Genomic DNA, 141,666 nt, shown 5'->3' with positions numbered 1-141,666 from the left:
GGTGGACCCAACATAGGCCACGTGACGACTCCTGGCCCAGTAGACTGTTGTGTTTGGCCAAAACGAAGCGAAATCGAAATGTGAGTCATCCTATATTGGCACATCCTTTCAACCTTACAGATTCAGAAACTGAGGCTCAGAGGCATTGCATGACCTTGCCATGCCTGTGAATTCCTGAGACGCCCGCAGCTGGAGTCTGTCCCCTGTTTTCCCCCTCACCCTGCTCGGGGACGATATTGGGGTCACAGTGATCCTCCCAGCCATCTTCTGCCTCACTCCAGGCTTCTCAGGGGGCGCTGGGAAAAACCTGCAGGCCAGAAGCGACTGCGGCAGGGGAATGTGGGGATTCAAGGGTGAGGAAAACGTACAGGTCACCCTAATTGCGGAGCTTGTATTTCAGTGAGGGAGCTAGTCCTCGGACAAAAACATTACACAGGTGAAAAGAAGTTAGAAATGTTGATACTTTGGGGGCGCTGAAGATGAAGTATGTGGTATAGAGAGAACGTATATAGCTATAGAGCATACAGAGAGAGTATACAAGTATACAGAGAGTATGCAGAGAGTATATGCAGGTATACAGAGAGTATACGACTATACAGAGAGTATGCAGAATGTATATAGAGAGTATGAACAGTGTGTATACAGATTTAATCAGGGGCCAGGGAGAGCTTTCTTGGGGAGGTGATGTGCAAAGTGAAATAGAAAGTTTGGAGAGGAATTGACTAGGTAAGGAGGGGGCGTACAGGAAAAGCAGTCCCAGCAAGGGACGTGGCATGTGCAAAGGTCCTGAGGCAAAGGAGGCTGGAAGAATACCCCTGTGCCTCAGAGAGACTGATGGGAAGATGAGGCAGGTGGGGCCACTGAAAGAGGCCATGGAGACCACTAAAAGAAATTTGGTCTTTGTCTCAAGAGCAGAAGAAAGTCATTGAGAGGATTTAAGCGGGAAAGCCTGGAGCCCGTGGGTAGCTGGATTAAAGGCTAGAGTAGAGATTGTTTGGGGTGCTCTTGAGAGAACAGGGATGCCCATGGGAGGGTGGGGGTCTGTAAATGAGAAGCCAACAGAAGTCTCACAGGGTCTCCTAGGCTACTCATGCCCAGAACTGCAAGAATTCTGTGTGCTTCAAAATTGGGTACAGAGGCTGGGACCCATGGAAGGTGGGGAGGGTGTCTTTGTTCCAATCGTGGGTTAAAGATGAGCTGTTTTATTTACCAGCCCCTCAGGGCTCTTCATCGGTGGGCACCCACTGGGAATCTCTTAGAGGTCTGTGTAATTATCAGTGTTTTCCCAACATATTTGACCACGAGAAAGGCTGTGGGGAAGGGCACTCCTCAGAGGTGCTTGAGAAGGGACTGGATCTGATCCCAATATAAAGCCTCTATCCTGATGCCTGTGGCCAGGCCGGCCCGGGATGAGACTACACACAAGTTAACAGGCCGTTATAAGAAACCCATCAATGATCAGATCCACCGCAGACTTTTTGGAGAGGTCCTGGGTACAGGACAGGGAGAAAGCTCCTGCCCTCTCTGTCCCCATTCCGAAGCCTTCTTCTCCTTTCCTCTCTGGTTCCTGCCCTGAGAATTCTATGTCCTCAGAATATCCCAGCCTCAAAATCAGCGTCCCGAGAGTCCTAGAGAGGCTGTAAGCATGCGTCCCATTGGACAGGATAATGTCACCAGGATAAATAACAGTGTGAAGGCCTTTGTTCATGTCCAGGAAACAATGGCACGCGTAAGCAATGGGTACGCCTCCTTCCTCCACCCATTGATTTGTTTAATGATCATTTAACAAACGTCAGGCCCTGGCCTGGACGCAGGGGACAGACTCGGTGCCAGTCCTCCTGACATTGGGCTGAGCTTATATCTGGGTGGCATTTAATTCTGCTGACAAGCCTGCTTCTGGTTATGCCAGGGCCACCTTTGGGGAGGTAGGGGGGGTGGGGCGGCTGGTGTCAGAGGGGCCTGGTTCCAAATGCAGCTGTGTGCTCCCGGGAATGTGCCATGCGCTGTGTGCATGTGGATTTCCTTCTCTGCATACGACAAGTGACATTACCTTCTGCAAGGCTAGGTGAGGGGTCAGGGAGGTCCCACGTCCCTGGAACCCAGCACGTTCTCACCTTCTGTCTTCCCTACTAGGATTGGACCAGGCAACTTCTGATAGTTTAACTTTTCCCAAACTAAACATTTATATACCCCCTCCCCCAACGCAGTGCCACATGCAATTTAGAGTCACAATCAAACCTGATTTATTTGTATGTAGGGAGTCCTCAGAAACACCCTGCCAGATAAACCTTCAACTTTGAGGAGCTAACGGAGACTTTTTATTTTTTTATTTTATGGGGTTTTTTTTGTTTTGTTTTTTGTTTTGTTTTTTTTTTTATGCTCAGTTAAACTGGATACGGGCTCGTATTTTAGGTTCGCTTCAAGCAGTGAAGTATAGTGAGAACAGCCCTGGGTGAGTGAGTGACAAGGAAATCCAGGCTGTGGTCTGGTTCCTTGCCTGCTAGCCACCCAGAGCACCCAGCCCTTCCGAGCCTCAGTTTCCCCACCTGTGAAGTGGGGGTGACAACCTTTCCCTCCCAAGGTTGCCGGAAGAACTGAGGGAGGGACAGAAGCCATTAGGAACAGAAAGCACTGTGCCTGAAATGCCTGTCTCCCCGAAGCTTCTCAGCACTTCCCCCTGTCACCTTCCACCTGCGACCACCCCTCTGGCTTCTGGGAGACCCCAGCCATTCCTGACCCAGCTGTTTGGCTCCAGTTGCCCTGTGGTTAGAGCACCAGGCCTGCTGTTCTGGGAAGTCTCTGTCTCAGGCTGTGTCCCTAGGGAGGGTGCTGAGCCCTGTTTGGTGTGGGGAGAAGACGGGCTGGGGAGGAGAGGGCGGAGGAGGGCCAGCCGGGGGGAAGTTGGGTGAATGCTGTGTCGTGTTTTTCAGATATCTCCGTGTCCGCAAAGCGAGAAACGCGGTCTAGCCTTACATATTTTATATGTGTATGTGTTCCCAGTACATTTCCTTCTAATTTTTAAAACCATACGTAACGTCAGGGACATTTAATCCATATGGTTCTGATTCCTTAACACTTAAATCATCCAAATGTTGTTTTGTGGGATCTATTTGCAAATCTCTTTACATAAGCTTTTAACTCCTTCTTTCTCTAGGGCGTCAAGGTATTGAGCGAGGGCTCTCTCCCCCTCCAGGTTTCCCCTACCCACCAAAACTGGCCAGAGGCCTTGACCACCCCTGCTCTGGACACCAGCTGTTCGGGGCTGGGCGGAGCCTGGAGAGAGAGGAAGAAAGACAGGCTGGGGTCCATCCCCCAGCTCCACCACTTCCGGGCTGTGTGATCAAACTCTTGATTTCTCACCTGTAGAAAGGGACAAGGGATAAACATCTTAGTGGGGTGTTAGAGGAATTAAGCAAGGAGATGTAGAAAGCCCATAGCCCAGAGGACTCGTCTTCCACAAAGGGAAACTTCCTGTGCACCACAGGGCAGTGACAAGGCAGGAAGAGGCTGTGGTGGACTGTAGGGTCATTCTCGAGGAATCTTAAGAGGGCATCACCAGGTGGAGAAGTTGAGTCAGAGAAGTGAAAAGGAATCCTGCCTGTGGGACCGGTGACCGAGGCAAGAATGGAACAGTGACCATAGTGGCCAGGAGGGCGTGAATGGCTGATGTCAGGGGGTGCGGGGCCCAGGGCTCGGGTGGGAGTCTGGAGGGGGTGGCTCCCCACCCAGCGCGTCCCATGTTCAGTACCTGCCCTGCATGTGCCAGGGAAGCGAAAGAGGACCCCACAGGACCAGGCAGGCCATGGAGGGAGGGGACAAGGAAGGTGGCCCTCCCAGACCTGGCCTTTTCCACTGATAAGAACACCTACCCAGGCTTCAACCTCCAACTCAAAAGGCACCTGCTCTGAGTAGCCTTTCTGGGAAGACTTGTAAACAGCAGGCCCTCCTGTGTGCTTTCCTAGGCTTGGTCTTCCTGGGCTCTACTTATCTGGGATGAATCTTCAGGACCTGTGCTGAGGGCTGGGCACGTGGGGCTGGCTGAGGGGCATTCCTAATCCAAGAGGCCCTCCCGTGCCGGTTGAGGCCGACCCACATTGGATCCAGCAGCTTTGTGGGAAGGCAGGGTGAAAACAAAGATGGCAGCCGCAGGAACCCATGGCTGTCGGATGTGAGACGGGAGGCCAGCAAGGGGGATGCGGATGTCCTCCTGGTGTGGCACAGCTCCGGGGTCCGTCCCCGCGGCAGGGGCCCACGGCCCAGCTCTGTTCTGGACACCACCAGTGTCTGTACCCACAGAACAGGATTTGTTTCTCTGGCAATTGCAGACGGAGTGAATCCCAGACAGAGCCGAGTCTCTGGGACGGGAGAGCAGATGCCCAGTCTAAAATTAGGCTGCTGAATGCAACTTCATCTGGGCTGTGGGAACTGATCTGCTTCTCACACCTGCCGTCGCGTAGCAGTGGCAGAGTGGGGCCCCTGCCTGCCTGCAGGGGCTGTGCTGTGATGTGACAGCCAGCCGGGGGTCCAGCACTCTACAGTCTAGTGCTTTCCTGCTCTTTCTCCAGTTCACTCCTACAAAACCCCTGAGAGCCCCACCCCACCCAGGCCTCAAGAGCTGGGTCTTTCTGACTTTGGCACTGAAGGCTTCCCCTAGAAGGTTAAATAACCTGTCCAGTAGCATCCCCACCAGTGAGGGTCCAAGCAGGTCTAGAGCCCAACTCCGAATTCAGGAAGCAAGAAGGCCCCCAGGAATGAGACCGAGAGAAGTTAGTGGGCACCTGGGGGAAGCCGAGGAGGGTGGAAATCAAGGAAGATCTCTTCCTGCCTTTTCTCTGTCTACCGTTCCCTCCTGCACTCAGGTGTCCTTGGACTCTTTCATTGCTTGCCCAAACTAGGCCCTGCTCCCCGAGAAAGCTGTGTATCCTGGAGGCCTGCCTGAGGGGCCAAGCCCACAGCCACCGCCTTCGTTCCTTTCTCCTAAGCTACAGTTCTCACGGTGGCCCCCCAAGGCCCCCAAGTAACACAAGACATGTTCTCACCTCAGGGCCTTTGCTCTGGCTCTTCTCTTTGCCCGTAAGGGTCCTCCCCCAATATCTGCACGACTCCATCCTTCACCTGCTTCTGGCCCTTGCTCACATGCCACCTCCTAGGCCAAGCTCTCTCTAGCCACCCTATTTAAGTCTGTGCCCCGCCTCCCACCCCTGTGTTCCCGAGCCCCTCACTCCGTTCTTCCCGTGTTTTCGGCAGCACATACTTCCGGCTTATTTATTCACTTAGCTATTCACTTATTTATTCTGTTTCTTGTCTCTTGTGTGTCTCTTCCCTCTACATTGTAAGGTCTGTGGGGCTTTTGTCCATTTTGTTCACTAACATACTGCTACTCTAGGACTCCAGGACAGGACCTGACCTATAGCACATACTCACTGAACGTCTGTTACAGAATGCGCGTATTGGGGCCAGGTAGAGACAGCTGGGCCCAGGGCAACATCCTTCCTCAGGCCTTCCAGAGGAGAGTCCCCGCTGTCAGGACTGGGGCTGCCTTGGAGATGACAGGGTAAGGGTGTGATTATGCCCCGTACTATATAGGGCTACCCAGATAAGTGTTAAGTATTTATTTGTTCAGTCAGCATTATTGAGCCCCTGTTGGGTGCTAGGGGCCCACGGAGGGGTGACAGCTAGTGTCCATCTTCAGGTGAGTGCGGCCAAATCTAGAAGGCAGCAGATGGGAAATTCAGTCTGGAGAGTTGTGGCACAAATGGGACTCTGGATAAGGAATGTGGGCCCCTCCCGAGGTCCAGGCAATTCGGATGTTAGCCCTCTGTGTGAGGCAGGGTTCTCTACTGAAACAGAACCACCAGGAAGAAGGGCTGAGAACCAGTAAAGCCAATGGTACGAGTCCCAGGCTGGAAGCCAGCAGGCTTGAAACTCGAAAACAGCTGGCATTTCAGTCGGAGACCAAAGGCTGGAAAAACAATTCAATGTCCCAGCTTGGTAAGTCAGACTGAAGGGCTCCCCCTTACTTCGCCTTTTTCTTGTATTCGGCTCTTCAGTGGATTGGATGAGGCCCACCCACATGGGGGAGGGCAATGTGCTTGGCCCAGTCTACAGATCTGAATTAATCTCATCCAGAAATACCCTCATAGACACACCCAGAAAAGGGCTTGGCAAAGTACCTGAGCATCCTGTGCCCCAGTCACTCTGACACATACACACATATGTATACTCTGGTACATACCTTGTGGTAAGTACCACTAACCGTCACACCCTCCTCCCCACCCCCTTCACCTGCCGTTGGTCCTTCCTCTCCAAGCTCAGACCCAGCTGCCAAATCCACGCGCCCACCTCTCCCTCCCCAGGTCCCTGGCTCGCTCAGCCTGCCACCCTTGGGGACACTGCATCATCTCCCAAGCTCCCCTGACCCAACCCTTTCTAACTGGCACCCCACCGGGTGCCCCAGGACACTTGCTGGGATTCTCACCCAGTCAGATTGAAGGTGGGGTTGAGGGGCAGGCTGCGGGAAATCGGCGGGAAGGCCTTCGGGAGACAGGCCTCAGGGGGCTGGTTTCCAGGATGGAGGGAGCGTGGCTGTGTTAAGTGTCTGGAGTTCCTAGGGGAGCAGTGGGGACCCCCCAGCTATGGGAAGTATGAGAGAAGGCCCTCCAGGTGCTCTGTATGTTGAGCAACTGGTAGGTGCTGGGTGCAGACCCTCAGCTCTCCTAACGTAGGGAGACATCAGACACAAATGCTTTATTATTTGTTCGCCAGACACAAATAATACATATTATAATATGCCAAATGCTCTGCTGATGCACGCAAGGCAAGTTATAGGAACACCGAGAAGCAGGCTTTTAATTCTACTGAGGGGGTGGGTTGCTTGGGGAAAAATAAGAAAAACAGCCTACTTGAAGGAGACCCTATAGGATGAGTTTAAGGAAAGTTAATAGGGGAGCTGAAGGGATGGGTGGGGCGGGGGGAGGGGGAGGTGTGGAAAGGAAGGGCATTCCAGGTAGAAGGAACAGCATGAGCAAAGGTGTGGAACAGGAGAGTTTATCTTGTGTTTGGGGAACTTGGGAGTGATCCTGCTCAGGCCAGGCCCACCTTGCAGGAGGACTTAAAGGCTGAAGGATGGAGGTTGGAGTCTTGCCTCCTGCCCTGAGGGGTCGGAAAGGCTGCAGGAGGAGTGAGCCTGAACAGGGCTGGAGCAAGCCCATTTCCAGATTTCTTTATTGTTGTTAGGTGGAGGCTCTAAGACGTCTCCCTTCTTCCCACATCCATGTCTCTTTCTGGTATGGTCTGCCTCACTTGTTGTGCTATTCACGGTCACAGTTACTTTCCACGTGTGCAAGCCCTCTCTAGAACCAGACTGTCAGATGCACAGGCTCCAACATGCCTCACTGATCTTGCTTTGGGACCTCTTCCCGACCACCCACTGCCCACCCGCCCCCCCTTGCCCTGGGCCGGCCACACGGGCAGTAGCAATCACTATAGGATAAAAGTCACACAAGGGGAGAAGGCTTTCAGGCCATCCCAGAATTTCCCTCTCCCCTCTCGCTGCTCCTGAAACTCTTTCTCTTGTCTTACCTGTTACTATTTGCCTTGTCTTTGTGTTTATGGGTTATGATTAAATTCTCTCCCCTCACTTATGAGCTATTGTCAAAGATTGAGTCTTATGCATCAGAGTCTCCCCCAAAGAGCCTGAGTGGAGGTCGTGGGGCCCCCTTTACTGAGCACCTACTACATGCCAGTTTCTGCTCTTGATACCGAAAATGCGTTTTCTCCTATAATTTCATCAGCTCTCATTTAATCTCTGCAATCCTTTCCCGAGATGTGTCATCCTCCCATCGTATAGCTGTGAAAACTGAGGCTCAGTGGAGTTAAGTGGCTACTAAGTGTCAGAGTCAGGACCTGCACCCAGACTGTCTTAATCCAAACCTTAGAAGTTGGTGTGCTACTTGCTGTTCCTCCCATTGGCAAGTGCAAAGCCATGTGCAGAGTAAATATTTATTGTTATTGACGATCTTGCAAGTCAGTCCCTGGGCCTGAGGAAAACCTGTTCTCTAGCTGTCAGGGGAGCGTGTGGCTTGACTAATCTTCTGATTTCCTGGAACCAGAGGCCCCACCCTCCCCACCCCACGGGAGTCCCCTGAAATGCTGGTGAAGAGCCAGAACCAGGCAGACACAGGACTCAGGCAAGGCCAAAGAGTCAGTCTGAAGTGTAGGAAAGGAAGATGCTTTTGTCATTTGGGGAAACCTAGTCAGTGGACTCGAGGCTGCTTGCCCTCTTATAGTCATTTACTGGATAGGGTGGCCAGAGGGGCAGGAGTCTGTCCTCAGCATGCTCTAAACACCTGTGACATTCCTAGCACTAAGTAAGATGTGGTTGTGCACAGAGCTGCAGAATCTAAAGACGCAGACAGAGGAATAAAATGACGACATGTAGTGGGACACATGCCAAGATAGTCTGTACCAAGTGCTAGAAGTTCACTGAGAAGCAAGCAGCCAATGCCACCGGGGGGGGGGGGGGCGGAGCAGGGAGGCTTTCATAAGGGAAGTGGCCTCTGAGATGACCTGGAAGGCTGAATGGGGGCTGGCCAAGCAGGTATGAGTGAGGGGAACAGTACAGGGAACTGCATGTGCAAAATGCACATGGCAGGTTCAGAAACAATGAGCGATTCTGTATGGTGGGAACAAAGGGCAGATAGGGGTGGTACAGGGGGAGGGGGGCTTGGACAGGTAAACTGAGGCGCACTTATAAACGGCATTAATACACAGGGTAGTTTAGCCAGGCAGGACCCACCTGACTTTGTCCTAGAGAGTTCCACCTGTGTGGAGAATGGATTGTTAGGCGAGGTGGGCATGGGGCCAGGGAGCAGCCTGCTGTAACTGGGAGATGGCGGTGACTTGGCCTGGGCAGTAGGCATGGAGAAAAACTTCTGGCTTCAGGCGTGGGGTGCTGGGGGCCCCCATTAATGAAGGCGGACCCTATGGGAGAAGGATTCTAGGTCACCATGTGGGAACAAACTAACCATTGCTATTATTTTTTGAGCACCTAGTAGGTACTAGATACTCTATCAAGGGCTCCAGTGCAGTGTCTTTCAAAGCTTCACAGAAGCCCTTGGAGATGAAGAAGTCAAAATCAGCAACACCATGTAATATGCCTGAGAAAGCATAGAGCTGCGATCCGAACCCAGGTCTATGTAGCTCTGAGGCCCATCTGTTACCCACAGCATCAGGTCAAGGATGACGTACATGCCCCACTGAGTCAGGAAGCTGGAAACTCAGCCCGCAGGCTGGGGAGAGAGGTTGGAGCTGAGTCTTCTGGGACCCCGGGAGGTGGCCTTCATAAGCTGTGAGAGTCCCTAGGTCTGTGTCCCGGAAGAGGGATGGCAGTCTCCGGGAGAAGTGAGGACTGAAGTTTCATGCGTACCACTGATCCGTCGAGACAGCACCCACCACATATACACACGAATGCACACCAACACTGCACACGCACAAGTGGTAAGACAACACAAAGCATCTGAGTCCAGAAAATCATAGCCATAGGGGACGGGCGGTGGAGAGGGGATGGCCAGTAATTAAGTGCCAAGGCCTAAGCATAAATAACCTGGAGAGCCTACAGGACGGGTTGCTCAGCCCTCCCTGGAAAGCTTTCCCAAGAACACTGTGGCAGTCCCCGGCTCCTTAGGAACGACAGCGTGTTCCCAAACTGTATCTGTAATTTGGTTGTTAGGAGCTGAAAACAAAATTTCACAGAGAGACAGCCTCCTAGATGACAGATCAGATGCCACCCCTGTCCTCTGCGATAATCTCTTTTAGCCTGGGAAGTCTTTACAGTGTGATGTTGGCTTTACAGCAGAACCAAGCCCTGTGTGTGTGTGTGTGTGTGTGTGTGTGTGTGTAGCATTTCCATGGAAACAAGCAGTCAGCGATCTAACCTGGGACACCTGGACCACAGCCTCCCTGAACTGTAGCCCAAGAAGTAGTAGAATGAATCTCATCTCCCACCTTGCGTGTCCCCTGCCCCTCCCCAGGCTTGGCAAATAGCAAGGTAGCATTTAGCAAGATGCCTGGGGAGGATCTATTTACCCGCCAGGGTCCATCCTTGGATGGAGCTCCTAGAACACAGGTTTGTGAGTCGTACGTTCCCATAACAGGGAAGGGGCCTGATTCATCTGTCAGGAATGAAGGAATGTGGGAAGGCCCCCGGGGCCAAGCTCTGGGAATTTCTCAAGACCTGGCCCAGTTATATGCTGGGGATGGGCTGATAGGAAGGAACTGGCACCTGGTACCACCTGCCTTCTAACCTGGGATCCATCCAGCTACGGGGTGGGTAGTAGTAAGTGTGGTGGCTCACAGAGCAGAGTTGGGCTCAGTTGCTAGCCTTGAAGCATCCGGTGCCCTGAGCCCTGAGGCTAGAGTCCTGAAGACCTTCCGGCCTCTGGTGAGAAGTGGCACTAAAATTGGGGTGGGAGCTGAGTCTCAAGGTGGGGAGAGGTAGCTTTGATTGTGGGAGAAGCTGGGTGAAGACTTCCAGGCTGACATTTCCTGGCCTGGAGGCTGGCCACGGATGGATGGGGCCTGTGTGGCTCGCAGGGTAGAGAGCGAGATCTTTGAGGGTTCGGGGGAATCCAGTGTGACTGTATCTGGCACAACTTTCCTTCATCCCTTCTCCTCCACTTTGTGAAGGCCAGCTCAGAACGGTGTGTCTGGGGATTGGGATGAGGACATCCCAGGCTGCCTCGATGGGGCTGCACAGGATGAGTCTGGAGCGGGAAGACGAATTCCCAAGCTACAGGAAGTTGGAACAAAGAAGCAGTTCAGGGAAAGAGCTCCGGCAGGGCAGCCGTTCCAGGGGTGAAACCCTGGCCCAGATTCCCAAGCAGCCAATCCAGTCTAGCTGGAAAGCCCACCTTCCACCCCAGCTCCTAGCCTGGACCCCTGGAGCCCCAGCCACAACTCTCTGTTGGATCGTTCTGCCCCTCCCTGTATTTTTGTCTTTCAGTTTGCCCCCAAGTTAACAAGCATTTGTCAACTTGTCAGTCCTGGCAGGAGAGAAGAACCAAGTTGGAAGTTCCTTGTAGCTCCCAATCTGGAGAGAGGGGAGATCGCTCCCAGCTGACGGCAGTGTGGGGATATAGCTGCATCTCTAGAGGCAGGAAGCATTGGGCTGACTATGGCAGCACAGGAAGGTGACTGAATCCACAAGGAGGTTCCCATGGGGCAGGGCCACTCCTCAAAGCTGGAGGAGGGCATCATGGGGCTGGAGCAAGGCTGTCCTCTGAGCCTTTGCACGAATGACAAAAAGTCACTCCTAGGGGCATATGAATGATGACAAGATGTCCACTTTCTCCCACAAGAGCTGTTCCCACCTGAAATGGTAAGCAGGGCAGTGGGGACAGGGCAGGAGTGGCGTGAGGGGCAGGGACCTGACCCAGGGGGCACCCTGTCCCACCCAATTGCCCTAAACAAGGGAAGGACCTGTATCACGGAGGGCAGGCTCGATTCAGGGCGTGAAGGACAGCAGGAGGACTGGAGACCTCATTTCAGACAGAAGAGAAGTCTGTGCAGAGATCCAAGGAGTGAAAGCTGGTGCCAGGTTGGGGAGCAGGGGGCACTGGGCAAAAGGCACGGAGGGCCTGGAGATGTAGCCGGTCAGTGGGGCCTTACACGCCTGCTCAGGGAAGAGGGGACGAGCCAACTACAGCTGAGATCGGGCCCTGGGAGCTGTTGGAAGATGGAGAACACTGGGGTGGTGGTGGTCAACAGAACAGCGGAGGCTTGGCGGTTGGCCAGCAGGTGTGCAACTGTGCATGTGAGTGTGCGGCCCGTGTCCAGCAGCCGCCCCACCCCCACTGGCACCTAGGAGTGTGGTGCCCTCCATTAAAGTGGTGGTCTGGAAGGGGACTGCTTGCTCTGACCTGGCTTTGGAGGGAGGGTGGAGCCTCTGCAGGAAGCTGTTGTATGGAGAAGGCACAGAAATCCCCAGGGCCACTAGCCCTGTCCTATGGGTCCAGGTGGCCTCTGATCAGACAGAACCCATGCCCTTTGATAGGCAGGGCCTTGAATTTGAGGGTGTTGCTTTGGAGCCAGAGGAAGCCTGGGGCCTCCAAGAAGCCTTCTTGGAAGCCCTCCCTGGTCAGCATAGTGGTCAGTCACCTTGTGGGTCCTTAAGCTTTCATGACCTGGAGGAGTGCCTTCCTCAGTTGGCACCCTGGGCACTGAGGTTGCCTGGCTCTAGTCCTGACTTTGCTCCCAGTCCCCATAACCTCCTGAAGCTGTTCCCTGCCAGCAGAAGCTAGGCTAGAGTCAGCCAAACCCAGGGTCGGCCCTGGTTCCGCAGAGTTGAACCGGGAGCAAATCACCTGACTTGTCTGAGCCTCAGGGTGCTCAAATACAGATCCTGGCTAGGTCTCCAGTACCCCCACCCCTCGCCATTCTGCTCCCTTGGGAAACAGGCCGGTGGGGGCCTGGGGCAGGGGTGGGGGCGTGCAAGTGCGCTGGGGACTGGCCAAAGCCCGGCCCAGTGTGCTTCAGGTCCCAAGCCCTGGGATCCGGCAGTTTCTGGCAAAGTCAGGCCACTGGGAAGCCCCGGGGTGCCCCCTACCCCCACCCCAGCCCAGAGCCCAGGGAGGCCCTGGCCAGGCCCGCCCCGCCCAGTGCTCGGTAGGGCGTATTCCCGCCTTGGGAGGCGCGGGCTTCCCGGAGCGGGGCTGGCACCGGGGGTGGGGGTGGGGGGAGCTAGGAGGGGAGCGCGCACCTTGGGGACGACGATGGACGCCCGCCCGGCCGGGTGCGGCCGAGGCGGGGCGCCAAGCGGCAGGGCCCGGGCGGCGGCGACCGGGGCTTCCCTGACTGCCCTCCCCGGAGGGCCCGGGAGGAAATGACAGCGCGGGAGCCGGGGCGGGCGCGGAGGGAGGGGCGGCGCCCGGAGTGACACGGCCTGTCACCGAGGCGGCCGCCACGCAGACCCTCCCGCGGCCGCCGCGAGCCGGGGATTCCCCAGGCGCAGACCCTCCGCGGCCGCCGCGGGGCCGCCGCGTCCCGGCCCAGCGGGACCCCGGCCGCGGGGGGGAGGGGGTGGGGATCCCAGAGCGGCGGACCGCGGGGCCCCGGGCACACGCCGAGGCCGAGCGGGCCGGAGAGGCGCCCCGGGCGGGCGCCGGGGTCTCCCGGGCTGGGCGACAGGAAACTCTGGGGAGTGAATGGAAAGAAGTGGGTGGTCCGGCCCCTGCGACTTCCCCTGACATCACTGCCCAAATAAGGAGCTTCCAAGCGGCCGCGGGGCGGCCCAGAGCCGCGCCCGCCGCCGGCGCCCGCCCGCCAGCCCGCCCCGCGCCCACCCCGCGCCGCGTGGGCCGCCTGCGAGCGCCCGGGGCACCGCCGGGCGGAGCCGAGCCGGGCGGAGCCGAGCGAGCGGGCGCTGCCGAGCCGCGCGGAGGCCGGGCGCGCAGCCCAGCGCAGCCCAGCGCAGCCCCGGCGCAGCCCAGCCCGGAGCAGCGGAGCCGCGGCCGGCCGGCAGGTAAGCAGCGAGCGCCCCGCGCGCCGCGCCCCGCCGCGGCCTGGCCGCCCCGGGGCCCCGCACGGCCGAGCGGGCGAGCAGCCCCGGCCGGGGCCGGCAGCGGGCGGACTGGCGGGCGCCGCGCCGGTGGGAGAGGGCTGGGCGCGGGCGCGTGTGCAGGGGCGCGCCGGTGCCAACTCCCGGGACCTCTGGGACTCCTCCGTAGCCCGGGGTTGCCTGGTGCACGCGCTCTCCGCCTGTGTTTCCCAGACGCTACTTCTGTCACCGCCCTGGGGTGACACGAGCGTTCCCGCGTTCACACTTCTCTCGCACACCCGCGCCTGGCACAGCCCCGCTCGCCGTCGGCGTGCGCAGCCCCCTGTGCCCCGGGCAGACCCTCACCCCGCCACGCCTCTCAGGCCCGGCGCTGCCTTTCACGGTGGGACACAGCACACCCGCGGGGACTGCTGAAGGGCTTTGGCAGCCCTGGCCACGCTTCCCCCTGGAGGCGGTGGCAGTTTCAGACTGTCACCGCCGACCAGCCTGGTGCTCCTCTGGCATATTGGGAGTGAGTTAAACAACGTAGCTGTGGCTCTTCCCGCCCCCCTTGCAGAATGGCACCTGGCACCGGGGGTGCAGTCTAGGGGGTGCTGTACCTGGCATGGTCGGGAGGGTGTGGTGCCTGGCAGGGAGCTACTCCCGGCCTCACAGCATGGGTGTTCCAGAGCAGCTGCCACTCCGTGGGCATTTCTCTGAGCACCCTCCCCTCTCCTCAACCAATGCAGGGTTCCAGGAGTGGTGGCGGTGGGCAGAACAGGTGCAGATGGTGTCAGTCACCGCTTCTTGCAGGGGGCTCTGTGCAGCGGCTGCGATGGCTTATCTATAAACTATGCAGTGTTTTCTTTGACGGTTTGATCAAGGACACGGTGGAAACTGATCCAGTCAAGTTAGGAGTCCGTCACTTAGTGGCCCTGGGCAGATTCTTTAATTTCTTTCAGGCTGCATTTTATCATCTGAAAACTGGGGATGAGGGTCCGCAGAGGAACGTTGTCAGGGAGAATTGAGATCATATAAGCGAGAACGTTTGGTAAATAGAAAGCCCAGTGCACGTGCCACTTACCCTGGTTTGGATGATTCTGGGCTGGTATCTGCCATGGCTCTGCTCTGTGATTGAGGGAGATCGAATGCCATTGCTATTCAGTCATCTGCAAGAAAGGGGGCACTAATAAGTGTCCTGTGTGTCTGCTAACAGATTCCCCAAAGTGTGTCCTGTGGAATATTAGTTCTGAAAGCTGCACCGTGAGTAAAGGTTTCCCTGATCCAGTACGTCTGGCAAATTCTGCAAGCTCTCTGTCACCCTTCTGGCCAATCACAATCCACACTGGCAAATTAAAGGTTCTGAGAAGTACTGCAATAAAAGAACCTGTTTAACGTTGTCAAGCCAAGCATTTCCCTAGCTGATCCCCCAGCCCTTTTCAAGTTACACGTGCTTGCTCTCCGAGGAAACAGTGTTTCTGGGGCTACCAGCATTGATGGCGTGGGATTCTGCATTTGCAATCAACTTTGGGAGCCAAATTCTAATTACCTTCTTGAATTAACAGTAGGCAGAAGCTCAGAGAGGTTCAGTGGCTCATCTGAGGTCACACAACTGAGCAGCGGCCCAAGATAGTGGTAAAACAGGGACAAGAACCCAGACTCCTCACCTGGTGTCCTCACCCCATTCATTCAATTACATCCAGAAGTTGGTAAGTCTCTTCTGGAACCAGTGTTGTGGCTTTATGTGGGCACTCTGCAGTGTATATTTGACAGATACAAAGATTTAAATGAGTAATTGATGAATGAACCAAATGATGATCAGGTGGCTACTGTGTGTCATTTGTTTGGGGAACTTTAGCACGTAAAGATGTGGAACCCAGGGCACCTGGGTGGCTCAGTCAGTTAAGCATCAGGCTCTTGATTTAGGCTCCGGTCACGATCTCACAGTTCGTGGGTTCAATCCCCACGTCGGGCTCTGCACTGAAAGTGCAGAACCTGCTTGGGATTCTCTCTCTCTCCCTCGCTGTCCACCCCTCCCTCTCCCATGCTCTGTCTTTCTCTCTCTCAAAATAAATAAATAAAATATAAAAAAATAAAAAAGATGTGGAACACATGGTGAAGAGTAATGGTATCGGCGTCATCATACTCACACATCAATTTCTGAACACAAATCCTTCTCTCCCTGCACACAGACATGCTCACGGTCTGGATCACACATATGCCCCACACATACACACATGCTCCTACATATGCACATGCTCACCTGCTTCTATACACACACACTCCTATGCACACACTGTCACACACATGCATCCTGTTATGCTCCAGGCTGCAGCCAGGAGGCACTCATAGCCATAGGCATGTCCCCTCGTCCGCACATCTCCAGAGCTTGTGGGGGTGCCTGGCATCTACTTTCCAAGATGGGTACTGAGCATATATAGGAAGTCCTTGCAGGGCTAGTCCAATGTTTGCATTTCCCCAGCGTTGTTTCATTCCTTCCATCTGCCATACTGATCCCCCCACCTCCTCCTTCTTCTTCTTCTTCTTCTTCTTCTTCTTCTTCTTCTTCTTCTTTTTTTTTTTTTTTGGTCAGCTATCATTTGGTCACACATGATGTGACTGACACAGCTCTGGCTTCTGTGTTTGTGTTACATCAACCATCAAAGCTCTGTCAGGGCAAGGACGTCGTGTCATTTGTTTGATTGGAATCCCCAGCTTCTAGCAGAACGCCTGGCACAGAGGAGAGGTTCAATAAGCATTTATTGAATGAGTGAGTGAGCAAATGACTGCTGGCTGCTGGCATGGCTGCGACCCAGGCCAGCATCCAGGGGGATTCGCTCAACACGTTTGCTAAGTGCCTGCTGGGTCCCAGGCACCTTTCTAGGGATTACGGCAATGCAAACCATTTAATCCTCTGTTCCGGGAGCTTACGTTCCAGTGGGAAGAGAGACAATGAATGGTAAGATAACCCTGAATAGTGATACACACCACAAATGTGTGACTGTTAGGGAGAAATGGAGGAAGCTAAAGATAGGGCCCAAGGAGTCTTCTCGTGAGGAGTTGACATTTATCCCGGGATCTGAATGACGAAGAAGTGACAGGCATGCAAAGATTCGGGGAAAGAGTATCTGAAGCAGAAGGACAGCAGGTACAGAGGCCCTGCAGCGTGAAGGAGCTGGGCTGAGGGCCCGTGGAGAGGCCACACTTCCAGTTCGTTGTTGACTCCCCCAAGCACCGCTGGGAGGGGGCAGTTGCCGGTGTCCGATCTTCATGGTTCAGTCACGAGAGCCAAACTTGGTGTGTGCTGGGCTTTGGGGACAGGGCTGCCTCTGCCGCCTCAGAGGGCTGCCCTCCCGTCTTGTCCGCCCCCACCCCTATAAATGAGGGAAGACTTGGGCTCCGAAGGCCCCTTCCAACTCTGCCATAATAAAAATTTGATGCCCTGTTTGCAGGAGGTTCACAACAATTCAGGTGGTCCATCTGGAGGGATTGTGAATTACTTGCGCTGCTTCCATTATTAATAACCATGATGTCATACATGTGTGTAGTTCCTGGTCGGCTGCAGAGCCCTCTCTCCTATTATCCCCTCACTCCGTGGGCTAATCTGCCGGTGGGGGGGCGGGAGGGGGTAGGGTCTAGGAAGGAGGGTCTGGTGGAGCGGGAAGAGAGCTTGGTCACTGCCATTACCACCACTGTGGGTTCATTCAAGCCACTTCTCCAGCCCCTGAATCCCTGCTTCCTCAGCTGCACAGCAGGATACAGGAAAACCTACCTCCTGAAGCCCTGGGGTATGAAGTGAGAACTGCATGTCCAGGGCCTGGCACATAGTACCTGTTGGCTCCCATTTGACAAATGAGGAACTCAGAGTTAAGAGAGATTGTGGCTTTTTTTGGGTCCACTTCTGTTATCTTCACTCTTCCCCGCTCAGGGATGATGGGTGCATAGTAGACTCTGGATAGCTATTTTGTTGAACGCGTTTGCCGAAGGTTGCACATCTAGTAAAGGGCATACCTAGGACTCGAACTCGGGCCTTGGGGCTCTAAAGTCCTTTTCATAAACACCACACTGTTTGGGAGTAGTTGTCCTGGTTAATAAAGACACACTGTTGGACCCCATTTGTGGATGATCAGAATTACTGCTGCTTTCTCGAGCATCCTAGAGTTGTAAGGTCTCTGCTTCTGAGGCATGGTTTTCTTTGTAAACGAGTCTGTGGATTTCATAAGAAACATTTTGGAACCCTCTGGAAGAAGGTGTGGATGTGAGAAAATGCCCTCCTGAGGACCGAGAGCATGGCTCTTAACCAAGGGCGTCCTTTGCTGTCACCTGAGGGGTTTTTAGCAGAAGAGCTCCAAGTTCTACCCCAGATGATTCAGAGCCTCTCAGAATGGCATGTGGGCATGTGGAGAAGTGCCCTGTGCTAGAAGGGCAGCCTGGGGATGAGAAGCCCAGCCAGCTGGGTGCCCAGGAAGCCTGGCGGGCCCTACCTCTGCCTCCAGTGTCCGTGCGTCCTTAGTTGTGGCTCTAACGCCCTCGACCCAGGCCCACACCAGGTGCATGGTGACAACATGAGCTATAGAGCCCCACAGACCCAAGTCTGCATCTCCTCCTTTCTAGCATGTTCCTTGGCCACACTCCTTAACCTGTCCTAAGCCTCGCTTGCTTGTCTGTATTGTGAGAATGCTAACACTTACCTACGAGGTGGCTGTATGGCTTATAGGAGACCACCTGTCAGGCATCTTAGGAGATATCTGTGCCTGGCCTGTAGCAGGTGAACAGCAAACAGTAGTTTCAGTGATGAATGTAAAAAATTCATGATAATAATAAAAACAGTGACAGGATTTGTGAATCAGCTACTGAAGGGTTCAGTAAAAATGGACCAATTTGCTCCAAACACCAGACTTTCGAGTCTGGCACACTGCAGGCCGTACTTGGCAGTCTGCGGGCTAAAGAGTTACCAGCTGTGCCGTCTTCCCACACCTCGTCATTGGGGCCTGAGTGGGGACCAGGGCCGGCATGCCTCTGACAGATCCATTGGCTCAGAGAGGGGGCTGTGAGGTTTGGAGGTCAGTGTTGATGTTCAGGCTTGCATTCAACCCCATCAGTCTGCTCTCCCGCCGCTGAGGCCAATGAACAGGGCAGCTGGGGGGAAACACCTGGCTTGTGGGAAACGCAGGCGGTGCACGAACCTCCTCTGCCATTCATGCATTTACTCACCGACAGTGGACTGTGTCCTCCTGTGGGCACAGCTCGGGGCTAAGCCCTAGGAGACAGTCTGCCTTCTCAAGAAGCTCAGAGTCTCACAGATCCAACCATTCACTAGCCACGTGGCCATAGACAAGTTGCATTTCTTCTCCCGATATCGGTTTCCTCGCCTCTAGAATGGGATTGTTCTGGCTACTTTACCAGAGGAATATTCTGTTGTTTGAAGGACCTGCCTGTCTCTGGGGTGTGAGGTTTTAGGGTCTCTACTCGAATGGTCGGGCAGAGCACGAGGGGTTTGGAGTCAGAAGAAACTCCACTCTGCTGCTGGCTCTGCTACGTCCTTGCTGTGTGATTTGCTGCATTTTTTAAATTCTCTGTTTCCTTTTTCTCACTGTATAATGTGGTTATGACACCTTTGTTGCAGGGCACTATGCGTGTTAGGTGAGATGATGATAGAGAATCTGGCTCTCAACGAATGTGACTCCCATTTCCTTTCCGTCTGGCTCTTGGCTCTACTGTCCTGTGTGTTGCTGTTTTTTGGAGAGTCCCCTCTACCCACTGCTGCCCAAACTCATCAGGTGCCCAAGAATGGGCACGGCAGGGGCGGGGTGGGGGTAGGGGGGCAGACGGCCAGATTGGAAGTCCAGGAAATAAGCACGTGCTTCTTGGTGAAATGTGGGCATGGGAAGGTGTTTCCAGCCCAAGAGGAATCGGGACCAGGATGCAGAGCCGGGAGTCCTGGGTTCTGTCCTGCACCCACCACTGGGTCACTGTGTGTCATTTGCCAGTTCCCTCCCCCTCTCTGGACCTCAGTGTCCTCCCTGGGGCCAGTCTGCAGGATCCCCTGGCTTTCTTCCTGCTCTGAGAGGCCTGTCAGCCTTTGATATGTGAGCGGAGCTCCGAGTGGCCACAGCAACAGAGTAGGTTGGCTGGGTGTGGGGATTTCACCAGCTTTTTCCAGCCTGGGCTCGGCTGGAATCGATTGTGCAGAGAGGCCGGCACACAGCCCCTGGGCCAGAAAGAGACTGTGGTTTCTAACTGACAGAGCTGCTCCCGGAGAGGAGGCAGGTGAAGGGACATTAATGGCATTAAATCAAATTAAAAGAGGGGCATTGCTCCTTTTTTTTTTTTTTTCCTTAAAGAAGGCCCAAAAGGCTCAAACCACCTGCTTCCCCAATAGCTTTCCTTTTCTTTGAGTTAAACAGTGTGTTTGGCTGGAAAGAGTTTGTTTTCAGGTCACCTGGAGGGACGCAAGAGGTTTGCAGAGCAAAACTGAGCATTTAGATATTCATTTACCAAGTATCTGTTGAACACTTACCAAGTGTCAGGCACTGTTCTAGGCACAGAGCTGCAGCAGTGGTCAAAACAGACAGCAGTCAGTGCTCTCCTGGAGCTTAGAAACCAGCAGAGGGAGGCATACATTGCAAAAGGGGCACCAAAATGTGTAATACGCCAAATGGAAAAAAAGCCGTGGAGGGAAATAAAGCAGGGTAGGAAGCTAGAGAATGCCAGGGGGAGGGATCCAGGGGGCCTTCATCTGTAGGATGGTCAGGGAAGTTTTCACTGATAAGGTGACATTTGAGCAAAGCCACGAAGGAAATGTAGAACTGAATAGACTAATTTGAGAAGAATGTCCTTTTTCCATGGCATACATAGAAAGATCCAGACTTCTGGGTCTTTAATATGCAAGATCTACGGAATGATCTTATTTGGAGCTAACCTGGTCAGTTCAGCCAGGCAGCTCAGACTCTGAGCTATTCTGCTGTATATACAGGATACCGAATCTAATTCATGATTGTCGTTATAGCAATGCTAATAATAATAACAGTGAGCTGGATAGGACTCTAAGTGAATTGGGCTCTAGGCCTGTCCTCAAAGGCTGTCTTATTCTAACAAGGTAGAAGGTATCACCTCCATGTTGCATCTGAAAACTCTGTATATGGAGTGACAAGCCCAGGACCATCTTCCAAGTGAGGGGTAGAGTGGACCCAAAGTCGACTTTGCATCGGACACCGTGTGTCTCCTTACAGGGCCACTGGGCACCCAGCTTACCACTTTGCAGGTGGTAGGGGATAATATTTCTGGAAAACAAAATAAATCCATAGACTAAGAAAGTATGACGACTAAAGCAACGTGGGATTCTGGATGGGAACGGAAAATGGACACTAGTGGAAAAACTGGGGAAATACGAACGAAGTCTATAGTTGAGCTAATAGTAATGTACCAAGATCAGTTTCTTAGCACAGACGGACCTTGGTTATGTAAGATGTGAGCATTAAAGAAAACTGGGTGAAGGGTATATGGGAACTCCCCTCTGTCTTTGCAAATCTTGTGTCCGTATGAGATTATTCCAAAGCTATAAGTTTGTATAAAAATAAGTGAATAAATCCACATATACTCCGACCACTGGCCTCCTCAGGGTTACTGAGGGAAGTCATAAAAGGTCATCAAGTAATTGAATCCCCGCTGTTATTAGTCACCCCGAGTGTGCTACCTGGAGTTGCCCGTGTGAGAGAGAAGAAGTAAAAGTATAAACCGGCATGTGGCATGATGCTAGGGGAGAAATGTTCTCTTGGAGGTATCTCCCCTGGAGACTGCCCCCAAATGAATTCCTAGTATACCGTCTGACCTACATTTTAGGCGATTCCAAGTATGCCCTTTACACGTGACGAAAGTTCACCAGCTCATTTTCGCCTGATGCTACAGCAGACAGATGGAAACCTAGTTTTATCTGTGGAGCTGTATCATGTGACTGTATGAATCGTAGTGAGTAATGGCTGAGAAGGAGTGGTGCCAGGTAGTGAGAACAGAATCAGAGAACTGGAAGGGCTTATTACTGCGAATCGGGTTTTCTTTTAGGGTAGAAAACATTTACAACCAGCGAAGGGTGTCTTCTGGGTCGAAGGAAAGAGCCTGCGGTCAAGGGATTCTAAGCTTTGGTCCCTACGTGCTGTGATTCCCCATTCACAAAACACGTGAGCTGGCTTCGGTGGATCTCTGGAGACCCTCCATCTGAGAACCTCTGAGCCCAGAGCAGGTGATTGGCCCCGGCTCGCCTCACAACTGCAGAGCACCATGACTTAGCCTGCCTGGGCAGCTTGGTCTCCTAGGTGCTTCCAGAAGGCTCGTGTCACTCCACACGTTGCCTTGGTGTGTGGGCATTTGGTGTTGCCCTGGAGTACAGGAGGGGCAAAAGATGCTCAGACGGAAGACAGGAAACCATCGTCCTAAGTCTATCAGAAAGCGTTTCATGTTTACAGGTGTAGGATGGCCCTCCAAGATGGGCTCTTTATTTTTCAGCAGGCTCTGATCTTGTAAAATAAAGAACTCCAGCATTGCCCACGGCGTGCTCCGTAGAACATAGGTGCAGAGGGGTGGAAAGATGTGTTACAGGGAGAAAATAGAAGTGCTTCAGCCACGTATCATAAGGGCTGTATACTGCAGGACTTCTGGGTCTTTAATATGCAAGATGTGCTTTGGAAATGTCCAAAAAAGTGTGTGTGGGAGAATGTGTGTGCGTGTGCGTAGAGGCGGGTATTATGTGCAGTTTTCCAAGTTTGACTGATCAGAGAATTCACACATAGCTCATATAGATGTACCTATAAGACGTAGGACATACGTATATGAATATACGCGTGAGGAATGTATGCGTATATACAAAGAGTAGCTGGACTAGAGTTTCATACGGAAACATTTGGGGGAACACTAGAGTTATCTGAGGTCAAAGCTGAAAAAAACACGAATGCTAAATTGTGGCTCTAAAACTTGGTTCTGCATATTAGTTTCAACATGTCAGTTTCACACATTTTTTTCCTATTTTGTTAACTTAATTTCTTTTTTCTCAGAAGAAAAGTGGCAACTCGCATGCAAACGACCCTCCCTCCTCCCCTCCGGGTTGTGTTCATGGGAGACAGAAGTAATGTCATTGAAATGAGGGTAACCAAGCCCATGTGACAACTCAGCGGTGGGCCTCTAACCCAGAAACCCACCTGTGACATTGGTGTTTCTAGAGCTAAAAAAGAACCACATTAAAAAATGCCACTATGGGCCAAAATCTGGTCTTTGTCAAGTCTGGCTTTTGCATGTGAAATCTGCACATACACAGGTGTGTTTTTCACACTGAAAGGAGAGCACTGTTACTGGTCCGTGTGCCCGTCCATGGACGTGCCCGGGTGGGTGAGGACACATTTTGATTTGATGACCGTGTCGAGCTAGGCTGACCGTCACAGCACCCCCAGATCGCAGCCTTTCCCCACTCCATGTTGCCCCCAGGGGAGAGTCCTGTACCCTGCCTGCCTGCCTTGTCGAGACCTTCCAGCAGGGCCCCACCTCAGCCTCCGTGTTCCCCTGACTCCCGTCCCCACACATAAATCATGCCCCCAACCCAAACCCTGCTCTCCTCCTCCAGGCACATCCCAGGCATGTCCACATCCCATCCAAGGTGCAGGGTCCAATCCCATTCTGTGATTGCCTCTGTCAGAAACTGAATTTCAATTTCCTCACCTGGTATTATGAGAACAATGTGCTCTTAAAGACTCCACGAATAAAGTAAGGGAGACACGGCAGAAAGAGGAAACATTTAAGGTGGGGGAGGGGTCCTTTCTCTACAGTTTAGCTTGGGGAGGGGCGGGGAAGCCTCACAAACATCTCATTTGAGGACAACATCGTTGGTTCAACTCATCCCTCAGACCCTGGCCTGTCCCACATCTGAAATGTGTGATCTGAGATGTTATTTGAAGTCTTTAAGCCTCTCTTTCTCTGGCCATAAACATGGGCGGAAGCTACCACCTCCCTCTTAGGGTGTCGATTCAGTGCTATGAAGCTTGTGGGGAGCCTAGAGCAGGTCCTGGTGCATAGAAAGCTACATGTTACTTGTCATCGCTATTTCTGAAAATTCCATCAACTAAAAAAACAAAACAAAACAAAACAAAAAAACAAAACCAGGCAAGTCTTTAAAAGTGTGCAAAAGATATAAATAGGTAGTTCACAAAATAGCCCATGAACGTGGACTAATGCTCTAGCTACCAAAAGCCGAAAGATTGTACGTTAGAATGCTTACAGATGGCAACAATGTAAAAACAAAGAGAGATCTAGTGGTGGCAGGGGTCAAAGGGAACGCGTGCACCTAAATTGGCATCAATGCAAATGAAAAATGTACATGCCCGCTTCTATCCAACAATTCCCCAGCTGTAGGAAAATGCACGTGCACCAAGATGTGCTTGCACAAGGGAGAAATTGTTTGAAGTAGGGAGAAATCGGAAGGGCCCTCAGTGGCCGGCAGTGGCAATGCTTAAAAATATACTGTGGTGCGTTTGTCACCGTGGAATGTTTTGTGGCCATTTAAACAGAAAAGTGAATCTGTAGGTCCCAACATGGGAAGACATTTCCAACATAGTCTTACCTGGAAAAAAGGTTTCTGTGTGCTATGTTTAATACAATCCCATTTTTATACAGAGAAAGTTAAACAATTATGTATGCACCTGCACACTGAAATATGTTTTTGTGCTCATGGAAACAGAGTGGGAACATACCGGGGAACTGTTAGTGGCAGTTTCATCTAGGGAGTAGAATTTGGGAGGGCAAGAGCTCCTGGGTGGCTCAGTCGATCCAGTGTCCGGTTCTTGGTTTCGGCTCAGGTCATGATCTCATGCATGGGATCGAGCCCCACATCAGGCTCTCTGCCGACATCGTGGAGCCGGCTTGGGATTCTCTCGCTCTCCCTCCCGCTCTGCCCCTCCCCTGCTCCTGCCCACACTCCCTCAATTCTCACTCTCTCTCCAAATAAATAAAGACATTTTTAAAAAATTGGGGAGGGTGGGGAGGCGCTTGCCCACATTTTACGTTAAATACTTCTGTGGGTATTTTAAAATATTTTTTAAACGAAACAAAGAAGAGAGCCCAAGGAAATGAAAAGACTAATACTAATCTGTGCAGTATAGGATCATTGAGAAGATTAACTGAGATGATACTTGACAAGCAACACAGTGCCTGGTGCTTTAGCAAGTGCCCTTGGAATACTTATTTCCTTTTCCGTTCCTGCATGGACTGTGTGCCACCTCCTGTCCCCTCTGTGGCCATCCCAGTGTTTTCCCCAGACTGAAGGCTGCTAAACATGCCCGCTGACACACTGTGTGCCTGCCCTTGAGGGGCCCCGGCGCCATCTGGGGAGCCCGCCCTGTCTCAGTGTCCAGCACTTCCCCTGGGGTCTTTTCTCATGGTCCCCTCACCTCCTGTCTGCCAGAAGATGCCTCTCCTCACCTTTCAGCATGGGGCCGTCTTGGTCACCAGCACATTCTGAGGGTGAATCTTATCACTTGGGTCAAGTCGGCTCACGGATTTCTCTTCTGTTTCCATTCAGGGCCAGGCTTTCCCACCCCGCGCGCCCCCGCCCCCCCTACCTCTTTCCTGGGGCATGTGGGCTTTCCTGGGTCCCTTCCCCCCCTGGCTTCCACCTGGTCCTAATGAATTCCATCATGTCTGCTTAAAATCACTTTACTTCCAATTTGCTAATTTAATTCTAGTCTTACAGAATTTTGGCAACCCTGCCAAATTGGGTGCCAGATGCAGATTTAATGAGCATATTTTCAGTTCTTTCTTTCCTGTCTGCATGAAGATGCTGAAGAGAACAGGGTTTGGAACGAGTCCCCAGGGGGCTCCCTGGAATATCCCTCCCTGGGTTTGACCCTGAGCCACCGGGCTCTGACCCTCCAGCCAGGTCTGTCCCCCGTGGGACTGTTCCTCCGGGAAGGGAGTTACTGCATTTTCCTCCCTGTCCTAGAAGCCCCAACCCAATTCCCATCATTTGGACTTCACAGGAAATGTATTTGGAGAAAATTGCTTATTTCCTCCGGCCTATGTCTTCCAGCAGCCATGTGCATGCAGTTCAACAGATGTTCAAGGATTCGTCTATTCTATCTCACAAACACATACTGGGTGCTTTCTAGAGTGATTTCTCAGTGTTTTCTGTTGACTCCCTGCAAGAGAATTATGGGCCAGGGGAAAGCGGGGCTTGGGAAGATGCAAGAATCCCGGGGCCTGCCCCTCGGCTATAGAATCCAAGAGTGTACAGGGTGGAGGCTGGGATTCCACCCCCCAGGGGATCCTTGTGCCTCCAGCATTTCCCTGTGTTACTTCATTTCAAATTCAAACCAACCCCTCACGGAGACATTTTTATCTCCAAGAGTAAGACTCAAAGAAGTCAAGTGGGTGGCTCAAGGCACGTAGTGGTGAGTATCAAAGCTGGGACTGTGCTAGAGGCTTTTTGATTCTAAGTATAGGGCTCTTTCCATCTCCCCGTCACAGCGGCTCAGGACCCGTGATCACGATGCACGGCTCACGACTGACACACAGCCTGCCTGTGCCTGTCGTCGTAACCCACACGGGCCCTACTTTACAGGCGAGGAAACGGAGACTCGGCTGTTTTCACTGCCAAGCTGCCAGGCGTGCAGCCCTGTAAAAGCAGGAGCCAGGACCCACACCACATCTTATTCTAACTTCTGTGCCAAGCGGCGCAAAGGGCTGAATGGAGAATAAGTGGGAGTTCCTTCACGGAGCGGGAGAAACCCAGCAAAGCTCTGTGGCAGTGAAGCCCTTGCCTTTGGGCAAAAGTCACCTCTGTTTCTGAGCCTTGGGCTTGTCCTCGGCACAAGGGTAGGGTTGGTTATTTCCAAACACTTAAAACAGTGGGGCCTCCTGCATTCCCTCCTTGTAGCCCAAATACAACCTTACACGGTATCACGGTTTATACCAACAACACTAGAGACACTTGAGTGGCTCTGGGCTTTCTAGAAGGCAACTTGGGAACATCCTGTTTTGCCTCCAGCATGGGTCATCCATGAGCCTCCTCCCCCACCCCCTGCCCAAAGTGACCCCCTGTGGCCTCAGCTTTGGAGTCTGGCACGCCGGGGTCCAGTCTGGGCTCCACCACTATCTGAATGTGTGACCTTGAGCAAGTTGTTTGCTTTCTCTGACTCTCGGCTCCTCTGTAAGGTGAGGATGAGAATAGTTGAGTCCAGGGGAAGAATAAATGAGCTAAGTGCATACAAAATACTCAGCACAGGACCTAGCATGTGGAAGTTGTGTTAACTCTCGTTTTCCTTAGATACAACATGAGAGATTAAACAGTCATGGCAAGTATTTCCCAGGGCCTGAGGGACACCCTGTCGTATAAGTGTTGTGGACAGTAGGGCGCAGATATTTGTTAGTCTGTACGGGGGATGCGATCTCATTCTTAGAGGAACCTCCCAGGGCAGTGAGGGGAGCTTTGGGAAGAAGCAGGGTTTGAACCTGGCTTCTCAGACCGGACTCCCAGGGCAGAAATGCAGAAGGCTGGCGGGACTCACCTCCAGTAAAGGCAGAGCTGGGGACCAGCTGGTCTCATGACAGTGGCTGCTTCCATCTTTGGGCCCCCATCCCAAGCAGGGCCGAGGCTCGGAGAAGCCCAAGGAGGGGTGGTAGGATCAGAGCAGCATGGGGGTCAGGGCCAAGGGCGTATCCAGCAGATCCCAGCTTTTGGTGGCAAAAGCAGAGAAGGAAAGGCTGAGATGCTATATAGACCTGCAGCTCAGGGGTGGTGAGGCAGTGAAGGAGGGGGGGACAGCTTTCCACAAGGGTGCCGGTGATGAGACGAGAGTGCCAGCCCAGCCCCGCAGTCACATCCCTGGGTGGGGGGGGAATCCCTCCCCCCTCCCCCACCGCGCAGTGGTCCCCAAACCCTGGAAGGGGCTCTCATGCCCGCAGAGCCACAGTGACAAGAGAGAGTGAGTGTGTGAGAGCCAGTGGAGCACCAAGGAAGGGACGTTTTCCCCCCTCAGCGGGGTTATTTCTGGCTCTGCTCCTGCTGTCACTGTGGAAACTGCACGTGCCCGGTTCGGTGTGGAAACATGATGAGTTTTCCAAGGCTGATGTGCACCAAGCAGTCAGCCAGGAAGCCGCTGTGGCTGCTGCTGGTAGGATGTGAGTGTATACCTCCCCCCACCCCAAACCACTGCTCTTGTCTCCTGACTCTCTCTCTCTCTCTCTCTCTCTCTCTGCCTGTGCTGCCTTTCTCCTGAAGCTATATTTGGGGGAGATGTGTTTCATGCAGCATGATAGGCAGAATAATGGCCTCCAAAAGATGTCCATGTCCCGATTCCCAGAACCTGTGAGTATGTTACCTCGCATGGCAAAGAGGCAGCAGATAGCATTCTGGCTGCTAATCAGCCAACTTTAAAATCGGGAGATTATCCTGGATTATCCACTTGAGCCCAGGGCTATCACAAGGCCCTTGAAACGTGGAAGGGGGAGCAGAAGAATCAGATTCGAGGAAGGCTCTGCCAACCGTTACTGGCTTTGAAGGTGGAAGGGGCCATGAACCAGGGAATTCAAGCAGCTTCTAGAAGTTGAAAAGGAAAAGCAAATAAACAGAACGGATCCTCCCTAGAGCCTCGAGGAGAAACGGAGCCCTGCCAGCCCCTTGATTGTAACCCAGTGAAAATGCATGGATTTCTGTCCCCCAGAACTCTGAGATCATAAATTTGTGCTGTTTGAAGCCACTGAATTTGATGGTGATCTGCTACCATGACAGCAAGTAGTATACACCCGGGAGGCTGAGGCTGATATGGCCGGAGTGCCTCAGAGGGGAGAGTCGCAGACGTGTTCTTCTGTTTTCCTGAGGTCTGGTCACAGGTCCCCGCTGGCTAGCTTGCTGTCCAGGTGGGAGAGTGACTTCCCCTCTGGGAGCCTACAGCTCCTTAGACCCCCGGGCGGGGTCTCCTGCAGGTGCACGCTGTGAAGGTGCTGTCTCCTCCGCCTGGAACACCACCCCTCTCCCCTCTGTCAGCCCTCCAATTCTTCAAGGCCCCCTGTCCCGTCCCCTCTAAGTAACTTCTTCCTCTGACACCTGGTGCCACCCCTGTGGGACCTGACACTCTGGTGACTTTGCGTTGTCTGGGTTTTAACCACCAGCCTCTGCTGCTCCTCCCCCGACACCCACCCACCCACCGGCCACACAGCAGGGAGTTGCCAGAACCGAGAAGGCCGAGTGGATTCACTGGTTAGAGCTGGTCATGCCCAGACATGTAGGAGCCACTCTCCGTGACGAGGAGGTCTACACTCGCCCACGGGACACCCAGGGTCAGTCCTGGCTGTGGCGTCTGGGAACCCTTGGGCAGATCAGGCTGGAGGTGAGCAAGATCGATGGATATGAAAGCCCTTGAGCACACTGCGGTCATGGGTAACCTTTCTCCCCGAGGTGCAGCCCAGGAGTGACAACTATTCTCCCACCTGGGGCATATGTCACCCTTCTGCCTGGGAGCCCCTTTTCCCTTGCTTTCCTGGGTCCTTCCCATATGCCTGGAGCTGGGCAAACCTAGAGAAAACATGGAACTCCAGGGTCGGGACGTGGGGAGGCCGGTGAGGTGCCCGAGACGCAGAGTCCAAGGTAGTATGCCCCTCAGTGTCACACAGATGGAGCCTGGAAGGTCTAACCCCACGCTCCCTTTTATAGATGAGGAAACTGGGGGCTGGAGAGTGGAAACGCCTTGCTCAAGGACGCAGGGGGAGCTCCTGGCAGAGCTGGGACCAGAACACCCCTCTGTCACCTTCAGCTCCAGGGCGGGTCCCCTCTGCCTCCAATTAAATGCGTGAGTAAGTGGCTGAGTGAGTTTATTACTCCAACACTGTTTCTTGGGTGCCTACTCTCTGTTAATACTCTGTGAGGGGCTGGGCTGCAGCTTGGGAACAAGACAAACAGTCCTTCCCTGAGAACTTACATTCTTTAAGGAGAGAGTGAGTAATTATGCATTAGCTCCTTGATTACAGTGGTGATGAATGCCGTGTCGGGGATGGTCGGATGGTCGGAAGTCGCGGGCTGTGAATAGTTGTGCAGGATAGTCCGGGGCGGGGGTGGGGGGTGGGGGGTGGTGGGGTGCTCCTCGTCAGTGTGCTTCCATGTAAGAGTTTCTAATCCAATTTGGAAGACAGGACCACTGTGTCCTCAAAGGAATAGCACAAGGCTGTGGTAAGAAGTGAACGAGCTAGGCTGGAAGGAGGTCCCAGAATTACAGCCCTAGCCCCTTACCTTCGGTCTCTCCCTGTTTTGGTTAACAGATCAAGTGCGGTCAGCCCTCACTGGGCGGGGTGGCGGGGGGGTGTCTTAGAGGAGGAGCCCCGCAGCCAGGAAGGCAGGGGAGACCAGCAGGTGGAACAAGGCATTGCCCTGTCCTGGACTGGATGCGTGCGATGGCAGAAGGGGCTGGAACCCAGGCTTCTCTGCTTGGACAAAGTCTGGCTCTCAGCATTGCCTGGAAGGAACCTGGCTTCTAGGAACTTAGGCGTCTCTCCCTCCCACCAGCTCACTGTGGGGCTTTGTACCCTCACCCCTCTGTATGAAGAAAGCCCAGGGAACAGCACAGGAATAGGTTTGTGCTGTTGTTTTGTTAAAGCTCCCTGCCTGTCTGTCAGGTGGGGCCCCAGATGACCCGGGGGCCAGTTCTGTCTCCCACACACTGGCTGGAGGGAGGGCTCTCAGGAGCTGCTCCTTTCCCTGAGCCCTATTTTATCTGTAAAATGAAAGTGAGAAAGACCAATTACTCCCAATTGTTAAAATTGGAAAAGAAAAAAAAAAAAAAAAGGAACAGATGTGCAAGGGTGTTTTAAATCCTTGGCTCATAAAGACATAGAAGATGCCACCAATTGAGAGCATTCCTTCAAGGATCAACAGGGCACCTTGCATCATTTGCAGAGTCGGAGACCCAGCTTGGCTTCAGGAGGAGCAGAGAAGGATGCCTGGCTCCTTCTGTTTGCTTTTCTTTAATCGGGAAGAGTTATTCTGGCTGATAAATAATATCCACTCCTCAGCAGGGAGTTAGAACAGAAGGGGTTCTTTAGAGATGGGCTTGTTTGGTCTTTGGTCTGACGGAAGAGGAAACGGAGTCCCGGAGAGGCACAAGGGCAAGCGCCAAGCTGTGCGGGGTCCTGGGGCTGCAGCACAGAGAGAGATGGCAGGTTCCCCGGGAAAACCTTTTGGTTCAGGTGGACCTTGGACCCGCCAGTTTGGCAAAATCACCTGTTGCTTGTCCTGGATGTGGTGACGTCAGAGGCAACACCCTGGAAGGCAGGCCAGTGGTCGTGTGCCGATTCCGCACCCCAACTGCTGTGCTGAGCACGGGAGTACACAGCCAGTACATGTCGTTCCTGCCCCCAAGACACTGGCTATCTGCAGGGAAGGCAGCCCAGCGGAAGAAACACTGGTACAGTGTGATGTGGTTGGTGTCATAGCAAAGCTCTGGGTGGAGGGCCAGGAGCGAGAGGGAAGGGAGCTCTGGCTGGGCCCCGGGACAGTGGTGGGGCTGGGGCAGAAGGAGGTTTGGCCAGAGCTGAGCTTTCACAGGATGGGAGGGGAGTCTGGCTGGTAAAGAAGGGGAGGGAGGACCCTCCTGAGAGAGGAGACAGGGCGAACAAGGGTTTGAAGCCTGGGAAGAAGGCAGTGTGCTCAGGAATTATCAGGTAGTTGAAAGGCAAGGGGTGAGGCAGAGTGTCAGGAGAAGGGTGAGGCTGGACGGTCACGGTGGCCCTATGGGGAAGAGGCTCTGAGCCTTTCCAAAGGCATCTGGATTTCTGATGGCAGTCAGCAGGCATCAGAAGTGGTCGTGGAGCACCGTGATCTGTGCTGTTCTGTGATGCAGAAATACCCCTCTGCACTGCACGGACCGGTGGCAGGGGGTGGGCAGGGTGGAGAGGAGCTAATGGGTTTGAGACCATTCAGGGGCCAGTTCACTGAGAATCTGGTGACATATGGGATATGGGGGATGAGGGAGAGGTCACTGATGGCTCCTGGACTTCTCGGGATGCGTTGGGTGACTTTCAAGACCCCCTCGCTGAGATTCCGAATCTGACCCTGGGCCTTGGGCTGCTCACCTGGGACTCAGCAATAGAGGCCAGTTGGTCCCAGTCCCTGGATGATAACCCCATCTGCTGGTTCCCCCAAGAGGAACCAAGAAAAGCATGTGGATGCTGTCGGGATGTTGATTCATCTTCACCAACACACCTACAGATATTTTCCCGTTACCCGGGGGTAGTAAATTGAGAGAACTCAGTGTTTATTCACTCATTTATTGTCACCAGTTATGTTCAAGGCTTTGTGAGTGATACAGAGATGAATCAGACACATCCCAGTCCTGTCCTCAAAGTTCGTGTGGTTTGTCTGTGATGCCGACAAGAATTTGTATATATTGTACTACACACACACGGGAGAGGAGGTAAATGCCACAATAAAGAGACCAAATGCTGTCTCTAAGAGATCATTTCTGGCCAGGGAGGGTTGGTCATGGAGGGCTTCGTGGAGGAGGGGGCATATGAGCTGGGCTCACAATGGTGGATGTGGTTGGATTCGGCCACGGTGGCATGGAGACAAGCATTCCAGACAGAGCCCTGCACGGGAGGGGACGTGAACGCTCTGAGCAGGCAGTTTTGGCAAGGGCAGGGGTTTGTACGGGAACGGTGACGTCAGGGGCATCCTGGCATATTTGTGAGGGTGATCCCAGGTGGGGACTGTACTCTCCAGGAGGAACCACTGAAGCAGTTGGGACAGGAACGGGCCAGGTGAGAGCTGGGTATCAGGGCAGTTTATCTGGCCTTGTGGAGAGAGTGAGCTCAGGAGGACAGCTTGGACTCTGTCACGTGTTGGTCTAGATGAGGGGACAGGCACTGGGTCTTAGGAAGGGTGACAGAAAAGAACTTCATCCACAGTTATTGACGCTTACTGAGGCTTTAGGCCGGGCGCTGTTCTAAGCATTTTAATTTAATTTAATTCCAAATGGTTAATTTGGATTAACCAATGGAGTCTTCCCTATATCCGACCAGGTAGACGCTACATTTGTTACCATTTTACAAACCAGTTCACTGAGTCGCAGAGATGTGAAATGAACAACCTGACCCTGGTCACACAGCTAGGAAGCCGAGGAGGAAAGGATTCAAGCCCAGGAGCTTGTGCTCCTAAATCCCACCCTAGAAAGGTCTTTCCTAAGGGGACTGAGCAGATGAAAGGTGGTCCTGCCAGGGTCGGGCCCATTCCTCCCACCCGCCCGGGCAACCCCGAACAGCGGCTCTGAGGGCTGACCCAGGCCCTCCTGACCCCCCTATAGACTGGGAAGGGCCCAAAGGGCCCAAAGAGTCGGTTCACCGACTCGAACGGCCTACATATAGGAGGTGGCAATGCAAATAATTGATGCAATGGAAACTTTCTATGGAAAAAGGTACCCACTCAAACAGCCACAGAGTCCAAAAAAAGGAAGAAGGGCAGAGCAGACCCAGAGGGCTCTGTAGCAAACAATTTCCTTTGGCATAGCCTCCGCTGCCTGACTGAGCCCTTGAACTGGCGGGGGTGGGGGAGGGGCGGCCCTGGGCAGGACTGGGGGCAGGTTGGGACCAGAAGCTCAGCTGGGTCCCTTGAGGGCCCCGGGTCACCAGGCTTCCCCTCTCAGCTCAAGAGGCAGTCGTTGTGGGGACACAAAGCAATTGTCCCTCCAAACACCCACACCCTGCCCGCTTCTTCCCAGCGGGTCTCGCTTCCTGACTGCTTCCCGAAGGTGGGCCCGTTGGTTGAAGCTCTGCATTCCCTGGGGTCTCCCAGAGTCTAGACCTGCTCTTCTCTCTCTGTGTCCTCCTGTTATGGGATCTGGAATCTCCTTCTTTTAGAGGGCAAAATCCTTGTAAGTGTAAGTAAAGCTGAACGATCAGGAATGACCAAAAGAGGGAGAGCGGGAAGGTCATTGTTTGGAAAGTCGCCTCTATGTTATTTAATTCTTCTCCTGACCATTTTAAAGATGGAGAAACTAAGACCTGAAATGTTAAATGGCACCTGAGGCCACACAGTGGCAGAGGCTGGAGGTACCCAGTTTTATCTGTGACCAAAGCCTGGGGCTGTCCTGCTGTGCGAGGCCACCCCATCTCCTTGTTTTCTGAACGTCTGCTCCCTCGACTGTCATGTGACAGTGAAGGAGCCTGCCTGTAGCATCAGTGTGACAGTGACATAATGTAGGGACAGCTTTGACACATGGTAGGCAGTCAACAAACATTGGTTTTCCCTCCTTACTTGTCCCTTCTGTCTCTCCAAACTGGGGAAGATGTGATGAGCCTTTTGGGGAGAAAGCAGCCCAAGTGTGGGGTGCCTTGGGAGAAAGGGCCATAATCGCTGATTTTCTGGCCCATCTTCCCTACTAGATCTGTGACATCTGAGGCAGGGGCCCAGGTCTCTTCCCCTTTGCACCCTGTGGTCTAGCCCAGTGACGAGGAGGGCCTTGTGGAAGGTCACTCAGCTGGAGGCAGCGGGACCCCAAGTGTGAGCCAGTCCAGTGGGCTTTCTACCACACCAGCGAGGGGAGACTTCCGGTGCGAGAGGGCCCCCACAAGGCGTGGCCCAGTATGGCAGGAAACAGCTCCTCTACACCTTGTCTGAGCCGGTGCAGTCCCTGGGGTTTCGACCGCAGCTCCTCTCCCTGCCACTGTTTATTCTCCTGGACTCCTGGACTGGGTGCCCTCCATGTGCCATTCAGTGCCTCCCTCCCCATCCCTGCAGTGCCTGAAAACCGTGAATATTCCTTCTGCCTAGTCCCAATATGGAGCTTAGGGGCCCGGATGTTCCTGCCTCTCACGACACAGAATCCCTTACCCTGCCCTTGAAGTTCCTCTTTTTCTATCCTCGAAACAACTGGAAATGTATCAGCATCCTTTGTTTTTAAAAACCCTGCTTTTACTGAGAGTCACCAGATACTCTCAAAACAGGTCTTGTCCGTCCACATCAGAGGCCCTGAGCCCCACTGCCTTTCTCTCTGCTCGCTTTCCTTGTCTGGGACACCTCACTCTACTACATGGGTGGGAGCAGCCTCTCATCTGGACAATGCAGCCAGGACCCGGGAGAGATCCAGAAGCAGCCTCTGGGCTGCCCAGTGCATATGGACAGTGTTCTCAGACTCAAGTACAGGCATTTGAAGCAACGGTGAGCACCCCAGAAAAGTGAGAGCCCCCAGCCTGGCTGCACGGAAGAAGGCAGAAAAATTTGCAGAGCCAATCGTGAAACAGGATCTCTAGGAGGGAAGACTGACAGAAGAAGGGCAGCTTGCAGAAGCTGGAGAAGGGCTAGGGCATTTATTGAGTGCCTCTTGTCTGCTGAGTTTGTGCCACATCTCTCACACATGTTGTCTCATGTGATCTATACCACAAACCCAGGGAAGGGTGATGTTTTTCACTTTTTACTCGTGAGGAAAGTGAGGCTCAGAGAAGTTAAGTAATTCATCTGAGGTCACACAGCTCTTCCTGGGTGAAACCAGGGTCCAAACCCAAGCCCTTCTGATGCCTGGACCAACACTCTGCACCACCCATGAGGATTGTGTGGTGCTGGGTAAATGAGGCTTGCCAGTAATTCTCCCTGTTTCCCCTCCCGTTTGCTAAGTAGCCCAGCACGACCCACCAAGGCTATTCCTTGTGATTCTGCCATGTGTGTCGCAGTGTCTTGGGTGTTCCTCTCTCCTCAGTGACCCACAGACCATGATAGCGGAAATAAAAATACAGATGGATAGATTTGTCCCACGAATCCCCACCCCACGCAGATCAGACTCAGCTCAGCCATGTGCCAGCCTTATTTGCAGGTGTCCTGTTCACAGTGGTGGGACAGGCTGTGTGTCAGGAGGGCAGCCAGGGCCTTCTCTGGGATCGGGGAGTGAGGTCCAGTGCTGGAGTCGTGGCGTCCTGGCTGCCTCACGCTGTGGCAGTGAGGCTGGCCCCTGCAGACATCTGGGGCTTTTCTTTCATTCCATCACAGCTGAACTTCCCCTGCGGTGATGCCAACCCCAGTGCCCAGGCCGGATGTGCCGCGATGCTTTGGTTCCATGGGGAGGGTGGGGAGTGGAGAGGATGGCCCTCCCTCCCCCTGAGGTTTTGGGTGGGGCCTGCAGAAAAGCTGCAGAAGAGTCCTTCCTGCCATGGGTGGGCGCCACCTTGCACATGGGCCCCTCTTTCCCTGATAGGCCTTCCTTGTTCAGCTATTTTCTGAAAAGAAGACATTTTGGTATCATTTTTGAATTACTGTCTTTATAAAAGTCATAACATGCTTATTGTAAAAAAAAAAAAAAGAGAGAGAAAGAAAAGAAAAAAGAACAATTTAGAAATGTATAGAGAAGACAGTGCATACTCCAAACCCTGTCCCTTTGCAGTCCCAGCCCTCAGATGAGCTGAGAGCTTGGGGATTATTCTCCAGGCCCACAGCAGGCACAGCCATACCGATATGTGTGTGTCTGGTGCTACTTTGCCCCGTTTCTCACACCATTCCACTGACAGGAAGTGAGTGTAGTGGCTAAGAGTGGGGGCTCCAGAGTCAGATGGACCGAAGTTCACCACTTACCAGGTCTCCTAACCTTGCCAAGCCTCATGTGGAAATTGGGGTCCCAGTCCTGCCTTGCATCCTGCTGTGGCAGGGGAGGGAGATCGCCCAGGAGAAGGGCTGACCTCCATGTTCAACACCTAGAAAAAAACCACTGAGAATCTCTGTTATTGGTAGAGGAGTGTGGAATTATTTTCCATTAAGAAATAGTCCCATGACTATTCCATTGGGTGGATTTATCAGCATTCACTTATTAAACCAGTTCCCTAGTGATGGATAGTAAGGTTGTTTCCATGTTCACTGGTAAAAATGTTGCTGCGGTGATCACGTGTGTGTGACATCTGTGTGTACGTTCCTGGAAGATGATGTATATTTGTGTGTGCACTTGGGAAGCCGCTGGCTCCACGTAAATTTTGGCCACCTCTTGTCTCCAGCTCTGATGGTGGCCATCATTTTCCTCTTTGCCGACCAAATGGGGGAGAGTTGATATTGACTTGAACTTATATCTTTTTTAATTATTAGTGAGGCCAAGCATCGTTTCCTATCTTTATTAGACATTTTCATTTCTTGAAAATTATTTATTTCCTCTCTCCATTTTGTTAGCTTTTCCTAATGTTTTGTGGGTACTTATTATATATCATGGATAATGACCCTATTTTTAAAGTGTTTGGTTAGTTATTTTTGAGAGAGAGGGAGAGAGTTCAAGCAGGGGAGGGGCAGAGAGAGAGGAAATCATAGGATCCCAAGCGGGCTCCATGCCATCAGCACAGAGCCCAACATGGGGCTTGATCTCATGAACCATGAGATCGTGACCTGAGCCTAAATCAAGAGTCAGACATTTGCCTGTGGGGCTTAGTTTGTTGAGCGTCCAACTTCAGCTCAGGTCATGATCTTGGGTTCGTGAGCTCGAGCCCCACGTCGGGCTCTGCTGACAGCTCAGAGCCTGGAGCCTGCTTCGGATTCTGTGTCTCCCTCTCTCTCTGCCCCTCCCCTGCTTGCACTCTGTCTCTCTCTCAAAAATAAATAAACATTTAAAAAATTCAAAAATAAAATAAAATGTTAAAAACATTTTTTTGAAGAGTCAGACACTTAACTAACTGAGTCACCCAGGCACCTTGGCCCTATTTTTATATGTTGCAAATATTTTTACGTAGCCTGTCATTTGCTTTGTAACTGTTGCTGGGGCCTTTTGTTGTATGTAGGGCTTAGTGTTTTTTATGTAAGCACATTTATTCATCTTTTCCTTTAAGAGCATGGAGGTCCAGTTCAGCCTTTGAAAGTTATTTTCCAGCACTAAGGTACACAAATATTCTAATAGTTCTGGTATTTTCGTGGACTTGCTGATATGTATTGTTTATTTCTTTAATCCCAATAAATTTGTGTTAAGTCTGGTGCACATACTCTATTTAAAATAGAATCCTCCGCCTTCCCTCACCATATCCCATTTATTTCATGCTTGTAGGTTTACACGCATCTTCCCTGGCTAGATCCTCAGATCCTGAAAAGCAGGCATCTTTTCTGTTTTGTTCACTGCTGACTCTCCGGTGCCCAGAACAGTGCCTGACACATAGTAGGTGCTTAGTAAGTGCTTGTTGAAGGGATAGACAGCCAGCCAGTTGTCACAGCTTTCTTATTTAAATAATCCATTCTTGGGGCGCCTGGGTGGCTCAGTCGGTTGAGCGTCCGACTTCAGCTCAGGTCACGATCTCGCGGTCCGCGAGTTCGAGCCCCGCGTCGGGCTCTGGGCTGATGGCTCGGAGCCTGGAGCCTGCTTCCGATTCTGTGTCTCCCTCTGTCTCTGCCCCTCCCCCGTTCATGCTGTGTCTCTCTCTGTCTCAAAAATAAATAAACGTTAAAAAAAAAATTTAAAAAAAAAATAAATAAAATAAATAAATAAATAATCCATTCTTCCTCCACTGTAATTACACCTTCGACAGCCTCTTATACGGTTACTGGTCATCAGGTTCTCCCTCTTCTTCGGTTTTACAGTTTATAATTTTCTAGAAAATCATCAGTTTTCAAATTCATTGACATCAAGTTATGTATGAGTTTCTCTCAATTTAAAAAAATGTTCATATACCTGTTTATACTGCCCTTCTTAATGGTTATTTGTGATTGTGCCCTTTCCTGTTACTCAAATCAGCCAGGGCTTTGACCCTGGGGTTGGTCTCAGAGAGCCAGTCTGCAGCTGTGTATTTCTTTCATGGTGGCTGCTATGCTTTTCTCGTTCACTCATTATTCATTTCTTCCGGATAGATCATTTTGTTTATTCTACCCTTTATCAGCTTCTTGGGTTAGATGCTTAATTCATTTGGTTTCAGTCTTTCTTATTTTATCACGAAAGCATTTAAGGTCTGAATTTCCCTCCAAATGCAGTTTTGGTTACACTCCCCAGATTGGTATTTTATTTTATTATGTTTTAAGTTTATTTATTTATTTATTTATTTATTTATTTATTTATTTATTATTTTTTTTAATGTTTATTTATTTTTGAGACAGAGAGAGACAGAGCATGAATGGGGGAGGGCCAGAGAGAGAGGGAGAGACACAGAATCTGAAGCAGGCTCCAGGCTCTGAGCCATCAGCACAGAGCCTGACGTGGGGCTTGAACTCACGGACCATGAGATCATGACCTGAGCCAAAGTCGGACACAACCGACTGAGCCACCCAGGTACCCCTATTTATTTATTTTTGAGAGAGAGAGAGAGAGAGAGAGAGAGAGAGAGAGAGAGATTTAGAGAGCGAGCAGGGGAGGAACAGAGAGAGAGAGAATCCCAAGTAGGTTCTGCATTGACAGCACAGAGCCCGACGTGGGGCTCAAACCCATGAGCCATGAGATCATGACCTGAGCCAAAACCAAGAGTCAGATGCTTAACCTACCGAGCCACCCGGGGGTCCCTTCCCCAGATTTTTAAAAAGTAGGATGCTCAATGTCATGCATTCATAAATATTCTACAAAGGTATTTTTGTGCCTCTTTGACTCGAGTTATTTAGAAAAGCATTTTTTAATTATCATGCGCATGGTTTACTTACTTATTTATTTATTTAATTTATTTAGCTGCTTGTTAATTTCTAACTCTGTTGCATTGGGACCACAGACTGTGGTATACATGTTGGAATTTGAGATTTTCTTGTAGTCAGGTACGAAGACATTGGAGAAAAAGATGTTTTCTCTGCTTCTTGCATATGGATGAAGTTAAGCTTACCAGCTGTACCTTCAGAACCTGCCTACTTTTCTTTGGAGATCACTTGTACCATCAGACTTAGAGTAATGTGTTCAAGACACTATTCTGTGTTGGTCTTCTTGTGGTTCTAAAACTGTATGATTTCATATATTTTATGGTTCCACTGTTCAGGGTGAAGGTAAGGTTCATGATTCATGTGCCTTCTTGGAGAAATAGACCCATTAGCAATCTAAAGTGCCCCATTTTATTCTATTTAACATTTTTTACATTTTGTCTGATATTAACATTAACTTTCCTGGATTTTTTGTTACCATTTTGCTTATTATGTTTTTTTGCCTTTTTTTTTTTTTTTTTTTAGTTCAACCTTTGTCCTTCTGTTTTAAGTGTATCACTTTCAAACAGCAGATGGCTGGATTTTTTTTTTCCATTCAACGTAATCTCTTATCTCAAAATACAGTCATTTAATTTATTCACATTGTTCTATTTATTGATACATTTGGGCCTGTTTTATGTCTTTTGGTTATGATACCTTTTCCTTTACCTGTCTAACGCTTAATTAATTGAATTAATTAATCGAATTTTTTGTTTCTCCCCCCGACTCCACACACAGTAGTTAAGAGGTCTGTATCTTTTTTTTTTTTCTGGAAATGGTTACCCTTAAATTAAAAAATTAAAACCCATGCTCCTCTAGTGTCAAGGAGCTAATTCCCAGCCAAATGAGACCATTATTATCAGCATTTGGTTAGATTTGACTGTGCATTTTTCTTTTATTGTTCATCACTGTTTCCTGTGTATCCTGTCTTGCCCTTTCTCGAGTTACTTATTCTGATACAGTTTTAATTTTGTGGTAGTAATTCCTTGAGTAATTGTTTTAAGAAAAGATAAGTAGCATACTATTTTTAGTACTTCTGTCTTTGGCTTTGAGAGCCAGTGGAGTAACAGATCTTTTAACCCTTTTTCCTCAGACCTCTGTAGTATTTGTTGCCTTCTGGCAGTTAGTAATGTCAAGTCCAATGGCAATTTGATTCTCAAAATTTTTGGAGAGTCAGAGACAAAGCTGAGCCCACTGCTGACCTGGGTAAAGGGTGGCATCACCTCCATGGAGCTTTATCATATCCAGAGGAGGCAGCAAGATCAGGATTTGCTGAGGGTTGAAAGTCTCCTTTAAAATGGATATGTCAAGGGGCGCCTGGGTGGCTCAGTTGGTTTAGCGTCTGACTTCGGCTCAGGTCATGATCTCTTGGTTTGTGAGTTCGAGCCCTACGTTGGGCTCTGTGCTTACAGCTCAGAGCCTGGAGCCTGCTTCAGATTCTGTCTCCCTCTCTCTCTCTGCCCTTCCCCTGCTCTCTCTCTCTCTCTCTCTCTCTCTCAAAAATAAAATAAACATTAAAAAAAATTTAAATGGATACGTCAGTGTGGGAGCTTCATCAGGATGGTGCAAGGAATACCACACAACAGGCTGGGGGTGAGGGTAAGGGGGGGGGAATTTTGAGGCAAGACAAGGGACTCCAAGAATCTTAGGGTACAAACTGTTGATTGAAGAGCTGATGGATCCTTCAGGAAGTTTCTGCAAAGAGCAGTCAAAGCATGTGTCAGGGCTAGAGTCTCCTGGAAGAGAGTCATGCTAAGGAAGACAGTAAGGTGTGGGGTAGGTGGCTTCGGGTCTCCTCTCCTTCCCACTCTTGTCTCTTTGGAAACCTGAAGGATTCACTCATTACCCTTGGATTTCAGTAATTCTGGCCAGCCAGCCCTGCCCTGGCTCCCACGGCCTCCGAGCACAATTCCCTCCCTGGCAGTTGGCACGTGGGCCTTTCCCTGCCCCTGGTGGGTGAAGCCGGCTTAGCTTTGATTCGATTTTCTGTCATTCCTCCTTGTCTGCTTTTGCTCAGACTTGCTGTCCGGCTGGTGCTACTCTGAGAGTGTTCTTACTTGAACCTTTCTTATTTCGTTGGACGTTGTTCTGTGTCCCTGGAGTTTGGGGGAGAAGAGGTAAACCCATGGGCTCCACCTACCATGTAGAACGTCAGGTGTGTGTAACATTTTCCTGGTGACCGGATGCAGGCGGGTCCGCCCGGCCCACTCACCTGCTGCTGGAGGCCAGGAGCGGCACTCAGGCAGTGCTGGCCCCGCTGGCGGATGGCAGAGCAGTGGCTCGCTCCCTCCACCTGAGTCCGTCCTCTGCTCCAACCACACGTCTGGTCCCGACTGCATTACTTCGCTGATTAAGACGATTCCGTGACCTCCCTCGGCTGTGAGATCAAGCCCAGCCTGTTACATATACCAAGTTCTCCCCCTGCCCAGCTCTCGCCTCCTGAGCTATCACCACCTCTCACCTCCAGCCACACGGACAGCATGAAATTCTTCAGACACTCGCGCAGTTTGGGGTCTCCTGTCTATGTACACTTCTTACAATCTCTTTCTCTCTCACCCATTCAGACATCATCAGAATCGACTACTCTTTTCTTCCTGACTTCAAGGGGTAGTCGCTCAGAACCAGTGAGTCTATGCATCCCTTTGTTCCCGGCCCCTCCTCCCACAACAGTGATCCCCTTGAAGGCAGGGACTGAATCTTTGCCCTTCCCACTGGGCCTGACCCAAAATAGGTGCTGAATGTGCTCGGTTCAGTGAATGAGCAACCCAGCTAGGTTCTAAAGAGACTTGTTCTACTCCGACTGTGTGTGAGACCCTGTGCCAGTCTCTAGGGGTGGGGAGTGGGTCAGACTGACCCCGCCGAGGTGTGTGCAGTCCACAAGGCCTGCGAGACTCCGGACTCTCTACGCTCAGAGGTGGGGAATTGTAGACAGTGTTCATAGGATAGCCCGTCCTAAGAAATCAGGGTTTTGACCCTGGGAGGGACAGAGCACAGCTGTTTGTATTAATAACTGAGATCTATCAGAGGATGTGGGGTTGATGAAAACCGAGGAGTGGTGAGAAGTTCGGATGCTTCGGGCAGCAGGATCAGGGAATGATAGACGGAGGCCACTGTGGGGTGGCGCAATGCTGCCCTGGGGTGCGGGGCAGCGCTGGCTGGATTCCAGAGCAGCTGGTGTGGCGGGGAGGGGAGAGCAGAGTGGCTTCAGTTACCTGCACATTTCGTAGGAGTCAGCAGCGGGACATAGTTGCCGGAACATTAACTCTTCCAAGGCTGTGCCAGGAAAACCATGGTGCCCAAGAGAAGGAAGTCATGACAGTGCCCCAGGCCCATGAGCAGATGACTCCAGACCCAGATCGCTGGGCGTACTGTGGGATAACGCCCAGAGCAGCACCAGGCACTGGTCTACTGAATCACTAAAACCCTGGGAGGTAGTTGCTATTTCTTAGCCCCGCATTCAGGCATAGGGAGGGGACACAGAGGTCACGAGTACAGGGCCGGACGGGGACCCAGGTACCCTAGCTCTAGGAGCCACATCCTCAGCCACCCCAGCACACTGCCTCCGGCAGACAAGCCAAAGCCTAGGCCCAGGGGAGCAGCGTGGATGCGACACACGCACACTACACTCAACTAAAACAACTCAGGCTTTCTGGAGCACGAAACGCCCTCCCCTGTATTTTCTCATTTGATCCTTACAAACAGCGTGTAAGTTGATGATTGAAAACTGGTGCTCCCTCCTTCATCCGCTGACCCCTGAGCCCCTTCCCTTTGGCCTCGAGTGCTCCATTTGGTTTAGTGATTTGGGGAAGCAAACCATCTCAAACTTAGTGGCGCTTGTTTGTTAGCTCATGGTTCTAGAGGCCAGAATTCTGGTACAGAGAGGCTGACTCCTCTGCTCAGGGATGAAATCAAGGTACCTGTGGGCTGAGCGCTTGTCCTGAGGCCCTGGGGAAAATTCTGCTTTTCCAGCCTTGTTCACTTGATGTCAGAATCCAGATACAATCCATTGGCTGTAGGACTCGGGTCCTTTTTCTTGCTGGCTGTCGGGAGGGGGGGGGGCTTCTCTGTACCCCTTCAGGTGGCCTTTCCACATGCCCCCTCCATCTTCAAGGAAGCAACCTTGCAAGTCAAATCCCCCTGATTGTAATTCCCATGACTTCCTCTTCTGCGACCAGCCAGAAAAAAACTCTGCTTTTAAAGGACTTTCTTGGGTAGGGTAAGCCCATGGAATAATCTGTTTTGGGGTCAGCTGTGTCCTGTAACGTAACCTAAGCACGAGAGCAAAGTCCATCCTGTTCACAGTCCTGGGAATTATGCAGCATGTGTACATCAGGGGACGGGAAACCTTGAGGGCCACCTTAGAATTAGAATTCTGCCTACTTATTGGTGAAGAAACGGGGGACTCAGAGAAGTTAGGTGCCGTGTGCAAGATACAACATGGTACCAGGACCACCATGCCATACTGTCTTCCCAAGGGACGTGGGGATCGAGCCCAAGATGGGCAGCTTGGGAGGAGCTGGGGGCCTGGGCCTCCTGGGACCGGGCAGAGGTTGTTCTGTGTGTGAAGAAGTTGACCTAGCAACCTCTTTGATCATACTTTTTTTGACTGTCTCTTGCAGGATTCAAGGCACAAACCTGGCAGTCTCTAACTAGTTCGTGGTGGATCCTCAAGAGATACTGGCCAGGCAAGCTCTCCCTTCCAGAGGGAAGAGCAGAGCATGAGAGGAAGGCCACGCAGCAGAAGTGGACATGAACGCTGGTTTCCAAAGAGAACAGTGTTTTAGTTTTGGTCATCGAAAGTGGTGCCTTCAGCACAGGTAAGAAACAGGCCATCAGTGAGTATGCTCGATGGGGGCGCCATTTTGGTCTTTTGCATGAGCTCTCTACTGTTCTTCCTCTTCCAAATGTATCGTTGTTGTTATTATTACTATTGCCTTCCTTGAGCCTCTGTGGAAACTGGAAGTCGTCAGGACTTCCTTGGCCAAGAGCAGAGACCGTGAGGGTCAGCACTCTTTCCCTGCCTCCACGTTGCCTCCCCCCAAATTCAGTTGTCTTCCCAGTTCCTCAGTTTCCATTCTGTCCATGGCAACAACTCCTCTCGAGAGCCTCCTCACATGACGGCCCACACACCAGAGTTCCACCGTCTTTTCTGTCCCCCTCTCCCCCCACCCCCATGATGGCTCTTGCCTGAAGAGCCCCTGGCCACCCCCTAACTACTCAGAGGAGCACAGGGGGTGTTTAAGACTGAGCGGCATCTCTTCAGGACCCTCCCTGCAGTAAAGAAGTGAAAGGATGTAGGGTTCTCAGCCCTGGCTACACGTTAGAATCATCTAGAAAGTTTTTAAAAATTTCTAGTAGCGAGACCTCGTCTCCAGAGATGCTGGTTAAGTTAGCCTGAGGAGGGGCCTCGGCGTCCATCTACGTATTTGTGTATATAAATATTTAGCTCTTCCGGTATGCTCTGTGGCTCCAGGTTAGAAGTTCAGGTTGTGGTTCGGGCTAGGTGTGTGGTGTTAGAGCTCTTTGGGCTGGGAATATGTCTTTGGATGTTTTGCCTGGCTTCGGGGTGTGTCAGAATCACCGAAGTAGGTTGCAGGGGTTGCCTGGTGAAAACAAAGGGGGCGCAGTCGGTTAAGCGGCCGACTCTCGGTTTCAGCTCCGGTCACGATCTCACGGTTCGTGGGTTTGAACCCAGCGTTGGGCTCTGCGCTGGCAGGGCAGAGCCTGCTTGCCATTCTCTGTCTCCCTCTCTCTCTGCCCCTCCCCCACTCGAGCTGTCTCTGCCTCTCTCTCAAAATAAATAAATAAACTTTACCCCCACCAAAGCAGATTTCCTGGCCCACCCATGTTCTCCGAAGCAGACTCTTGGGACGGGGGAAACAGGAATCTGTATCTTGACTCAGACGCAGCTGATGTGTGGGTGCTCCGGGGCCTCTTTCTGGGACTCTGGTGATGCTCTCCCTGTGTTTGGGTCTCTGGGCTTGGCTGTGAGTCCTGAGGGCCTTCCCAGCCTGGCGTGCGGTGAGCAATGCCTCATCCCCATCCTCCTAGTGGTTTCACACTTACAGAGAGGAGGCTAGGGCCTCGGGCAGCCCTCGAAGAGGGCACCACCGTACCTAGTTGTTCTTCCTCTGTGGGGAGCCTTGGGGTAGCTGGGCCCAGGCCTCTGCCCACAGCTCGGCTGCACCACGTGGGCCCCCTTGACCCAGGCTGTGACCGGGGTTTTCCAGTGGAGGTGGGGGAGTCACCCCTGGACTCTGAGGAAGAAGGACTGCCTCACTCTGTGCCTCACCCTGTGCCTCACTCTGAGAGATGTGCCATGAACTAGTTAGATGTGGTGCTTAATACTGGAGGCTCTGGACCTTCCTGGGTTCAAATCCCAGCTCAGGCACTTACCGGTTTTGTGAGGCATTTACGATTTAGGAGGCAAGTTGCTTGGTCCTGCTTGTAAAATGGGAAAGTAATGGCGCCCACCTCACAGGTTGCTGTGCAGATGCAGGGAAGGCCCCTGGAACGTTGCTGGACATGTAGTAAGGGATCCCCGAATGTGAGCAGCCCTTCGGACTCGTGCAGGCAGGTTGGCCACCTCTCTGCCCTCCTGGTTGCTGTGCTGTGACATGTCTGCCATGCTCTGGCCATCTGGTTCCCAGCGTAAGAGTCAGAGTGAAGTAAAGCCACCAACGCTGTGTATGGGGCCTGGGACTTTATCGGCAAATCCGAGTACCACACAGACCCGAGTGAGGCTTGGTTCTATCGCCCCTCTTATAGAGATAAGGAAACTGAGCACAGAGAGGTTCAGTGATTTAAAGATAATCACACAGCAAGTAATGAGCAGAGCCTCTGGCCACAGAAGACCCAGCACTCTCTTCTCCACCAAGACTCATCCTGAAGAAAGGCAATAACAGCTTCAAGGATGACCCTTCCCCAGGAATATCGACATTTTCATAGGAATCAACAGTGCCATAATGAGTCGGTCCCCTTCCATGGCATCATGGGACGTCTCGTGGTGCCACGGTTTAGCAGTTGTTTCCATCTGCATATGTCACAGCCTTTGTGGGTCTTCTCTGCCAGCAGTCTCGGGGAAGGATCTGGGTTTATTAGGGTAGGTGCGCAGGAAATACTTGAACCTGGCTGGAAACAGAAACCTCAGAGGGATATGCAGGAAGAGATATGGGAGGACCGTCAAGGAGAGTACAGGTGGGGATCCTCCCCAGACCTCGCATTGCCTTCCCCTACTTTACTGCTAAATGCCCTTTTTGTCCATGTGGGCTCTGACAGCTGCAGGGAAGAATCCGTAAGGGATGGGACTGGTCTAGAGGGAAATGAGCTGTCAGTTCCAGCAAGAAGTCTGATCCCCAACCCCCTCCTGTGCTCTCCCTGGGGAATAAAAGCCTCTGTGATTAATGGGGTGCCGACTCAGGGCTTCTGGAGTGTCCAGGTGCTCCTGGCCCACTGCTGGCACAGCCTCCCTAGCCACCACGGAGGGTGCTGGAACATATGGCCTCTGAATGAGGGAGAGGGCTCAGGCCCGGGCAGGTGGGGATAGCAGGTAGGAGCCAGCTGGGGGCCAGCCTTCATTGACATTGCACACTCCCCTATGCTGGGGAGGCCCATTCACACTATGTGAGCTTGGGAACGGCTATGTTTGAGGTTACTGGAGGGCAGGGAGCCATGGCCCCCCTCTACTGGGAACCTGGACTGAGGCTCTCTCCAGAGTAAATGTGATTTCTGAGTAAGTCAAGATGAACCTAATTTGAAAAGAGACACTAGAGCATTTTCTCAGCAGCAAAGCCCTCGGCCAGTAGTATGCAAACTTCTACGGTCTTAGAAGCCATTTTTAAAAGTCGAATCCTACATGGAATGCCAATAATATAAAACAGATTATATTGGCAGTTTATTGATATGCATTTATCTTTTATTTTTTTAATGTTTTTATTTATTTTTGAGAGAGCGCAAGAGGGGAAGGGGCAGAGAGAAAGGGGGACAGAGGATCTGAAGCGGGCTCTGTGCCAACAGCAGTGAGCCCAGTGTGGGGTTTGAACTCACAAACCGCGAGATCACGACCTGAGCCTAAGTCGGACGCTCAACCAACTGAGCCACCCAGGTGCCCAATTTTTGACATGTATTTATTATGAACGTCCATCAATAAAAACATTGAGATCTCAGAGTCTAGATTAAGGGTCAACAAACTACTGCCCACGGGTCTAATCCAGGCTCTTTCCTGATTTTTGTAAATAAAATATTGTTGGAACATAGTCGTGCCATTCACTTACACATTATCTATGGCTGCCTTCCTGCTCTGGTGGCAGAGTTGGGTAATTGTGACCGACTGTCTCTCCCACAAAGTCAAAAATATTTACTCTTTGGTCCTTTATAGAATTTTGCCGGCCTCTGCTCTAGATAATCATTTTATCACATACCAACTATAACATCTAATATTGCCTTTTTGTTTTTATTTTGTTTGGCTTGGTTGCACAGTATGAAGAAAATTCCAAATCATTATCTATAAGATGATGTGAATGGTAACAGACTTCTAACCGCTTACCTTCAGCCCCGAATGATCTTCAGTTCAATGTTAGATGGACATTAGGAAAGGAGGAGAATGGTTCTGGTTTGCATCACTGAGAGTATCAGGCAACAGCTTGCATTCCTTCCTATTACAACACTCAGACAGGAAGCAGACAATCTTGATGACGTCTTCGTGATAATCCACATACTATATTCTCATATCATGCAAAGTTTCAGAGTGTATGTGTTTGTGCGGTTTTATGTAAGGATGTATAGTCCTGAACCAAAGAAGCAACATGTCCAGTAAAGAGCTCCGATCTTTCTACTTGAAGACCCATTTTATACTGAAGTTCCAGACCTGCCCAGGCTTTAGTCTGAGTTCTGCCCAAACCAAGTTAAGCTGGCCACACCTGTTGTGTGTACCTGGTGGGTTACTATGATGTGCTAAGGCACATGTTTGAATGCATAGGTCCATTTTCCACCATGGTTTTATTTAAAAGCAGTCGAACTATATTTTTGGAATAAACTTCTCGAGTGACCTTTGAAGAACTTCTAAAATACCTCCGTGGAACTCAGTTTGAAAGCCCCCCCCCCCATCAAATATTGGTGGTTCTCATCTCTGTGCTTCTCGGAGCCGAGGATGCTGAGGGCTGGGGGGGGGGGGGGTCAGTGGAAGAAGTTCTTGGGAAACAGGGAAGCCTCCCGGGCTCCTGCCGAAACTTGGGGTGTCTCCTGATGATTGTTGATGACCTAAACACAGCTCCCCTGGCTGCTCTCGTGACTTCCAGCCATCAGCTTGGGAGAGGAGGTCTGGAAGAATGTGGGGAGATTGGAATATGTGCAGGGAAACCTGTGGTGTTGGGGGGGGGGGGGGGGTTGGATATGGAGGGAGTGCACAAATGGCTTCTAAGTAGCATGCAGAGGCCTTTGCAGCCACTCAGCAGACCCGGGTTCAGGCCAGGGTAGAGGAAGCAGGATGGCAGGGGGCAGCTGGCTCAGCACTCTAAGCAGGTTTGTGCAGGAGGAGGGTCTTGTGAATGCCTGGGATGGGGACTGATGCCCCAGGGAGTTGGTGGCTGGGGTTGGGCAGTGGCTTTGGGCATTTGAGGCAGAGCCCACAGAGTCAGGAATATAACCCAGGAGTCCCGACTCACAGGCTGCCTGCCTTCCCTGGGGGGCGGGGGGGGGGGGTGCAAGGGAGGGAGGGGCCGGCGCTCAGGGATAAAAAAGCACCAGCTCTTTCTGAGGTTTTGCTGCTCACCCCGTAGAAAAAGAACATTTTTAGATTTTTAAAAGGATGACCTCATTTTTTTCTTATTTACATAGCCCTGTTTGTTTATACAGTCCTTTAAAAATAGCGAACGTGTGCTAAGCTTAGCACTCTCTCCCGCCACAGCGGCAAAGCCAGCGTGTGGGGAGAAACACCTTTTTCTCTAAGAGAGGGGCAGCCTTGTTTCCGAGGACAGATGGGAGCAAAACGGGACAGGTAGGAAGTTTCGTGGTTTTTCGTGTCGCTTTTCCAAAATAGCCACACTCCTGCCTCCCACTTCCTGCCTGACTCGACTCAGGGAAGATTTTCTCCTATAGAAGACTTGTATTCTGTGCATTCTCAGGGAGGCATGAAGGGATCTGTCAACAAGCACACACGCTTGACCCCGAAGACCTCAAGCTTGGCACTGGGCTTGCGTTCTGGCTCTGCTGCCTACCGGCTGTGTGACCTTGGGCAAGCTGCTCCACTTCTCTGTGCCTTATTTGTAAGATGAGAACAGCACTTACCTGCACTTGCTGTGCACAGGAAGTGAGGGAGTATGTGTAAAGGGCGTAGCCCGGTGCAGGCACACAGCAACTCTTAATAAATCTCGTGACAGGGGCGCCGGGGTGGCTCAGTCGGTCAAGCGTCTGACTCTTGATCTCAGCTCAGGTCATGATCTCACAGTTTGTGAGACCGAGCCCTGCGTCGGGCTCAGTGCTGACACTGCAGAACCTGCTGAAGATTGTCTCTTTCTCTCTCTCTCGGGGCACCTGGGTGGTTCAGTTGGTTGAGCGTCCGACTTCAGCTCAGGTCATGATCTCCCGGTCTGTGAGTTCGAGCCCCACGTCGGGCTCTGTGCTGACAGCTCAGAGCCTGGAGCCTGCTTCGGATTCTGTGTCTTCCTCTCTCTCTGCCCCTCCCCTGCCCGTGCTCTGTCTCTCAAAAATAAAAACATTAAAAAAAAGAGAGAGATTTTCTCTCTCTCTTTCTCTCTGCCCCTCACCTGCTTGCTTTCTCTCTCTCTCTCAAAATAAATAAACATTAATAAACAAATAGATCTCTATATAAACAACAGCAATGATGTCATATTTGCCCCCCACCTGGACAGTTAACTAGCCCCCAACCACCTTCCCTTCCAGCCAGCTCATCTGCCCCACCCATCCCTACATTGTCCCAGAGGGATAGAAAGATAAAACACAAATCTGACCATGCTGTCCCCTGCTTAAAACCCACCAATATCTTCCTACATGCATGGCCGGGATCAGCAACATTTTTTTTCTAAATGGCCAGATAGTACATATTTTAAGCTTTGTGAGCCACACGGTCTCCCTTGCACCTGGTCACCTCTACTGTGCTGCGTGAAGGCCGCCACGGACAGCGTGTAAAGGAACGAGTGTAGCCGTGTTCCAGTAAAACTCCATGGACAAAAACAGGCAGCGGGCCGGATTTGACCTACAAGGATATGTGGATCTCCTCGGCTCAGCTTCCCTCATCCATCCCGTTCCCGTTCTCCGTCGCTCTTCCTCCTCCTCCCCAACTGCTGTGCAGAAAGGACTCCTCACACTTTACCCAAAGTTCCTTCCTTCTGGAATCTCCTTCTCTGCCCCCACCCTCGTGCTTCTCCGCCACGACATTAGGAACCGTTGCCCTGGGGTTCTGTGGGGTCTCTGGATTTCTGCTCTGGGCATGTGTGCAAGCACCCTCTGTCCTTGCTTTAGAGAGGACACCCCTCACGCAGGAATTCTGCCCCCCTCCTTCAGGTGTGCTGGTGTGTGTTTAAGTGTTTGTAGCTGCTCGGGAAGCATTGTTACTGGACACAAAAGATCTGTAAGACAGACGGCTGCCCTTAGGGAGCTTACAGCCTGGCTAGGAAGCTAAGATGTGAGATGGTGAAAAGCCAGCCAGCAACCCAGGATGGAAATGACAGGGAATGTGTCTGTTGGGGTGCCCAGGACAAGGTGCTTCTGACCTCTGTGGAGGAAGGAGAAGTCATCTGAGTTGGACCTTGCGGGGTGGGAAAGAGGTTCAGAGAGAGGGAGGTCAGGAAGGCTCTCCGTGCTGGGGAAATGGCAAGAAATAACACTCGGCTCTGGGTTCAGGCTGGTGAGCGGACAGCCCACCCTGGTGACCACTGAGGGACTCCTGTGAGAGACTGGGGCCTGGGCCTGGAAATCAGGGTGGGGCCTGCTCCGGGGCTGGGGCGGTGCAGAGGGGGTTGGAACATCTCTTGAGCCAGAATTTCCCCAAGTGTGGCTCATAGACCACCCCCTACAACAGAATTGCCTGGGGTGTTTCTTTATTTTTCTTTATTTTTATTTTTTAGAGAGGGGGCAGGGGAGAGAGAGAGAGAGAGAGAGAGAGAGAGAGAGAGAGAGAGAGAGAGGCAGAAGCAGAGAGGGAGAATCTTAAGCAGGCTCCACACTGGGAGAGGCTCCACACAGACCTCTCTGAAATCAAGAGTTGGATGCTTAACACAATGAATCACCCAGGCGCCCCTGGGTGTTTCTTTAAAACACAGATTCTGGGACGACTGGGTGGCTCAGTCAGTTAAGTGTCTGCTTTGGGCTCCGGTCATGATCTCACGGTTTGTGAGTTCGAGCCCCGCGCTGGGCTCTGTGCTAACAGCTCGGTGCTTCAGATTCTGTGTCTCCCTCTCTCTCTGCCCCTCCCCCACTGACACTCTGTCTCTCTCTCAAAAATAAACATCAAAAACCCCCACAGATTCTACAGCCCTGTCTCAGGAGGCTGGGGGGCTAGAGAGGGTTAAAGCCATGGTCTGTAGGAGGAAGAAGGCTGCAATACGGTTGAAGGTGATGGTCACACGCATTCTGTAGATTGACATCACCCGTGCACGTCTCTGCCAGGCTGGGGAGAGGCGAAGCAGGAATGGATCATCTTTTCCAAGAGCAGATAAAAACACCCAAGCTCAGACATGGGAAGTGACTTGCCCAAGATCACTCTGTGAATTGTGGACGTGGGACTGGCTAGTTTGGCACAGGCTTCCCCTCACAACCCCAGGGCCCGGGGTGGTCCTGGAGGTTCCCCAGAGAGAGGAGAAAAAAGGTATGGTGAATGTCCCCAGACCCCAGCACAGGCTGGCACACAGCTGAACCAACGAGGGGACGGGTGGGGTGGGTGGAAGAGGTGATGTGGGGGCAGAAGGGTGGGATTCTGGGGTGGTTCTGACGCGGTGAGCCTGGAAGTGTAGGAGAATGGCCGTACCCGATGCAGAGGGGGAGAGATGAGGTTGGCGCGAAGCATATTGCATTTGATGGTTGGCCAAGCTGAGCCGTCACCGCTGGAAACGTCTGCCTGGGGAGTTCCAGGGCAGCACCGGTGATGTGTGCAGCCGTGGAAGCTGCGAATCAGGGCAAGAAATGGCAGAGAGACACGCAGGGGATTAAGGACCAGCGCCCGAGGGATGAGCACACACGTCTAGAAGAAAAGGCTCTTCGTGAAAGAGCCCACGAAGTGTGCGGAGAAGCGGAGTCGGGATGGGCTGGGGCCGACCCAGAAAAGAGGGGTCAGCCGCCAGTCACCCGGGAACGCCCTTCGGGCCCCTCTTTAGAACAAAACCGGCCAACCTCAAAGAAATGGTGCCATGGGTAAATAAAACTGTCAGTCAAAATAAAAGCGAAATCACGAGGTTCTGTTTGCTCGAGATTTGGGCTTCCGATCAGCATGGCCGCAGGTGTGGGAGAGCAAGTGGGAACGGGAACCGCCTGTCCCACCTGTCGGGACAAGCCATTCGGTCTGTGCCGGGTGCTGGTTGGCACCCTCCCGTGGGATCGTGTTGTGGCTCCGGGCCTCCTTCTCCTCTCCTGGGTCTGTCTTAGCTCCTTCCCTTTCCCTTCTGGCTCTCCCTTTATTCGCTCAGCCGATATTTATTCCTGGGAATAAAGCTCTTCACAGAGGGATTTGGCTGAGGTCCCCAAACGTGGCCTGGTCTACGAGTCTCCCACTGGAGAGCTTTTAAAGCGATAGATTTTGGATTTGCAGATTCCCTGAAAGCAGGGAGGGGCCAGCCACACCTGGGTCTTCTGAGCCTCTCTCGGAATTAATCAGCTGTTCCGAAGCGGACCTACCTGGGCCCGGCTGAGGTCTGGGTTCTTCCCCTATTAGGTCCTAAATATATAGCATCTGGGCAGCCTCTCGGCTGGCCTCCCCAGAGCCTTCAGAGCCTCTCCTTCCATTGATCCTGCCTGGGCCACCAAACTCGTCCCCTCCCCCACCTCCAGCTCACATGCACTGTGGCACGGTGCCACCATCACCCTCCTCCATCCTTAGAGGCGGCTCATCCTTAAAATCAGCCATGCCTAAAAGAGAAGACACCACATCCCATTCTAGGTGACAAAAGGCGGATTCTACCTCTTGGAGCTACATTGTGATAGGGGAAAGAGACACACATATTCACCTTGTCACATATCATATATTTTGTATTACCTACAAAATAAATACATAGATATTATCTTTTTTCTTTCTTAGTGTTTATTTATTTTTGAGAGAGAGAGAGACAGAGCGCGAGCCGGGGAGGGGCAGGGAGAGAGGGAGACACAGAATCCGAAGCAGGCTCCAGGCTCTGAGCTGTCAGCACAGAGCCTGATGCGGGGCTCGAACTCATGAACCCTGAGATCGTGACCTGATCTGAAGTCGGACGCTTCACCGACTGAGCCACCCGGGCGCCCCAGATATTATCTTGTACTTAAGTAAAATACATAGTATGTGGCAGGGTGAGTCAGGAAAGAAAAGGAACCAAGCAGTCAGGGTGGGCCTCGGAGGGTGGCATTTGAGCAAAGAACTAACGGGGAAGCGAATGAGCTGTGTCCTCCCTGGGGAAGAGTGTTCGGGGCAGAGGCATGATCACATGGGGGGGGGGGGACCTCCCTGGGGCCAGTGTGGCTGGAGGGGTGAGGGGTGGGGCCTTGGAGGAGAGGAGGCTGGAGAGGGGACGATGGCAGGCGGGCAGATAATTGAGAAGTCCTTGGAGATCTGCCGAGGGCCCTAAAAGGTCTACCCTGACTGTGTGTGGAGACCGAGCTGCAGGAGGCCAGCGCAGGATGGGAGACCAGCTGGGAGGCTGATGTCGTCATCAGGAGGTGATGGTGTCACAGACCAGGCTGGCGGCTGTGGAGGCGGTGGGAAGTGGTCGGATTCTGGGAACCGTCTGAAGGCCGAGCCAGCATAATCTGCTGACAGATGGGATGTGAGGTGTGAGAGAGTCTAGGGAGGAGAACCCTGCGGATACTCACATTTATTCAGTCTGTTCTCAGGCTAGTCAACGGCTTTCAGCCTCAGTTTCCTCATCTGGAAAATGGAGCGGTTGGATAGATAACATCCAAGGTCTCTTTTGCTTTGAAAACTCACTCCTTCAGCTCCAGGACTGATGGCTGGGGTGGTCGGGGAAGGCTTTGTGAACGTGGGGTAGAACTTGTGCTTAAGAGAGAGAGGCGCTCAGGGCGCCTGGGTGGCTCGGTTGAGCGTCCCACTCTTGATTTTGGCTCAGGTGGTCATGAGGATGGAGCTCTATGCTGAGCATGAAGCCTGCTTGGGGTTTTCTCTCTCCCTCTGTCCCACTCCCCCACTTGCACTTGTTTGCTCACTCGCTCTCTCTAAAAGAAATAAAATAAAATAGAAAAATAGAGAGAGAGGGAGAAGCACTCAACCAGAACCACTGTAGAGGGGGAGGGGCAAGAGGAACATTCTTAGAAGGGCAGGAGCGCTGATGGGGAAGCAGGGCCACATGGCCCGTGAGCGATGCTTGAAGAGCAGAGAGCAGTCACCGTGGCTGGGACCCAGTGCCTTGGTAGGAAGGTGCCAGATGGGCTTACTACACCCTTCGGAATAAACCGGCAGCTTCGGGGTCTGAGCATTTTTTGCAAACAGGGAGGCCCTCAATTTTGAGCATTTTCTGATGGACATGCTCAGGCAGGAAGGACCAAGGCTTGGCTCCCGTCTGGGGAGAGTTAACCTTCTGGCCCAGCATTGCGTAACCGCAGAGTCTGCTGAGTGCAAGGAGACTCTTCTGTGTGGCAGCCGGAGTGGCAAGCCTGGTGGCTCCGGGCTCTGGCACCGTCCTGAAGCGGAACAAACAGCCCTCCCTTCCCAGATAATGGCCCTCATTGAGCATTGTGTCCATGGCTAGCGCCCAGCACAGGGCCGCTCAGCCTGGGTAAGTTTCCTCTCTTGGCTCCTTAGCAAAATATTTACACAGTGCCTTTCTAGTAAGATGGTTCCTAAGAACCAGCAGGCAGAGAGAGCTGGAGAGAAGAACCCCCCGGTGACCCTGCTCCCAGCTCCCACACCCCACGTGTGAGCCTGAGCTGGTCATTGCCCTCCAGGGCTCGTTCGTAAAAGAAAGCACTGAGCTAGAAGATGCTTGATGGTCTGTCCAGCTCCAAAATCATTGGCATTTTCCCTAATTGAAGAATGAGGTCCGTTTTCTTATCATGTGGCGGTAGAATTTCGTTGGTCTTTTTCTCAGGGAGGCAGGTGTATGGCTTGGCAGGGGCTGAAAAGAACTTGGAACCCCACCTCCTTGGATCCTACCTACTGCACCACTGACATCAGAAAAAATACTGTCTCTGTGTGTGTGTGTGTCTTTCAATGAGGAGGAGGTCACCCCAGAAGGTGCCGTACTTTAAGAGGTATCTAGATCAGCCATAGGGAACATGCAACCATGTTATGAGAGGAACATGTATGGAAACTAGGGAAGAGAAGACTCTCCTCAACCATCTCAGGGATTGTCCTGGAGAAGAGGGGTCAGAGATATGTCCTCAAGACAGAATCAAACCGGTGAGTTCCAATCACATGACTCATCCTTAGGAAGTTGTGGCAAACAGTGGGCCTCATAGCTATTCTCACCCAAAACACACATACCCCTTTGACCCGTGGTCCCATTTCTGGGAACCTGGCCTATGGAACAATAGCATCCATCTGTAAAGATATGTGTGCAAAGGATGTTTAATGCAAAATTCCACTGGCAAAAAAATTAGAAAAAAATATATGAAAACGGAGCAGTAGAGAAAGTTTGAAGGTGCCGTATCCAAACTGTGGCCCATTATTCAACTATTAAACGGAATGAGACAGACCCTGAATCTGTTTAGGAAGGCAGTAAAGAGCAGTGACTGGGAACACAGGGTCTAGAGACAGATTTTGCTAGTGTTCAAATCTGGATCCCACTACTTACAAACTGTTACATGACCTCTCTGACTGTTAGTCTCCTCTTTGGCAAGGTAGGGATTATAACAGTGCCTTCCCTATAGGCTTGAGCACGTGAGGTGCTAATGACTGTGCCTCGTATATACTAACCGCTCAAAAAATGTCAGCCTTGGCCTAGAAAGATTGTTCATGAGAAAAGCTAGATGCAGAGTAATGTGCATAGGGTGATGCCATTTTTATAAAAACAAGAGAATACATCCCCTGATGGTTTGAAAGAAAGAAAGAAAGAAAGAAAGAAAGAAAGAAAGAAAGAAAGAAAGAAAAGAAAGAAAAAGTGCTGTTGTCCCAGTTTGTTTTTTTTAACGTTAAATATAATTTATTGTCAAATTGGTTTCCATACAACACCCAGTGCTCATCCCAACAGGTGCCCTCCTCAATACCCATCACCCACTTTCCCCTCTCCCCCACCCCCACCAACCTTCAGTTTGTTCTCAGTATTGAAGAGTCTCTAATGGTTTGCTTCCCTCCCTCTCTGTAACTTTTTTCCCCCTTCCCCTCCCCTCTGGTCTTCTGTTGAGTTTCTCAGGATCCACATATGAGTGAAAACATATGGTATCTGTCTTTCTCTGCCTGACTTATTTCACTTAGCGTAATACCCTCCAGTTCCACCCACGTTGCTGCAAATGGCCAGATTTCGTTCTTTCTCGTTGCCAAGTAGTATTCCATGGTATATCTAAACCACACCTTCATTATCCATTCATCAGTTGACGGACATTTAGGCTCTTTCCAGAATTTAGCTATTGAAAGTGCTGCTATAAACATTGGAGTACAAGTGCCCGTATGCATCAGCACTCCCATATCTCTTGTGTTGCCCCAGATTGTGAGTCGTCTCCTGGGAGTAGCCCCTAAGGGAGGCCTGCAAGCCGCTTTGGGAGCTAGTGACAGTGCCCTAGAAAGTCCCTTCCAAGCTCAACACTGAGACTTTGTGGGTCCACTTTGGCAACCTCCATGTACAACCTAACCTGGCATTTGATCCAAAAAATAGTCTGTGTGTGTGTGTGTGTGTGTGTATACATATACGTATACACATACGTATACATGTACGTATACGTATACATATATATATACATACATATATACGTATACATATATATGTGTATATATATACATACATATATACATATATATACATGTATATATGTATATATGTATATATGTATATATGTATATATGTATATATATATGCCAAGACTTGTCTTATGCAGGTGGGGAACACAGATGTTGGTTGGTGGCTTGGTTTTACAGAAGCGCTCATTGCCCTGATGGGGCGCTCATCAGCGGAGCCCTTGCGCATCCAGCTGGGGCTCTCCAATTGTCTTCCTGGATCACTTCAGTTTGTGTGAGCCACGCCAGTGATGCCATGGCCAGGTTTGGGATGCACCCTCTGCCTTGGTTGGCCTCAGTCGTGCTCCGATTCACCCCTTAAGTGCCACAGGCTTTGGAAGTGGAGAGAGAGGTGAAAAGCTGAGAAGACCCCCAGCGAGGGTATCGATGGAAATCAGAGCCATTTCTTCCACTGCGGTTAAAGTCATTTGAGCTACAGCACAGAGGATTATATTAGTGGAGGAAAAAAAAAAAAAACCACTTGTTAAGGGACATTGTATTTATTTATGTATTTAACAAATATATTTAAATTTTAAAAAATATTTCAACCAGATAGAAACAACAATATAGACAATAATATAACAAATGGCAGAACACCCACGGCCCCACTTGAAAAACACTTCAGCAAATACAGTTGGAAGTCGCTGCACAATCTGAGGTCCCTCCCTCCCGCCGTCCCAGAAGTGATCATCATCCTGAACTTGGCAGTAACATCCCACCAGTGTTTTCTGAGCACCTGCTATGTGCCAGGCAGAGTGCTGGGTGCTGGATTTACCGTGGTGAACAAAATGGACATGGTTCCTGCCCTCACGGGGCTTGCCGTGGAGTTGGGTGAGACCCCACCCGTGTATTAACCAGCCTCCTTCAGTGGGATCCAGTCTTCAGTTATATAAATGCTTATCCATCCATCTGGAGCCATGATGAAGGTGAGGCTGGGACAGGTCCTCACACTGTCACTGGCCTTGTGATTTGGGACAAGGACCTTCTGCTCTCTGAGCCCTAGCTTCTTCATCTGTCACATGTAGGCTTTAACTTGGACGCTGCTCAAGGGCCCTTCCAGCTCTACGATTACAGGGTTTGAAAGGAGACCCTAAACCAGGTCTGGTGCATAGATCGTCTCCATCACTCCATCAGGTGGAGGGGATGAGGGGAAGCTTTGCTGTCCATAAAGGGAGATGTACCCCAGTGCATCGTGAGTTCTACTAGTGGGACACAAACCGTTAGTAGAACGTGAGGTGATTTTCAGAGGAACATGCGTGAAATTATCTATGTTAATAGTAACGTCTTTAACTCAGTGAAATCCTAGAGTTACGCCTATGATCCCTATTGCTTCGGTGGAGCCCATGTTTTAATAGGGCAAGCTCATGGGGCGCCTGGGTGGTGCAGTCGGTTAAGCGTCCGACTTCAGCCAGGTCACGATCTCGCGGTCCGGGAGTTCGAGCCCCACGTCGGGCTCTGGGCTGATGGCTCAGAACCTGGAGCCTGTTTCCGATTCTGTGTCTCCCTCTCTCTCTGCCCCTCCCCCGTTCATGCTCTGTCTCTCTCTGTCCCAAAAATAAATAAACGTTGAAAAAAAAAATTTAAAAATAGGGCAAGCTCAAGTCAATGTAAATGAAAATATTACATAAATAACAGAACAGATGGTACATGTTTCTGGCAAAACTTGGAATGATGGTCACCGAATGGCACAGTGTTTCCCAAACAAAAGCCGATGATGTAAATAAAGGGCAGTCTTAGATGCCAGCAGACCCAGCCCATAGGAGCTTAAGTCGTACTGGAGGGATGACTTCATGGATGGCTCCCTGTTGGAAACAGCATGAGACACATTCCCTTCATATCTTAGCGCCAAGAAGAGCTGTGCTTTTTTCCGAGCAACTGGCGTGTTTATCATCAGGACACTGAGCTGTGTTGTTGTCCTTTCTTTTCACTGCCAAGAAGTTGCCCCCTGATTCCAGGCCCCGAATACAGCCACCATGTGGGGCCTTCTCCCCTCCTTATCCATGTTCTTTTATCCCTTCTGGTCTAAGCCTTGTGTCTTCTATTCCCTCTGGATTGGGTTGTCTTTTTTTTTTTTTTTAACATTTCTTTAATTTTATTTTTGAGAGAGACAGAGACAGAGTGCCAGCTGGGGAGGGGCAGAGAGACAGGGAGACACAGAATCCAAAGCAGGCTCCAGGCTCGGAGCTGTTAGCGCAGAGCGCGACGCAGGTTCGTGAGAACCTCGAGATCATGACCCGGGCCGTTTAACCGACTGAGCCACCCAGGCGCCCCTCCCTGGTTTGTCATTTTTAATTCATGCTCCTATTTTGTTTTTGTAAACCGTATCAGATCCTCTGTGGAATAAAGCAAGTTAAAATTGCAAACAAACAAAAACACAAAAAGGGAATTCACTATTAATTAATTAATCAATTCATGGACAAACTAAGACCAAAGCGTTCTTGACACTCCACTCAGCCTGTTGGGATTTCCTGCCAGGAGCAACTTCCCCGCTAAAAGGATGCCCGGCATCAGAGAGGGTGGGGAAGCAGTTGGGATGTCCATTCGGCACCCCCCAGATCTGAACCAGCCAAGCCGTGGGGACCCACAACTTCTGTTGAGCTTTGAGACCATCTTAGAAATGGGGCTCTCCATTCAAAGCCAGAATAGCAGGTCCAGGACTGGTGTCCTTAACATACCTCTCTCCCTGCCAGAGAATGGGATTTGCAGGTAGCTGGTCCCTTGGGCTCTCCTGAGTACACCACAGGGGTCCCACCCCACAAGGAACATTCCGAATACGATTCCCATGCTTAACTGGTTCCTAACCACTGGTTCTGTTGCTGGCCCCAGACTGTGACTACCATCCAGCTCCCATGCTGTGTGGTTCCATACATCTGCTGCCGGACCCCATGCTGTCCTAATGGCTCATGGTGGCCGACTCTGACCAGCATGTCACCACAGGCATTATGGCCTCAGAACCCCTGGGGCCCAAGATGCTCTGAGAAACTCCGTGAAATACTGATATTTTTTAAAGCAAATGACTAAGAACGTTATGCTAAGTGAAAGGAGCCCGCCACGAAAGACCACAGATTGTATGATTCCATTTATATAAAATGTCCAGAAGAGGCAAATTCATAGAGACAGAAAGTAGATAAATTAATGGTTGCCAGAGACTGGGAAGGGGGAGGAGAATGTGGAATGACTGCTAATGGGTACCGGGGTTCTTTCTGGAGTGATGGAAATGTTCTGGAATTAGATAGTGATAATGGTTGCACAATCTTATGGAGATACTAAAAACCACTTCATTGTGCACTTAAGAGAGTGAAATGTATGTTATGTGAATTATACTAACACCACCTAATATAGCAGGTTGCAGAAGTTACGTTTATGAGAATGACACTCAACATTTAGAAAATTCTATTCATTGGGGCGCCCGAGTGGCTCAGTCAGTTAAGCATCTTGATTTTTGGCTCAGGTCAGGATCTCACGGTTCATGGGCTCGGGCCCCGCGTTAGGCTCTCCATTGGCAGCATGGCACCTACTTGGCATTCCGTCTCTTCCTCTCTCTCTGCCCTCCCCTGCTCGTGCTCTCTCTGTCTCTCTCTTTCAAAATAAATAAACGTTTAAAAAAAAAAAGGAAAATTCTATTCATTAACAGATGGATATTTCTAGTTTCAGAGGTCTCCTTTTTCCAGGAAAAAAGGATATTTCTAGTTTCCTAGTTTCCTTTTTTCCAGGAAATAATTAAGGTAACTTCTGTAAACTACTCATTAACCAAGGTTTTCCACAATCGTGACTTCATTCATTCATTTATTCACTCATCAAGCCACAAGCACCTGTGGGCGCCCACAGGGAGGGCACAGGGAGCATAAAGGTAATTTAAACAATAGCCTCTGCTTCTAAAATCTGTAGGTAAAGATATAACACATGAGACTCTTAGCTCAGTGAGGCAACACAGCGTAAACTGGCTCATGCCCAGCCCTGTGCGTGTAGTAAGCAATCGAGAATGTGCCACTGTCGCTGCCATGGGAGAGGGGAGCTGTGCATGTCCTGTGCAGGAGGGCAAGGGTGTGATCCTGTTTGGGAAAGAGGAATCACTTACTTGGGCCTAACGTATTGGGAAACCCGTTTGTAGAGGATTGTAGTGTGTGTTAGAGCATTTGGGAGTTCTGGGAAGGGAACGGGAAGTCCCTGCAGGTGAGTGAGCAGGGTTGGCACTTTGGGGACATGACTCAGCACCCAGCAGTCCTGGCTACCCTCCAGCACTCCCTCCCCAGGCCACCCCTGGGTCCCCCTTCCAGATGCCCTAGAGCCTCCAAGGGCGTGTCCTGCGGCATTTAACCCTGCCACACTGGTGCTGGCCTGCAGCGGGCAGAGGCTGCCCCATTTCTGCGGGATAAACAAGAAATGCTATCGGGTCTTCTGAGGTTCTGGGCAAAGGAAAAGGGCAGCAGAGTCTCAAGGTCCCACCTCTGCCCACCTTCTCAGGATCCAAGATGAAGGGTGGAGGCTGGGGCTGGCATTGTCAGGCTCTGGAAGGAGGTACTTGGGAGGGTAGCTCTAGGCCCCGGTGTATTTATTTTTCGTGTCAATAAACCCCTCCTGGTTCTTGAGTTCAGGACTCTGTATTTGTCAGGGTGAATGAAGGTCAGGAGGCAGAAAGGTTGGGAGTACTGTGGGCCCAGGTGGGAAGGAGTGGGAAGGGGGAGGTTGGGAAGCTGGAGAGGTGTGGGGCATGGGCATCACAAGCAGGTGGGAGGGCGAGAGGAGGTCAGGTCCTGGAAAAGAAGCCTAGAACGGCAAGAAGTGGGAGTCCATACCCAACAGGCCTAGCTGGAGGGCTCAGTGTGGGCTAGCGTGAGGCTTTCTGGGGTGGGCAGGCCCCGGGGCAGCTGGCAGACCCAGCTAGGGAGCAGCAGACTCCAGAGCACCAGGGTAGGTAATGTCCCCAGAACCCAGCCGAGTGCAATACCCTCTTTTTTCAAATATGGGAACAGGCAGCACAGATCAGGGATGACTGCCCTGGAAGCACAGTGAGGTGGGGGCGGAGCCAGGCGGCTAGATCCCCGGGCCTGGGTCCATCCCCTTGACCTTGAGCAAAATCCAAGCTTTTCCTTGTTTCCGGGGTTAAGTGCTACCAGTGCCACAAGGGGAGGTGGTTAGGAGCACATGCTCTGGAGCCACCTGCCAACCTTGACTCCCAGCCCAACCCTTTATTGCATGTGCACCCTTGGGCAAGTCGTGTGACTTTCTGGGCCTGACTTGCCTCATCTGTAAAATGGACTTAAAGATACTACCTGCCTCACGGGTTGCTTTGGGGGCTCAACGGGCTTCAAGTTCTTAGCAGAGCGTCTGGCACATAGCGCTCAGTAATGTCAGCCCCCCTTGTAATTATCCCAGTTGATTCTCAGTTTGTCTTCTTGTCATAAGATGTGTTCATCTTTTTTTTAAGTTAATTGATTTTGAGAGAGAGAGAGAGCAGGGAAGGGGCAGAGAGAGAGGGAGAGAGAATCCCAAGCAGGCTCCATGCTGTCAGCACAGAGCCCGATGCGGGGCTGGAACCCACGAGCCGTGAGATCTTGACCTGAGCTGAAATCATGAGTCAGCGGCTCAAGGACTGAGCCACCCAGGCGTCCCACTGTGATTCGTCTTTCTTAAGGCCCCAGTCCCTTCATCAATCTATAGCTTATCTTTTCTTCTGGCTGTTTTCCTCTTTCCTGAATTAAAGACACTTGGTCCTGGGTTGTTCTGTAAGGAGGAACTGATGGTGTGCTATACCCGTTCAGTTTACCGTCTGTTCCTTCACTCATTTATTTGTTCACAACGCACCGGGTGGCCAGAGACCTGTGCTCAGAGCCTTGGGAAATGCAGAGCGGTGCTTCTGAAAGGGTCCCCCTCCTGTCCTGCATCCTCAGCCCCTGCCTTCCGCAAGGGTAGAATTTTCAAACCCACCTGGTTTCAGTTCGGGTGCAGAAAAGGATGTAAGGAGGTGTGGGTTGCAAGGAGCCCCCCCCCCCCTTTTTTGGTAACTCAGCTTCAGAAAATTCTACTTGACAACATCTTCTTGCTTGATGAAGACACAGCTAGAGAGATGGGGGGATCAGGTAACAAGCTAGAGAACACAGAGAACTGCTCCCCTCGAGGTCACAAACAGTGCATTCCCCAAGTGTTTTTGGAGCTTAGTTGTCATCAAAAAAGGAAGACCGAAGTGGGAATTCCTGACAAGACATCGTGGTCTTGTAGATATGGAATGACACCGAGTTCCTGGGTGGGGCCAAAGAGGCTGGACTGGTTGTAGGCCGACCCATGGGGCCTGCCCCGACATTGAACTGTTACAGGCCCTTTGCTGACCTGTATTTCGGAGTGGCTCTAGGAGCCTGGTTTTCGGGAACTGTTTCCCTTGTCCCTCTCTGGCCCATCTTACAGGACCCCTTTCAAGGAATTTGACCTGATTCCCTCTATGCAATGAGACTCCCCTAGGCCACCTGCTTTAGTCCTCTCTTGTTCTAAGTAGCTCACCTTCCCTTGGGCCAATATTAGCCATTAAGTACTATTTATTTTTGTGTCTGCCACTGTGCGAGGTGCTAGGGATATAATGGCGAGTGAGAGAGCTCCTTGGCCTAAAAGAAGCCTGTGTCTTCGGAGGAGAAAAGCCTGTAAACAAACTCCAACACAGTGTGAGACATACAGCGGTATTTGAATGTTAGAGGGGCACGGAAGGCTTGCTGGAGGATTTGATGCCTGGGGTGCTGTGAGGTCAGGGCTCTCCGAAGGAGTAGAACCAGAAAGATGTGAATACATATATTTGGAGAGAGAGAGAGATTTCTTTTAAGAAATTGGCTCACACGATTATGGAGGCGTGGCAAGTCCAAAATCTGCAGGGTGGGCCAGCAGGCTGCAGGCCCAAGAGAGTCATAGTTCGAATCCAGAGGCCACCCGTCTGCTGGCAGAATTCCTTCCTGCTCAGGGGAGGTCAGTCTTTGTTCTGTGCAGGCCTTCCACTTATTGGATGAGATTCACCCGCATTCTGGAGAGGGTCTGCTTTACGCAGAGCAGAGCAGATTAATGTTAATCTCATCTATAAAATACGCAGAAACATCTAGAATAACATTTGACCAAACGTCTGGGTACCATGGCCCAGCCAGGCTGGCACATAATATTAACCATCACGGGTGGGTCTGAAGGACATTGATGAGTTCGCTACAAGTCTAGGAGGGACAGGGCATTTGGGGTGATGGAACGGTGTGTGTTCTGAGAAGTCTGCAGCTCCCTGTGGTGAGAACACACAGGCTGGAAGGAGAAGGGGAGAGATGAGCCTAAAGTTGCAAGCAGGAGCCCCTGAAGATGCCTTCAGAGCCATGCCATGGAGCCTATACTATGTAGGGAGCCTAGGGGACCTTAGGAAGGGGAGCTGCTGTAGACTAAAGACAGCCTCTGGGCAGCTTCCGGGGGGACAAGGTGGAGCCCCTTTCTCCAAGCTCTTAGTGCAAACAGCTACGTGACTCTCAGCTCTTGTGGGTGGCAAGGTACAGAGGGTTCGTGATCAGTTACCTCCAAAGGCTCTCCCCAGAAGCTGAAAGAGGACAAAAGCAGCATGCTAGGTGCCCATACAGTGGCTTGCAGGCCCCTTGGGTAGTCCCGGTCACTGACTACTGGTGGGTGGGCCACAGTCTGCCCAGGCAAGCTAGATAAGCTGTCCCAGCTCTTCGTAGAACTCGGTGGGTTTTGCCGCCTGGGTGTCGGGACCATCGAGGGCACACTGCATGGGGGTGGACATTGTGGGGTTCTAAGATGATGGCCCTCAGCTGGAAAGACCCATCTCTCCTCCTGATGTGTCACTAGCCTGGAAAGGGCATTGGCCTCTCTGCCAGTGAACCACGACACGTGATTTCCTAACCACCAGCACGTAGGTGTCCAGCTCCACGTCTCTTCTAGAATTGCCAGAAGGTAAAGCCGTTTTTGGAAGGCTGACATCATAATATTGGGAAACAAGATAGAATGCGGGCCAAAATATTGATAGGTCTCAGGAAGATAGGAAACCGCGAGATGGCATAGACGGAGAAATCAGAGCAGGAGACCCCAAAGACCTGAGTGATTGCTCAACCCCTCTCGCCTTCTACGTGGGGAAGAAGGTGGCCAGTGGCAGGCCATCCCAATCTTAGACATACTATCTAAAAAAAGCGACGGGGCCAGGGTCTGAGAGAAGCCCAGCTGAGGGAATACAGACTCCCTGCCAACCCAGTGTGGGAGCAGGGAGCACGTGGGTGGCATGGGCAGTCTGCCTCCAGTGAAATCTACCACCACACCCACTTCAGGAGTCCCCTAGCTGCCTTCCTCCCCATAGTCCTTACAGGAAGACTTGCCATCATAATCCTCCACCCTCTTGCTTAGAACCCCTCCTCCCCCAGTAGGATGGGCTCATGATCTCACTATCATATTCAAGGACAAACCTGTCAGAAAAATAGACCAGAAACCTCACAGGAAGCCCTCTCCGGTTCATTGTTGCATCAATATCCTTTTCCTTGTCTTTGTAGTGATAAATATTTGCTCAGGGCACATGGCCACCCAGCTACGGACTGCATTTCCAAGGCCTTCTGGCAGTGAGGGGGGGCCACGTGGCTACTGCCACCTGAAATAATGTGTCCAGTTCCCAGTCTTGCGATCCCTTTTCCCTTTCCTGCTGACCAGAATGTAGACACGATGGTGGAAGTTGGAAGCCAAATGCTGTGGATGACAGAGGAGCAAGCGCAAAGAGACTCACACTGTGAAGCCACCATATCAGCCCATGGCCACTTACACTCAGGCGTACACAAGACAGAAATAAACCCCTGTCTTATCTAAGCCACTCTTGCAAACGGGTCCTCGTTGCAGGAGCCAGAACTTGTATCCTAGCACGTATACCAAATTCACAATGTAGTCCTGCATTCACAGATACGTATGGACAGCCAGGATGACCAAACATGAGGGGGAAAAAAAATAGCAGAAGGAGACGGCCTAAAATGGAAAAAAGAAAAAAAGAAGAGCTCATTCCAGATGAAGCAGATTGTTCAAAAATAAGAGACCCCTAAAATAAATAATCGTTAGTATCCCTGGCCATAATTGAGATTATTTCATGCAACAGTAAGGAACCAGTTGCTCTGAAATGGAATAATCAGAGAAATAGGAAATAATAGGGAAAAATAGGAAATACTCAGAGGAAAGGAAACAATTATTGAAAATTAACACTACAACTCCTGAAAAAAATTCGGTGGGTGGAATGAATGACACAATTGATACGGATGAAGGCCAAGTTGATCATCTAGAAGTTAAAACTAATATCCCAGAATGTAGAGCAAAACATCCAGGAGAAAAAAAAAATTATATCCATAGAGACCAGATTTGGAGGTTCCGTATCCATCAAATAGGAGATCTAGGAGCAGAAACTACATACAATGGCAGAGGGAGAGGGGGGGATAGAAATAGTCAGCAATATAACAAAAGAAATTTCCCAAGTGGAAGAAACACCTAGAGATTGAATTCAAGATAGGAATTAATGAAAAGGAACATTTAGACCTGTCTTGTTGAAATGTTGGAATATCAACAATGAAAAACAAAAAGCTTCCAGAGAGAATAAGATCTTACATCGGCATTTCTCTTCAGTAAAACAAGATGCCCAAGGAGAGTGGAGCAGTGCCTTTAAAACTGTAGAGGACATTGATTTTGAACTACAAATTCTATCCTCTCAAACTTTGACATCAAAATATTTTTTTTATGTGTAAGAGTTCAGAAAGCTCATTACTCAGTCATCTGTATTTTTCTGGGGAGAAACATGAAAATGAAAACCTCCTGGAGTTATTTCTCTCAATCAAAAAAGGAATCCAAAAAGGTGATGACGTGCAATTCAAGAAGTGAAGGAAGCCGTAAATACTTTAGAGGAAGATGGGTTGGTTCTTGACTTACGGTAGACTTTTCTTGTCACGAAGTTTCAGTCATGTGGAATTACATTTCTTTTTCTTGAGTCCATTCATACTAAGTGGTTCCCCAGGGAGTGGTATCTTCACAATCATATTGTTGATTAGCTTCAATTTTTAAAATTCACCCAAGTCTATAGGCTAGGCTTAATTATAGAAGAAGCGTGCTATGAAAGTTGGCAATGGAAGAGTAATAATATATAACTAACAAAAATTTGAAAGTAGGTAGAGGAAAGGAGGTGGAAAGAAGAGAGTGCGGACACGTTTCTTCATTGTTCACGACAGATAGTGGAGAGATATTGTCTAAAGCTGACAGACAAGGAAACTGCCCTTTAAGGAGATTATTGGAAGATGTTAAAGGCAACTGCGAAGGAAACAACCAAGATGTGACTGTCAAACATGGTGGGATGGTTGGAAGGAAGTTGGGGAGAAGTAACAAAAAGTGACAAAAAGTTACTCAGCTTTCATAGCAGGGAGTCAGTACCATAACTGAGTGAGGATGGTTTCAAATTCTGGGGCCTGGAAGATACTGGACTTTGGGGAGAGTAATAATTTTAGAAGAAATGGGACTCCATGGCCGCACAAGTACTGCGTCGCATCAGTACCTGCTGCCACACAACACACCTATTTTGTGACTCCAGGCATCAGATGTGTCACGACTGTGGGAAGGCTCATTCGTTCGTGCAACAAATGTTTATGGAGAGCTCACTGAAACAAACAGATCAGAAGCCTTATTTGATTCGTGTCCTCAGTGGCTTCCCCCACCCCTGTGCTCTGAAGACCTGACCTTCTAGCAGTGCTGGACTGCCTGCCTCCTCACACGCTCGAGGTTCACCCCAGCACCGTCCTGCCTTTGCCACACTAACCCACACTTGGACTTTTCTGCGTGGCGAAATCCCTTCGTCCTTCAGAGCCCAGTGTACCTTCCCTAAAGCCTACCCTCAGGAATTCTCCCTCCACCCCCAACCTGTACTCAATCTATTACCATCATGGCGTCTACCCCACCTTGTTACCTGGTTTTATTTGTGTCTCTCTCCTTATAGGCTTTGTATCTTTAGGTGCAAAGTCCATGTCTTTTTTTTTTTTAATTGAGTCATAACATACATACAATTACGTACACATATCTGAAGTATACAATGCCAAGAGTTCTTACATATATACACTTATGAAATATATACATAACCAGATCGATATATGGAACATTTCTATCACCCCAGAAATCTCCTGCATTTCCCTTCCTAGTCAGTATCCACCTGCCCCACCAGAGCTAAACTAACCACTATTCTGATTTCTAATACCATAAAATTCGTCTTGCCTATTCTTACACTTCAATTAAGTGGAATTATACAGTATATAGTCTATTGTGTCTGAATTCCTTATTATTATATCTGTGAGATCCATCTATATTTTTTCTGTAGCAGAACTTTGTTCTTTTTTATTGCTATGTAATAATTCTTGTATGAATATGCTGCAATCTATTCATCCATTCTATTCGTTGTTGGCATTTAGGTCTCTTCTAGTTTTTGGCTATTATGGATAAAGCTACTATGAACAGTCTCGTTTGTGTTTTATGATGGATAGATATATGCACTTATGCGGGATATCTTCTTGGGAGTGGAATTTTGGGGTCATGGGGCGGGCGTGTGTTTGGCATGGAAGATTTTGCCTATCAGTTGTCCAGGCGGTTGTGTCTACTTACCTTCCCACCAACGGTGGACAAGAAGAGTTCAGTTGCTCCACATCCTTGCCAACATTTGGTACCCTTTTGTCTGTTTCGTGTTAGTCATTCTGGTGAGCGGGGGGGGGGGGTAGATTTAATTTATATCTCCCTAAGAGTAATGGTGCTGACACCTTTTCATATGCTTATTGACCATTTAGATAACCTGTTTTTTTAAATGCCTGTTCAAACCTTTTGCCATTTTTTAAGGTTGTGGTAAAATACATATAACATAAAATTTACCTTCTTAACTGTTTTTGAAGTTCAGTAGTGTTAAGGATTTTCACATTGTTGTGCAACGTGAATGAATCTCCAGAATTCTTTTCATCTTGCAAAACTGAAGCTCTATACTCATTAAGCAACAATTTTCCAACCCCTTCCCAGCCCCTGTCAGCCACCATTCTTTCTGTCTTTAGGAATCTGACTATTCTAGTATCTCATATAAGTGGAATCATACAGTATTTGTTGTTTTTGTTTGTTTGTTTTTGTGACTGACTTCTTTCTCTTTTTGTGTGACTGGCTTATTTCACTTAGTATAATATCCTCAAAGTTCATCTACGTGGTAGAATGTGTGAGAATTTCCTTCCACTTTAAGGTGGACAGGATAATATTCCATTGATGTATATACCACATTTTGTTTATCCATTCATCCCTAGTGAACACTTGGGTTATTTCCAACTTTCGGCTGTTGTGAATAATGCTACTATGAACATGAGTGGACAGATACTTCTTTGAGACTCTGATTTCAGTGTTTTGGAGTTTATACCCAGAAGTGGAATTGCCAGATCATATGGTAATCCTGCTTTTAATTTTTTTGAGGAAGTGCCGTACGGTTTTATAAAAGCTATCCCATTATACGTTCCCATCAACAGTACACAATGGTTCCAATTTCTCCACATCTTCGCCAACACTTGTTATTTTCTGTTTTTTGTTTTTGTAGGGTAGTTATCCCAATGTGTGTGATGTGATATCTCATGGTTTTGATTTGCATTTCCCTAATGATTAGTGATATTGAACATCTTTTCCTGTTTGTTGACCATTTGTATATCTCCTTTGGAGAAATGTCTATTCAAGTCCTTTGTTCATTTTTTAATCTGGTTTTTTGGTTTTTGCTCTTGAGATGTAGGATTTCTTTGTGTATTCTCGATACTAACCCCTTCTCACATATGTGATTTGCCAATATTTTCTCCCATTCTATAGGTTGCCTTTTCACTCTGTTGGCTATGTCCTGTCCTGCGCAAAAGTTTTAAATTTTGATTAAATCCAGCTTATTTTTACTTTGATTGCCTGTTCTCTTAGTGTCATATCCAAGAAATCATTGCTAAATCCAATATCATGAAGTATTCCCCCTATGTTTCCTCCTAAGAGTTTTATAGTTTTAGCTCTTATGTTTAGGTCTTTGATACATTTTGAGTTAATTTGGGCCATTTTTAATTGGGTTGTCTGCCTTTTTAAACTCATTTTTAGGACTTCCTATATTCTAGATGAGTCCTTTGTTGAATAAGTATCACAAATATCTTCTCCCAGTCTGTGGTTTGTATTTTTACTCTATTACGTTCTGATGAACAGAAGTTGGGTGTTTGGCTCTGAGGATTTTGCCAATGTTCAGAAAGTTTTCTGCAGAAGTTTTTCATTTTAATGAGGCCCAATTTACCAATCCTTTCCTTTATGATGATGTGATTATGCATTTTGTAAACTGTGTAAGAAATCTTTGCTGGCCCCAAGTTCATGATAATATATTCTTGTGTAGTCTTTTTTTTTTTAATTTTTTGTTTTTAACGTTTATTTATTTTTGAGACAGAGAGAGACAAAGCATGAACGGGGGAGGGGCAGAGAGAGAGGGAGACACAGAATCGGAAGCAGGCTCCAGGCTCTGAGCTGTCGAACTCACGGACCGCGAGATCGTCACCTGAGCTGAAGTCGGACGCTTAACCGACTGAGCCATCCAGGCGCCCCTCTTGTGTATTCTTCTATTAGCTTTATCACTTAATCTTTTGTATCAAGGCTGATCATCTTTTCATGTTAACTTATGTGTATGGTAGGGGTAGGGCCCAAGGTTCATTTTTTTTTCCTGCATAGATATTCAGTTGTTTCAGCACCATGTATTGAAAAGACTATTATTTTCCCCACCAAATATAATAGCACCTTAGTTACAAATCAGGTAATTATATATGAGGGCGTCTGTTTCATTACCTTGTTGTTTCCATTGATGATTTTTTTTTTTTTGGTCTCTCCTTGTGTTGGTACCATACTGTGTTGATTACTGTAACTTTAGAGTAAAGTCTATAATTTATGTCTGTTTTCATATTGCTGGTCTGGCATTGAGAAGGCCCATGTAATGCTTGCAGACTGAGTGAATAAATGAACAAACGAGTTGTAAGATGATCATTGTAACTCCCATATCACTGCTAGTACAGTTACATTCATCCTGCCATGTGGGCAAGAATGATATGGACCACAGGTAGTCCCTACTTTTGTCATTGTCCAATTTTAGAATGCACCATATATGCTGCCCAGTCTCTCTGGTCATTTTTCTTTATATAGTTTATTCTATAATGTGTGTGTGTGTGTGTGTGTGTGTGTGTGTGTGTGTGTGTTATAGTATAGTCTATCAATTGCCCTTCATAGTAGACCAAAGAACCTTAACAACCCAGGAGGCTTGTAGACAAGAGTTCCTTTTATACCATGGTCATTTTTGTAGAAACAAAAAAACTATCCAAGGGACAGCTAGAGACCTGCTGTAAACTAATGAGAGCAGGCCACGGCCAAATGTGGAGTGCAGGTGTTTCCTAGGCAGTGTTGATGACAGACTGGCAGAACGCAATGGCCAGAAGACAAGTCTGCCCTACCCGGCCCAGCTCTCGATTCAGGCTCGTTCTTCCCTAAGCCCTTTGACCCACAAGTACTGCCTGGACCACTTAGATAAGCAGGTCGAGTTAAGTTCAGAGGCTCACCAGCTCTCACCAGCATCCAGAAACCTCTTTTAATCTTTACCAAACAAGGTGGATATACATAAATGCTGAGTTAGGTAAGTGGATAGATAACAAGATTTATAACAATAGAGAACTTAGAAGATTAATGAACTACAAGCATCTGGGGGTTCACCAGACCCTTACGGAGGCCAGACTACAGCCCCTGACTGTGGTTCATTTTCAATGTCAATGGGTGCAAGACTTAAACATTGTAGATACTTTTCTAGATAAAAGGGGGAAACAAAGCTCTTAACAAGGCCAGCCCACATGATGGCAAGGAAGGCTGCTAAGAATAGCGTTTACTTACCCATGTGTTAGGACTATGACTGGAATCCAAGTTCTGTCTTCCAGGACTCTGCTGCCTTAAAGGGTGTCTACTGCAGAGATCACCCAATGGCCCAGGTTCAGGTTCTGGCTGTGCCATTACCAGCTTCGTGATTCTGTGCCCGTGTCCTCATCTGTAACATGAGAATGGCAATGGTCCCTGCCTGATAGAGCTATTGTGTGGAACAGGCGGAAAGCCCCAACACATGATACGAGTTCAGCTGTCAGCCTAGACACAGGACACTGGTTAGGACTCATGCCTGAGTTGTCACAACCACACATACTCAGGACTAAGTCTGGCCTTCCCCGGGTCTAATGGAGCAGAGTTCTGTCTGCATTATTTCTTGGTCTTGACTGTAAAACATGTTCCTGCTTTCCTCAGGGATGTTGCTGGAGACCTTGTCTGCCCTTTGATGTCAGTTCCACCTTGGTCCCTGGGTGCTCTAACAGGAATACAAGCAGCAGCCTGGTGTAACTCACCCGGGAATGCCTAGGTTTCTCTTTCTTATGAATAGACTTTGCTCTTTGACCAGTGAGCAGAAATTCCAAGCCCTGTCTGGGTTTTGGGGTTAGGAAGGAGGAGAGAGAAAAGTAGGCTTGCAGAAACCACAGTCATCCAAGGGAAATGATTTGGGAGCCTCCCAGACAGTGAATAATGTACTACTCACTGGAGGGAAAGCATTTATCAAGAAACGCAGCCCTGAAGTGAACAGAGTCATGCAGAGTGGTTTACACATGGGGAAGAGAATTTGGTGCAAATGGAGGTGGCTGTAGTTAACCAGGAAGACTTCCTGGATGGGCTCTGGGAAGGAAGATGAAATCCATCTGGTCCCTTGTGATCAAGGTCAGCACTCTTGGGGGGGGGGTTGCTGGGTGGCAGTCTGCTCTCGGGGTTCAAAGCCTGCCTCTGCCCTTTCTTGTGTTATCTGAAGCAATGAGTGTCAGTTCGTGGAGCCTTGCTTGGTCCTCTCATCTGCAAAAACGGGGACCTGAGTGAGGATCAATATGTTAATCTTTAGTATAGCCTGGGGACATGGTAGATGCTCATTTAAGTATTTTGAAAATATTTTCAATATTTTACTCAGTGCTGGGGCCAGTGCCAGGCACTAGAAATAGGAAGATGAATAATGCCTAGTCTCTGTCCAGTCTGGGAGAGACAGGTTTGCTGGGAAGATGCTGATGAACTGGTTAAGCCACAGGCCTGACATCCTGGGCTTCTTAAGGAAGCCCCCCTAGCTGACAAATTCGGTTAGTGGAAAACTTCATCCCAACATAGGCAGTCCGTCAGACCCTGGTAGTACCTATTTTCCAAGAGTGAATCCAGGCCAGAGCGTGCATGTGTGTGTGGTTGCTCTGAAAACCTGATCCAGCCGAGAAGTTGCCTCTGGCCACCCAATGGGATGGACTGTGCCCTCCACCTGCTTTCCAAGGGCCGAGGGCCAGTACTAACCCCAGCTCACTTACAAGATGTGTGGCACAACTGAGCCTTCAGTTTGGGCCTTTTTGTTGTTGTTATTCTAGGACGTAGGAGGGAATGTGTGGAAGCTCCTGCCTGTGCCCTGAACTCACCCCAGCACAGTGTGGGGTCCTTGCCCAGACACTCTGGATTCAGGAGCCCCAAAGCCCTGGCTGGGGCAGAGGCCACAAACTCAACATTCCCTGTGGCAACGTTCCAGCCTCCCATGCTCTGCATATGTTGTACTTCCCTCCTAGACTAGAATCCCTTCCTTCCAAATCTAGCCATCAATATTTTCCCCATCTTTCAAGGCCCAGCTCAAACACAACTTCTTCTGGGAAGCACTCCCTAAATCCTCTGTGGGATTAGCATTCAGATTCCTTTCCCTGTTCCCTGGGCAACAGCAGTGTGTAAACGCAGAGAGGTCAAGAGCATGCCAGTTAGAGGTGATGCACAGTGAAAACTGCAGGGTGGAGAGAGAAGGCTTGGGAAGGTGGGGTGGGGTCTGTTGGAGCTGACATGCCCGTGGCTGAAATCTCCCTACAGTGGGGAGCTATTGAGAGTTCTTGACAGAGGGAAAGGCTGGGTGAGGTTGGCAACTGAAGAGATTTCTCTTCCCACAGTGAATGGTGGGGTGTTGTGGGGAAGGTTGGGAGCCTAGAGGCAAGGTGATTAGTTTTAAGAGGCACTTAGAGGAGTTTTTCTGTAGAAAAGAACAGTGTATGTCAGAGTTACATGGAGAGATTTGTAAAAATGTGGATTCTGGGGCCCTTTTCCCAGAGCTTCTGTTTTGGTGGATCTGGAATGGGGTTAGAACCTGTGCTTTTAGAAAATGTCCCAGGGCATTTCAGAGGGGTGAGGTGGATTCTGAATATTGATGTCTTAACATCAATAATGATGTTAGGACAACTGGATACCTGTATTGGAAAAAAATTAAGCTTGACCCTCCTTCATTCCTTATACAAAAATAAATGCCAAATGGAACCAAGATCCAATGGAAAGGAAGTAAGCAGAAGAGGGAAGGATGGAGGGAGTGAGGAATGGAGAAACAGAAGAGTGGAGGGGCAGAGGGAGGAAAGAAAAAAATTAAACCATAGAGGAACCAGAAGAAATCAGGTGACATTCTAGAAAATAATCTTGGACGTGAAATCTAAAAGTCCAAAAGGGAAAGATTGACTCTGCATTTGACCATGTAGAAACCAAACTTTTCTTTTTTTTTTTTTATTTAAAAAAAAAATTTTTTTTTAACGTTTATTTATTTTTGAGACAGAGAGAGACAGAGCACGAACAGGGGAGGGTCAGAGAGAGGGAGACACAGAATCGGAAACAGGCTCCAGGCTCTGAGCTGTCAGCACAGAGCCTGACGCGGGGCTCAAACTCACGGACTGCGAGATCATGACCTGAGCCGAGGTCGGCCGCTTAACCGACTGAGCCACCCAGACGCCCCAGAAACCAAACTTTTCTGTTGAGAAAAGTTAAAGACTACCGCTAGATAGAAATATTTGCAGTTAGTTATAAAAAGGATGAAAATGCCCAGTATCTAAAGAGTTTACATAAACCAATAAGAAAAATATAATTTTTAGAAACATACACAAAGGATATGAAAGATAATCCCCTGAATGAAATAATGGGTTAATAAGTTTATGCAGAACCCTAAGCTTCACTAGACATCAAGAAACACAGATGTAAGGAAAATAAGATATCATTGTGGTCGGCAGAATAATGACCCCCAAAGATGTCACACATCTTAATCCCTGAACCTGTAAGTATGTTACCTTTTGTGGCCAAATGAGTTTTGCATGTGTGATTAAATTAAGAGTCTGCAGGTAGGACATGAGCCTGGATTATCCAGGTGGGCCCAATGTCATTACAAGAGTCCTTACAAGGGAAAAAGAGAGGCAGGGTAGTCAGCATTCATGATTCAGTGTGAGAAGGATATGGCCGCCATTGCTGGATGGGTTTGAGGACAGAAGGGACCCTGTGCCAAGGGATGCAGGCAGGCTCTAGAAGTGGGAAAAGGTAATAAAAGCGATTCTTCCCTGCAGCCCCTGGTGAGAAGAAGGTTGGGAACGTAGCCCTACCTTGATTTTAGCCTAGTGAAAACCCATGTCAGACTTCTGACCTCTAGAACCATAAGATGGTAAGTTGGGTTGTTTTAAGGCACTGTTTGTGATAGTTTGTGACAGCAGCAGGAGGAAGCTAACACAACTATTTTGCCTCTCATGTTAGGAAATGTTAAAGAGTTTGGTTATATTCTAGGTAGGAAGGAGTTTGGAGAAACAGTCCTGACACGCAACTGGCGGGTGTGTAAATTTGTGCCTTGGGGAGAGCTATTTGTCAGGACCCAGCAAAAGCTTCAGGGTAAATTCCTCTTGGCCAAGTATTTCCCCTTCTAGGAATTTAGCATGTGGTTACACTTACACGAGTCTGCAGAGGATATTCTAATGCTTTGTGGGTCTCCAGCCCCAGCACCCTGCTCTCTTCCCTGTTGAGCTGACAGCTAGACTTATGGAAGCTTCCAGAAGTGGAGGCTGAGTTGTCTGATATGGTAACTTGCTGGCTCTTGAAGCTCAGTTTCTCCTTGTGGTTCGAAGCTGGTTTCTAAGCCAGAGCTCTCTGAGGGCTGTGGCCTAAGTGGCAGACAACACAGACCCCATGGCCATTCTGCCACCATCATCAGGTGATGCCTTTCCTCCCTCTGGCCCCAGTTAGCCAGGCTCCTGGACCCTGTCAGCAAAACCCTCTGCCTCTGACCTTATGTCATGACTTTGATAAGTACCAATTCTCTGGAGAAGCAGCTTTTTCTCTGTTACTTCAAGTTTATATTAAAATTTTACACGTACCCTCAGCGTAGAAGGGATAAAAGAACCATTTTCTTGGTGTCACTTGGTCACAGTGATTAGAACTTGTCCTTCTAGGGGTGCCTGGGTGGCTCAGCCAGCTGAGCATCTGCCTTTGGCTCAGATCATGATCTCATAGTTTATGAGTTTGAGCCCCGCGTCGGGCTCACTGCTGTCAGCCTGTCAGCACAGAGCCTGCTTCAGATTCTCTGTCCTCCTCTCTCTCTGCCCCTCCCCAACTTGTGCTCTCCCTCTCTCTCTCTCTCTCTCGCTCTCAAAAAATAAATGAAACACTAAAAAAATAAAAGACATGGGCCTTCTAAAGGAGTTAAAATGTTAAGAAAGTGTTCATGCCGGTCTGAATTGCAGTCCATTCCAAGACTGAAGCCTTCTTAGTTCTCGAAGGTTTGCCCCATGTCTATACCCGTGGTTCCAGCTGCCCCCTCCCACTGCCCCTTGTATTAAGCAACTCAGACCTGCCATGAGGTACAATCAAAGCAGCAGAGAGCACTGGCCCAGGAGCCTGAGGGCAAGTGTGGCTCTGCACTGGTCATCATCCCCCGTGGCTCGGGTACCCTGCTGAAGAGGGAAAGGATGGGCCTTCCAGCTCACAGGCCTTACTGACTCCATGGTGTGGACATGCCCTGGTCGCTCCTCCCTCAGAGAGTGCGGGCAGAAGGGCCCTCTCTATAAAAGCACCAGGCCCAGCTCACAGGTAGAGGCTGGCTGCTGACCCTGGGCATGTAGTGCCGGCCCAGTGAGTCACCTGATGACACAACAGTCACCTAACTGTCTTCCTCATCCACCCACCCCTCCGACCTGGCCTGCGAGCTGCTCCAAACCTCAGCCGTTGGGACGCTTCCCCACCTACCCCTGGAGAGAAGGGAGGACCATAGGGCTCAACAATGTTAGTGTCCTCCTTGGCCAACTGACCCCCACTCAGACTCAGTCATGCCACAGGGTTCCATCCATCCACCGGAAGAAGCAAAGCTTACCAGTAGCTAGTATTTGGGGGATGCTTTGACATCCTTGCATGAATGGGTCAATAGAAACAGTAAGTATAGTAGACCCTTTATGATCCACACACAGCACCCAAGGGTCCCCACCAGGTGCAACCAGGCCCAGGAGTTCCAGCCAGGAGAATAGTTCTCTGTCCACACTACAAATGACCTCTCTGCCTCGTCCTAACTTAGGTTAGATAAGCGAGGCCCTGGGGAATGCCATCATGGTGGTCTTCTCAGCCTTCGCTGGGCTCCCCATTTCTCCTTTCCAGCAGCCACAGCAAGGTCATAGTGAAAGCTGGAAGACCTCCTTTGCTGTTAAGCCTCTAGACACCTGCAGATACTCTCCAGGGATATGGCCATGCCCCTTGGGGCCAAGCCATTGCTTTCATAGAACATGGAGCCATAGACTGCTGTGTCCATTGAGCCGCAGAAGGCGTAGAGGGCATTTATTCATTGAGGGACGAGCCCTGACCAGGGGTTGGGAGGCACAGGGTGTTCTGGCCCCGCTTGCCATCCCTGTGCAAGATTAAGGGAAAATCACATTATCCTTCTAGCCTCAACCTCTTCATGTGTCAAGTGAGGGGATTTGACTAGACACGCAATCTCTAAGAATCCATTAGGAGGCCATAGTGGGATTTCAGCCCCCAGAGCAAAGCTGAAAAGTTTGCAGCAGACACCCTGAGACAGCGCTTGTGCCTGGTTTGAGTCACAAAGGTGACTATTGATTATAAGGGAACCATTGTTCCAGCTTGCCTGGGACAGCCCTGGTTGGTTCCCATTGCTGCTCCGTAGTTGGTAATAGTGCCTCTTTCACTCTCAAAAATGCCCCAGTTTGGGTGATATCTTACCTGGCCGCCCTACTGATGGTGATATGAGAAACGAGACTCGTCTGCCTTCCCCATACTCAGCCTGCCCTGTGAGGATGCCTCCTCTGCCTGAGTTACAGGAGGCCTTTGACTTGCTCAAAGAACAGCCCTGGCTGCGTTGTGACCTTCTGTTGGCAAAAGTCAGTCACCCTGTTTGCCCGGGGGATGTCGTTTGAAGACGGAGGTGACCTTGTGCACCATTCACTGCCCCTGTCTGAAGTGCACATGAAAAAGCTGTTTTCAAGCAAGACTTTGCTTCCTGCAAAGAACTTAGATATTTCTTCCTCTCTGGCTGTAGGGACTCTGACGGACCACATCTCCCTTTCCTCTTTGACTGCTAGGAAAAACTGGAGGAACCTGCCAGAATGATCCTCCTAGCTATTTCTTGATGGAGTAGTCATGGCCATGTTAGACTGTGAGCCTCCACAGCCTGGGGTGGTGGTTTTACCTTCAGCATGAAACCCAGGCTTGGGTCAGCAAGGGAGACGCAAGCCGTGAATGGTGCCCCTCCTGGCCACCTTCAGAGCGCAGGGCCAGAGAGAGAATAACGCTAACCAGGGAAAAACCTATCCCTTGGAAAGCTCATCCCCGAATAACACACCGGCACCTCCCCCTGCACCACAGGAGGACCAGCTGTAGGACAAACCCACCTTTGTCTCGTGGCATCTATATCCACTAACATGTTGGACTCCATCACGGCCCTGAAGCACAGTTGAGGCAGGACTTGATATTATCCCATTTTACAGCTTGGGCAGCTGAGGCTTCGCAAGCTGACCCTGCCTCAGAGGCCTCCCATCCCCAACTGCCCTGCAGTTCCCGGAACACCACAGGTGACATTCGAGTCACCCAACACCACCGTGAATGCGGGTGAGGGAGGTTCGGACCATTGCTTGGGTGCTTAGAGTCAGGGGCTGTGACTTCTGGTCGAACCTCCCTGGTTAACCTTGTAGGGATATCAGCACATCTCACAGACTCCTGCTGCACGGGCCGTGGATAAGTTGCAGTAACTGTCTCTTCTCTTGTGTGTGTATTTCTGTGTGTGTGCTTTTGTCAAACAGAAGAGCGTGAATTCCCCTCTGCGGCCACTGATCTCCAACACGGGACCAGAGGGGAGCAGGGGCCGGCCGGAGCTGCCCGAGGCGCCCAGCGTGGCTTGTCTAGTGCGGGGACCAGGGATGATCGGGCCGTGCACACAGATGTCTCCAGCCTCCAACCGTTCGCATAGCACACAGGGGACTCGTGGGTGGCCATTTGCCACTGCCAACTGAAACACTAGGATGGCAACGTTGACATCCTTCGTGACGTTTCCAGGACAGACATTCAGGCAGAAAGTGCTGGCGCATTTTCTGTCTTCGAAGTAGAGGGCCATGCCTCACCAGTGTGAATAGTTTGGGCCCCGATGACCTCCTCTGAGTCCGCTCGCAGCCAGTGACACTCGCAAAAAAAATAAAATAAACAAAAAACAAAACTCCCAAAGCCCATCTTGGGTTTGGCTTCCGGCAGCTCTTGACCAATGTGGCCAAAGCCAGACGCCTCCTTGGGACACTTGGATTATTCATAAATGCAGCCTGCCCCGACCCTCCCTGAATAGCATCTGAAGTCTCTGCGGAGGTCATGGATCCTGAACAAAGTGTCAAGGGCACCAAGAAGGCTGAGGGAAGTCCCCGGAAGCGGCTGACCAAAGGAGAGGCCGTGCAGGCCAGTGTTTCGTCCAGTGCCCCGTACCCAGGCAGCGGCACGACTGCCACCCCAGAGGGCCCCCTCCAAGAGCTCCTCGCCCCGCAGCCCTTCCCGGGCCCCTCGTCGGTTCTTAGGGAAGGCTCTCAGGAGAAAACAGGCCCTAAGAGGTCCTCCATTGAAACCTCCGTCCCCATCTCGAAGCTTCCGCAGCACCCTCTGACACCAGCATTCATGTCGCCCGGCAAACCGGAGCATCTCCTGGAGGGGTCCGCGTGGCAGCTGGTCGACCCCATGAGACCTGGACCCTCAAGCTCCTTCGTGACCCCTGGGCTCCATCCTCCAAGCCAGCTCCTGCCTTCCCACGCTTCCATCATCCCCCCCGAGGACCTGCCTGGCATCCCCAAAGTCTTTGTGCCCCGTCCCTCCCAGGTCACCTTGAAGCCCCCAGAAGAGGCGCCCAAGAAGGAGAGGAAGCCGCAGAAGCCCGGCAAGTACATATGCCAGTACTGTAGCCGGCCCTGCGCCAAGCCCAGCGTGCTCCAGAAACACATCCGCTCGCACACGGGCGAGAGGCCCTACCCCTGCGGCCCCTGCGGCTTCTCCTTCAAGACCAAGAGTAACCTGTACAAGCACAGGAAGTCCCACGCCCACCGCATCAAAGCCGGCCTGGCCTCCGGGGTGGGCGGCGAGATGTACCCCCCGGGGCTGGAGATGGAGAGGATCCCGGGGGAGGAGTTCGAGGAGCCCACCGAGGGGGAAAGCACAGACTCAGAAGAGGAAACAGGCACCACGTCTGCCCACCCCACAGAGCTCTCCCCCAGGCCCAAGCACCCCCTCCTGTCCAGCGGCTTGTACAGCTCTGGGAGCCAGGGCTCCAGTCACGACCGCTGTTCCTTGTCCCAGTCCAGCTCAGCCCCGTCGCTTGAGGACCCCACCCCGTTCTCGGAACCCTCCTCCGAACACCCCCTGAGCCAGAAACCCGAAGACACCCACACGATAAAGCAGAAGCTGGCCCTCCGCTTGAGTGAGAGGAAAAAGGTGATGGACGAGCAGGCGTTTCTGAGCCCGGGCAGCAAAGGGAGCACGGAGTCTGGATATTTCTCCCGCTCCGAGAGCGCCGAGCAGCAGGTCAGCCCCCCGAACACCAACGCCAGGTCCTATGCCGAGATCATCTTCGGCAAGTGCGGGCGGATCGGGCAGCGGACCGCCATGCTGACGGCCACGTCCACGCAGCCCCTCCTGCCGCTGTCCACCGAAGACAAGCCCAGCCTGGTGCCTTTGTCTGTGCCCCGGACGCAGGTCATAGAGCACATCACCAAGCTCATCACCATCAACGAGGCCGTGGTGGACACCAGCGAGATAGACAGCGTGAAGCCGAGGAGGAGCTCGCTGTCCAGGCGCAGCAGCATGGAGTCCCCCAAATCCAGCCTCTACCGGGAGCCCCTGTCGTCCCACGGCGAGAAAACGACGAAGCCCGAACAATCACTGCTGAGCCTCCAGCACCCGCCCAGCACCACCCCCCCTGTGCCTCTGCTGAGAAGCCACTCAATGCCTTCCGCCACCTGCACCCTCAGTACCCCCCATCACACCTTCCGAGGTAGCTACTCGTTCGACGACCACGTCACCGAGTCCGAAGCCCTGAGCCGCAGCACTCAAGTGCTTACCTCCCACCCCCGGATGCTCAAGCGCCAGCCGGCCATCGAACTACCTTTGGGAGGGGAGTACAGTTCCGAGGAGGCCGGGCCCAGTAGCAAAGACACAGCCTCCAAACCCGCGGACGAGCCGGAACCCAAGGAAAGTGACCTCACCAAAAAGACCAAGAAGGGCTTGAAAACGAAAGGGGTGATCTATGAATGTAACATATGCGGTGCTCGGTACAAGAAAAGGGACAATTACGAAGCCCACAGGAAGTACTACTGCTCGGAGCTGCAGATCACAAAGCCCGTCTCTGCAGGTGCTCACGTGTCCCCAGAAGCCGAAAAGAGTCAGGCTGAGCACGAGCCCTGGTCCCAGATGATGCATTACAAGCTGGGGACCACCTTGGAGCTCACTCCGCTGAGGAAGAGGAGGAAGGAGAAGAGCCTCGGGGATGAGGAAGAGCCGCCTGCCTTTGAGTCGACTAAAAGTCAGTTTGGCAGCCCCGGGCCCTCCGATGCTGCTCGGAACCTTCCCCCGGAGTCCACCAAGTCACCAGCAGAACCGAGTAAGTCAGTGCCCTCCCTGGAGGGACCCACGGGCTTCCCGCCGAGGACTCCCAAGCCAGGGTCTGGTCTCGAGTCAGGGAAGGAGAGGAGAACAACGTCCAAAGAAATTTCCGTCATCCAGCACACCAGCTCCTTCGAGAAGTCCGACTCCCTGGAGCAGCCCAGCGGCCTGGAAGGGGAAGACAAGCCCCCGGCCCCGTTCTCCTCACCCCCGCCTGCCCCACACGGACGCTCCGCCCACTCCCTGCAGCCCAGGCTGGTCCGCCAGCCCAACATCCAGGTCCCCGAGATCCTGGTGACGGAGGAGCCCGACCGGCCAGACACGGAGCCTGAGCCACCTCCCAAGGAGCCCGAGAAGACAGAGGGATTCCAGTGGCCCCAGCGCAGCCAGACGCTCGCCCAGCTCCCTGCAGAGAAGCTGCCCCCTAAGAAGAAGAGGCTGCGCCTGGCCGAGATGGCCCAGTCATCGGGGGAGTCCAGCTTCGAGTCCTCCGCGCCCCTGTCTCGCAGCCCCAGCCAGGAGAGCGGTGTCTCTCTGAGCGGGTCCAGCCGCTCCGCCTCCTTCGAGAGGGATGACCACGGGAAAGCCGAGGCCCCCGGGCTCTCGTCCGACACGCGCCCCAAACCCTTGGGCACCCACATGCTGACCGTCCCCAGCCACCACCCGCACGCCCGAGAGATGCGGAGGTCAGCCTCAGAGCAGAGCCCCAACATTTCCCACTCCGCCCACATGACCGAGACACGCAGCAAATCATTCGACTACGGCAGCTTGTCCCTGACAGGCTCTTCGGCGCCGGCCCCAGCGGCTCCCGCTGCCCCGGCGGCCCCCACAGCCCCGCCAGAGAGAAGGAAATGCTTTTTGGTGAGACAGGCCTCTCTGAGCAGGCCTCCAGAAACTGAGCCAGAGGCCGCCCCCAAGGGACGACAGGAGAGCGAGGAACCAAAGCCCTCATGCAGTAAGCCTTCCGCCAAAAGCTCACTGCCCCAGATTTCCTCGGCGGCCACCTCGCACAGTGGGCACCCGGGAGGCAAGAGCCAGGGGCAGGACAGACCCCAGCTGGGGTCCACTCCGCCCTACACAGAAGCTCTGCAGGCGTTCCACCACCCCGTTGCCCAGCTCCCCCTGCATGAGAAACCCTACCTGCCCCCACCCGTCTCCCTCTTCTCCTTCCAGCCCCTCTTGCAGCACGAGCCAGGACAGTCTTCAGAATTCTTCTCCACCCAGGCCATGTCCAGCCTCCTCTCCGCCCCGTACTCCATGCCGCCGCTTCCTCCCTCCTTATTTCAAGCCCCGCCACTGCCCCTCCAGCCCACCGTTCTGCACCCGGGCCAGCTCCACCTCCCCCAGCTCATGCCTCACCCAGCCAGCCTCCCCTTCCGGCAGCCCCCTTCGTTTCTTCCCGTGCCGTACCCTGCCTCATCGGCACTCTCTTCTGGATTTTTCCTGCCTCTGCAATCCCAGTTCTCGCTTCCGCTCCCCGGCGACGTGGAGAGCCATCTGCCCCAGATCAAAACCAGCCCGGCCCCGCTGGCAACGGGAACCGCCGGCCTCTCCCCCAGCACAGAGTACAGCAGCGATGTCCAGCTGTCCCCCGTGGCTCCCCCGGCCAGCTGCTCGGCACCCACATCAGCCCCCCCGCTGACCCTGCCCGCCTGCCCAGACACCATGGTATCCCTGGTTGTGCCCGTCCGCATTCAGACCAACATGCCGTCCTACGGGAGTGCCATGTACACCACCCTGTCCCAGATCCTGGTCACCCAGTCCCAGAGCAGCTCAACAACCGTGACTCTTCCCAAGTTTGAGGAGCCCCCGTGCAAAGGGACAACTGTGTGTGGGACGGATGTGTACGAGGTCCGGCCTGGGTCGGCTGGGGTGAGCGAAGAGCAGAGCAGAGGTTTCCCGACTCCATACTTGAGAGTGCCTGTGACATTGCCCGAAAGAAAAGGCGCCTCCCTGTCCTCGGAGAGCGTCCTGAGCCCGGAGGGGAGTTCTTCAACGGTCGGGGGGAGCAAACGTGTCCTTTCACCAGCTGGCAGCCTTGAACTTACCATGGAAACCCAGCAGCAAAAAAGGGTGAAGGAAGAGGAGGCTTCCAAGGCAGATGAAAAACTTGAGCTGGTAAAACCGTGCAGCGTGGTGCTCACCAGCACGGAGGACGGCAAGAGGCCGGAGAAATCCCACTTGGGTAGCCAGGGCCAGGCCAGGAGGGAGCTAGAAACACTGTCCAGCCTATCCTCAGATCCGTCTGACCCAAAGGAAATCAGTCCCCTTCCTCACTCCTCGTTGTCCCACGTGACGGCCGCAGGCTCAGAGGCTTTGAAGGAATATGCTCAGCCATCCGCTAAGCCTCACCGAAGAGGGCTGCCCTCACTGAGTGTGAAGAAAGAAGATTCCAAGGAACAACCTGACCTCCCTCCACTGGCACCTTCCAGCTCGCTGCCTCTGTCAGAAACGTCCCCCAGACCAGCCAAGTCGCAAGAAGGTACGGACTCAAAGAAGGTACTGCAGTTCCCCAGCCTCCACACGACCACTAATGTCAGTTGGTGCTATTTAAACTACATTAAGCCAAATCACATCCAGCATGCAGATAGGAGGTCCTCTGTTTACGCTGGTTGGTGCATAAGTTTGTACAACCCCAACCTTCCGGGGGTTTCCACTAAAGCTGCTTTGTCCCTCCTGAGGTCTAAGCAGAAGGTGAGCAAAGAAACATATACCATGGCCACAGCTCCGCATCCTGAGACAGGAAGGCTTGTGCCATCCAGCTCCCGCAAGCCCCGCATGACAGAGGTAAGTCTGCCTTGTTCTCCTTCTCCTTGCTGTATTGCTGAAGCCTGTGCTGAGCTTTTAAAGGCGCACTCTCCTCCAGTTCTATTTGCATAACTAGAGCAGAACGAGTGGGCAGATTTCCTGTGACTGACCACCGTATGAGAAAACATATTTATTGGGTTTCTTTGTGTGTCCCTCATCGTCAGACTAGATACATTTCGATAAAGTAAGCTTTAAAGTGATCCTTCTTTCCCATTAGTAGCTTCTATTGTAAAAGCAAAGACACCATCTGAGTCAGAAAAAAAAAAAAAAAAAAAAAGAAAAAATCTCCAAAAGACTGAATCGGAAACCTTGGCTGATGGGAAAGTCTGCAGCAATTTGAAAACTTTATGACACTGCCCACGTTCCTTCCTTGTCCTGTCAGCCTTTTCCTGCTTTTCTTATTCTCTACACCTGCTATTTCCATTCTCTGGTTACCACTCAGAATCCTCCCACTCCCAGAGTTTCTAGAATTTGGCACAAACAACTCCTGAAATATTTCTTCTTTCTTTTCCACGAGCTGGCTGGAAAAGAAAGTGTTGGCTGCAATGCTCCCCGTCACCAGTAGGGGGCAAGATCACTCACAGCTGTGCTGTGTGGCAGCACCTTTCCCTAGGGGTTCACATGTACTCCTCCGTTGCCTCTGATCTGAGGCTGCTCCAGGAGCCATAGAGTGACCCCTGCAAGTTCAGGAAATTGGAAATTTGATATTTCCAACTTTGCTTCAGATACCCAAACAGCTCCATACCCTGATAAGGCCAGCCTAAGGACCCCGGCCGTGCCATGTCGGCCGATTGACATTGTTCTGTCGATTGAGTAGCCTCCGTGTGCCAGGCGCTGTGCTGGGCCCTTGAATCCAGTCAGTGGTTATTTCTACTTATGAGGCAGGAGGACCATCCCCTCTCTATAGGTGAGGGACCCGAGGGTCAGGGGTGAGAGAAGTCAAGGCCATATATGGTAGATATTTGGCAAGCCCAGAATTTGCACTTAGATCTGACTCCAGAGACTCAATTTTTTCTTCTTCCAAATATTTGAGGAAAGAAGGCCGTAAAAGTGACTGCAAATTTTAAAATGTTCATCAGTGTGTCTTCAGGCCAGATGCTTTGCTCAAATCAGGCATAAATCCACTAAACTAAATTCATCTTACAGATAAATGAACAAAACTGTGTTCTGGAACTTCTCCTGTGTTTGCGTCCTCCTCTTCTATCATTGAGTGAAATTTGTGCACTGAGTTTGTCCTTAGCTCAGCTGGATATGCTTCACAGGATTGTTTCCCAGATGTATTCTCTGACCGTCCTGTCAGTCTACAGACGTCCCTAAATGAGATTTCCACTTTTGCCATAAAGTGGCAAATCATGACTGATTTGCTCTCCTGTGTATCTTGCTGGCTACGTCTACTCCCAAAATGCTTTTATACTTATATTCATACTTACAGCTTCTTGTGCACCTGCTGTGGGCCAAGTGGTGTGCTAGACTTCACTTTCATCCTCACAACCACCTTGAAAGTTAGGGTACTACATCACCATTTTATGGATGAGAATGCCAACGCACAGAGAAGTTAGGTAACCTGTACGGGGCTGCATGGGACATGGCGGGGCCTGGATTCAAAATTAGACCTCACTCCAGAGCCCTTTCAAATGATCTGGGCTGCCACCCCGCTTTAACGACTGTATACTAAAAGGCCATTTACGAAAAAGTAAGAGTTAATTTAGCTTAATGGAGTTCAGCAGTCTTTTGCTTAAAATGCCGCTTTCATAAAATGAGCTGAAACCTGCAAACTTTTTCTCGGAATAACTCAACAGATTCACTGGCAGATTTCCTGCCAGAAGTGCGCCAATCTGGTGCGTTAATATTAACTGCATGGCCCACTGCTTGATGCCTTGCTACAATTACACCTCTCTCTCTCTCTGGCCACTGCTTGCATATCTCCCGTGATGGGGAGCTCACCCCCTCTTGGTACAACCCAACCTATCTTTGGACAGTGCTCCAAGGAAGTTCTTTACTGTACTGAGCTTGTAGCTTCTGTTCTCTGTTAGTAGCTCTGAAAAGGCCCTTCAGGTTATCTTAGCATTTTAAAGATCTTCCAAACTGTCTTCATGAAGGTCTAGGTCACCCTGTCGGGTTTGACTTTGGTCATAGGTACTTTTTTCTGTACATAAGCCCGGGAGGAACTCAAGCTTATACAAAAGTTCATGTGGGAGCCACATTCCAATCATTCCCCAGGTTTCTCCTGCTTCTTTCTCCTTGGGGATCATTTTGACAACCACATATAGCAAACAGAAGGAATAAGGATTCCAGTGTCAGGATTCCCAGATTTGAATCCCACTGCCTCGCTTACTAGCTGTGTGACCTTGGGCCAGCTACCTACTCTGTCTGTGCCTTGGTTTCCTCATCTGTAAACTAGAGATACCAAAAATACTTAGCTCATAGGACTGTGGAGATAAGTAAGTGAGTTAAAATATACAAAGTGTGTTTAGAACAGTACTTGGCACATTGGCACTCAATAATCGTTTTTATGATTGAAAGACAATCGTATTATTGTCTTTAAAAGCCAACATGGAGCCCTGGCCCACCTGCTCCGTTCCAGCAGTGTCTCCTGATAGAGTGGTTCATTGCCACCCAAACCAGCCTCCTCCAGCTTAGCCCAGACATCACAGCTGGTTGTGAGAGAGAAGTCATCCATCGGCCTGGGGGAGGCCCCTTGCTCATTCTGTGGGTGGCCCAGATGGCAGGCTGAGATAGGAGTGAGAACAGCAACTCTGGAAACCCATGGGTATTACACGAAGTCAGCTGCCTTCTGCCAAAGCCGCGGTCCATAGCCTCACTTGATTTCCCATCTCCAATTCTGAAGGGACTGTTTGGTGGGGGGGGGGGGGGGGGGTCACTGAGTCATAGGCATTGGCCCTGACCTGGATCTTCAGGATGATCTAAATCCCCTCAGAGGTGAGCTAAACCCAGAAAGATGAAGTAATCCACCCAAAGGCAGCACGCACTAGCCCATGTGGAGCCAAAACTCAGATTCCCTGATGCCCAACCAGCTACCTTTCTGCTCAGCCCAACCCACCTTTATAGCGGCAGGTGTCATGGCTGCCACAGGAGCCTGGGGCTTAGATCACCCCCGCCCACAGAGACATGGTTGCTTCTCCCACTGGCTGTAAACCTGACCTTGATTGACAGCAGCATAAATGAGGGCGAGAATCTCACTCCTGGCACCGTGGGCCCCAGCCCCCAGCCCAGCATCACTGCTCCCTATTCAAGGGTATGCCCCCACCTGCTGCTGCCATCAGAGGGTCTAGAGGACCTGTTGCTCTCATGAGCCAGCTCTCCCCACTGGGGCCCACAGCTCTGTGAAAAGATCAGGTTCCCTCAGACTACCAGCCAGAGCCTGCACACCCCCCTCCAGGTGCATGCCCATCAGTGAGCATGGTCAGGGCCCTCGAGACGCCTGCACTCTGCTCCCAGCAATGTCCTTAACTTGGAGGGTGACCTTGACTTCCTCATCTATAAAAGAGAACTGGACCAGTTCATCTCCAGGATGGAGTCTTCATTTATTTGCTCCGCATTCCTTACCCATCCTCTCTGAGGCAGGCCCTGTTTTGGGTGCTGGCATGACCAAGGACACCAGCATAAGGACCTGTCCCCAGAAGGTCCTAGACTAGTGTGAAAGGAAAGGCAAACACAGCTCCCGTGGGAAAGCCTGGTCTTCCCAGGAGAAGGACCTGGTCGGAGTCCCAGTTTTGACACTAACCACGTGGCCTTGAAGAAGGGGCTTCACCTCTCTGGGGATCCATTTCCTTCTTTCTGCAAACTGCAGCTACTAACACATCTGCACAGGGTCGAGGGAAGAGTAAGTGAGCTACACACAGTTAAGAGTAAGCGTGCAGTGCCATCAAAGGCACCGTTCTATGACTACCGTTTAACAGCAGTGATTTTGTCATTCTGCGGTGGGCCAGGTTCACCTCCCTTCGCTGGTTTCCCCGGAAGGCCAGAAAGATCTAGCTAGAGTGCAGAAGTCAGAAGAGAAGCGAGGGAAGCCGGAGGAAGATGCTCCTGCCTCCAAAAGAGGGGAGCCAGCGAGGATCAAAATCTTCGAAGGAGGGTAAGAATCACGTTTGGTTTGCAATATTTGGTTCTGCTTCCTGTAGAGTAAGAGGTGGCACCGTCTGTGTTGAGCGGCGGTGAGCGTCTCTCCCGGTGGGGCTGTGCCCACAGGTGCTTGCCCGCAGGCGCCACGTTCGTGGGACTCGAAGACCACCTCGGTTTCAGAACGCCGGGCTCTCTGGTGGGGGATGGGAACGGGGCGTCTGCTGAGGACTGGAGCAGTCTGGGTCTTTCTCCAGCCGCTTTGTTCTCCTGATGCTGGCTGGGTTTCTAGTCCCTGCATTGGGGCCGCTAGTCGTCTCCCAGGTCCTGTCTGGACTGCCATTTACCTTGGTGCGTGTTCCCCCCAAAATCACCTCTGTCCTGCCCAAGCGGCCACCTTGGCCTGCCTGGTGTCCCACAGGGGACTCGGGCTCTGCCCGCAGGCTGTTTGCAGGGCTGATAACGAAGGCAGTGCTCCCACCAGCTGTCTACACCCGTCTCCATTCTGACTGGTCGGGGTCCAGGACTTATCGGTTGGTCAGTGTTTGGAATATCACCCCTGGTGTTTTACCTTTGGTGCTTGTCTTTGGAAACCTAATGATCCAAACATCTCAGAACTCACACTCTGGGGCCCTCTGGGCTCTGGAAGGGTACCTTGTTTTGGACTTGCTTTGTGGAAGTTTTGTGCAAGCTGTGTTCTATGTGACCATGTGTTTGCTCCCCGGGATATGGGTGTCTGTAAGCAGATCCTGTGGTGTCTGTCTCAGGGTCCTGTGTCTGTGTCTCCAATGTGATCAATGCAGCCCTCCTCGTACCCAGTCCCAAGGGACAACGGCATGAGGGAAAACCTACCTTCCAAGAAGGACAGTCCTCATGGACACCAGCCAACACGGGGTGTCACTGGGGGCCCGCCATTCCCTAGCACCTGGAGGTGCCGAACTCACAAGGTCAAAGCGGGAGGTGCTGGACTCCTCTCTTGGTTGGGGAAAACAGAGGCGGCCAAGTTCCCGGTGGCAGTGGCCAACAGGGGCTGTCAGCAGAGGGTGTTTGGAAACGAAACTTGGGGAGTTGGGTTGTCACGGTGACATCGAGGGGGTTGGGGATGACAAAAAATGGCAGTGGTAAGAATACCACCCTGTAGGGCAGAAACATCCCACCCAGAATTCCAATAGTGGCTCCATTGGGAAATACTTGATCAAAGGTTTTTCAAACTACTGACCCTCTTTCCAACTGGGGACAGACCAGTTTCCTCTCCTGCTATTTGAATAGAGCGCCCTCTTGTGTCTCTGTGTTCTCATATCATTGGGTACTTAAAAGGCCCCCTAAGACTTCATCCAAGGATTGATGCTTCTGGTCACAGGGACTTGCCTTCTTTCCTCTTGCTTCAAGGGACGCCAGGGTGGCTCAATCCGTTAAGCGTCCGACTCTTAATCTCAGTTCAGGTCTCGATCTCAAGGTTGTGAGTTTCAGCCCCGCGTTGGGCTCTGCGTTGGGTTCTGCGCTAGGCATGAAGCCTTCTTAAAAAAAAAAAAAGAAAAGAAAAGAAACAAGAAAATCGCCTTGCAAAAGAACTGTCTGTGAGGCCCTGAGGGGCCGCTGAGTGATAGCTGGTGTGCACAAAGAGGCTTGCTTCTTCCCTGAGAAGCAGCTGCCCCCAGACTGGAGGTCGGGTCCCCGAGGCGGCTCCCTGCTGCCCTTGTTCCCCTGGGAAGCCTGAGCTCCGGAAGGACAGCTGGCAGGAGCCTCCCCTGATCCCGGTTAGTTCACATCTCCAGCTACGTGCTGGAGTCTCTCTGCCACATGGTCGGCCTTCAGCTGAAACGTGGAAGGTTACACCCGAGTCCCCTTCTCTTCCTACCGCCTGGGCATCGGTGCCCCCCCATTGTCCCATCCAGGTTGCCATTTAGTCCCACCTGCTCTCTTCCAGAATCTCCCTCTCTTTCCAGGTCCATCCTCCCTGCCCCTCCCACTTACCTCTCTTCCGCTCAGACAAGCCCTCACGTCTCCAGCTCGGTTTCCTCATGTGTTAGAGGGAAAAAACAACATGCTCTGTTGATCGGCGGAGGATCCTGTGCTATGCCACCCATGGGCCGTGGTTCATGGCACTGAGCATTTTGTCACTACCGTACCCATCTCATGTGTCTCCCTCCAGGATGATCTCGCTCTGTTCCACAGGCTGTGAGACATGTCCTCCTCACTCCCTCAGCTTGTCACATCCAATTTGAGCGCTTCAGGGTCATGTAGTGTCACCCGTCAGATTCTCTTCTCCCGCAGCCCAGCTGTCCCATCTGGGCCCTCGCTGCACCTCCCACGCCCCACTTCTGGTGACCCCTCTATATCCATGGTTCTCTGGGGGCTGGTATCACCCCCCCAGGAATGTTTGGAAATTTGGAGAGAGTGTTTTAGGTTGCCATATACCTGGGGGCACCTCCGGCATTTCATGGATGGAGTCAAGGGTGCGACCATCCATGCAACCAAGCACAAAACCACTCAAACTGCCAGGGATGTCCCCCACCCAGAAAATGACTATGCCCTTCCAGCAGACCCATCTGAGGTCCACAGTTTTGTCTTAGATCCCTGTCTTCCTTTTTTCTTTCATTTTCTTCCCCTCCTCCTCCCTCTCTGCCTCCTCCTCCTCTTTTTTCTTCTCCTCCTCCTCCCCCTCCTTTCCTTCCTCCTCTCCTTCCTTTTCCTCCTCCTCCCCCTCCTCCTTCTTTCCCCTTCTTCTCCTTCTCCTTCTCCTTCTCCTTCTCCTTCTCCTTCTCCTTCTCCTTCTCACAGCAAACATTTATATTTCACTTCAGGACACATTCAACAAGGGGTTCTGTTCCTAAGAACCACTAAGGCATCTAGGGTGACAGAGACTGAGAAAGGAAGATGAAAAATAGCCAGTTATGCACTGCCTCCTACAGCTTCCACCCAGAAGCTTCTATTTTCTTGCAATGGCCAGGGCAAGCCCCGCAGCCTCACCTGCTGCGTGGGGGAACCAGAGGTACTTGGTTGGCAGCACTGACTACTCCGGTGGCTTTAACATACATCTGCAACTTGTTTTTACTCAACAATGTTTTCGAGATGTATCCTTGTTGATTCACATAGATCTGATTCATAGCAGTAAGTCAATAAGCCAGACACAAAGAGTAGATACCATGGGATCAACACTCATGAGTCTTTTTATCATTAATCAAGCTACTCACCAGTCTCCCTACCTTCTTCTTGACCTCCAACCCAGCAGTTGATCAATTAATCAATCCATCAAGGTGGGGCCATTTATTCAGTGTCTTGTGGGTGCTCTGGGCCCGAAGATACCCAGAGCCAAGGGGATAAACCATGGTTCTGCTCTTAAGGTGCTTGGTGAGTGGTTCAGGTGGTAGCACAAGGCTGAGGTGTGGATTGCTCGTGTTGAGATGCTCACAGCAGACAGGGATCCCTGGGTCTAGAGCAGCCAGAAGAGGCTTCCCGGACAGGGTGGGGCTAGGCCTGGAAAGGTGGGTGAGACTGGGACAGGCCAAGAGGGAAGGTAGCTCAGTCAGCAGTCTGAAAGTAATGGCGACCCACGTACTTGGTCAGACTGATTTCTTTTGGCCTGAAGTGTTCTCCCTTGTCATCACTTATCTCCTTGGTTTCAAACATTGTCACTGCACCAGTGGCACTAAATCTGGGTCTCCGGCTAGAACCTCATTCCTGAACTATACGCCCTTGCTTCTGATGCTTCCTGGGCCCCTCAACTTCAGCATGTACTGACCAAGCCACCAACAGAATCTTCTTCTACATCCAGACCTTGGATGATGTACTCAGACGTTCACACTCAAAGCCTAAGTATCATCTTGGACACCTTTTCTCCTGATCCCCCCCACCTTCCAGTTAGTCCCCAAGTTCTGGTGTCCACACAAAGTGGTCCACGACTCAGCCATCATCTCTCTTCATTCCCTGTGCCGTGTCTCTGGCCTCCCTCTCTCCAGCCTCCCAGGTTGGTGCCATTGAGTGCCTTTGATCATGGTTCTGCCTATCAGACTTCAGCTTCAGGGCCTTCTGTGGCTGCCATACCCACAGAATCCAGTTAAAACTCAACCTGATCTTCCTGGACCCACAGTCCAACAAGCCACTACCGTCCATTACCCTCTGGGCCTGCTGAACTCTGCCCTGTGCCAAATCTTGTCCAGCCTTCAGAGGCAGTACTCAACCCTCTCTTTTAACTAACGTCCCAGGTCCCTCCACACTCCCTAGTCCTTTGTGTAACTTCTGGAATAACATTGGCACTGGAATTCATTCCAGGACCCCTCTTGACTTGGGTCCTAGGACCTTGCTTTGTACACCTATGCATCAGTTCCTATTTATTGCTGGCACCCAGAGCCCTCTCTTCATTTCCCATCACTTCCACACCTGAACAAAGCCTGCATTTTCCAGACAGCCTCTGGAAGCGCCCATCAGGAATGTGTTGGCTCTCTCGGCCAGCACCTATGCATTTGGCCTTCGTCGTTTCAGAAGGGCTCCTTTGTTAGGGAGTGTTGTTTTCACACATACAAAGTTATATTGTTCATGGAGGGTAATGCTTATATTGTCCTAACTCAAGTTCACTTGTGGCAAGGAAAGCTGGGAGCTTAGCCCCAAGGGCTGGTGTGGAAGAAGGAGAGGTTGGAATCCATAAGAACTACCCGGCTGCTGAAAGTAGTCATCCAAGCTTTGAGGAATGGGGAGGTCGGTGCTTAGGTCTGAAGAGAATGATGAGCTCAGACAGTAAGAGCCAGGGGAGCCAGGCCCAGCTGAGGTGGGATATTGGGAAAGGTGGCCATGGGCAGGGAGCAAGGGATTGGTATGTGTGGGGGGGTATTTATATGTTGCCCAGGGCTGCTCCTGAGCCCTTTGGGCATTTATCAGAACAAAACCCACCCCAGACCTTGCCAACTGTAGGACCTCAGCTACTGGGCTGAGAGGAGACCACCTGGGCTCCTATTGGAGGGTGCTGGATCCCATCTCTTCTCACCTACCCCAATATACCGCAACACATCACTCCAGCCATTGGTTCTCTCCTGACCCATTTGATTCAGCATATCCAAACTTAAAGTTTCCCACCTTAAAAACACGCCTTTAACTGAAGGGTCTATATCACCAGATTTCTCTGCTTCTCTTTAAAGGAAAACTCCAGAAGGAGTTGACTATACTTGCTTACCTCCGTGTCTTTCCTCCCATTCTCTCTCAGTCCATTCCAGGTAACTGCTCCTGACAAGATCAATAGTGCCCTCCACCCTGTAGAATTCTATGGTCGGTTCTCACTTCTTCCCTGCCCTGTCAGTAGCATTTGACACAACGGGTCCCTCCCCGCTTCCTTGAAACACTCTGTCCATTGGTTTCCAGGGTGCCATCTTTCTTGATCCTCCCCTTCCTTTGCCAGCGGGCACTTTCTCATCATCTTTGATGGTTTCCCGTCGTCTTCTGATTTCTAAACATCAGGGCTCCCAGGGCTCAGCCCCTGGTACTCCCCTTTTCTCTGTCTAAACTCCCAAGGTGACTCTATATACCGTCTGTAGGCTGATGACTCCCAGACTCATGTGTCCAGCTGGACTTCTCCCTGGGGCTTCATGTAAGTCTCCAGCCATCTGTGTAATTTCCACTGGTGTGTTCAGCGAACTCATCCTTAGAACAACACACACAGATACTGAGGAGCCACGGTGACTCATTGGGTTCTTGGTACAATTGTTAAAGAAATTAAAATTTTACTTAATTCAATATTGCCCCACTTGAGGGAGTTCTATTTTTAACAGATGTGCTTTTCTGTCTCATGTATTTTCATTTCTAATAGCTGAACTTATTTTATTCAAGCCTAAGGGTTCATGCAATATACCCAACACACGTTGTTTTATGATGCACTTATATTTTTTTAAAGTGTGTGTGTGTGTGTGTGTGTGTGTTTATAAAATAGTCACTTAAAGAGAATAGTTTTCATTTTTAAAAATTTGAAGGTCATTTTCTTTCTCGATAATTTTTTTACAAACTCATTTCTTCTTGGACTTTGAAACCTACACGTGTGTCGTTATTTTTCATCCCGAATTTCTGAATTTCTCCGCTGTCTATCCCCCATCTTTCCATGATCTCCAGATTATGGATGAGGTTGAGTTATGTCTTTGGTAATAGGTGTGATCCCTGTGTATGTTTTGTGGAACAAATGGATTAAATTAGTAAGTAAATGTGATGAGTTGGAGCTTTTTGGACAGGTGTAAGCAGTACACTCATCAGGTGAGCCACTCTAAAAATGCAAACTGGGGGGGGGAGGGGGGCGCCTCGGTCGGTTAAGTGTCTGACTCTCGGTTTCGGCTCAGGCCATCATCTCGCAGTTGGTACCAATATGGTTCGAGCCTCGCAGTGGTTCTGCACCGACAGCACAGAGCCAGCCTGCTTGGGATTCTGTCTCCCTCCCTCGCTGCCCGCCCCGCTTCTCGCCTTTTCTCTCTCTCTCAAAAGTAAATACATGAACACCAAAAAATAAAATAAATCTCCAACCTGGAACAAAAAAACGCATCCTGCCGAAAAGTTGGTAATGTAAAAGCTGTGATGTATGACACAGGCAGAAACACCATGTACCTTACCACACGCTCGCTGAATGTCCTTTTGAAAGTCCCGCTAATGGCCCAGGGAGAAGGGGGTTTCATGTCCATTAGCAAATCTTGTCAACTCAACCTTTGCAACCGTATCCAGAATCTGCCCATTTTTTTCACGTCTCCTCGGTCAAGCCACTGCCGTCTCTCATCTGGATGATCACAGTGTCCGATAATCTCCTGCTTCCCCCTTTCCCACCACAGTGCATTCTCAACCCAGCAGCTACAGTGATCCTGCTTAATGTCAACAGACCCTGTCACTGCCGTCCTGCGCCCTCCACAGCCCTCGAGTGGCCTGTGTGTGCCGGCCTCAGCTCCTCCCTGGCCACTGCCTGCCACTCTACCCCTGTTCCCTGTGCTCCAGCCAGTGGCCTCTTTGTTCTTTGTCAGACATGCCTCTGCCTCAGGGCCTTAGCACTTGCTGTGCCCTCTGCCCAGAACACGTTTCCCAGGAGTCCCGTGGCTCCCTCACTTCTTTTAGTCACCCTTCAGTGAAGCCTTCCCAGACTACCTACCCACTTGTGCTCTTTTCTGGCATTTCTTTATTTCCCTTCCCTGCTTTATTTTTTTCCGTGTATGGTTTGTTTCTGTTTCCCCCTCCAGAATGTAAGCTCTCTGAGAGGGCAGGAATTGTGTTTTGGTCGTTGTTGTATCCCTGATGCTGAGAAAAGTGCCTGGCACATAGGCAAGGCTAGAGAATGTTTATTAAATGAAGGAATCTCCCTCCAGCATGGTCAGGAGACTGCAGGTGAGGGACAGGTCCCTGGACTCAGAAGCTCTTAGAATCCGTGAGCAGGACTGAGGCTCTGGATCTCCGGAAGGAGCAAGGACAAGAGTCGGGGCTGAACCAGGCTGAGCACGTGGGGTCAGGCTTGGTCTGGGGAAGGTAAAGTCAGATGGTCTCAGTGATGGGGCCAGCATCTGGGGTTGGGATCCAAGGTCCTTTAGTTGCTGACCTGCCCTGCAAGTGTTAAAGGTCAAAATGAAACCTGGGATGCCAAAAAGGGCTGGCTTGTGGGCAGTCAGCTCTCAGGCCAGGGCCTGCCCTGAGCAGATCCCTTGTGTCCTTGGGGCCCAGGAGAAGTGGCCCTGGGTGCCCTGCCATGGCTGTGGTGCCCAAGTGAGTCCAGGCTTCTGGGGCCCTGTCTTCTTCCTGAGAGGGCCCCAGTGCCCTGATCCCTCCTGAATTCTCAAACTTCTCCCTCTAAGTGTGGGCATGCAGCCCCGAGTGTGGCCCCAGGGGGCAGGGGAGTGAATTGTCCAGCCCCATCACATGTGCCCACACTGGGTTTTATTCTCATTCTCCTCTTCCTCAAGTCCTCCTCATCTCTCCTAAGCAATATGACCTGGACTTTGGGAGGGAGGCATGGAGGGCAGGATACAGCAGAGTCCTTGTGAGACATCCAGTGGCTGAGACCAGGAAGATGGCCGTGAAGCTGGGGAAGGTAGCTGTAGGACTTCGGATGAATCGAATATGAAGGTTGAGAAAGAGAAGCTTGGACTCTGGAATGGCTGCCACACTTCCGGCTCGAGTGACAGTGGATGGATGGTGGTGTCATTTACTGGGATGCACAGGGATGGGAGAGGAGAGTGTAAAAGAGGTTTAAGGAAGGGGAGATCAAAACTTGGTGGACATGTTAATTCTGAGATGCCAGCGTAGGTCCAGGTGTTCAGGGAGGTGTTTGGCAATCCGGCCAGTGAGCCTGGCATTCAGAGGACAGGCCTGAGCTGGAAATACACATTGGGGATATGCATTTGTCAATGCACGGATGCTATTTAGAGGCTAGGTCTGGCGAGGGTCACCTGGGGAGACAGAAGGAGAGAAAAGTAAAGGGCATCCAGGACTGAACCCAGGATCCACCAGCTAGAAGCCAGTAGAGACAAAGCTGCAAAAGAGCTTGAAAGTTGGGGCGCGTGGGTGGCTCAGTCAGTTAAGCATCCAACTTCAGCTTAGGTCATGATCTCGCAGTTCGTGAGATCGAGCCCCACGTTGGGCTCTGTGCTGACAGCTCAGAGCCTGGAGCCTGCTTCGGATTCTGTGTCTCCCTCTCCTTCTCTGCCCCTCCCCTGCTCACTCGCACTCTGTCTCTTTCTCAAAAATAAGTAAACATTTCTACAATAATAATAATAACAATAATAAACTGAGGGATCCCGGTGCTGCTAGGAAGGACTTCTAGCCAGGGGTAGAAATGGTTCTGGAAAGGGGGGGCAGAGTGCAGGAGCAGAGCCCTGGAGAAGGTCCAGGGGGTAGGGCCAAAGCAGTGTTGAGAAGGGGGCACTTCTCTATACAGCAGGAGGAAAGAAAGATGGTGGCCACCACGCAAGCAGAATTGAGGATTTGAGGGGGGGAATTAGGGAGGGTTCTTTCAGACCCAATCCAGGCTCTGGGTCTTCACCAACGATAGACTTGTGAAGGGCCATTTTGAAAACAAGGGCAAGAGGAGCACCTTGGTGGCTCAGTTGGTTAAGCATCCAACTCTCAATTTCAGTTCAGGTCATGATCTTGCAGTGCGTGAGTTCAAACCCCACATGGAGCTCTATGCTGACAGTGCGGGGACTGCTTAGGATTCTTTCTGTCTCCCTCCCTCTCTCCCCACCCTTCCTTGCTCTCTCTCTCTCTCTCTCTCTCTCAAAATAAATAAATAAACTCTTAAAAAAAGAAAAAAAAAAAAAAAAAAAGACCGGGACACCTGGGTGGCTCAGTCGGTTAAACTTCTGACTTCAGCTCAGGTCATGATCTCACAGTTTGTGGGTTCGAGCCCCACATTGAGCTCTGTGCTGACAGCTCAGAGCCTGGAGCCTGCTTCAGATTCTGTGTCTCCCTCTTTCTCTGCCCCTCCCTGCTCGCACTCTGTCTCTCTGTCTCAAAAATAAATAAACATTTAAAGAAGTTAAAAAAATAAAATAAATAAAGAAAAAAGAAAACAAGGGCAGGAAATTTCTGTTCCCAGGAAATCACTTAGATTCCTGAGAAAGGTATTCCTTTGTGAAGATTATCCCCTCCGGGCGCCTGGGTGGCTCAGTCAGTTGAGCATCAGACTTCAGCTCAGGTCATGATCTCACAGTTCATGAGTTTGAGCCCCTCATCAGGCTCTGTGCTGTCACAGAGCCTGCTTCGGGTCCTCCGTCCCACCACCCCTGCCCTTTCCCTGCTCGTTCTCTCTAAATACATAAATAAACTTTTAAAAATTAAAAAGAAATTTTTTTTTTTAAGATGATTCCCTCAAATAAAAATACAAGCATCCCTCATTTTACCGGGCCTCGCTTTGTTGCGCTTCGCAGATATTGCTTTTTTGTAAATTGGAGGTTCAGGACCTCAGTGGAGGAAGTCACCGCAGACGCGGTAGAAAGAGCAGGAGAACAGGAATCGGCAGCGGAGCCTGACGCTGTGGCCGAATGGCTGCAGTCCCATGAGGACACCTGAAGGGACGAGGAGCTGCTTCTTAGGGATGAACAAAGACAGGGCTTTCTTGGGGTGGAATCTCCTCCACACACAGCGAAGAGACTGCGAGGATTGTTGAAATGACAACACAGGATTTAGGATATCACCTGAACTGAGTTGATAAGGGAGTGGCAGAGTGCGAGAGGACTGACCCCAGTGTCGAAAGAAGTTCTACCGTAGGTAAAATGCGATGAAACAGTGCCACACGCTACAGAAACATCGTTTGTGAAAGGAAGACTCAGTAGAGGCCGCAAACGTCATCGTTGTCTGATTCTGGGACATTCCCACGGCCACCCCAACCGCGAGCACCCCCACCCTGACCAGTCAGCAGCCACCGACACTGAGGGCTGTGACTCTCCCCCAGCAAAACGATTACAACTTGCTGAAAGCTCAGATGATGGTTATCATTTTTTTTTTAGCAACAAAGTGTCTTTAAATTTAGGTATGTACATCTTCTAGACATAATGCTATTATTAGCCACTTACTAGACAACGTATGGCGTAGCGTAAACATAAATTTGTACACATCGGGGAACCAACATGTTCACCTGCCTTGCTTTGTGGCACATTCTGGAAGTGAACCCGCAGTATCTCTGAGCTGTGCTTGTATTGGATGTTAGTCTAGTTAGCTTGACTCTTGGGACTGGCCTGGCATCTTTCTCCTGAGTGCTCGAAGGACCTCCCAGGGAACACTCACTCCAGGCATTAGAGAAAGCTGCTTATGTCACTACGAAACCCAAGTCACGGACAGTTTAAAAAAAAAAAAAATGCATGAAAGCAAAATGGACCAGAGGAAAGACATATTGATCATGGGGCAGACTGAGTGTCTGAGTGGGCTGGGGCCAGAGTCCCCGGAGCCCTGAGGACTGTCGGAGAAGACCTAAATGCATCCTATTAAAATTTAAAGGAGAATCCATTTCTTAAGCAGCCGCTGCCTCTGGGTTCCTGTAGGGGATCTAAGGCGGCTGGGGACCCAGCCTGGGAGGAGGGAGTGCGGGGAAGTGGGCTCCTCACCCCAACACGCTGAGGCCCCTGAGAGCTGAGGACTCAGCATCCACTGGGCCTGGACAGCGTCTGCCTGAGTCCTGGCCTCTCCTGTCCTGGGGAATCCGGCCCAGAGCCCAGAAGGAAGGTGGCTTCCCCATCTCTCTCCTGTGGGAGAAGTGGCCTCTTAGGGAGCAGTGACATGCACATCCTCTCTCTCATTCTTTCTGTTTTTATCAAAGTTACACATGCACAGAATTTAAAGAACCAGATTATTTCCAGGGCGCCTGGATGGCACAGCTGGTTAAGTGTCCAACTCTTGATTTCAGCTCAGGTCACGATCTCACAGTTGGGGAGTTCGAGCCCGGCATCGGGCTCTGCGCTGATGGCACAGAGGCTGCTCAGGATTCTGTCTCCCCCGCTTCTCTCCGCCCCTCCCCTGCTTGTGCTCTCTCTCTCTCTCTCTCCCTCCCAAAATAAATAAACTTAAATTTTTTTAAAAAAAAAACAGCCAAATATTTCCGTAAATTTTGTTTATGGAGAAGAGCAGTACCCTTCCTCTTTGTTTAGTTGTACATCTCTAAGAAATGGGCCTGGGCGGCTGCCCCAGTAGGGCATTTCAGCTTTAAGTAGTAATTAGTGACCCAAGAGCCTCTCTGCATTCGTCACACGCCCCCTCACTTCCCCACCTCTCGTTAGAGTAGCACATACATAATTCACAGCTAAGTCACATAATGAACTGCGGTTTCTTTTTCTTTCCTGTACAACGTTTCTGTTTTCTCTGCAGGTAAAAACTGTGTGTGTGTGTGCGTGTGTGTGTGTGTGTGTGTTCACTTATTTTTCCATGTATTTATTATGGATTCAATTCATAGCCTCAATTCAACCCTCACCAAGACGGCGGCACGGGCGGTCTGTGAATTCCATCTTGCTGACACAGGCCCCTTCCTGCTCCCTCTGCCTGGGGAACAGCTGCCCCCCTCCCCACTGAGTCTCCCTTCACCACCCCCCAGCCCCCCCCCCCCACCGGAGATTCTCTTCCTCCTATATTGGCTCTCCCCTCTCTGGGAACTCACATCTTCCTTTTCCTCATTTACTTCCTCATTTTTGCAGAGACCATCCTTCTGTTTAGTGTTCTGGAGAAAGTGTCTCTGACAGGTCAGTTTTTTCCGGTTCCATTCTCTGCAACCCTCTCTGGATCTCCCTTCCCGCTCAGAACTGTGAAAGGTCACCCGGGTGGCTCTTGGTGCGGGGTGGTCTGCCTCCGTCAGTGACCCTTCCAATCTGACACCTCGGGGGGCTTCAGCTTTAAGAAATGATCTTGCATTGCTTCCTCGACGATGTCTGTCCCCTCTCCCTGGATCTCCTGTGGTTCAGGGCTGGGACCTCCTGGCTTGTTTCTCTGATTTTCATACCTCTCTGTCAGATTTCCTATCTCTTTGTCTTTTCGCGTGACATTCTGGGTACTGCCCTCCATTTTGTCTTCCAGCCATTTTGTTCATGTCTGACATCACATTTTTAATTTTCAAGAGCCCTTTGTTTTTTTCCTGAATGTTTCTTTTTAATAGCATCCTGTTCTTATTTGATGGATCCCGGTACCTTCGCTTATCTCCCAGAGGCCATGAAGGTCAGGTGTCTTTGGTTTTAGTTTTCTTTTCTACACGATGTCTGCTTCCCTCAGGTTCCCTTTTATCCTGTTTGTCCCTTTTTTCAGGTGCCTCCACTTGTTTAAGACTGGGAGGCTCAAAGCTGACCGGCAGCTCCGGGTGTGAGAGGGGCTCGTTGTTGGTGCGCATCCCAGTAGATGTCCATCTAGGCTGTTCCCCTGGGGTCTCTGCAGTGGCGGGGTCTTTAGGTCTTTCTTCTTGGGCAGAGCCCCCGTGGAGACTCAAGTGGCCTGGCTGAAGGGTGTAGGGTTTCTATTCTGGGAGCCACAAGAAAGAAAAAGGTGGGAGGGGGAGGGGAGAAGAATCCCAGCATTCAGTTGTACATCCCCTTCATCTTGATGGTGTCTCTGCCTGCCCTCAGCTTGCCTGACGCCTTCCTCAAAGGCCTCTTGTTTCATGGTTTGCAGAGAAACTTCCAGACTTTCTTTGGGCTGGAGGAGGGGCGGTCTCCTGGCTGCTAGAGTTGAGGAAGGGATGGGGGTCTAAAAACAGTCATCTTGGGAAGCACCTGGCTGGCTCATTTGGTAGACCATGTGACTCTTGATTCTCAGGGTTGTGAGTTTGAGCCCCATGTTGGGTGTAGAGATTACTTTCAAAGGTTAAAAATAAGTTATAAAATAGGGGCATCTGGGTGGCTCGATTGGCTAAGTGTCCGACTGTTGATTTTGGCTCAGGTCACAATCTCCTGGTTCATGAAATCGAGCCCCATGTGAGGCTCTGTGCTGACCACAGGGAGCTTGGGATTCTCTCTCTTGCTCTCTCTCTGCTCTTCCTCCACTCATGCTCACTCTCTCACTCTCTCTATCTCAAAATAAGTAAATAAACATCAAAAAGTAAAAATAACAATACATATATAAGTAAAAATAAAAACAGTAACCCTGGGGCGCCTGGTTGGCTCAGTCAGTAGAGCATGCAACTCTTGATCTCAGAGTTGTGAGTTCCAGCCCCACGTTGGGGGCAGGGTTTACTTAAAAAAATAAATTAAACAAAGAAATAAGTAAATCGCCAGCTCCTGTCATTCCTCTGTCCCTGCTTTTAAAAATATAAATAAATAGGGGCGCCTGGATGGCTCAGTTGGTTGGGCATCCGTCTTTGGCTCAGGTCATGATCTTGTGGTCCGTGAGTTTGAGCCCCACGTCCGGCTCTGTGCTAACAGCTCAGAGCCTGGGGCCTGTTTCAGATTCTGTGTCTCCCTCTCTCTCTGACCCTTCCCCGCTCACATTCTCTCTCTTTCTCAAAAATACAAAACATTATATATATATATATATATATATATATATATATATATATAATCAGTCATCCTTTTCTTGATTCCCCCCACCCCATCTCTAGAGTCCTTGAGAGATCCTATGGTGGAAGTCGATTTGGTTCTCGTATTCCCTACTGTCAATTTAAGATTCCACTTTCTTGAACCTGCAAAGTCTTTTTCACCCATCCATCTCTTTCCAGCTTCTGAAAGCTTTATTGCCAGTGTCCTCTCCTACCCTTCCCTTTTTTGTGGGGTTATTATGCCAAAGAGAAAGAAAAAAAGAGAGAGGAAGGGGGAAAGAGAGAGCAGGGCAGAGTAGAGAGTAGAGGGGGAGAGAGGTGGGGGAGGTAGAAGAGAGAAAAAAGAAAGAATGCTTTCCCCGCCATCTTTTTTTTTTTTTTAATTTTTTTTCAACGTTTTTATTTATTTTTGGGACAGAAGAGACAGAGCATGAACGGGGGAGGGGCAGAGAGAGAGGGAGACACAGAATCGGAAACAGGCTCCAGGCTCTGAGCCATCAGCCCAGAGCCCGACGCGGGGCTCGAACTCACGGACCGAGAGATCGTGACCTGGCTGAAGTCGGACGCTTAACCGACTGCGCCACCCAGGCGCCCCTTCCCCGCCATCTTTAATGACAGACTACCAGTAGAGCTGTTTTTAAATACGTTTCAGCCATGGAACTCATTCTTCTGAGGAACCCCAGGGAAAGCCACCCTCTCAGGCTCCCTAAACTCCTAGGAGTCAGAGGAGCACAGGGCAAAGTGCCAGTTCTAGAAAGTCTAGGAAGTCTTTAGGCTCTGGACTGAGATAGAATCAGATTCCAGCCCCGCCTCCAGCAATTACTGGCCAGTCCCTAAAAACAGGGTCAGTGGTATCCACTCCACAGGCTGCTTGTAAATGAGTGGCAAGATACTTTCGGGCTGCTTATTGGTACCTGGCATCCAGGAAGTGCTCAACAAAGGTGCCCCTTCCTTCCTTCCATCTTGCTCTCTTCCTTCCCGCCTTCCCTCCCCCAGCATGATTCTGATCTTCTCTGGGCTACAGTGCTCTTTGTGCCCGGTCAGTAGAGCCTCTGAGGCCTATAAGCCAGGGTGTCTTTGACGGCCACATGTGGACCCCACATCAGAAGGGGAAGGGTTGGAAGTCAGCTCCAGTTCCATGACTGGTTGATCTAGTAAAAAAAAAAAAAAAAAAAAAAAAAAAAAGAATACATCACACATGGGCTGTGGGGCTGATGGAGTGTGCAACACGGGGTTGAGCACGGGTCCACCTGGATTTGATTCACTACAAATCACAGGAACCATTTGCCTTTTCCACCATTGCTTGAAGTGAGGCCCCCTATGGGGAAGGAGGTAACATGGTGTGAGCCCAGTCATGGCAGGTGTGGGGAAGTCTATCGCCTGTCTCCGTCTCAGCTTCCTCATGGGTAATTAATCAGAGGATGTGGGAGAGTGCTTGAGCCTTGGAGTCGGGGCTGGGGTCTCAGTCCTGACTCTGCCATCGCTGGCTCTGAGATCATGGACGGTGCCTTTGCTCTTTGAGAATCTCAGTTCCCATCGGTAGAACGAATGTTGGCCACGTGGTCTGGGTGAACCATCTCTGGCCGTCATGATGTCACACGTAGGATCTTCCAGTTCTTGTCAGCAGATGAGCTCATTTACCACTGCAGTCGGTACCGGGAGGAGATGTGGCTCAGACACAGTCTTCAAGGGAAAGGCCTGGGCCAGGGTGCCGTGCAGGCCGTTGTAAGCGCTTGTCTCTCCCCGAGGAGGAGCTGGCCTTTCCTAGCTTTCAGAGGATCCAATCCAGGCTCCTCTGCAGGGTACCCCTACCTGGGCAGGAGTCTTTGGCCATATGCCCCAGCCTGAGATGAGACATCTGTTGGGAAGGATTTCTTTCGGCGCCCGGAGCTGGGTATTGGGTATTGCTTGCCTGAGCACACATAGGTGAGGGGGACAAGGAGGGCAAAAGAGGCTAAATCTCTAGGGTTCTCTGGCCCCACAGCTCAGAAAAATGAGAAGAGAGTTGCTCTCTCCCCATGGTCTGGAGTCTCCTGGAGGAGGGGGTCCCAGCTGCGGTGTCTCGCCGTCAAGCATCAGTGGCTCCTTGCTGTCCACGGGGTGCAGGCCCAGCCCCAGGAGACGCTGATGCCTCCAGCTGGCCATACTCCGCTGCCCTGCGTCTGCCCGCCTTGCTCTTTGGTGCTCCTGGGGTGCCCTTCTCCACTCTGGAGGTGGGGAGGCTTCCCAGGGCTGTTGTGAACGTTAAGTCGGATCGGACACCAGAAACTCTTGCCCGGAGCCTGGCACAGTCCGTCCCAACCCCACTGTCAAGCAGAGGGCATGGGTGGCATCCTTTGCTCCCTGCGCTCAGAGCGGAGCACCCGTCTAGGTGTGGCGGTAACAAGAGCACGGCTTTGGCGCCAGCCAGACCTGGGTTCAGATCCTGGCTCTGCCACTGATTAGAAAGTCACTTAACCACTCAGACTTCGCAGCTGGAGAGTGAGAGTAATAGTACCTATTTGTCAAAGTTGTTGAGAATAAGCGGAAACAATGTTTGTAAGTATCTGGCACATTACCTGGCACGTAGTAAGTTGACCTCTTATTCTGCCATGAATTATCGGTATTTATTATACGATTGCCTCTCCGAGTAAAGGGTAAATTCCTGGTACCTGCCGCCTTCTACGAGCACTTTGTGGTAAAGTATAACCTCGGAAGCCATATGGATGGCCTGCGTGGGAATCCTGGATCTATCAGGGTGACCTTCTGATGTTGGGTAAATTAGGTAGTGCCTCTGTGCCTCAGTTTCCCCATGCATGGAAACGGTAACAGCCATTACATCTCAAAAGGTTTGCAGGAGGATTTACGAAGATGCTCCATGTAGCGAATGCCCCATGCTTGGTGCACAATCAATACTCAGTAAAAGTCCACTGCTCTTGGTATTCTGAAAGGGTCCCTAGAAATTACCTAACCCAGATTCCTCGCTTTGCCAATGAGGAAACTATGCCCTAGGGAGACATTAACACAGCATGTTAGTGACGGAAGCCATCCTGTTGACCCCCCCCTCAGAACGTGCCAGTGGGAGGCAGGAAGGAAGGTGGTGTCATACATGTATAGGTGTGTGTGAGGTATGTCACTGTACTGACAGCAGGGAGATGGTTCTGGAATGGTACTGCCTTGGAAACATGCAGTGCCTTCAGCTCCCATGAAGAGAGAGGACCAACCCCACAGGATTCCTTTGGTTCTAGAGACAACATAGGGTGGCCTGGTTGGGGGGCCACAACCCACGCAGGTTGAGGAGGGCACCCGTCCCCAGGCGGTGGGCCATGACTGGGGCCGGTGGAGCGTGACCAGCTGGGGAGGCCTGGGGTGGCCTTGGAGGGAGGAGCTGGGCACCGAAGCGTTGGGGGAGAATGGGATATGGAATTGGCAACTTGCTCTCAAATGGTTCGGGGAGAAAGTTGTTTCCCCCCACTATACTTTTAACTTTTCTGTGTGTTTGTAACAGTTCCAAAATAGAAACGTAAGATAAAAAAGAGAGAGAATAAATTTGGCTCGGAAGAAAAGAGACTGAGGAAGCCAGAAATCGAGGAAAGAGTTGAAAAGGGATACGAGCTGTCAGGGGCTGCTGGGCAGATTTCTGGACAAGTGGAGTCAGCCAAGGCCAAGAGGGGGAGCTGAGGGCATCAGACCAAAGGACGAGTGGGGCCTGAAGTCCAGGCAGAATTTTGGACCCATGATGTGGACGGGTGTCATCTGTCACTGTGGGTGGCTTATAGACTGAAGAGGGACAGCCCAGCTGGCAGGAGGGTTGAGGGAGGTATGTCCTGGGGCATAGCAGCCAGCAGAAGACAGATTGGGCCGGAGCCGGGCAGCAGGGGGCCTGGTGTGCCAGGCAGGCAGGTTCCCAGGAACATGGTGGCAACAGACCGGGCAGGACACAAGAGCCAAAACGAGCCTAAGGCAGCCAGCAAGAAGCCAGGCTGTGAGTGAGGCCTTGTGACCTTCTGGCAAGTACGGCTGGCAGACTGGGGCCAGGAGGCAGCCAGCCAGGGGCCAGGCGAGGGCTTCCGGGGACTGGAGCCAGGAACAGGGAGGGCATCTCCCCAGGGATGGTGGCAAGGAGTGGAGGCAGCTGGCAGTGTCCAGAGGGCCAGGGAGGCTTGTCCATAGGCTATGCTGTACAGCCTGGGGCAGGATCTCTAAGGGGTCAGGTAGGAAAGCGTGTTCACCCAGTGGCGGCCAGATCAGATGCAGGCTGATTCAAAAGGAAGGAGAGCCATCCCCTGACAAAGAGGAGGAGGCCAGTTCCTGTAGACTTTCAAACGTCAGCAGATCGGGCAGCTGGGCTGCCTCCGATCTGTCTCTCAGAAGTTTCTGGGACTGCTTAGCCTGCAAGCTCAGGAGCAGATTCTGAGAAGCGTGATTTTCCTAAGGGCTGTAACCCACTGGCGGTGGCTCTCTGTGGACTCTGGGTTCTCACCATCACAGTGAGTGGTGCATCCTTTGAGTGAGGGAGGCAGCTGGGGAGTTGCATCCTCTCTGTGACCAACAGGAGCCCCATGGGGCAGAGCAGGGGATGGGGTTTGAATGGGTCTGGGCCCAGGGAACCCCGGGGGGCCAGCCACAGGGTGAGCAGTGACCCAAGAACTCCCACCAGGGATGGAAGGACGCAGCAGAGGTGGGACTTGGGCCTGGCTGCAGCCTCGCCAGACAGACGGGTGCTGTCCGCCCGGACCCCAGCAGGATATCGGGGGGTCTGGCTGCTGCAGGAACCCACGGGTGTCCCCACACTGATCTAGGCTCTCTCCCTTCCCCGTTTTAGAGGCCTTAGTCTGCCCCATCCCTCTGAATGGCCCCCGAAGGTCGACTCTCACCTGAGGTAGAGGAGAAGCTGCTGTGAATGTAGTCAGGCTCTGCCTGGGGTCCAGCAGGATGGGGCCTCACGCCTGCTCACGTCCCCATCAAAAGGGGGGTGCCCATCCCCTCACTTCCTTGGGTCTCCTCTGCCCAGACTGGCAGGAATCCCTCTCAGTCCAAACACTGAAAACAGCAAGCAGGGCTCCCCCAGGTTCGCTGGCGTCGGACCACACTGGCAGGGGGAGCCTTTCTCTGCAGTACAGTGATGAGATGGGGGTCAAGGGCTGGTCTCTGCAGGACGGCCCAGAGGAGCCGGTTGGGGTCCCAGCAGCCTCGGTAGACAGGCCTGGCCATCCGCCATGGGGCCCCGGGGGGCGCTCTCAACACCCCACCTGCTGGGTGGGCCTAGGGGACACTGTCACTCTCCTCCCAGAGAATCACAGCACAAGCTCACGAGGCTCAGAACTCTGCTTCCACCCTTCCAGGAATTCCTCACAGGCCGCGTTCCCTCCCTGGACTCCTGGGCACTTGGCTCCTGCCCATGTCAGCCTGCTTCACGGCAGGTGCTTTGTGTCTGCAGCTACCTGGGTGAGAGCCTCCCGCAGGCTGTGACGCAAACCATCAGCGTGAGTTTGGGCAGTACGTGGACAAATGCTCCTTATTTCCTCTGTCACGTTCTATTTTAATGTGTGTTAGAAATAATGTAAAACAACACATGAAACCTACAGTTCTGTGACGGTGAGGCCTTAGGATGATGCCTTGCGGGGGCGGGGGAGGGGACAGGACACACAGGGGCATGCTCAGGAGGCCTGTCTCTGAGCCCTGATGCTGGAGAGCGCGAGATGGGGGTCCTCGGGCTGGGTTCTGAAACACCAGCCCCTGGAGCATCACCGCAGCCCTTTACAGTGCTCCTAGAAGATCACTTCCGGTGGGTAGGGCATGGCAAGAATTGGAAGGAGGCAGCAAGGAACTGGAGGTTGGACACTCTGGGCTGGGTCCTTTTCTATGGTTTCGGAGAGAATCGCTGCATCTGGAGTCCAGGAGACCTGGGAGTGGCCTTGGCTCTGCCCAGATGGGCCGTGTGATTTGGGGCAAGCTGGGACAGGGGCCCTGGGAAGTATGGAAGCGGCCTGTATGGGGAGGCAGAGCAATGTCAGTGGGAAAGCTGGACACAGGCTGGACTGGGGGGTCCAGGACCGCAGCCTCGAGCCAGCCCACCTGGGCTTGAGTCCCTGCTCCGTCACCTGCTGGGTGTGTAACCTCTCTGTGCCCCCCTTTGTCACCTGCAAAATGGGGAGAGTACTAGGGCTGTGCTAGGACTGAACGTGTTACCATGCGTGTGCCGGCACCCGCAGACGTGCAGTGAGCGTCAGCTTGCAGGGTCCTGTCCCTCCACTCTGACACCTTCTGGACGGCTTTGCGCAGGCGGCCATCGAACAGGAGGACCGGGCACCGCTCTGGGAGCACCTCCGAGGACAGGCAGCAGTTTGACAAAGGCATGGGCAGGGCAGGGGCGGGTTGGAGGGTGGGGGAGAATTGTTCCAGATGAACGAACTGGCAGAGGGGAAGGCCGGAGGCTGCGAGAACAGGGAGCTGATGCGGCCTGAAGCGGCCGTGAGTGGGGGGCAACCAGAGAGGTGGGGAGGTGGGGGGAGGGGCCTGGGGTCCGCCACAGCTGTCAGTTGTGGGTGCGGAAGGACTTCTGTCCCTTTCCATTCATTTCATTTTTGTGAGAAGACAGGGGGGGATGAACAAAATAGGAATTACTGTAAATTGTAAACACATCGTGCATTTGGAGCTATTTTTAAATCCCCAAAGCTTGACATTTCTGTGACTCCACCACGCAGTTGGCCCTAAAGCCTGGCTCAGAAAGTTTTTGCTGGCGCCCCAGTTCCCTCCGGTTCCCTCCAAAGCACCGCCTCCTCAGTCTCTTCTCCCTGCCCTGGCCTCTGTGTGACCCATGCTTCTCTGCTTCAGTGCCTTTGCTGATGCTGTTCCCTCCTCTCTGGAGGGCCCCCTCCCCCTCTTCATCCCCAAATCGTCACACCTGACCTGTCCTTCAGGGATCATTCCCATGGCGCCTCCCTGACCTTCCTCACCCTGCCACCGCCTGCCAGACTTCATCTCTCCTTCTGAACCCCCAGGACCTGTTATCTTCCCTTAACTTGACATTTTTATTTTCTGTTTGGTCAGACAAACGGATGTTTCCCCTGATGGCTGGCCTTAAAGCCCCCAGGCAGGGGAACTCCACTTCGTAAAATCCATGCGTGGTTTAAACATGTACGTTTAAGGGGCGCCTGGGTGGCGCAGTCGGTTAGGCGTCCGACTTCAGCCAGGTCACGATCTCGCGGTCCGTGAGTTCGAGCCCCGCGTCGGGCTCTGGGCTGATGGCTCGGAGCCTGGAGCCTGTTTCCGATTCTGTGTCTCCCTCTCTCTCTGCCCCTCCCCCGTTCATGCTCTGTCTCTCTCTGTCCCAAAAATAAATAAACGTTGAAAAAAAAAATTTTTTTAAACATGTACGTTTAAAAATGTAGGCAGCGGCACAATACAAATGATCTTTGGTGTGATATATATGGTGCCACTTACTAGCTGTGTGGCTGAGAGCAAGTCGCCGTGCCTCTCTGAGCTCAGTGTCTCCATCTCCGGAACAGGGACAACTATCTCTATGTCATAGGCTGTTTTGAAACCCGGGGGCTGGAGGGTGCTTCAGCGTCTGTCCCCATTCTCGGCAAACGCCAGGGGATCTGCAGGGAATGTTAGCAGGATCTGTTCCCTTTCAGCCACTTAGAGCTGACTCTGCATCTTATCTGGACTTAGCTCTATAGCCACAGGGTCACTCTGAAAGGCACCGCGTGCTGTAAATAGCAGTTGTAAGCGACACTCGGTCCCGGCCGGGCCAGTGCTGCTGGAGGGCTGCCCGTGGCTTTCTGGAGACACCGTGTTGACTCAGTTCTCCACTGGGCACCCGGCCGAGTGCAGGGAAGTGTGTGGGGAGCGGTCCCGGTCATCTGTAACGAGGGCACGCCCAGTCACATCAGCCCTGCCTTGGGAGGGGGGAGTCTTTGGTCGTAGTCCCGGCTCTGCCATCAACGTCCATGCGACCTTGGGTAAGGCACACGCCCGCATACACCGGGGTCTCCTTACTTAAAACCTTTCTGGTGTATCTGTTCTAACGGTGTAGCTGGACCCTCTTGAGAGCTCCTTCTGTTCTCTGTCTGGAACTCTCCTCTGTCAGCTCTAGGCCTGCTGAGAAAAGCATTGCTTGCTTTTCTGTGCCCAGGGGTTGACCATTCTCCGGCCCCGCGGGGAGCCTGCTTCAGCCCCACCTGCCTTCCCCCCTGGCAGCACTCACAGTGCATACTCAGGAAGGACCCCAGGTAATTGACTTCAGCTAGTGACCATCGGATGAGGCGCAGCACGTGGCCCCTTGGGCTGAGCTCTGTTCCGATGGCAGTGCCCCCCCCCGTTGTCCCCCCTTCATCTCCATCTGCAGTAACAACAGCCATTGTCTGTTGAGTGCCTGCTGTGCCCCCGGGTACAGAACTGAGCACTAAGCACCTCACAAATAGAATTTCTAATCCTCATCACCACCTGCTAAGCCGTATTTGTACATGTATACACACGCACACACATGCCCATTCTCCAGATGAGGGGGTCAAGGCTCAGAGAAGCAAAGGAACTTACCTACGGCTCAGATAGTGAGGAGCAGAGCTGGGAACCAAAGGCAGCCCTATTGGTTCCGGATCTGTGTTCTTTCCACCACAGCTCCATGCACTGGGGCGCCCTACTTTCTGTGTCCTCTGACGCTCGGCCGCCTGCATGGCCGGCTCCTGATGAGACCCCGTTGCTGCCCCGCCCCGGCCCCGGGTAGACCTCACCAAACGCTGGAGATGGCAGTGCTTCCCCAGCGGCCGTGGCGAGGGATGGACATCTCTGCCCTCTCCCTCTCTCCTTCCACGCTCTGGAGAACAGTCGCCCCATCAGCAGCATCTTCTCCAGCCGTGAGAGCTGGAAGGGCGTGTGAGCCAGAGAATAGCGTTGGGGGTTCGGTGTCCTGCCTCAGCTGCTCACTGGTTGTGTGACCTCTCTGAGCCTCCCTTTTCCTCATCGGAAAAAGAGGAACAGCGCGACACGCAAGGGATACTTGAGCTCCCGTAACGAGGAAGATGCCTCGGTCGTGCTAAATGATCATAGATGCTCAGTTGGTATTGCTGTTGCTCATCTTGTCCGTCCAGTGCAAACGTGTAGCTCAGCAGTCATGCCAAGTCCAGCAGCCAATGGGCCAAACCATCCTCAGCAAGTCTGTCAGACGGGAGACTTTCCAACTTCACCTTGACCATAAAGGTGATATAGAGCTCCCGCCAGAAGGTAAAGAGCCTTCTGAGGCTGTGTCAGAAGCTGTGGCCTCTTGAGGCTTGCGGCCCCAGGGTGAGACGGGGGGTCACAGAAGCAGGGTAGCTGGCTCCCAGAGATGCAGGCTGTCAGGTGCCTGAGGACGGAGCGTGACGACGGCTCTGTCTGAGGTGCGGTTCCCAGTCCATGAGAAACTTCTCCAGGGGCTTAAGAAGCTTCGACATCCCCTTCACTGACCATTGAGGATTTCAAAAGAACCAGCCTCTGCTGCCTCTGCAGCAGCCTCTGCCTCATTTCATACCCCGGCTCTGCTTTCTCACGTCCAGTACCTGCTCACGCTCAGCTTCACCTTCACCGTGCCGGGGACCGGTGACGTGTTCTCTGCTAGCTGGCCCGAGTGCCTCTTCATCTCGGACCAGACTTCACGGAAATGGCATTTCTGAAGGAGAGCCGAGCTGGTGGCGGCAGGTCTCAGTCTGATCTTAACGTAGGAGCTCTGGGTTGTGCCACGTCTTCCCACCCAGCCTGTCTCTATGCAAAGTGCCTCTTCCGTCTGTCGTGCTGAGAACTGTCCAAAGCATTGAAAATTTTAACGGGGGGTGGGGGGCACCTGGGTGGCTCACTCGGTTGGGCGTCCGACTTCGGCTCAGGTCATGATCTCACAGTTTGTGGGTTCGGGTCCCGCGTCGGGCTCTGTGCTGAGCACTCAGAGCCTGGAGCCTGCTTCGGATCCCGTGTCTCCCTCTCTCTCTGCCCCTCCCCCACTCATGCTCTGTATCTCTCTATCTCAAAAATAAACATTAAAAAAAAAAAAAGAAAGTTTTAACGGAAGGGAAGGTGAGATGTGATAGGCAAGCAGGAGCTCAGAATGTCCGTGACGTGACCACTCCAGCTTGTAACTATTGCCATGCCCCCTCCCCTCCACGTTCCCCTCGTGATGACACTAATTTGGCTGCAGTGTTGAATGGTCACACAGTTAAGGTGGCGGGTTGGAGAAAGGCTATGTGTACAGTTAAAACTGGCACAGCGCCCCCTACCAGCGGAGTCTTGTTTTGCAGTTGGCAAGCGCAAATAACCCTTTATTCTTAAGCTTGGAATTCCTTGGAAAGCTCTTACGCATTTTGCATCTGTATCATCCTGATATGGCTTCTAAGGGTTTGGTTAACTTCACTGAGGCTGCACTTACTGCTGCTGCATTTTCTTTATCTGGACCTTGATCCTTCGTCCTACTGATTCCCGTTTCAAAAGTATTCTCACGTGGACAGCTGGAGTCTAAGACTGGTCAAGCCCCCTGTTGTGTGAGTCACGTGTCACAGGGGGGAGCTGAAGCTGCCTCGGCCATGGATTCAACCTGAAAGTTTGGATGCTGGCATGTTTCCCATTCCAAGTGAGCAGCTCCCTCTTCAACACCGGAACTGGTTCCTCACCACCATCGCCTCCGCTGGCTGTGGTCTTAAAAGGCTTCCCAGGGCACCCGCATCCCCATCAGCATGTTTTGGATTCCTTTGCAAACCTGGCGGGGCTGGGGAGGAGGCAAAGGGGATGAGGGGGCGGAGCCTCCATCATTAACTGCTTACTCTATCAGCTGGTGCCTATGTGGCCCCAGATGGACAGTTCTACAGGCATTGTAGCACCAAACCATTGGCTTCCTTTCTGATTTGGGTGAGAGGGACATCTCCAGGCTTCTCCGTCTATAGAAAACTGGGCCGTTTGGTTTTCCTTACATTGGTGAAGAATAAATTTTTAAAAATTTTAATGTTTGTTTTTGAGAGAGACAGAGTGGGGGGGGGGGCGGCAGGGCAGAGAGAGAGAGAGAGGGAGACACAGCATCCGAAGCAGGTTCCAGGCTCTGAGCTGTCAGCACAGAGCCCGATGCAGGACTCGAACTTGTGAACTCTGTGAGATCATGACCTGAGCCAAAGTCGGACACTTAACCAACTGAGCCACCCAGACACCCCAAGAGTAAATTTAACTGTAGTGAGTGCTAACAAACAGAGCGCTAGAGAGAGCAAGCACTGACAGAGTGCTCAGTACATGCTAGGCAGTATTCTAAGATTGTAACCTGTATTAAGGAAATTAGCTTCACAATAATCCTATGAGTATACACTATTATTTTTCGGTAGTTTTTAAGTGGAAACCTATCATACATAGAAAAAGCAATCCAAGTCATAAATATACAGTCCATGAGCCATTACACAGTGAATACACCTCTGTAACTATGCTCACCTAGCCCCAGGTCAAGAAATAGGACATTATCTCCATTTTACAGATTAAGGAACTGAGGCACAGAGAGGTTAAGTAACCTGTCCAAGGTCACAGAGCTAATAAGGGGCAAAGCCTGGTTTCGGCCTCGGGAATTCTGGCTCCTAAGTCCGATTCTCTTCATTGCTGCACTTCACTGCCCGCTAGGAAAGCTATTACTGGGGGACACCTTCCCAGGAGGAGACCTTGTATTCACTGTGAGATTCGAATACGCTGCACGGCCTGTTCTCATTTGCCTGTCAGTGCATATTTGTGTCTCTGTGCTGCAGGAGACACTGAGGCTTTAGAGACCACAGTGGCACAGCAGTCGATAGCCATGGCTCACAAGCATTGATCAGGCACTTAGTGTATACACATTTCAGCAGCTGCTACTCTAAGACAGCCTTGGGCAGTGTCCCTTCTAGCTGCGGCCGCACTGCGGCCTCAGCGTGTGCTTCCAGAACACCCCTCGGACTGAACACCCTCCCCATCCCCCACCGCCTGCCAGACACAGGCCCAGCTTTTGTGCTGGCATCTGAGACTTGCCTAAGCCAGCCTCAACGTGACCTTCCCGCCTCAGTTCCTGCCACTGGTCCTACAGAATTGTGTTGTGGCTTCCACAGCAGAATTCCTGGAAAAAACACCTGTCACAGATTCAGTGCTCAACAAATGACAGCCCTTTCTTTTTCTGTGATAAGAGATTACACCTCTGACCCTGGCTGACTTTCTTTTTGGTGCTTTTTTAGTAAAGAATAAGACAGGTGTTCAATCTCCAGGATCTGGTCATGTTCCCATTCTGAGCCTGCTTCCTGTCTGGGGAAAAAGGAAGGGAAGCTGGAGGAACTAAGTGATCCCAGTCCTGCTTCAGCTGGGCTGGGTCCAGCCCTCCACCCCCACCCCCCGGGGGGCCCCTGGGTGCTTATGGCCCATTCCATCTTACAAAGGACAACCTGGAGGGACCTGGGCCAGTCTGAGAAGGAATCGGCATCCACCCTGAGTGGAGTAGCTGGGACTATAGCAATGACAGGCCTGGAGGAAAGCAGTCTTGGGTGGAGTGGCACGCTTTGGACACTGTCACGTGAAGCGGAGTAGCACTAGCCAGAGCTCAGACTCGGGTGGGAACACAGGTTGACAACTTTCGCTTCATGGAAGAAGAGCTCCCCGGAAACCGTGAGACCCCAGGTGCCAAGGCGTGTGCACTCATAGGACAATGTGCACCCACGGGCCTGACAATGACCACATCAGAGGATTCACAAGGCTCCACCCCCCCCCACCGGAAGTCAGAGGTTTTAAGGTCCTGCCCAGCATGGATGTTCTTTAACAGTAATTTTCAAATTGTTTTTAAATTCTCAGAACTCTGTTTTTTCAATGTTTATATTTTATTTATTTTGAGAGAGGGAGGGAGAGTGCAAGCAGGGGAGGGGCAGAGAGAGAGAGAGAGAGAGAGAGAGAGAGAGAGAGAGAGAATCCCGAGCAGGCTGCGTGCTGTCACTGCACAGCCCGGCTTGGGGCTCCATCCCGTGAACTGTGAGATCATGACCTGAGCCGAAACCAAGAGTCAGACGCTTAACCTACTGAACCACCCAGGCGCCCACAATGAACAAAACTCTTTTCTACAGGGTTCAGTTTACATAGATGCCTGGTCTGAGAAGTAGCTCAATGCGGAGGGGAAAGGGAGGGTGCAGAACCCCCGCGCTCAGCCTCCCCACCTCCCTGAGTGAAAGTCATTGTTCTAGAACCCTGCGCGCCAGGGCCTGCTGAAGGCTGGAGCAGCCCTGTATAACGTGCACATGTAAGGAGTGCGCGCCTCTTTGGTGGTTTCACTTCTCCGAACACGAGAGGCCCAGCTTCTGGCTTCCTGCCCCCCTCCCTGATCTCCCTGTCTGGTCGGAAACAGGGCCTTTGGCTGCATTCTTTTGACCCTAGCCGGTGGTTCTGGATGTCTGCACTTGGTCATTCACTCCACAATATCTCCACCGACTGTACCAGTGTCTTTAGAATAAAAGGTGCCTCCTATTCTTAGATCTGTGCCTGCTGGGTCCCCAGAGCTGCCGCTGTCTCCCGGGCAGCTGGTGCTGTCTACTGATGTGCCCCTAGAATGACAAGTCGTGATGGTAAAACCAGGGAATGGTCCAGTGCCACAAATGCAAGCCTGCAAAAGGGACAAGGACTCACGTCAGTGGGGGTGGTCCTTCTGGAAGGTAGAAAATTAGGCTCCTTGACCTGGTCTCCCCTCCCGCCTCTGTCAGGCCACCCGACTTCTGGAATCTGTCTTCTTTCCTCCTGCCCCTGCCTCTGCCCTGGTTTGGACTCCATACATTACCAGATGAAAAGCGGTTTCTTCTAGGAAAACCGCCTAAGACCCCCTCCCCCTCCCCCTCGCTGGCCCTCCTCCGATCATCCGTAGCACTTTGTACATTGAGGGGCTTCTGTTTTCTCTTTGTTTTATGATCTTTTAAGTACCTGTTAATTCACACTTGAGACCAAGGTCAAAGTCTTATTTAGCTTTGTATTTCTGGCCCTGGCCCAGCCTCAGGCTCAGACCAGGCCTTCGTAAGTATTATTGAGTAAATACACAGAGTACTGCTTAAAATAGACACTCCACAGGTGGGCTCTGTGCCCATGCCTGAGTTACACACGTGCTGTGGCATTCCTGGCCCAGCAGGCCTGTCCCTGGACTGCCCATTAAATGCCCCCGACCCCAGATGTTGTGATGTAATGTCATCTCTGCAGAACCCAGCAAAAGGAGAATCTAGGATGGGCTCAGAACCCAGCAAGAACTTCCCCTGTGGCCCACAGCCCAGCCTCCCGAGTTTATTTTTCACCAAGGGGTGTGTTCCCTACCTCTTGGCAACTAAATATTTGTAACAGGTACACAGCTCAGTGGCCTCTGCCACCTGGCACTTGTTCCTCTCCCCATGTCCTTTCCTTTTGAGCTCCCCCAGGAGCGTGTCACTGCAGACAAGCTGACGGGCTCACTGTGGCCCGACCTCATGGGGGCACAGTGACCCCCTGGGAACGGACTCTAAGCCTCACTTCAGAGGACAGGCTCCCTGCAAAAGTGGGACTTAGAGCGACGGTGTGCGTGTTTCTGATCGCATCTTGCTTTTGCTTGGAGTGATTATCCGCAAATTTGGAGGACTGGTGAGAGTTTAATGATAAAATATTAATAATAAATGGAGAGGTCAAGAACATACCCACAGAAAAGCTTCATAAGATCTCAGATTAGGAAGGTGACTTGGAGGCCATTGAGTTCACCCCCCTCATTTAAGAGAAAAACGCAGCTTGGTGGAGAAAAAAGTCATGGTCATGAAGGTCAGACATGCCCCTACCAGCTTCGTGACCTTGGGGAAATTACTGTGAGCCAGAAGTTTAGCTCTGGGCTGGATCTGCCTCTCATTCTATTTTATTTGCCTTGAATTGTGTCTCTTAAAACAGGTGATTTCATAGCAGTTAAGCACCTGAACTTTGTAACATGTGACCTGTGTTCAAACTCTAGCTGTTAACTTACTGGCTGTGTGACCTTGGGCAGGTTACTTAACCTCTCTGTGACTCCATTCCCTCAGGTGTAAATGGGGATGATTAGAGCCCCTGTCTTAACGGGCCACCATGTGATTTAAATGAAGTGACGCATAGAAAGCATTTTAAATAGTGCTTGGTACCCAGCGAGAGCTATATAAGAGTAGACTAATAGTATTCATTTTTTTAAAAATCCGTATTTGTGGTTTTCTCGAAAACCTGGAAGATCAGCCAACATCATGCAACGCATGGCTGGAAAGGCGTAGCCACTGTCCCTTTAGAGAGGGACTGTATCCTGCTTTCCAGCCCGCTTCAGCCCCCACCCCCATGCCACCGCTGCTTGCTCAGTCCTCTTGCCACCCTCCCCATTCCTGCCTCCATTTGTGCGGGAATAAATAGATCTATTTATTTTTATTGGAATCAACATGAAATATTTAGTGGATAAATATGCCCATTTTACAGCAGGTCGTAGGAGTAAACAAGCTGTTCCCCTTCTGTCACTGAGCTGGCCGTGTCACGGGCATGCAGTAGCTGTGAATTTCCTCCTGCTCCTTGGTCTCCCAGCCTGTTCATCTGGCCTCTGGGTGAACAGTGCTAGTGACAGGGAGCTCACTACCTCGCAGAGCCGCTCCCTTGCTGGATCTTTGTCATATGCAGAGCCAAGAACAACTCCCCCATCACCTTGACTGAAATGCATTTAATTTCCACCACATCCCCTCTTCTGGGACCTGGAGCAGAGGGATGTGCCACGTACACAGAGTTCCAGCGTGCCTGGTGGAAGCTGCAATTTTCAGAAATGTCTGTGAGGTGTCTAGAGCCCCAAGCCAAGGCGTCATGTGCTGAATGCTCACAGTCCGGGAGCTCGGCATCATCAGGTACGGGATTGGAGGAGAAGCCGCAGAAGGCAGGAGGTCATACCGTGTCGTGTGTAAGAGCACTGGGGGCAGATCTGGGTTCCAGGCTCTGCGTCACCTCTTTCTAGGTGCCTTGTAACTTTGGCAAGACACTCAACCTCTCCGTTTCTGTTCGCGTCTCTATTAGAGGAATAGAATAAGATGCTCTTGAAGATCCTGGCACCTCCAGACCTCTCCCACCAGCCTTGTTCATTGCTTGACCGAAGGCGGCAGAACTGAAAGCTGCGTCCAGGCAGGGGGTCTGGTGCCACGGCCATGGTCGGACTGGCCGGGCTCTGCTCAGCCGCTTTGCTGCCTGGCCATCACAAGTCTGGGCCTCAGGTAGTTAAGCTGTGTGGTCTCAAGGTCCCTCTAACTAAGACATTCTGGAACCCAGAGAAACAGCTATTTTTCTTGAAGAACAAAACTAAACATTTCCCGGACTGGCTGATACTGGTTTGTCAGGGAAGCAGAAGACAGGCAGGTAGGTGGGGCTCAGAGAAATGGCTCCCTGTCCCGGGAGCTGTGAGTTAGCTGCTTCCAGGCCTGTCAGCATGGACTGTCTTGTGGCCCCAGAACAGGCAGGGGGTCCCTCACTTCTCCCCCCTGGGTCAAGGGCAGCCTTAGGCAGACGGGGAGGGGCCGGCAAACCTGGGAGGCAGGACTGGGCCCCTAGAGGCCCCACCATGGTTTTCTGGTTTCCTGCCCCGGCTCTCTGCAGGGCATTTTTCTGTTAGCTGTCAACACCTGTGGGTCCCACCCAGCGCTGGCGGCCCTTTCAGGAAGGGCTGGGTGGAGAACGATGCTGTTCTTGTTTGTCTGCAGTGTTACAGGGCCCTGGGAATCCTGGAGAAGGAAAGTGCTAAGGAAACCTTGGGCAACATCATCTGAAAGTATTTGGGCAGCAAGTCTGTGCAGAGATGGGGAGCTGGGCAGAAAGATCGCTGATGGGCTGATCTTGGCCATGTCACTTAAACTTCTTGGGCCTTGGTTCCCTTTTCTGTAAAATGGGGACAATGGTAAAGGGCTGATGGGAGGACTGGTTGAGGTCGGGGCATGTGACGGCGCTTGGTGTATCTCCGGGCAGTGAAGATGGATTGTTTCCAAGGGACTGAAATTGACCTACCCAAGGTCACCCGGCAAGCTCAAGCAGGAGCCAGAACTTGGACCCAGGTCTCATACTGACCTACATCCTGTGAGCAGAACAGTTGCTACTGGGGAGTGGGGAGTGTTCAGCCAGTCCATCGTGGCTAGGAGGACCTGGCTATGTGGCCCGTGGGGTGGCCACAGCATTGGGTTGAGCCTGTGCTCTAGCCTCCGAGAGTGGGGATGTCAAGGCCGAGAGGCTGATTATAGCAGAGCCAGGGAGAGAAGGCCTGGGTTTGGCTTTCTCGTGTGCAGTCAGATGTGCTGGGCACTTGCTGGATGTCAGGCGTTGTGCTAAGCCCTGGGGATAGGCCAAGCGCTGAGGCAGACAGTCCCTCCTTCATGGGGCTCATGGGGACCACGCTTGTGAGAAAAGCACAGCTCGACAGTGTGAAGGAGGAGCAGGTGGGACCCCCAGGCTCAGAGGTGGAAGAGAGGGCTCCAAAGGAAGGGACCTTTTGGCAAAGTCCTGAAGGAGCAGAGGAGCTGGTCAGATGGAAGGGGGTGGTGCTGGGGAGGGCGGAAGGCCAGAGGAAAGGGACTCTGAGGCCCCGTGATGTTTGGCACAGTGGGGAGCGGGGCTCTGGAGAGGTAGCAGGGCCGGGTGGTGCAGGGGCAGGGCTTTATCCTGAGGGAGATGGGGGGGGGGGCGTCGCCCCCAGGCTGGGAGGAGAGGCAGGACTGCATGTGTTAGGGAAAGCCCTTCTGGCTGCTCTGTGGAGAAAAGATGCAGCCTCAAGGGGGAGAGGCTGGTGGCCCTGGCTAGTCCGGGCAGGAGGTGGGTCTCCTTGGACCACACTTGGTCAGGGCTGTGGTGATGGACTGAGTATAAAGAGAGAAGGCAGCGGAGGCACTGAGGGGGAAGCCCAGGCTGCCGGCCTCACCAGCCGCAGAGGTGTGCATGCCATTTACGGAGACAGGCACCCAGAAGGAGGTGGTACTGAAGGAGGGACATGGGAACGGGGTTCTGGGCACGTGGGTGCGAGGTGCCTGACGACCACCAGGCGAGATACTGAGGGGGCAGCTGGACGTGCAGTAGAGAGGTCAGAGCTGGAGAGAACAGCGTATCCATTGGCTGTTGGGTGATAAGTCAGGTGTTCACAGAGGGGGTTCACTGGGAGGGGTGAAGAGAGGAGAGTGCAGGCTGGAGCCTGGAGACGGGTAAGGAAGGAGCTTGCAGAGAAGGGTCACCAAGCCAAGCAGGCGCCTCTGGAAAGCAGGCCAAAGGGCAGACAGGAAAAGGCAGCTGTCCTTTGGATTTAGCAACCCGTGACCTTGGCAAGGACAGCCGGCCAGGGAAGCTGGGTTGTGGGGGCTCAGGAGTCTGGGTGGTGAGGAGGCATGGACAAACAAGCATGGACCGTCCTTTCCAGGCTTGGGCTGAGAAAGGAAGCAGAGGGAGCAGTCGCTGGAGTGGGTGCGGGTCCAGGGAGGCTTTGCAGTTGGTTGGTCAGTTAGTGACAAGATTGAACTGAGTGTGTGGTCCATGATGGCAGAATGTGCCAGAAAGCAGAGGCAGAGGCTTTGGAGCTGCTGGGAAAGGGGTGGGACCTCTACACAAACAAGGGGGGCTGATCCTGACCCGGCGTGGGGGGGGGGGGGGGGGGGGGGGGGGGGGGGAAAGGAGAAGTGGGGGATGGTCCTACACAGGAGGAGGGTCCAGCCCACACAGGACGGCTGCCCCATGCCTGTCCTTGGGCTGGGCCCTTTGGGAACCACAAAGCTGTAAAGCTTTATGGATCCTGGTCCCAGCTTTCAAGGAGCAGAGAAATCATAGGCTCCGAGCCATTCAACCAGGACCGCCCTCGACAAGTCCCGGGGCCCCTCAGTAACCATCCTCTTCCAAATCTCCGTGACGTTGGCTCAGCTGGCCGCTGCCCCCTCCAGCCCCTTTCCCCTGGCTTCCAAACCTCCTGAGCTACCAGGAAGTTGCTGCTCTGGTGCCGTCTTTCTGCCCACCCTCACATTTGGGAGCCTTCTAGGCCCTTACGCTGTCCTCCTGTTATTTTCAATCCTGTCCTGAGTGGTCAGCTTCCCCCTCACAAATCTGCGCGTCCCATATGCCGAGTCCTGAGGATTTCCAGCCGTGTCCTGGGCATTTCTTCAAGTCCTCCTCACAGGCATCTCACACTCAGCAAAAGACTAGAGTCCTGCATTGCTTCCCTCCAAGCCCACAGATGGTATCACTCGAACCAGCCAAGTTGAAAACTCTGATCTTTGTTTCTGCCTCACTGTGACCCCTACCCCCTCCAGATGGCCGCCTGTCCTACGACATGTGCCTCTTACAGGGACTCGAAGTCTCTCCTCCTCCACACCATTCCCCGTGCTGCCAGGGAAGCATCTTCTGAGACTTTATCTTTGAGACAACTTTGATGGAGTCTACACTTCTTAGCATGGCATTCCAGCCTGACGGAGATGGTGATCCAGTTGGTCCCGCCCTACCCACCTCATCTGCTTTCATCCACCAAATCCTCCGGGCGTTTTAACACCTCTTGCCTTTGTTCCTGGTCCCTGTCTGGACCAGCTTTCATCTCTCGCTGTCCTCCCTGGCCCTTCCCAGCCCCCTTGTGCTCCCCAGCAGGTTGCACACACCTTCCGTGGTCAAGGCACACGAGTCAAGGCACAACCCTTGAAGGTTCAGACAGAGTCCTTTCTGTGCGTGTGTGTACGCGTAAGCTTGTCGTGTAGGCTTGCTGTAGAGGAAGAAACGAGGGGTCCGAGAGCAGCCTCGGAAGATGGACTCCAGTACCTGATGCTGAGTTGGCTTGAGCCTAGGGTGGAGCCCAAATACAGGAGAAGTCAAACTGATGGGGGGCCGAGCGCCCAGCACCCGCCACGGCAGTGGGGTGGAGGGAAGGGGGGCACCGAGGGATGCCTGTGTCGATGGACGTTGGAGCAGGGGGAGGGTGTCGTGGACCCGGCGAGCAGGGCTGAGCGGAGGTTGGTGTCCAGGTGGCGGCAGAGCCCCCAGTGCTAAGAGACCAAGCCGTTCTCACTTCTTCTCTGGCTGCGAAAAGGATGCTCCATCTCAGAATGGGTCCCAGGGGCAACAGAGGGACACAGGAATTAAAATCGGGTGTGGGTAGCTGCTTTGGGTCCAGGAGTCCTGCTGTCTGGGTGCGACCCTCTGTCACTGGGAGACAGCCGTCCCCTGTTTGCCCATAGGGTGCTCTTCAGCAGAGTGACAAGAGTCGTGTCTCCCTACCAACCACCCCCACGGCCTCCATTTCTTCCCCTTGAGCACAAGATACCACTTCGCCCTGGTTTTAGATGACGTAAGAGGCATCCGTTGGCCGAAGCTGAGGTGACAAAAGCCAGGACCCGTAGGGACCTGTGGACAGCGGTCCATGGTGAGAGAGTGTATGCGTATGAGTAGGAGTGCATGTGGGTGTGCATACGTGTGTATGTGTGAGTACGTGTGAGAGTGTGTGTGAGTGATCCCTCTGTCGCTGCCTGCTGGCTCCCTCCCTTAGAGTCCCTTCTTTCACGTCATCCTGTGACATCCTCGCAGCCATAAGCTGATGGTCCCTGCAGAGCAGGGTTGAGTCCCAGCCGCTGTCCCAACTTCCTCACCCTGTCCCAGCCACCTCCCTGCCCCTCTGCGCCTGTTCTGAGTTTGAGTGCCAAGGCCCCCGGGCAGAGACATGTTGTGCAGTGTGAGTGTGGGGCACAGGCAGGCCTCTTGCTGGGTTCCGGGGCGTGCTCAGCTGGCCAAGAGGCCACACCGCCCCTAAGGCACCCATGCCTCGTGAGTCAGAAGGTGCTCCTGGAATCATCCAGGAACCCCTCCACTGTCTCCATCATAGCCTTTCCTGCCCCAGTCAGGAGACGTGCACATCTATAGCAGGCCAACAAGGCATTTTGATGAGGATCGTATCGAGTGAACCTCATGGGCTTCCTTCTAGGTGGAAATAAGAGCATTCTGATTCAGGTCCAAGAACATTGGTGGCCCTGAGGCCGGGCAGGTGGTCTGGCTGCCCCAGGAGCCACCCTAGGAAAGCTTTTGGCCCTGCTCCTGTGACCCTAGGGGATCGCCGGAATCTGGGTCCTGAGAGCTTTCCAGCTCATCTGGAGATAGGGTCGTGCAGAGAGCGCGGGGCTCCTGGTTTCTCACTCTGAGAACAGGGAAATGATGGCCGTCCCTCATACCTCCCCTCACACCAGTGTCCAGGTGGCTTCCTCGCAGACTGTTGCCCGTCGTGAGAGGCGGATAGGCTTTGGGGCAGATTCAGATCCTCCTTCCATGCCTTTCTGGATGTGGGAGCTTGAGCCTCGAGCTCTGAAGGGCTCTTGCTCGTGACTGTGATTCAATTTGTGTAAAGTGCCCAGCACAGCGTGAGCACTTGGCAAGTGGTAGCCGCTAGAGCTGTGGTCGTCACCTTCTCTCACTCTTGTCGTTCCTCTGGTGGCCCAGAGTGGCTGTCCCTTGTGGGCTGGTGTGGAGGCTGGCTCTGGAGCGGAGGCCCTCTGCCAACCGGTGGCTTCACTTCCCGGCAGGAAGCACAGGGTCTGCTGCCTCTAGAGAGAAAAGAGGGGGCAGCCCTACCTGTCGGAGGGCAGGGCAGGTGCAGGGGTCCATGGTGGATCCCCAGGGCGACCACCCCCACCCCCACCCCGAGGTTCTCTCTCGTTCCGCGTCCTCCTCTCCCGGTATCCGTAACGGGCTGGATGCGGCTAGCAAGCGTGTGCATCTTCTGAGGTGGGAACCTGCCTCTTCTCCTCCTTTTTTTTTCCTTTACCATGACGCCTGTTGCTCATAGGTACAAATCAAACGAAGAGTATGTATATGTGCGAGGCCGCGGCCGAGGGAAATATGTTTGTGAGGAGTGTGGAATTCGCTGCAAGAAGCCCAGCATGCTGAAGAAACACATCCGCACCCACACTGACGTCCGGCCCTATGTGTGCAAGCACTGTCACTTTGCTTTTAAAACCAAAGGTAAGAGACAGTCAGCTGGGGCACTGCCCCTTCCCGCTGTAGGGAGCTCCCCTCTGGGAGCCCTAGCACAGAGCTCAGGGGTCCAGACCTCTCCGCCTGGGGCCTGGGGCACCCCCCTTCCCCGGGCTCCCCGGTGGCCGAGCAGCCGGCTCCAGACCGGGCAGTGGCGCCCCCTGGCTACCGCAGCCTGTCCTCTTGGATCCCACACCGTCCTCCACCTGCGCGCTCCCCCCCGCCGCCTGATGGCGCTCTTGCACACGGTTCCTGGTTTTGATTTTATCTCCTCACCCCGTCCTTCTGCATGTCTCCTTAGCCCTTTGTCCACTGAGCTGGTGAGCTCCAGCAGTTGCACTCGTCACCACCACTCTTGCGTTTGGAAATCCATTCCACTCCGAGCCACTAAGCACACTCGCATGGTCACTTCTCATGGCAGCGCTCGCCCCTGCCTCCACCCTCCTCACCACTCAGACCATGTTCCTGCCCGCCCGGCTCCTCCGCCGCTCTCCCCGCAACCGCCCCGGCTGGCAGCCCTTGCATTCCGGCCCCAGCCGAACTCCGAAGCAGGGTCAGCACAGGCCCTGGCCGTCATCTGAGAAAGGAAGAAGGACGGGCCACGGAGGGCACGCGTCCCACAGAGCTGTGCTAGGAGCTGGCGGTGGCCTGGCCGGCGGCAGCTGCCCGGCCCTTCGTGTGAGCAAGTGGGGCCGAGTCCGTGAGACTTGGATCAAGCCCCTCCCCCCACTCATGGCGTTGACTGTCCCCGCAGGCCAGGCAGGGAAGACAGTGCGGCTCGCCGGTTGCTTCCTGGTAGAGGAGCAGACGGACAGAGGTGAAGCAGAGAAAGGCCTGGGGCTCTCGGACACCCCCCCCCCTCCCCGGTGGCTTCAGCCTCTTGTGCGCTGCAGATTCTTGGGGCAGGGGCATGAGGGCCCTGGCTTCTCCTTTGAGCAAGTGGGGGGCCTCCAGGCTGGCCCCCACTGGAGCCTTGTGGTGTTTCTGCAGGAAGAACTGGAGAACAGATTCAATTTTGCCACTCGTTGACCTTTCTTCTGTTGGTGAAGCTGTGCCCAGTGAGAGAGGTTGGGCCTCAGCTTTGAGGGGGCCCGGGCGGAGTTGGCCAGCCTTCCTCACTTCCTCCTCCTCTTGCTGGCCCCTTCCGTTCTCTCTGTACTGGGTCAGGGGCCAGCTCACCACATCCCCTGGCTCATGGCCCTTCTCTGACCGAGTTCCACCTCTGGTCTCCTAACCCCGTTCACCGACCCCTGCCCTCCTCTGCCTTCTGGCATTCTCAGCGGACCTCAAACTTTCCCACTTAGGCTTTGGTTGGAATGGAGGTGCCGTCCCTCCCGCTCTCTTTCTCTGGTCTTCTTCTCTCTTGGCGTCCCATAAACAGTGTTCCAAGAGGTCCCCAGGGAAGGCAGATAGGCCTGGAGCCCGGCCCCCTGCCTCGTGCATGCTTCCAGTCCCAGAGCCCTGCCATGTCCAAGGCAGCACAGCCCCGCCTGCCTCTGCCCTGGGTGTGGGCTCTGTCCCCATGTGTCCCCTACAGCCCCACCCACCCCTGGCCTTAGGCAGCCAGTGGACCTTCATGGAGAAGAGAGATGGGAATCATTGACTGACAGTCTAAGTAACAGAGTAAAAAACCTCTTGTCCAAAACCCCCTTGAAGGTAAAGGAAGTGAATCCCTCCCACCAAAACCAAGTGATCGTTAATGCTAGAGCCGTAACTAGAACCCAGGACCCCTGTCTCAGGGCATCGCCCCCATCACCTTCCTCTCTTGAGCAGATCCCCCCCTTTCCTGGAAGGAGTGGCAAAATCAGGTGGCTGGTCAAGTGGCCTCTGGAGTGGGGTGCATCTAGGGGACCCCACTGTTCTGTTCTTAATGTGAGGAACCCAGTCTTGAGAGTGCATCCCAGCCCAGGGCCATTTGGGTTCCCTGTGCCCAGCACACAGAGAACCATCTCGGAGAGCCTTCACCTTGATACATATGACTAGAAAAACCCATCCGGCTAAGTTCTCCGCCAGGGCAGTGTCTCCAAAGAGGGGTCCCTATTCAGGTCCCCCTGCCTTTTTGGAGAGAAAAGGCCTGGTCTGTTTTTGTCAGGTCTGAGAGAGGCTGGGTCCCCGGCAGGAACACTTCTTTTCCAGCAGCTCTTTTCATTGGAGGCCATGCCAAGCCTACCGGCAGTCCCCGCCCTAGAGGGTCCAGAGGGTATAACCTGAACAGAGGGGTGCAGATACCACATATGCCTTGGGGCGTGGAGTCCTGGGTGTGAAGGCTTGCCCAGGCCGCCCCGAAGGCCAGGCCCAGGAGGCTCTGTTCCCAACCAGTGATCAGCGAGGGTTCTGAGCTCTCTTCAAATGCTCGTAGAGGCTTCCGGAAGACAATACCTTCAGAGCCAAAGCAGTAAGCGAGTCTGAAATGGTAGAATCTCAAACTCCGTGACTTCCGAGAGGGACTGGTGGCGGGTGGGTGATGGCAAGTTGCAGCAGAGAAAGCTTGCCGTTGGCCCTCACTGCGTGCCGGGAGTGAGGGAAAGGCAGCACACTGAGTCTTCTGTTCCTCCGGGGCCGTGTGTCTTCCGGGAGGCGTGGGCCTTCCCCATCACTCGGAAACCTCAGGAGCCTCCTCTTAGGCTCTTGCTTCCTTCAGGCTGCCATCCCCTCCCTCCCCTCACCCTTGGGCTCTGGCTGGGCCTGGTGGTCTTCAGGACCCTCCACCACCGCCACCTGGCTGCGCCCAGGCCCGGAGAGCCCTTCCTGTCCGTCTCTGTCTGCCTGTCTGTGTCTCCGTCTCCGTGTTGGACATTGTGGTGGCAGCTCGGGCCTCTGGGCGCTAGCTGAGGCGTCTCAGTGGGTAGTGCCGGGAAAGGCTGCCGGGATGTCCCTGTGGAGGTCCGGGGGTCCCCTTTCCTCTTCCTAGAGGGTTCCCAGATGCCAGCAGGGTGACTGTGCCGTGTACAGGCCCTTGCGCCGGTCGCCGCAGGAGATGGAGAGGACAGCTGGGGGCAGGCCTCAGTCTGTCAGGCCTGCAGGGGCGGAAGGAGGGCGGTTGGTCAAAGCTGAATGACGCAGAGTCATTGGACGATGCTCTCAGTGGAAGTTCCACCTCTCTTCCAGCCACTCATCATGTTCATCCACTTGCCTTTCCTCCTTCATTCCAGGACTGTGGGGCTTCCGGTGAGGGGTGGGACAACTGGTGTGGAGCTGGGGACTCTGCCTGGCCAGCCAGGGCTCTGCCCCTTGACAGAGAAATGGTGTCCAAGCCAAAGGAGATGTCTGCTGCCGTTGGGTATACCTCCCTCAGTTCACAGAAGAGGTCCGGGGAGGGGAGGGCAGGGAGGGCACCGGGTAACACTCGGGGCTGCTCTCCTGTAACCCACATGGCCTGTCCTGGCAGAGCCCCCTCAGACTCCGTGACTCCTCCCTGCGGCCTCCAGCGGCCACTGGCACCTTCTCCTGGGAGCCCCTGAGCCCAGACTGGAGGATAAAGCCATCTGCATCTTCATTTCAGCATCTCTGTCCTCCACACCCAGCATGGCGCGTGGCAGAGTCCCTGGTGCTCAATAAAGAGTGATTGTCATGGGGGTGGGGGACACACAGTATGGGAGGGAAGGCGGTTCCACGTGGTGAACGTCTGCTCTCTGCCGGGCACACCCTGCTACCACTCTACATGCACTCTCTCATCAGCTCCTCCCGGCATCCCCGAGAGGTAGGTATTACTTGAGAGTTGCAGGAAGTGGGGGCTCAGAATGTTCGGAAACTTGCCCAAGAGCACACAGCTAGCAAGTGGCAGAGCCCAAGCTCAGACCCAAGATCGGCAAGCGCCTAGACCAGCCTGGGTTGATTGTGCCAGCGTGCAGCAAGCAAGACCCCTGGAGTCCTGAAACCTGGTTCTAGACAGGGCTCTGTGCTAACAAGGTGCCTCGGCTGGCTGGTTCGCTGTGTTGGCCAATGGGAGCCCTCCCATGACATCCCAGCAGCTGAGACCATCAGTAATCTTCTCTAACGGCATCACCAGCCCCGAGGCGCAGAGTTAGAGCGGAAGCATCAGAACCCTGGGCCTGATGGGGGGGTTGGGTTACACGGTCTGCAAAGTTCCTTCCAACACCTTGCTTCTGAGATGAGGAGAGCACTTCCCACGTGCGGTTATTGTGCACCCGTTGTGTGCTCGGCACCTAACTTGGTCGAAAAGAGACCTAAACCTTCCTGGCAGAACACATACAATAATGTCATAGCCGTAATGAGCAGTGTTCGTAGTCCTCTGTGGTCTGGGGTATCAGGGGACAGTGGGCTGGTTCCAGAACCTCAGGGGACCATTGGTATCTCTGGCCCATGGAAGACCCCAGCTACCGTTGCCACCCCTTGACATCCTACTCAAGCTTGGCTTGCTCATGACAGTGAAGACAAGAACCCCCTATATTAGATAGGTCCCCTTTGGAGACCCTCTGCTCCCAGAATGTCTCTGGAAGTTATGACTCTGCTTCCCCTTTGGCCAGGAGTAGAAGATACAGGTTTTTGCCTGGTTATAGGAGGAAAATCTGAGTTGGGAAGGATACAACCACAGACTAGGAGCAAAGGGAAGAGAGAGGCAAGACACAAGTGCCCTTCCATCCCTGCTGCCCTTGACTTCAAGGGACCCCAGGTTAAGGTTCCCATCATCCCCTCAGCAAAAGCCTACACGTTCCTTAAAATTCTCAGAATGGTTATGAAGCGCCCTTTGGTTCACCCATGGGCTCTCTCCTATTCGCCTGCCCACCTATCCATCTGTCCTCCCATCTACCCATTTCTCCCATCTCCTACTTTGTCTTCCTGTCCATATATCTTCCCATTTCTTTTCTCCTCCTGACTGTCCCTCCCTTTCTCACATCTGTCCTCCCGCCAATCCAACCTTCCGTCCACCTTCCCCGCCTTTTCTCCTCCTGCCTGTCCCTCCTGCATGTTTATGTGCATGGAGCCATTCACCCATGCAACCCAACCAGCCACTCCCCCATCCACCCAGGCCCCTCTCTTCCTCTCCAGTTCTCCAGCTTCCCATCTGTTTATTAACCCATTTTCCAACTCTCCTTCCATTTCTTTGTTTCATCTAACCACTGATTCCCCATCTGTCTATCCATCTGCTTATCTAATCATCCAGTGTCCTATCCATCTGTCCTCATTCTTCCCGTTCTTCTTTCGCCCCGTATTTCCTCTTACCCACTTACCCGTCTGTCCATCCACCCATCCACCCATCCATCCATCCATCCATCCATCCATTCACTCACCAGTCTCTCTATGCACCTGTTCAAGTATCCATTCTTCTCTCTTTCATCCATCTATTCAAACTTGCCGATTCATCAGCTTAGTGCGATAGACCACCTAACTCGGGGAACATATGGTTATTCTGTGAGTGATCATGTAGGAGTGTAGCAGTCTGCAGGGCAACAGTGAGAACATCACAATTCGGAGGTGGCTGCCGGGCCCAGAGGAGCATCCTGGGGCCTCTGGCCTGCCTGCTCCTAGGGAAGGCTGGGGTGCTCTGCCTCTCCTTTACAGAGTGCCCCTGCCCACAGAGGCTCGTGGCCTGTGAAGTGCTGTGCACACACGGGAGAGAACTGAAGGCGTTGCCACCTTTCCCCCGATTCCACAGAACTGCTGCTCCTGCTTATCAGCTGTGGGGCTGGACTGACCGTGTAGGGCAGAGTCAGGGCTGGAGTGGGCAGAGCCTTTGCCCAGCCTTCCCTGCCTATACCCTGTGTCTGCACTGCACAGTGACCTGGGGGAAACTGAGGCCCAGACGTGGTTTCTCTAAGGAAGTCAGGGCCTGGGCCCTAGCTCTGTGGCTTACGGGTCTCTGTCCAGCAGACTTCTGTATACCTTTTGCCCTTTCTCTGTTTCTAAGAGAAACAGAAACTTTGTCCTGGTTCCTCTTCCCACACCCTGTGGGCTGCCCTAGACGTGGCCTCAGTTGGAAGGGCGTCCTACCTACCACGTCGGTTAACAGGAGCCCTCCGGTCATCCAGCATCTGAGAAGGCCAAATATCCTGCTCCGTGAGTGTCACTAGCTCCTGGGCCCAGAGTTAAAGCCAAAACTGGAAAAACCTCTCGCACATGAGTTGTCTTTCAATTTCTTTTTCGTTTGTTTTTTAATCAGCATCTCACTTCCTCATTATACCCTCTGTCCCCACACAGCCCCCGTGCCCACCCTCCCCCAGCTCCCGTGTGCTGTCCCGAACGGCGGCCGTGGTGCACATCCCAGCGCCTGAGCACCCGGGCGGAGAGGGATGGCCCGGCCCCCACCTGGCCCCTGCGGCCAGCAGGGCCCTGACTGCCTCTGCGAGCCCCGGGCCTGCCCTGGCCCCCTGCCCTGTGGCCAAGCCTGAGTCTGTTCTCATTTCTTTCCAGGGAATCTGACTAAGCACATGAAGTCAAAGGCCCACAGCAAAAAGTGCCAAGAGACAGGGGTGCTGGAGGAGCTGGAAGCCGAAGAAGGTAACGGACTGCCAACTCCCTCCTCCCCACTCTTCCTCTGCCTGCTTTCCCACCTGTCCCCCTCGCCCTCCCCTTCCCTTCCGTCCTCCTGTCCCGGCTCCTTCCTCTCCCTCTTCCTTGTCCTGCCCTCCGGTTTTCCCACCTACTGGGAGATAAAGGTTAAATTCACAGAGCAATCGCCCCTACTCTCCTACACTTGCAGCTCATGCTGTGCAGCCATAGCTAGTGTGAATTAGAGTCTACCTGGGAGGGGGGGGGGGGGGGGGGGTGCCTGGCAGGTGGCTCACAGGTGTGCAGTGAATGTGTCTTGAACAAACTAACACGTGAGTACTGGTAGTCAACATTGACCGAGCACCCACTATGCATCAGGCGCATTCTAAACACATGCCGTGAATTATCCCGTAAACCCTCACGGTGACGCTGTGAGGTGAAGAGTGTATTCTTCTACACTCCGAACCCGCATTCTCACCTACACGCTCTGGGCATGGGCCTGACAGCTGGGCCTTTTAGAGCTTGAGGAGCGGGAGAGCCAAAGCTAAACCTGACAGCCCCTTGTCACCTCCCAACGTCATCCCACATCCCAGCACTCCACCCTGGCCAAAGTCCTCCACCAGCAAAAGGCATAGGAGAGCCCGTGTCTGAAAAGACCCAGCAGAGAGAAGTTGAGGCAAAGGCCCTGGCCCAGCCACAGCATCCAGGGAGGAGGCCAAAGGGACTTTGGCAGGTGGACAGGCAGTCCTGCCTGCAAAGGGAGGTCAGGGAAACCAGAGGCGTTCCTCCTGTACCCAGCAACCCTTTGACCAGACTCCCTAAAACCAGAATCAGGACATGAGTGTCACAAAGAGGAGTGCGTACGTGTGTGTGTGTGTGTGTGTGTGTGTGTGTGTTTCTGATTTCAGGATGTGTTTACAGTCTTACAAGAGAGTCAAAGCACATTTCCTTTCGTTTATTTTTTTTAATTTTTAAAGTTTATTTATCTTAAGAGAGAGAGCATGAGCAGGGGAGGGGCAGAGAGAGAGGGAGAGAGAGGATCCCAAGCAGGCTCCATGCTGTCGGCACAAAGCCAGACACAGGGCTCAGACTCACAAACTGTGAGATCGTGACCTGAGCTGAAACCAAGAGTTGGATGCTTAGCCAGCTGAGACACCCAGGCGCCCCGAGTACATTTCCTTTTAGGTGGAATAAGTCACTTTTACTGAACTAAACACAATGAACGTGGGACCGTTCCCCCCAAAATGAGAATGTAGGGTTACCATGTTTATCAAGAATGTACATCAGGCCATTTACACATGTTGTCTCACTGCATCCTTATAACTAACTAGTGGGAGAAACCTGTGTTGCCCCAGTGTAAATTGAGGAAAGTAAAGCTCAGACAGGTAAAGGCAGTTGTTGAAGGTCATACAAAAATGCCAGCTCCAGACCACCCCGATGCCTGGTGGGCTGGACTCGGTGGCCTGAGCCTGAGCCTTGAGCCCAGAACCCTCCCCAGGTGAGAGTCAAACAGTTGCACCTGTCCCCACACCAGGGGTCCACTGAGGCAGGGCTGTTCCCCTCTCCCAACCTCATTTTTCCAATGAGGCACAAAAAAAAAAAAAAAAAAAAAAAAAAAAAAAAAAAAAAGACAACCCTAACAACCCTACCTACCTAGTTTGAGGATGAAATCAATGCATTTATTCTAGAAATAACTACTGAACACCAGCCCTATTCCAGGCACTGGAGATGCCACAGTGAATAAAACCTAGTTCCTGGCCTCTGGAAGCCCACATTCTCAAAGGGAGGAGGGCAATGAACAAATGTGGAATAGGACAGGAGCACTGAGTAGGAAGTAAAATGTAAACGAGTCAGGGGCTGGGAAGTGTAGGGAGGGATCTCTCTGTTAGGATGGTGTGAGCAGAGGACATGAGGGAGGGGTCAGGAAGGCAGGTGGAGTCTAGGGAAGGGCTCTCCCCTTAGGGCCCTGGAGGAGCAAAAAAATGCAGAGCCCCTAAAGGATCAGAAGGGTGGGGAGATGGACTCAGAGCAGGGACCACAAATGTCAAAGGATGGACTTGGCAATGCAATGGAGTGACGTCCCCCAATTTGCAGTGACTCTGTGTGCACAGGACGGTCAAGAAGGGGTGCGGCTGTAGGCAGTGATGAGGCTGAGCTCATGTCGGCTTGGACTGGGTGGGGTGGGGAGAAGCGGTAGGATTCTGGAAACATTCCTCTGGTAGAGCCTCCAGGTTTTGCCACCACAAGGGGGCGCTGGTGGTGCCATGAGAATAAAGGAGCCGAAGCCGAGTCCGAGGTTTATGGCCTAAGAAACTGGAAGGATAGAGTTGCTACTTCCCGCGATGATGAGGATGCAGGGAGGAGCATGTCTGTTAGACACCAAGTGGCTTTGGGGTGCACAGTCTAGGAACGATTGCCTCCCGGTGGCGGGGCCCACGCTGCAGCCTCTGACAGTGAGGAAGTTAGACACCAGCGCCACCGTGTGGCCAGACCCCCTCGGCGCCCTCGAAGGCTTCATTCGGTCTTTTCCGCAGTCCCCAGGCCAGCTCGGGGCTTTGGGGAGCCTTGGTGGTGATCCCGGCAGCGGCCTGGCGGCTCCATGAGGGGCGCTGGGAATGGGCCGCCTGGGCAGGAGCATCCTGTACCCTTGCAGGAGCCCAGACATGGGGGGCCTGAAGAACCCTGTTCTGGGCAGGGGACCTTTGGCTCCCGTCATTTCTACCCTGGGTGCTTAGGGCAGCCTAAAGGAGCTGTTTAGGAGCCCTCCTCAACACTGCCTGTCTGCCAGGGTACTGGGGTACTTGAGCTATTTGCTAAGTTGTATTGCATACTTCCGATGTGTCAGACCCTCATGAGCCTCCCACCAGCTTCATGGGGAGGCTGTTGTTGCTCTTACCCCCACTTTACACATCAGGAAACTGAACATAGAGAGAGAGAGCCAATTATACAACATCATACAGCAAGGAAGGGTAGAGCTGGGATCCAAACCCAGACCATTTCCTGCTTCTCGATGCATAACATCACTCTTATACTGGCAGTGTAATAACGCAGGGGTTGTAAATCTTAGTCCTGACTCAGCCACTACTCCCTGGGTGATCTTGGGGAGGAAGCACTTGCCCCTCTGGGCCTGGATTTCCCCGTATGTAAATGAGGGGTGGGGCTAGGTGAACTTCTGGGTCTGAAATAGGCCTCGCTAAAGTCTTAGGTGGTTCCCACCCTCCGCCCCCATCCACATCCCTACGGCCTTCCCCTCTGCTCCCAGCCGCCAGGAGATCCTGCCCTGGGTCCCTTGGCCCGCCCTTCACCTGCCAACCCCAGGTCCACCCCATAGTTTCTGACCCTCTGTCATCTATTTCACGCATCTTACTGCTGCATGCTGAGCTGTTTGGAAGCATGGATGCTAGGATTCCCAGCCCCAGGGCAGCTGGGCATGGTGGAGTTTGAAAGCCTGGTTGCATTGGTGGCCAGAGTCAGCTTGTGGGTCCAGCTCTCTCGGTCAGTGGGGGGAGAACAGGTGCTGGTGTGTCCCAAGAGCGGCGGTGGGGCTGGCGATGTGCCTGGAGATGGGCCAGCAGGACCCAAACCCTCAGGAGCCTGACAGGTGGGCCAGACGTTAGCAGAGCTCTCCCCAGAGTCTGCTGCCCATATCAGAGAGGCCTCAGCTAGACAGGTGTCGTGTTAAAGGTGACCCGGATGGGTGGGCCGCCCCCACCGGAAGCCAGACCGGGAGACTAGTATTTCAGGCCTCCGCTGCCTCCCGCCTGGGAGCAGCGTCAGTTCTGCCAAGTGCAGCAGGTCCTCTGGATGAGAGCGGCTAGGATGGGGCCCTGCTCTGCAGGCATAGGCCAGCGTAGCCAACACCCCCTCCTGCCCCCCGAGGCCAGCACCTGTCACCTGCCAGATGTTGTTGTACCGCCAGCGGCAGCCTGGCCACGGTGGCAGGTGTGTGTGTGCCGACAGACCATGGCCAGTGCTCCCGGACCGGCCCGATGGCTGCCGTGTCCCAGAATAACAGATTTCTTCAGGAATGCGTTGAGCGACCGTAATTATGGGAACCACGTCTCGGTGCCAGGCGTGTGTTTGTTCCTCGTAGCGAACCCCGCGAGGTGAGACTGCCACGTTCGTTTGACAAGGCGGGAGACAGAAGCACAGCAAGGTGACTTATGTTGCTCATGGGGGAACCCGCACTGAAACCCTCGTGAGAAAAGCAAACCGACAAAAAGGCTTGCCTTTGTTTGCTCTGGTTCAATCCCAGCCCTTCCACTTCTCTCACCTGAACAGGTTACTTAACCTTGCTTACCTTGGGTCCCTCATTTGTAACATGAAGATAAAAACAGGGCAGACCTCCCGGGATCATTTGAGGACTAGATGCATTAACACCCAGGAAGGCTCTAGAACTGAGCCTGGCCCGTGGTAGACACAAGGCAGCTTTTGTTCACCGTGATAGTGTGCAAAGCGTTCCCATCTCTGTCATGGCCCCCGTCCTGTCAACAGTCTTGTGCCACTGACACAGCCGTTAGGCCCCGTGCGCAGACAAGGACGTGGGCATCGAGGACGGCGGCGTAGGGCTGGCTGTGACCCCAGGGTCTCCTGTGTCCCCCCCTCAGGAACCAGTGATGACCCGTTCCAGGACTCAGAAGGGCGAGAGGGCTCAGAGGCCGTGGCGGAGCACCAGTTTTCAGACCTGGAGGACTCAGACTCGGACTCGGACCTGGACGAAGACGAGGATGAGGACGAAGAGGAGAGCCAGGACGAGCCATCGGGACCGGCCTCGGAGGCACCCCCGCCTGGCCCGCCAGCCACGCTGCCGGCAGACTCCTCACCCGTCCCGGGCCCTCAGCCCCCAGATGCCACCTCTGGTGACCAGGCCACGCGGGGCAGCTCGGTCTTGGAAGCTGAGCGCTCGGCAGCTGGAAGTTGTTCCACGTCCAGCCAAAGCATCCCGTGCCTCCCCCGGCTGGGACCGGCCCCTCCGGGCCCCGTGGAGAAGGACACAGGCTCGGCCCTGAGCTCCAAGGCTGTGTCCCCAAGAAGGCCGTGGTCCCCAAGCAAAGAAGCAGGCAGCCGCCCAGCACTCACCCACAAACACTCACTAACCAAAAGCGACTCGTCTCCCCAGCGACACCCACCGGCCGGAGAGCCACAGGCCTCAGCCCCGAGCCCGCCGGGCCCCCAGCCAGGCCCTCTCCCTTGTGGGTCTCCAAGACTCGAGCTGTCTCCTCTCACCCTCCGCCCCCTGGGAAGGGAACTGCCCCCTCGAGTGCATCCACCCCCCGAGCGCAAGGGGGCCCCAGATCCGGGCCCCCCCAGACATTCACCCACCAGGAGACGGTCCCCGGGCCGGGCCGAGTCACCGCCACGGTCAGCGCTGCCAGGGAAGTGGGCCTTGGCTGGGCCGGGCAGCCCCTCAGCGGGCGAACGCGGCCCAGGCTCGGGGCTGGCCCCGCGGGCTCCCTACCCGCCCCTGCCTCTACCTCACAAGCTTCTTGGCAGAAGCCCCGAGACCTGCGCCTCCACGTGGGTGAGTTCCTGCCCCCGAGCGGCTGGGCCGCTCGTCCCCGACGGGTGGGGGGCCACGGCGCACTCCTCCCTGAGGCATCAGACCCGTAGCTGCACAGCCCTGCCAGCTTGGTGATCGCTAATGACATAGCAAACGTTTGTGGGCCACCTTCTGTGCCAGCCCCCACCCTGGGGCTCCCGAAGGCGGCCGGGGCAGCCTCGGGAGCAGCAGAACGCGGGCGCCGGGGCTGGCCCTGGAAGCAGGCGTAAACACTTTGCCCTTCCCCTCCCATCTCCCCAGCCCCACGTCTCCAACATCACTGTCACCAGCACCCTCAGAGACACCACAGCCGACACCGTCCCTGCCACACCGTCAGCACTGTCACCGTGGCCGTCCCCAGGGCCATCGCTGCCATCACCACACTCACACGCTCTCGCCACCACCGGTGTCGCCACAGCATCACTGTCCACTTCCTTTGACCTTCCAATGCCTTTTCTGTCACCGCGTTGTCATGAACCATTCACTCCCAGCAGCATCCACACCATCACTCAGAGACTCGAGCTCCCGCAGAAGCGCAGGCTAGGAATCTCTCCTTGGTTTTCGGTTTGGGGGTCACGTTACGATGCCCGATGGTGGGAGAAGATAAAGAGCACGGAGTGGGAGCTCACGTCCAAGGGTAGAGTTGGCTCAGGACCGTTCTGGGAACAGGAGAGGCAGCAGAACCGAGAGAGAGGTCCAGGCGCGTGGCAGGCGGGCATGCTGGCCAGAGGCACGAAGACCGTGGGGCCCGATGTGCTCATGGTCACTGCGGGGCTGGGGACGGCCCCTGCCAGCACAGGGCAGCTCCACGGGCAGGGAGTCGGCGCTCAGCTCCCCCCAGCTCTGCCGGGACTTGCTGTGTGATATCAGGCGAGCCCCCTCCTCCTCTTTTAGGCCTCAGGGGTCTCCATGTGCCAGCACGTAGCCCTTGCCTTACCCTGTCTTGTTTTCTGACCCCAGCAGAAGGCCGCGTCCCGGAGTCCCTCCTGCTCACCTGGCCCTGCTCATCCTCCCTCCTCCCGACCCTTCTCGGCCCCCCATGACTTCCACGGCCACACCCCAGCCCGGACAGAGGAGAACATCTTCAGCCACCTCCCTCTGCACTCCCAGCACTTGACCCGTGCCCCGTGCCCCCTGATTCCCATTGGCGGGATCCAGATGGTGCAGGCCCGGCCGGGGGCCCACCCCACCCTGCTGCCGGGGCCCACGGCCACCTGGGTCAGCGGCTTCTCGGGAGGTGGCAGCGACCTGACAGGGGCCCGGGAGGCCCAGGAGCGAGGCCGCTGGAGTCCCACCGAGAGCTCGTCAGCCTCCGTGTCCCCTGTGGCTAAGGTATCCAAGTTCACACTCTCATCGGAGCTGGAGGGCAGGGACTACCCCAAGGAGAGGGAGAGGACGAGTGGGGGCCTGGGCAGACCTCCTGACTGGGAGCCCCGAGTGGCTGAGGTGCCCGCAGAGCCCGTACCCACCCACAGCCCCCGCACCCCGCCCGAGGCCTCACCCCGGCTGTCCCACGGCCGCAGGCCAGAATCCTGGAGCCCCCGCCTGGAGTCACCACGCACGCCGGCCAACCCCGCGGCCTCTGCCGCCTCGCCCCTGGACCGCAGCAGTTCGGTAGGCTGCCTGGCAGAGGCCTCCGCTCACTTCCCAGCCCGGAGGAGGAACCTCTCTGGGGAACCCAGGACCAGTCAGGGCTCCCCCGAGCCCTCAGGAAGTGGGGGGCCTGGGGCACCTCCACATCAGCCCAAGGACAGGGGCCCCCCAAGCACTTAGTCTCTCTCCGACTGCTTCAGCATCTGGCTTCCGGTGTTCAGCAACAGACGCTTCCAGCCAGCTTCCTCGAATCATCTCGCTCTCATGGGCTCCCTTTCCCATCTGTCCATCTGTCCAAGCAGCTTCTCCTCAGTCCCCAACTGTTCTATCTTCCCACGTATGCAGTTACCTGTGCCTTTTTCTATACCTTTTGTTGCTTGAAAAGAAACAAAACACACGCACACATAAAAAAAAAAAAAAAAAAAAAAACCCACGAGGAGTCTGAGGCTGTGAATATGTTGTGCTTTTTTGAGAAAGGGTGTAGGTGGGGCCTCACCCTGGGCCACTGCGGTCTGCAGTCACCACCAGCCCTCCCCCCAGGCTGGCGAGAGGTAGCCATTTGCTGAGGGAAAGGGGGATGCACTGAAAGAGGAAAAAGAAAAAAGCGAGAAACTTTTACAAACATATAATTAAATGTAAAAGCAAGCACTCCTATGTACAGATGTTTATGGTTCCTATTTATTGCCGCTTTATTCCACCCCAGCTAGTGACCACTCTCACTGCCAGCAGAAGGGCCAGCAGCCCAAGGCAGAGGGACACAGGCAGGGGGACCCCACTCAGCCTCCACAGGCAGGCCCAGAAAACTCCAGCTTTCTTTTTCCCAGGAAAAAGAAAAATGTTAACCTTTCCTAGGATTTCATCACAAGTGATAGGAGCAGATGGGAGGTGGGAGCTTGTTGGTTCCCTCCGGCCTCCCTGATATCCCGGTGGTCTGAGTCATGGACCCATCCTGGCATCCTGACAAATCCCCCCAGCCCCCCACCTGCCACCCCTCCCCTCTACCCCCTCCCCCCAGCCCCTAGGCGGCAAAAGGAGGCCTGACTGTTCATCTCTTGGGTCCTGAACACCTGACTGAAGCCTTGCTTCAGGGACCCAGCTGCAGACTGCCTCCCTTATTCTAGAAACTACCCACGAGGCTGAAGTGACAGGGCCCAACCCTTAGGGGTCAAGATCCAAGGTGCATTGCCTTGCCATTCCTGAGGCTGGGACTTGGGTTTCATTTCATGTTTGGTCCCTGAGGTTCAGAGGGCCCTGTTTCCTCCATGGCTGGGCTTTTCCAGTGCTCAGCACTGGAACTTTATAGGGACCTGTTTCTAGACCTCTTTTCGGTAGAACTGGATCCCGCCCCTGCCCCCATCTCCACCTCACCCACTGTAAGGCCTCCACTACGCCCAGGAAGTACCTAAAACCATGACTGGTAGGAACTGCCCAGAGCTGTTTTTAAATCTCTTTTAAAAAATCACACACACACACACACACACACACACACACAAAGACAGGATGGTGTTTGGTACTTCTCCTAGCCTCCTCAGATTCTCTTGCCCTAAAAGTGTCCTAAGCCCGTTGAATTCGTCTCCAATCAACCAGTACTAGTCTCCTCCCTCCTCCCCATCTCCTCCTTCAAGAAGCCTCCCTGGACTTCGTGGAGCAAAAGCCTGCTTTGTAAGAAAAATTATATGACTGGAAATTAAAATCCCACGTTGAAATATAGAATTCTTGTTTACCCTGCCCTGGGAGAGTCAGGTTTTCTCCCAACCTTCCAGAAGTTATTTTCTTTAGTTTCTACAATGGGAAATTGTGGAATGGGAAATTCTACAATGGGACTCACTGACCACTTCCCTGTCCTCGGCCAGCCATGTGAATCCTGAGCCTGGGGCCTCCTGAGCTGTTAAAGTGGTTTAGACAGGACACTGGTCGAGGCCATAATTCCCTCCTCTGCCAGTTCAGGGTCTTTCTCTGCTTGGCCTCTGCTGAGTAGACAAGCCAGACCCAGGTTCAGCTTCAGGCCACTGTCTTGTTTCCCTTAGGGCCTCTCTCAGAGCTAAGACACAAAGGGAACAAGAGGGAAGGGCCCCCCCTGGAGGTCTGCTGGGCTCCAGGATACTGGGGTGAGGTTAGCCAGCCGTGCTCAGCTGCCTGGCCCAGAGGCCAGGGCTCCCGCCCAAACTGGGAGAAGGCCAGCAAGCCCAGCCTTGACCATATGGGTGCTATTTTGGCCTCACAGGAAGCGGGAAGGTACCAGGGCCCGGTTATAGCCCAGGCTTTCCTCACCCTTACCTCTCAGCCCTACCCGTGGAGACTTCTAGCACCGGGGCCTGGGAGCTGGGAGCCCAGGTTTGAAACCTTCCTGGGCAAGATCTTCCAGCCTAGACTTACAAAGTAGTGGACAGGTGGCTCTGCTGGACGAGCCCCTGACCTTGGGGGTGGCCATGCCCCTCCCCCCAGCCATGCACCCCAGCTCTCCTGGGCATCATTTCCCCTGTTCTCAGACAGCGTGCCTACTGAGGTTGCCTTCCTGGGAGACCCAGTCACAGACAATGTGGCCAGCAGGTGAGAGTCGTCGAAGCCACTCAGGCCCACAGGCACAGGCGGAGGGGACAGGGACCAGGACACCAGAGATCCATTTCTCAATAACAGGGACACAATGCACAAACAGAATCTGGCCAAAGGGCTGCTGCCCCACACAGCTCCCCAGAGGGATGGAATCGATGCCACCAGCCCGGGACCTATGTCACCGGGCACAGTGCTAACCCCTTCTGCCAGAATCTATCCCTGTTCCCCTGAGCACAGAGACCCCAGCACACACACACACGCACGCACACCTCCATAATTCTGGAAAAAGACTCTCACTCCATGCCCTCCACGGGGCCCCCTGTCCACTCCCAACCACTTCCACATTTGCAGTTTGCCTGTGAAGCTGCCGTCCCTGTTCAGGCAGGCAGAACAGAAAGAGGTGCTGATTGGTTGCCACAGACACCTGCTGACGCTCTGCCAAAATGTGCCAGGCGGCCATTCCTTGGTACGGGCCCACTCTGGTCCTTGGGTGCCAGTGGTGTGGCAGGAACCAAACTGCACAGGATCCAGAGCC

General features: G+C 52.5%; 1 protein-coding gene across 2 annotated transcripts; it reads left to right on the top strand.

Annotated features, from left to right (window-relative positions):
- Positions 1 to 43,761: 43,761 nt before the first annotated feature.
- HIVEP3 (HIVEP zinc finger 3) lies at positions 43,762 to 138,979 on the top strand. Of its 2 annotated transcripts, none has more exons than XM_030328167.2 (7): positions 43,762 to 43,966; positions 79,395 to 85,008; positions 88,980 to 89,125; positions 124,809 to 124,984; positions 131,369 to 131,455; positions 136,054 to 136,967; positions 137,949 to 138,979. In XM_030328167.2, the coding sequence occupies exons 2-7, from the start codon at positions 79,951 to 79,953 to the stop codon at positions 138,756 to 138,758; spliced, it is 7,191 nt and encodes a 2,396-aa protein (XP_030184027.1). In that variant the 5' UTR covers positions 43,762 to 43,966; positions 79,395 to 79,950; the 3' UTR covers positions 138,759 to 138,979. The 2 variants fall into 2 exon arrangements, with proteins under 2 accessions (XP_030184027.1, XP_030184026.1); XM_030328166.2 differs by having other exon boundaries at positions 137,946 to 138,979.
- The last annotated feature ends 2,687 nt before the right edge of the window (positions 138,980 to 141,666 follow it).

Source organism: Lynx canadensis, chromosome C1, assembly GCF_007474595.2.
Source record: "Lynx canadensis isolate LIC74 chromosome C1, mLynCan4.pri.v2, whole genome shotgun sequence".
In the NCBI taxonomy this organism is placed as follows: Eukaryota; Metazoa; Chordata; class Mammalia; order Carnivora; family Felidae; genus Lynx; species Lynx canadensis.
The sequence above is the reverse complement of the archived record's forward strand: the minus strand, read 5'-3'. Positions and strand labels throughout refer to the sequence as shown.

Excerpts from the sequence above, each read along its gene's own strand:
- HIVEP3 (XM_030328166.2), top strand. The coding sequence starts at position 79,951 with ATGGATCCTGAACAAAGTGTCAAGGGCACCAAGAAGGCTGAGGGAAGT. Across the intron at positions 89,126-124,808 it reads ATCAAAATCTTCGAAGGAGG|GTACAAATCAAACGAAGAGT; the intron begins GTAAGAATCACG and ends TGTTGCTCATAG. Across the intron at positions 124,985-131,368 it reads CTTTGCTTTTAAAACCAAAG|GGAATCTGACTAAGCACATG; the intron begins GTAAGAGACAGT and ends ATTTCTTTCCAG.